We start from the raw sequence: 123,251 nt of genomic DNA on the forward strand, positions 1-123,251 counted from the left end.
GCCTGGCAATCCAGGAAAATCTCCTCCTACTCAGTAAGCAGAGGTAATGAAAACAAAGTTAGAAAAACTAACACTGCTCAAACAGGCTGCCTGGTGAGCTAATGCGGGAGCATGGGGCAGGAGGCGCCAGGAAGTTCTAGCACCATGGCCATTTGTCTTTCAGAGCATCCGGCCACAGTGCTCCTCCTACCCTGTGCTCCTTTCCTGGGATCATGGTTCTCTGACTCCAATCTGCAGGCTTTTTCTCCACCCTCTGCTCCAGGACAAGGGACAGGCAAGAACCTCAGTAACATGGCTGCCTGACTCTTCTTGGTCCGTAGGTTACAGAGACCCTTTGGTTCTCTGCCCTGACCTTCCCATTCCTGTGTGTTTCATTGGTACAGCATTCCTGCTGTTTCTTAGAGGCTCTCCTTGGCAGAAGATGATGTCCAGAGCTTATCTCTACTTTCAGTCTGCATTATGACTGAAGGTAAAACAGAAATTGGCAACCAGTGAGTTGACTCAGTGGATAAAGTTATTAGGTGACTGACGACAGATAAAAAAGGTCTGATGACTTCAGTTCGATCCTGGGGACCTATATGGTGGAAAGGGAGAATCATCTGCATGCATGCATGGTGTCTCTCTATTTCTCTCTCCCTCCCTCCCTCCCTCCCTTCCTCTTTCTCAACCAAATTGGATCATTTACACTGTAGGTAACATCACCATGCCGCTGTATGCTGAGATATCATATTCTATCGTGCTTTATGTCTGACCACATTCTTTGCCTGTACATTCCATCTCTGCTCTGGAAGTCAGGATATCGGTGTGACATGGGTAGATTAATCAGAAATACTGAGAAAGCCCTGTTATCACACGTATGAGGCTGTATGAAGTCTGTCCCTGTCATTCCATTCATCTGGAGCTCCCCATAGATACACACTTGGAAACAGGTTTCCAAGCCAGGTGTCCACTGAGCCTGTCTAATTGCGGCCTCTCTGTGCTTCTGACCTGCTCCACTTAGTTGGAGTTAATTGCTCCCTACTCAGTCATGTCCCAAGAAAGCCAGAGGTGGCTGTTCCTGTAGCACAAAAGCCAGGCCTTCCTAATTTGATGCACTAATGCATTTTGCATAACACTGAGCAAAAAAAAAAAAAAAAAAAAAGACTCCCAAGTGGCTCAAAATGAAACTCAGTAGAGTATAATCCCCATGGAATGAAAAGAATACAATTCAAAACTATTAAATTTGTTTAATTGACCATATTTGAAAGTTAAGAATCTCCCAGTTAAGATAAATCCTCTTAAAACATATGGGTTACAATGACCTTGGGGGGTCTTGTTCACACATCACCAAAGGTGAGTCCCATTAAAAGCTCAACCATGTTGTATCAACTCTTTGACTTACTAATACTTCCCATAGCTCATTGCTCTCCTTTAGAGCCCTTGAGGCTTGGGTCCAGCTAAAGTAAATTTTAACCTTCGATCTTTGAAGAGAACCTTTTAATGAGACGCAATAAGTTTCTTCTAGTCTGTTATCATCAACAGTGTGTCTGCCAGCTCCCTTTCTTGACACACTGAAGGATGAATGAGTTCAGAAGGTACAGGCTTTTCTCATAGCTTCAAAGTTAACAGAGTCTAGGGCATAGATCGCTAGCATCTGCCTAATCTGCATGAGGTCCTGAGCCATGACACCCTCACAAAAAGATAAAAAGAAAGTTTTGTTTCCTCCAGTCATCTTCTGAAATGTGCTTCATTAGCCCCCACGTTTCTTTATAAAGTGGGGCCAGGGACCTAGCTCATTTCTTAGCGTGCTTCCCTAGCAAGTCCTGAGTCAGATTCCAGCTTCACAAAAACTAGGTCATTCTTCGCTGCCTATCACCTTGGAGACCAACCTGGGCTACGTGAGACCCGGTCTAAAAAATAAAAACTCTGTAAAGAGTAGCCATCAACTTAGCATATCAAAACGAAAGTACAAAATCTATCTGGCATCTTCTTGGTCCTCCCAGCTCTCAGTCTCAGACAGTGAGTAATGGGTTGAAAGGTCCCAGGTAGGTTTCCCAGAACTGAAAGACAAAACAAAGGTCAAGAGTTGATGTCAAAAGGTCATCAAAGAGCTGGACACGGACCTGGAGGCTGGAGACACAGAGGTGCTATTTCCAGGACTACGGGAGGGCCCTAGAGAGTGTAGAAATATCCCTATCCAGAATTCTTCTTTGTTTCTGGAGAACAAATATCGAAATTCTCAATTGTTATCTTACAAGCGTCTTGGAGTTCGTAGAAGGAGGAATGTGTTCACTTTACAAAAAAAAAAAAAGTCAGTTCACAAATATATTATGAACTCTTAAAATTCAGGAGTGATATAAACCCAACTTTTATAACTAGGTGGAGGATTTAAACACCATTTTAAATCTTATCATCAAATAAGTCAGTTAGCAAAGCTCACCGTCATGAACCTGCAAGGAAACATGGATTAAAAGCACACCCAGAGACTAACTCCCTGGACCTTCCACAGGGGCAGAACTTAAATCACCTGACACCAAGTGCAAAGCAGACAAAGCAACTGGAACTCTCACCTGAACTGGCAGAAAGTGGAATGCATACGCATAAACGTAAAAATCCCCATACCCTTCACAGTTCCAGTATCGGCACCGCAGTCAGGGTAAATGCAGATAGTGTCCCTAAGGAGGTGCACTCACATTTCATAGCAGGCTCATTCACAATCACTCAAAGTTGAAAGGAACCCAAATGTCTGGTCAGAGGGGAGTGGATAAACACCCCAAAACCACAAGCGGAACCCTAATCTCTAATGAAAGGAAGGAATTGTTAAGATAGGAGACAGCGCAGGAAACTATAAAACATTACACCACATAAAAGAAGCCAGCCACAAACACAGTCCATACCTCATAACCTGTGTATGTGAAATTCTTGAACAGGCAAAGTCAGTCTTGGAAGGGCAGAATAAAGGAATCAGTGGTTCCCAGTGCCAGTGTCTGAAGAATGCTGCACAGAGTAGGAGGGGTGTGTTCAGGAGGTAGGAATATTTTTCATCTTCAATATGTTGGCTGTGGTTACAGGGCAGGTTTTGAACTGCAAAACCTCTTCAAACTAAAAACAAACAAAAACAACAACAACAAAAAAACCCCACATCAGATGCTACATTTAAAATGGGTATAAACTTTACCCCCAAAAAAATTATTTTTAAAAACAACCAGTTCCCTTTGTTTTGCAATAGAAAAGCTAGTTATTTACTCTTTGAGGATGGGACAATTTGGTACCAAGGAAGGAAGAGATGGGGTGTAGCAGTGATCAAGCATTTTCCTCGCAGGGGACAAGCCCCCCAAAACAAGAAGTGACCTTGAGGAGAAGTAGCCATTTCCTTTAAAAATAGACTTCATTCTTCAGAGTAGTTGTGGGTTCACTGAGCAGGAGATGCAGATCTTTCCAGTTTAATCTCGGTCCCCCACAAACATGCACCCCAAACCCCACTATCAGCACCCAGCACCGAGTGCTCCACTTGTGAGAACTGATAAATCGGCATGGAAACGTCACCCTCACCCGAAGTCCGCAGTCCACACCAAGTTCCGTGTGGGCACCGGGCACTTGGTGGGTCTGGACAAATGTGCAATGGCGTGTACCTAGACCATGATGGCATCAGAGCATTTTCACGGCTCTGACATCCCTCTGGGCTTCATTCTCTTATCTTTCTCTATCCAGACTTTATAACCCTAATCCATCCGCAGCCACTGATGCATGGTTTCCCTTCTTAAGGCATCATACAGCTGAAATCATAGTCTGGGCACTATGCATAGGGGAGTCTTTCAACTCTTTCACTTAGAGTTAAGGTGCCTCATCTTTTCATCAGCTCGCAGATCTCTTTTTTAATTGCTAAAGTGCCAATTTACCTAGATGTGCGATAGTTACATTGCCTATCCATTTACTATTACATTTACCTACTCACCTTACTTATTCTTGTGCTGGGACAAAATACCTCACAAAAGCAATTTATAGAGGGCTTTATTTTGGCTCTCTGAAAGAGAGATGGATTTCCTTTGGCTTTTCCACCTCTTACCCCTGATGGCAGGAGTAGGAGACAGTCGGTGATTGTGCCTGCAGTCTGGAAGGGAGAAAATGTAAATGAAGCTCTCCTGGGGTTTCCTCCCCTTAATTCAGTCTGGGGATGAGCATATGAATTAGGAGCTGCCCACCTGGGCAGTGGCGGTGCATGCCTTTAATCCCAGCACTTGGAAGGCAGAGGCAGGCAGATCTCAGTGAGTTCGAGGCCAGCCTGATCTACAGAGCAAGTTTCAGGACAGACTACAAAGCTACAGAGAGAAACCTGGTGGTGTGGCAGGGCGGGGGGGGGGGGGGGTGCTGCCCATATTCAGAGTGGGTGTTCCCTCCTTAGTTAAAGCTTTCTGGACGCACCTCCATTGAAATTCTCAGGGGTGTGTCTCCTAGATGATTCTTAGTGCTACTGTAGACAATGACAGTGAGCCATCACTTCTATCAAAACATATCTTGGTTGTTGGCAATATGAATAAAGCTGCAGATACTCGTGAGCCAGTTTTTGTGGTTTGTTTTGTTATTGCTTGGGGGGTTTTGCTTTCGTTTTCATGGTGCTGGATATCAAAGCCACTCCCTCGCAAATGGTGGGCAATCACCCTACTACACCCCAGGCCAAATGCGAAGAGTTTTGTGTTGACATTTTTAATCAAGTTGAGTAAATATCCAGGAGTATGGGTATTCCCTGTGATTGACTCCAACCCTGTTAGCCATTAGACCCATCTACTCAGAGTCCACAGAAATTCTTCAATTACAGTTCTGATTTTCCTGCTCCTGTATTGGCTCCTATGTGAAGCACCTGGTCTTGGAGTAGGTATGGCAGTGAAGAGGCCAGGAAAGGAGAGGGTTGAAGTTCTAGGTTCTGGATCAGTTAGGTTGTACTTATATAACCGAGGGCAGTCCCGCCAAGTCCAGCAAAGCTTCAGAACATCTAATTATCCGACTGTAGAAAACAAGAAATATGACTAATAAGTACAAGGGGTGAGACTCGAGGTTTAAGTTATAACATTCCCCAAGTGTTAACATTAACACACACACACACACACACACACACACACGTACATTATACTCAACTGTACCCAACCAAAGAACTTGACATCAGAGACAACAGCCATTGGGTGAACAGTGCTAAGAGAGGTGTTCAAATGCAGCTCTCAACTTCCCAGGAGCAAAGTGGACAGGTCTGCCCTCCATTTTCCTTTCTTCCAAGGTTATTAGGAACAGTTACGATCCACCCGTAAGATCTAGTTAGCTCCCAGCACCTGGACTTCTGCCTGTGTCCAAAGACTGAGTAGTGCTTAGCATCAGAATCGTGGTCTGTCCCCCAACCCCAGTAGAGGGCAGCAAGCCAACTTCCACCACCCTGTGAGTAACCCGGAAGAGCCTAGAGTATTAGTCAGATTTCTCAACTGCAGACCACAGGATCCACCCCAGCTAGTGTAAACAGAGAAGTATCTATTAAGGGTTAAGGATGGCTCACAGAACTGCTGGAGGCACAAAGGAAATCAACACCTGAGGAGCCTTCCAGAAGATCTCTCCAAACCACAACAGAGACCTAGGCATTCAAGTCCCCTCCTGCTTCACTGCTGCAGGAAGCTCCAGAAGCAGGAAGAAGCTACTCCTGTCACCTCCAGGAAGACATCTCCCAAATCAAGAATCCAGAAGTAACTTCCAGTTCTGTGCAGCACTACCAACTCTCTCTCTCTCTCTCCCAAATTCATTATTATGTGCAAAATAAATAAAACACACACACAAGATTTGTGGAAAGTAAGTCATGTCTTCTCTAGGCACACAGGAACCTGGAAAATACCATTCGTAATTATTACCTCTTAGAATAAAGAGAAGGTAAATCTACCAATCTATTATGTCCTCCATTCTACTGGTCCCTAGTAGACCAGAACACGCTTTTCTTTTTTTTAAGATAGGCTCTTACTACATAGGTCTATCTGGCCTGGAATTAGTACATAGACCAGGCTGGCCTGGAACTCACGGAGATCTGTCTGCCTCTGCCTCCCTCCCAAGCGCTGGAATTAAAAGCATGCACCACCACACCGAGCTTGTTTATAGTTGCTGTGTTTTGAACATTGTGAATTGCCGAAGCTTTTTCTGTCTCCAAAACTCCCTGGCTATCGCAATAGCTTACAGGGCCACAGTCAAGAAGCTTCATAAGTGTGTCCACTTTTCAGAAAAGTGTGCATTTCCTTTCTTCCATCTTTGCTCTAAGTGTGCTCTCTTTGGTATTTGGCTACATAGCAAGGTTCTATCCCAAGTAACTAAAATAAATAAAAGTACTAACTAAACACGTACAGGTTTCTTACCTTGCCATTCTTCTCTAAATTACAACATAGCAGCTATTTACAAAGCATTTACATCATATCTGGTATTACAAGTAATCTAGAGATAAGTTCCAGGATAGAGGGGGATATGCATAGGCCAAATGCAAACACAACGCAATTTTATAGAAGGGACTGAGAATGTCCAGGTTTGGCCAGCTTTAGGGATCTCAAACCCAGGCTCCTAAGAATACTATTTTTCATAAAACTAGCAGGAAAAGCAAAGGCAACATACTGAAATTTTGGTTAAGCTTGACCTGGAATCCTAGTGGCCAAGTAAGCCATGGTAGGAGAATTCTAAATTGTCATAATTAATCTCTGTTGTCAATCTGACACACTGGGGAAGAAGAAACTTTAGTTGAAGAATTGTATCCATCAGATTGACCTGTAGGGACATTCATGGGGCATTTTCTTGATTGCTAATTGACATAGGAGGTCCCAGGCTAGTAAGTAGGATATACTTCAGGAGCTAACTCATGATCTATTAAGACCATGGCAACATCTCATGAGTTAATTGTCATGAAGTTATCAGAACTGTTTACAAACTGGGCTGAGAAGGATTCTAGGTTCACTGAGAAAAAAGCAGTTGTGGGATAGAAATACCTGTTGCAATCATGAAAGGCTGTTGGCATCGGCCAGGGCATTGATTCGTAAGGACGGTGTCACTGATTGGCATGACTCTTCTCAACAGGTAGGTGTTGTGGTTATCATCAACATGTCAGATTCCATCTGCAGCCTCCTTAAAAACACAAGGCCAGTTCATTGAAGGAGCAACAGGATAGCAGCCCAAGAAGAATGTGACCTGGAGAAGCAAGAGGCTTCCTTTGTTGGACTAGGAGTTGGTTTCCCAAACATCAAAGTTCATACAGGGCCATCACTGGCTGGAAACTAGAGGTCTGCATATTTCACACCTGTTCCACGTAGATAGTTCCTCCCTATCCACCTTGCCTTCTGCTTTGCATGATTAAAAACTTGCAAAAAAAAAAAATCTTATCTACTCCCTTAGTGTCAGTCTCCTCCATGATCGCTGTGGCCTAGATCTCCTAAACCCTGCTCCTGTCAATCCAAGTGTGACCTATACTTGAAGGTCTATATGGGACCAAGTGCCTGGTTAAAAGCAGTAGAGAGACCTGATGAGCTTGAACAAGAAAAAGAAGACTGTTGTAAAAGTAGATATTAAGATATTAAGTAGTTCACAGAACCTGAGAGACAATCATGAGATGCAATCAAGAACAGCAAAGTGCAGTGTCTAAGACCACTCCACGGAACTGGGACCGGTAGACAAAAATGGAGAATCCTGGGGTACTAGCACCCCTGACATGACATGCTGCAGCCCATGCAGTTACCACTTCCGCCTCTGCTGGCTGTGGAGGGCACTGCTGCTGCCTCCCTCGGCTGACGGCATTCTCAGAGCCAGCTGATTCTTCATGCCGTGAGTTTCCAAACCAAAGTCAGAAGGCAAAGCAACTCAACGACCCAGGAGAAGCAGACGCCCAAGCCTCGGAAATGTTTAGCCTTACGGCTCTGGCACATCAGTTCAGGGGAGGGATTAGATGCTAGATGCATTTGGGGGCTACAGTGCTACGGTAATAACATATGGAGGAGTCAGGGACCGTGAAGCCATCACATCAGAATATGTGCTCACCCCACACACTGACAGTTAGACCATCATGGGGACCACAGAAACAAAAGAAAGTCAAACCAAAAGCAATTTGAATTCCCACTTCTTTGCTCCAACAGAGACTTCAAGGTCACGGAGGAATCTTTTTTATTCTGTACCTTCAGATTATTCTCTCTTATGGTCAATCTCCTCGCCACAGCCAGAACCCTGATTATTACCTGTCACTCTTTCTTTACTCAGCTTCATTCCTGAGGCCGCTCATATCATGCAACCACTTTCCAAATCAGGCAGACTGTCTCCAGCTGACCCTTCCTTGGCTTTCCCTCCTTCTTTCTTACTGTGGCCTGTTCACCAATCCTTAACTAACTCTGCCTTGATTCTAGATCAGTCTATTAACTGGCCTTCATTCTGCCTCAGTTCTCGTCCATACATTCAGACACCCATCATCTCTCCACCCATCCGGTCATCCATCCATGCATCTACACATAACCAACTATCTTTCTACTCAGCCAGCCAACCAGTTACCCATCCACCCACCCAGCAACACTATCCACCCATTCATCTACCATTTCAACTTATGTTATTGTGCCAGACAGCATAACTACTATAATAAATGAATCCCTGGCAGACATGATAAACACTAATAAAACAGTTCCTCTAATAAATACATAATCAAAGATGCTATGAAGGAAAATTACAGGGTGCTGTGAGAGCATCACAATGGGGCCCCACATTGCTGAGGAGGCCAGGGAAGCCAACTCTAAAGAGATGACCTTTGAGGAGGGTCAAATGATGGGGGAGATCATCTGACCTAGGTGGGCGGAGCTAAGATCTTCTGAACAAAAGAAACAGTGAGTACAGATGTTGTCAAATAGGAAGAAACAGGGCACATCTGGGAAGTCAAAAGTTTGATCAGAGGAGCCTATCCTTTGTATGATAATTCCAGAACTGGACAGTATGCCTGGCATACAACAGGGGCTTCAATGGTTTGTTGGAGGAGAAAATGGATAGATAGGTGGATGGATGATAGAGATATGTGGAAAAAGAGATGGTGGCCGTCATTCACAGCACAACCTACAACTGAGAGGCAGGGCTGTATCCTCCCTGCTAATCTGCAGTCTCAAATCTCTACCCAACCTTACAGTCACTTATGCCACCCAGGCACTTATCAGGTTGTATATAATTGACTGGTGATTGTCTCCTCTTCCCCCATAATGAGTGTCATAGGCCCTTGTCTTGTTTACCAATAGAACCCCGGCACCTGGCTCATTACCTGCACAGAGGAAGTGTTGCATATAAATTTTAATGAGTTGGTAGGCATCAAAGTCAGGAGGGCAGGAGAGGGTGGAGTTGAGGGTGAGTCATAGGAGTCAGCTGCCAGCACAGGAGGGGCTGAGCGCCAAGTGGAGCACACACATGCCAGGGGCATTCAGCATTCATGTCTGGAGACAAGCCCAGAGCCTGCAGGTGAGCGAGGGAGCAGGTGCAAAGGACGCAAGGAGGAGCCACAGGGTGAGCCCACGCCTTCTAGGGTATGGCATCCTTCTGGCTGCTCTACAGAGCCTGATTTATAGCTTTAAGGTCATTCTGTGGCCTCCAGGAAGCTTTGCCCTTGACATTTAGCCTTCGGCACAGACAGAGGGTTAGGGAAAAGATTGTGTGTATACATACACATGTACATGTGCAGGCCATATTTCCCCCACACCCATGCTACTGCCCAGCCCAGTGGCCAGCCTTTTGGAGGAGTCAGAAAGAATGTACTAGGGAAATTTGAGCTCTGGACCAGTGACCAGTTCAGTTGAAAGGAGACCCCCAAAGACCAACAGAACTTTGATGGGAAAGATACCAATACTAGGTTGCAAAGGTGGTTGTAACTTGCCGGGATGATTCCATTGGATGGTTGGAAATCAGATTTCCTTACTGCCTATTCTGGTCCTTTTGCTTTGATTTAATGCCTTTCAAAATTCTCAGTCCCATCCATTTCATTCTTCCCTGTTGGCTCCTTGTCTCTGCAAAGACTACTCTGACTCTTCCTGTGCTGCTTAGTAAACATTCGCTGAGACCCTAGCATGCCTGGGATGTCTAAGTCACGATACAGTGCTCCCTATTTATTTGTTTGTTTATTTATGCAGAGTCTCACTATTTGCTCCAGGCTGGCATGAAACTCACAGTCCTTCTACCTTAGCTTCCCTTGAGGCTGAGGTTACAGGTATGATCCTGTATCCTGTCTATACTATTTAATTTCAATATTTTCCTTAGATGTATTTCCTCATAGATGAAGATGAGTAACAAGCCAGAATCGGAGGTATTTAGGTCAGAGATGCCACTAATTAATTGCTTCTGAAATGCCCGGCCATGTGGTCCTTCAGAGGAGCTAGACACAAACACCAACTTTGGCCCCATTTGCAGGGATGACGAAGCCCCAGGGTTCATCTTGGCACCATAGCTAGCTCGCTCTGCACATGGCCACTCCTCACTCCCGTCAAGGCTCTCAGTCCTCAGACCTTATCATTTTATACCACAGAGGTTTCCAAGGACAGTGATAAAACCAAGCCAGCCCTGGGCAAACCGAAACAGCGGGTCTAACTCAAGTCTGTGTTCTTTGCTGCAATACCTTCTCGAACAGGTGGCTTGACCGGGCTGAGAGGGAGAGGCAGCGCCCGCCTGGCGCACAAAGGAACTGGCTCTCAGATTGGGCACTCAGCCAACCCCAGTTCCCTAGATCCAGGCCACTGGAACCGCGGGGCCTGCTGACTCAGCCACACCTGGGCTGCCAAGTCAGTTGTCCTGGCAGCAACCGGAAGAGCAGCTCTGAGCTCTGGAGAGTGGAGACGGACCTGTTGCTCTGGTTTACGGCTGCGGCTGCGTGCCTCACTACAGAGAGCTCAGGGAGGAATAGACGAGCAGTAATCCTGGTCTCTTTCTCTCTAATCAGAGGCTTAGAGCAAATCCTTGAACCCCTGTCTCATGGGCCACCCTCCTCAATTTGCCCTCTTCCATCCCTACCTCAAGGGTCAGCCTAGAAAATCCCTGTTGTCTAAAACCCAGACAGCCTTCATTGGCATGCTCTACAGGAACTCTTCAAAGCTCCGCCCAGGCCCTTTTGAGCGGTGTCCCACAATACCCCACGACCTCTGCAGTAACCTTACCTTGTGTCAGCCAAATTTCCTGTGGTCCGGGGCTGGGATTTTGACAGATCTCTAGTGTGTGGCAGGCTTCCTTACTCTTTTGGTTTGAGGATCTGCTTTCCAGACTAAGCAGCTCTAGGAAAGCTGCATGTTGACTTTTCTGAACCTCTGAGCTGGCACCATCCATAGGTTCCGTCCCAATCCCCACCCAGCTACACCCTCAAGGTCAGGAACCCTTAGCCAGGTGAAAACGAGGCACCAAGGAAAGTGCCAATCTTTCCTCTTCTTAATCAACATATTTACCACCAGGTAGCTAGTCCCCCCCCCCCCCCCGCGCCCATAGGAGGGTGCAGAAGAAAGAGGAGCTGTTGGTAGCCTCACAGTTTCAGAACTAGGAGAAAATGCATGGGCCACTGAACCCTGCTCCTCATCTTTATGGGACTCTTGCTGTACTATGCACACCAGGGAACTTCGGCTTTTGCTCAGCTCTGCTTAGATGGGTGTTTCCTTCTTTTCCTGTGGCCAGCTGACAGTTAGGAATGCCGTTAGGAATGCCCTTCCCCACACCCCATATTCATCTCTTTGAAGGGGGCAGCTCCTTGTGGTACGTGTGGTAATTGTAATCCAAGGCTGTATTCTGGCAAGTCTACCCTATTGGTACCATTGAGAGTTGGGGTAATATCTCCCTTCCATGATGTTACCATGTCTAGCCGTACCAACCAGGATCCCAACATGGTTCACTCAAGTTAAGACAACATGAGGCTGCGTCTTAGTTACTGTCCTATCTTCTTAGTTATGCTATGAAGAGACACCGTTACCAAGGCAACTTAGACAGGAACACATTTAACTGGGGGCTGACTTACAGTTTCAGAGAGTGAGTCTATGATCCCTGGCTAGAAGGCATGGCTCTGAAGCCGTAGCTGAGAGCTGACACTCTTATCCACAAGCACTTGGCAGAGAGAGACAGAAAGAGAGAAACAAAGACAGACTTGGCCTGGTGTAGGCTTTTGCAACCCCACCCTCACAGACACACCTCCAACAAGCCCACACCTCCTCCTAATCCTTCCTAAACAGTCTACCAACTATGAACCAAATATTCAAATATATGAGCTTATGGGGGCCGTTCTCATTCAAAGCAGCACGGGTAGATTTATCCTCAAAAGGATTGCTGATCAAGTTGAGGGCAGAATATAATGAAAGCTCAGAGACCTGCTTGAAGCAGCAGGTCTAAGGTTAGGCCTAAAACTAGCGGAGAAGGGAGATTACGAAGCCTAGAAAGTGGGTTCGTGTAGTGGAGATGGGTTATTATGTCAGGACCTGGGTGGTCCTACTCACCCTGCCACTCAGAGACAGAAGTCAATGCTAAGGTGGATCTAGGCAGGGGAAGGCTTTTCCAGTAAAGTTTCCTAGACCAACTAACATGGGTGCAAGCTGGGCACCGGGGGCTGTGGAGCAGGGAGGCTGGGTTTTTGTCATCTGATCTGAAAGCTGAGTGGGATGAAGGAAGTGAGAGATCTGAGGGTTTATGATTCAGGATGTGACTGGCTAAGGCAGGAAATCTAGATGGCGTGCCTAGGAAGCCTAGGAGGGTACTTATCTATGAGAAGGATGACTGGTCATACTCCAGTTGACCTTCAGCTTTGGTCTGGTCATGTCACTCTTCAGGATTTCTTGTCCCAAGCTGAGGATCCATTTTCTCTCTCTCTCTTTTTAATTTTATTGATTTTTATTGAGCTCTACATTTTTCTCTGCTCCCCTCTCTGCCTCTCCCCTCCCCACTTCAACCCTCTCCCATGGTTCCCATGCTCCAAATTTACTCAGGAGATCTTTGTTTTTTTCTACTTCCCATGAAGATTAGATCTATGTAAGTCTTTCTTAGGGTCCTCATTGTTATCTAGGTTCTCTGGGATTGTGGACCTGTAGGCTGGTTTTCTTTGCTTTATGTTTAAAAACCACCTATGAGTGAGTACATGTGATAATTGTCTTTCTGGGTCTGGATTACCTCACTCAAAATGATGTTTTCTAGCTCCATCCATTTGCCTGAAAAATTCAAGATGTCATTATTTTTTTCTGCTGTGTAATACTCCATTGTGTAAATGTACCACATTTTCCTTATCCATCCTTCAGTCGAGGGGCATTTAGGTTGTTTCCAGGTTCTGGCTATGACAAACAAAGCTGCTATGAACATAGTTGAGCACATGTCCTTGTGGCACAATTGAGCATCTTTTGGATATATACCCCAAAGTGGTACTACTGAGGACCCATTTTCTTACAGAGAGTACCTATTTGACTGGACTCTCTATGTTCTTGTCAGAGTAGATGGTGACGCTGAGCAGCTGAAGTTTCTTTGAGCCTGGAGCCTTGTTCTAAAGGTCTACTCAGCAATTCAAGCCTCACGTGTCTCAAAATAAAACTTCCCCCAGGGTCCTGTTAAAAAGATGGCACCGATCCAGCAGGTCCTGGTGGTGTGGAAGATCCTGTTTCCAACACACTCACTGATGGTACTGATGCTTCCTCGGCACAAGCCCTTACCCTAACAATTCTCCAACTAGATAGAACCGGAGCTACCTGGAGCTTTGAGAAAGTGAAACGCAACCAGTGTAGGATGCCAGGCCAAGCTACAGCTAGCGAACCTTCAATAGCAATCCCTACAGCAACGCTCCTCCTTGGGTGTCCATTAATGCCCTTCTCGCCTCCTTTCTCCTAGTCTGTCTTCATGATAGCACAAAGAGACCTGGCCCACAAGCTTGGAACATAGTTGTTGTTGGGGTTTTTCTGTTTTGTTTTGTCTTTTACATGAAATAGACAAACATGCTCTGCCTGCCCAATGATGACCTAAGGTTCTGAAATACAACTCTCTGATTGGTCCAAATGGTGAGAAGGGTGAAAATGAAATGAAGAAAGCCCAGATGTGGGTGGCAAACCATCTAATATCCTCTTCCACATCACTGAATCCAGGATGGGACTCAGGGGAAGACTTTCAAAGCTCCTTCCAGGTCTCTGCTCAATACATCGAGAGCACCACCATTGTATTAACAACCTTCTGAGATGGCAAACATCTTTGTTCTGGGACTTGGTTCAGGTCAAGGCTTGATGTCATGGATCTACTATAATACTTCTTGTCATCCTGTAACTCTGGTTTCTCTCCCACAAGGCTCCAATTCAGTGCTGACACTGGTGGTCCCCACTGCCTAGAGCAGGGTTGACATACAATGGCCCACAGGCCAGATTCATTCAGCCATTTCTAAAAGCACAGGTATGAGGTGTGCTTATACTTTGAAAAGTTTCACATTCTGTTATTTTTGAAGCTCAAATGTCATCCCTAATTTATTGTGTACTTTGTAACTTTAATTATTATTATTATTATTGTTGTTGTAGCTTGTAAATTCATGCTTTTTAGTTTACAACTCTAAAAATAACAAAACTTATACTTGAAAAAAATGAAAGTATGATTTTATTAAATTTCTTCTCTTTTTTTGAGACAAGGTTTCTCTGTGTAGCCCTGAACATTCCTCACAGAGATCCACCTGCTTCTGCCTCCCGAGTGTAGGGATTAAAGGCATGCGCCACCACCGCCAGGCTCTGATTGTTTTTAGACATTTATTTATTTACTATGTATACAGTGTTCTGCCTGCGTGCCAGAAAAGGGCACCAGATCTCATTGCCAATGATTGTGAATCACCATGTAATTGTTTGGAAACTGAACTCAGGACCTCTGGAAGAGCAGCCAATCTCGTAACTTCTGAGGCACCTCTCCAGCCACTTTCTGACTCTTCTAACTTGGCTAGTTAAAAAAAAAAATGCCAGGGACTCTTGTCTCCACCCCCTAGCACGAGGATTTCAGCATGATGCTGATCCCTGCTTAAGTTTAAAAAATTTTTGTCTGTGTGTGCTGGGTATTGAACTCAAGGTTCCATGGACACCAAGCAAGTGATCTACCATTGACTTAGACTCTCAGCAACTGTAAACCTTTCTTTCTTTACAAAAAGACATTGAGGGACTGAGAAGATGGGCTAAGTGGAAGAGTGACTACTCTGTAAGCATGAGGACCTGAGTTTATCTCCAGCACTCAGATAAAAATCTGGGCATGCCAGATTTAAAGGAGCAGTGGCACACACCTTTAATCTCAGCACTCTGGCGGCAGAGGCAGGCGGATCTCTGTGAGTTCGAGGCCAGCCTGGTCTACATAGCTGGTTCCAGGACAGCCAGGGATACACAGAGAGACCCAGACCCTGTCTCAAAAAAAAAAAACAACAAAGAAAAACAACAAAAAACAAAACAACAACAACAACAAAAAAAAAGCAAAGGCTTCGTGTGATTTCATATACATGTAACCCTAGCATTGGAGAATGGAGAAACTTGGATCTTAAATGCTTCCTGGCTAGACAGCATAGCCCAAACAGTGGACTTTCAGTTTTGTGAGAGGTCCTGACTTGCATCATGCTTTGGATTCCACATGTGCATGCACAGGTGTGAACACGTGTATATTTACATGTAACACACACACATGTAAATAATAAAACAATGGTTATTTACAAAAGCAACAGCATTATTGGTAGCTGCCTCTTGAGAAACCCACACCTACACTGGGGTGTGTGCCAGCCTTCCCTGAGCAATTCTCTCTCGCACTACTAATGCCCATGCTTAAAACTATGCTATAGGCTTTTCTTAATAAACCCAAGTCATTAGTAAGAAAGGCAGTGTTCTAACAGCTCTAAGTCCTATCAGGACAATATTTTACTTTTGGAGGGGAGACATGCACACTCTTCCATTAGTTCCAATTTCCTGCCTAACCAGCTAGGTTGAATAAATTTACAACTTTTTTTTTTTGCCAACTTTCTTTTTTCTTTCTCTTTTTGGTGGTACTAGGGTTGAACCTGGGCACCACACACACACACACACACACACACACACACACGAAACCAATTGTTTGGGTTGCTCATCAACTATTTACTTATATTATCTATTGCAAAAGACAAGCTAATTTTAGCTGCAACTGAGCTGAATAAGATTGGTAAGCACTTTTCACTCTCCCACAGGTGCTAAGCACTTGGCTTATGCTGTTCACACTTCATCAACCAAGAGAAGATAACCCTATCTACTCCCTAAAGATAAGGAAGTAGGTCTGGGGGGGGGGGAGCTAAAATCACTTAACCCCACCTGAGAAGTCGAAAGACCCAAAATGTGAGCCTGGTTCTGGCGGTTCACTGCTCTAATCGCTGAGAAGCAAGGTTACAGGTTCTCACAATCTGAACCTGTCTGCAGTTCACTGGCTGACTCAGGCCCATGGGGCAAGCACCAATCTGCCTGGTGCCCAGAGCACTGGTGAGGTTGCTCAGAGGTAGAGATAAGCTCCCTCCGTGGTGTCAAGCAGGGGCTGTGCTTCAGACTGATAAGGGACACCAGACGACAGGGGTGAGCTGCAGTGGCACCTGGAAGCAGCAGATGGATGGAAAGGACTGCTAACAGACTCTGTGGTTTTGGCAGGAGAATGTCCTCAGCCTTCTGTGGGGCACCAGGGTTAGACGTGAGAATCAACATGCCAACTTCACTCTGCCTACCTCCTGCCTACTTTCCTATAGACCAAGCACAGCTGGAGGGCAAAGGACATGGGGGCTCATGGGAGCTCATTGAGGAATTCCATGTGGCTCACCTCTCAGAGAAGTTTTCAGGAGGAAAAAACAACATGGAAAAGTTACCTAAAAGGATGATCAAAAACAATAGAGAAGCCTGTATTTTGCACATGGGCACTGGGTTCACGGCACTAGCTGGGTATCCATGCATCTTCCTTAATGTATAAGCAACATTCAATAACTTGAGACTTGGCCAAAGCAGGCCACCAATGCATATCTGTGGGAGAAGAAATAGGTTAGGGGAGGGATGTCTGAGGTGTCAAATAAATAAGTGGAATAAATGCATTTTTAAACAAAAATTTTATTTTAGAATAGTTTATATATTAAAATTTGAGTTCTAGAGTCACCAAAAAATGTTACAGAAAATTCTCATTTAATCTCTTATTAGTGGTACATTTGTCACAATTAATGAACCAGTATTGACACAATATCATCATCATTATTATTAGCCTTTTCAGGACAGGATTTCTCTGTGTGTATTCCTGGAACTGACTCTGTAGACTAGGCTGACTTTGAACTCAGAGATCCCCCTGCCTGTCTCCCATTGCTGGGATTAGAGGCATGTGTCATCACTGCCTGGCCCACTGGCACCCAATTAACTAAATTTACACATTCTGATTTCTTCAGTGTCTACACAACGTCCTTCATCTGTTGCTGGGTTCACCCCAGGAGTCCATGCTGTATTTCACTGTCAACTTATCCTCAGGGTCTTCCAGAGAGCGACGATTCTTGCTTTCCTTGTCTTGACAGTTTTCAGTATTAGTCAGCAATACTGTGGAACATCTCTTGTTGGGATTTATTTTAATGCTTTCCAGTGATTAGGAGGAGGAGGAGGAAGGCTAAGGACATAAAGCATCCTTAACAGCATCACACCATCTCAAAAGATAGAATACCAACAGTGATTTTCCTGATGCATCTTGGTCCGTGAGGTTGACTAATGTTACTCAAGGCTGCCTAATGTGGTTACTCTTTCCCTGAGTTCCACATACTTTGTATCCATTTGTATCTATATCAAGCATAAGTACACAGTAAATCTTGAACTTGAATCTAATCTAGTTTTCTTTGGATCATTCTATATTTTCTAACAGGTGCACGGCAGTACCTCATTATTACATTTATTTATGCGTTTATATGTATGTATACATGCATTTGGTGTATACAGTATTTCACTTGTATCCCAAGTTGGTCTCAAACCCGTGTCAGGCCAGGCATGAGCTACCATGCTATCTCAATTGTTGCTATGGTGGTAGTTCTGGCTGTTCTGTTTTATGTGCTTATTTATTTTTATTTAACTCTATCTCTTATTACTCATTCACGAGGGCAAGCACATGCTAAGGAAAGGATAGAGAGTTCTAAAGATAAACTTTTAGGAGTCAGTTCCGTCCTTCCACACCATGTAGGTGCCAGAGATCAATCTCAGGCTGTCTGCTTGATAGCTCCTTTACTCTCTTTACTCCATTACTTTAGCCGGGTTGGTCTTGGTTTGTTGTGTTTTTCTTTCTGAGTCAGTTCAAACCAGCTTCAATTGCAATATGTGACCAAGGCTGGTCTTGAACTTTTGATCTTCTTGTCTCTGCTTCCCAAGTTCTTCAATGATAGGCGTAGATACTTTGTTATCATTCTCACTGACATTTCCTAACTGAAAAAAATGGTGTTGGAAATTCTTTCATATACTTATATGCCACGTGTACATGTCAGTTCATAAAGTTTCTGCTCATACATGTGTTCCATGGTGGGGGGATTAAATACAGCTGGATGTTTTCTTACCATTGAGTTATTTGTATATTTGGGTATGAAGGAACACTATGACCACAGCAACTCTTATAAAGGAAAATACTTAAATGTGGTGGCTTACTTACAGTTCAGAGGCTCAGTCCATTGTCATCATGGTGGGACTTGGCAGCATGCAGGCAGATATTGGTCCAGGAGAAGTAGCCTAATGTCCTACATCTTGCAGGCAAAAGGAAGTGAACTATTTCACTGGGCATGGCTTAAGCATACATGAGACTTCAATGCCTTCAGGGACATACTGCCTCCAAACAAGGCCACACCCACTTCAACAAAGCCACACCTCCGATTAGTGTCATACCCTTTAGGGACCATTTTCTTTCAAACCACCACATTCCGCTCCCTGGCCCCCAAAGTCTTGAAACCATATCATAATGCAAAAATGCATTCAGTCCAACTTCAAAATCCCCATAGTCTATAACAGTCTCGCACTTGATTCAAAGTCCAAAATCTCATCTGAGATTCATGGCAATCTCTTAACTGTAATCCTCTGTAAAATTAAAATCAAAAAGCAGATCAAATACTTTCAACATATAATAATACAGGATACACACACACACACACACACACACACACACACACACACACACAACCATTCCAAAATTTAGGGATGAGAGCATAGTGAGGAAATACTGGACCAAAGCAAGAATAAAACTAAAACTAGCTGGGCAAACTCAAAACTCTTCATCTCCATTTCTGATATCAAACACTCTTCAGATCTCCAACTCCTTTCATCTTCGTTGACTGCAACACACTTCTTTCTCCATTAGCAGCTCCATTCCATTGGCAGCTTTTCTCAGCAGATAGCTCAGGACTCTGGCATCTCTAGCATCTTGGGGTCTTTAAGACAATCTAGGATTTAACTTCACAGCTTCACACCATGGCTTCTCTGGGCCTCCATTCGGGGACACCCTGACACATACCTGGCCTCAGCACCTTTCCTTAGTCTCTGAAGAAGGTTCCATGCATGCCTTTCTTCTATCCTTCATTCTAAAGCCAGAATCACAGGGCTAAACCTGCCAAGTTTTTTTTGTGACTCTTTGGACACAGGCAAAAGCAGTCACTCTCTTCACCAAAGTAGCACAAGAATGTTCTCCAGGTAACATAGTACAATTATTTTTCTCTGAAATCTCTTGATCCAGCTGTCGACAGATCAATTCATTGTCAGTATCATTGTCTTCCATGCTTCCACTAGTATGGTCCACTAAGCAGTGCTTAAAGCATTCCACTGCTTTCCTAAGCAAAAGTTACCAAAGTCCAAATTCCTCCAAACAAAAAACATGATCAGGTCTATCACAGTAATACCCTATTCCTGGTTCCAACTTCTTAGGGTTTCTATTTATTCGTTTCTTGTTTTTCGAGATAGGGTTTCTCTGTGTAGCTTTGGAACTCATTCTGTAGACCAGGATGGCCTTGAACTCACAGAAATCCACCTGCCTCTGCCTCTCAAGTGAAGGGATTAAAGGTATCTGACACCATCACCAAGCCTTTTTTGTTTTTTTTGAGACAGGGTTTCTTTATGTAATAGTCTTAGCTGTCCTGGAACTCTCTTGTAGATTAGGCTCGCCTCAAACTCACCTGCCTTTGCCTCCCAAGTGCTGGGATTAAGGGTGTGTACCACAACCACCACCCAACTAGTTAGTTTCTATGCTGTGAAGAGACACCAAGACCACAGCAACTCTTATAAAACATTTAAATGGGGTGGCTTACTTAGAGTTCAGAGGTTCAGGCCATTATCATCATGATGGGGCATGGCAGCGTGTAGACAGACATGGTGCTAGAGAAGAGTAGTCAGGTGCCCCACATCTTGCAAACAATAGGAAGTATACTGTCTCATTGGGCATAGCTTGAGCATATGAGACCTCAATTCCACAAGGGGGCCATTTCCTTTCAAACCACTGCAGGGTATAGGTTTTTTTTAAATATATATATCAATGTGTTTTTCCAACGTTTTCTCCAAATCTGTGGCTTATTTGTTCATTCACACAGCAAAAGCTAATTTTAATAAAGTTGAACTTAAACTCATTTTTATATATAGATTTTGTTTGGGTATTATGTGCAAGTTCATCAGCAAAGCCAACTTTAAATTATTTCCTCTGTTTTTTTTCTCTAGAAGTTGTATGTATTATGTTTTACACATAAGTCTATGGTTCACTGTAAGCAAATTCTTGTGAAAGACATTAGGTATGTGTCTAGGTTCACCCCATCCTCAACATAGTCTCCATTAGTCCCACCAATATCTGCTGTAAAACTCTTCTACCTACACTTAATTACCTTTGAACATCTGTCAAAAATAATGGATTATATTTGTGTGGGCATTAATATGGCTTTATCAAAGAAAATGAGTATACTAAAATATTTGTAATATAAACACAAGAATATAATCAGACCTAGGACTTTAGACTAATTAATTAGTAAAAGGTTTGGCTTTTACTGCTCTATCTTTTTGACAGTGTTTTCAAATTACAATAGAATAATAATAAAATGAAACATGAGATATGTCATTTGGCTAATAGTTAGCCAAATCCCATTTGAACATCCTAAAAAAGTACTGATAAAAAGTCAAGTTTTGTTGCCTTGATAATTCAGTGAAACATTAAAGAGCAATTTGTGAACATTATATTCCTTATTAATAATTTACTGAGCTGCATCCTGTGCCCTCTTTTAGAATAAGGAGTTATTATTGCACACGCCACTGTATACACCTGGAGGTCAGAGGGTAACATTGTGCAGTTGTTTTTTTCCTTCCACATTGTGTGAATTAATATGACTGAGTCAGTCTTGCACAGATTTGCACAGATGTGGACTCTGAGCGCAACATTACCAACCGACCAGGAAAGTTGGGTCCACTGACACAATTGTGGGAAGTCTGCTATGGGGGCAACCAACCACTTCCTGCTTGGATTGGATGACCACTCCACAGGAGGGGATCCTAGCCTGGTACTGAAATCCTGACCAAAAGTCTATGACTAGGAGGTCGCTAGTCTTAATGAGGCAGTTACTGCTGTGGTTTTGCTCATAGGGCATGATGTACCCCTCAACTTGCCTTCTTGAAACTGTGTTTATGTCTATAGATCTGTGCTGCTGTCAGCTTTGTTCAGAGAAGCTACTTTGATCAGTGTCAGGGGTCACTGCAGAGACTCATAAGTGGTCAACGTGACAATATAAGTGACCGTTGAAGGTTCAGCCAAAAATGGGACATCTCTATTACCTTGTGATTTTAATGAGAAAGGTCCCATAGACTCAGGCACTTCACATGTGTTCTGTAGTTGGTGGATTTGTGGGGGGTGAGCTTTTGAGAGTTTTTAGTCTCACCCCACTTCCTGTTTCCTCTCCTTTCTGTGTTTTCTGTGGACGTGATCTCTCAGTTTCCTGTGCCCACTGTCGCAGTTGCGGCTGGCTGCCAAGGCTCCCCAGTTCTTATGGACTCTCCCTCTAGAAATGTAAGCCAAAATAAACTCTATTCCATAGTTGCCTTTGGATATGGTGTTCTCTTATGAGATATCAAAAAAGTCATTGATATCCACCCCCTCCAAGGGTCAGGGAATACCTTGAAAGGAGGAGTGGATAAAGGTAAGAAGTGGAGGAAAAGGAGAAGCATGGGAAGGCTTCTCTTACGGCAAAGGGTCAGCTGCTGCGCATCACAGCTGTGATCTCCTGGTCGAGATCTGGCCTGTCACCATCCTGTCAAGGAGTGGGTAGGGGCTCATGGGGCTGTGGCTCTACCTGAGGGTTTATACATCATTAATAACTGATGGAACAGGAAAAGACTTATTTGAAATTTTATCTATGTTGTTATTATTGGGTTACGAGATTGGTGAGGGAGCACATGTGCCACTGTGCACATATGAAGATCAGAGGACAACTTTGTGAAGCTGTTTCCTCCACCTTTATGTGGGCTCCAGGGCTTGAATTCACGGCACCAGGCTTGCACAATAAGCGGCAGTTCTACCCACTGAGGCCTTTCACTAGCCCTAGGGCTGGAAGAAACATCATCTTCAAAGGCATAGCCACTGGTAAGAGGTCGACGCTTCTGTAACCAACCCTAGTGAAACTCATTAGAACTGCCCTGAAAGCAGAGGTGGGGGGCTAGTTGGGGAAATAAGGAGGGAAGCCAGTGAGAGTGGAAGGGGACAGCAGAGGGTAACGGGAGAGGGTGGGTGATTATGGCTGAAATGCACTAAATACATGTACGTACATGTCACAGTGAGATATTATATTTTCCACGATAGATATAACGATGATAAAAAAGAAAGACGAATAAAGCCGAAATGTGTGAAAACAGGTGAGGGGCTTTAGTTTTGTCTGCAGAAGTCAGGAAAGTCTTCACCGAGGAGCCTGAGTTTATACTGGGTTTGGGGGGGCGCGGGAGTTTAGTGAGGACAAAGACATGCCAGGGAGTAAAGTCACAAACAGGAGCGGCACCTAGAATACGGTGAGTGGCAAGGGCTCAGTATAGGCACCCTACTTGGGAATATTAATCACCCTTCAGCTCTCTCGAAGCACTGTGTCAACAAGGCACATGGTAGCAGCTTTAGAGAGCGGCCCTCAAAGTGTGAGCTGTGAATACCTGGGGGAGGAGGGTCTTTGAAAGATCAAAATTAGCCGGGTGTCGCAGCTCATGCTTAATTGAAAAAAGTTGAATGAAGTTAGAAGTTGAATTCTAAAAAGTTGAATTCTAAAAAGTTGAATTCAATTCAAAAAATTGAATGAAGTTAGAAGCATGAGGATCAGCTGTTAAGGGTTAACTGGGGCTGAAGTCTATGTTATTTTCTTTTTAAGATTTTTCTTGGGGGGGGGCAGTTTCGAGACAGGGTTTCTCTGTGTAGCCCTAGCTGTCCTGGAACAGCCTAGCTCTTGTAGCCCAGGCTGGCCTCAAACTCACAGAGATCTGCCTGCCTCTGCCTCAAGAGTGCTGGGATTAAAGGTGTGTGCCACCACTGCCCAGCAAGATTTATTTATTTTATCTAAGCATTTTGTTCATGAGTACAGCAATGCACCCTGTGTATGCCTGGTACTCTCGAAGGTTCCCCTGGAGCAGGAGTGTCAGACAGTTGTCAGCTTCCACGTTGATGCTGGGAACCAAATCAGGATCTTCTTCAAGAGCATCAAGATGGGGGCTGGAGAGATGGCTCAGCCGTTAAAGGCTAGGCTCACAACCAAAAATATAAGAGTTCGGTTCCCAGCACCCACGGCTGTCTCTCCAGCCATTAAAAGTAAAATAAAAATAAAAAAAAATGAAAAAAAAGAAAAAAAAAAGAGCATCAAGATGGCTCTTAATGGTGGAGCCATCTCTTCAACCCCAGAGAAGTCTATTAAAACTAAAAAAGTTCACAGTCATTTTCATTGTGCTTTTGATCAGCAGAATGCAGCAGAACTGGCATGTAGTGACTTCCAACAGAGACCACGCCCATGTCTCTGCACCCCTAAGGCTCCAGGCTGGGAAAAAAAATCACAGAGGTCAGATGCATAGCCATCGAAGTTCTACAGAGAGCCCAGGCAAAACAAGCAGTAGGAGTGCCCCATCCACCCATAAAATCTTGAAATATAATACATCTTAGGTTGTTCGTTTTGTTTTGTTTGAGACAGTGTCTACCTACATAACAGATTGGCCTCAGACTTTCAATCCTCCTGTCTCCATTTCCTTGAGTGCTGGAATTGCAGGCCTACAACACACTGGCAGGTTTAAATTTTGTTTTAAGTCATGAGATTTGGGGTATTTCTTGCAAAACAGTAGACACTGGATTATGTTGAAGCCTAACCGGCAGGGCTCCAATGCAGAAGTTTGTATCTTATCTTCTAGGTCAAGTTTTCTCAATTGGACAGAACTGACATGTAATTCCTTTTTGGAGGTGAGTGGGAGGGTTGCCCAATGCACCGTGGAATGTTTCACAGGCTCCCTCTGACATTGGGTGCCTTCCCCAACCAACTCAAATTATTTCTGTAATTAGTCAAATGTTTCAGTTGTTATTTTTATCAGGGCACTGTTACTCTGATACCCAAACCACAGAAAGACTGAAAAAAAAAGAGAGAGAATTACAAACCAATTCTCCTTATGAACACAGATACAAAAATTCTCAACAAAATACTTGGAAATCAAACTTTAAGAAACATCAAAACAATCAGTCACCATGATCAAGTAAGCTTCATCCCAGAAATTCAGGGATGGTTCAACAAATGAAAATTGACAAACGTTACCCACCCAACAAATAAACTGAAAGTTTGTCCACTCTCTCCATACCTATTTAACATAGTATTTGAAGTCTTAGCTATAGCAAAAGGACAACTGAAGGAGATCAGAGGTAAATAAATTGATAAGGAAGAAGTCAAAGTATCTTTATCTGCAGATGAGATGTAGTATACATAAGTGTCCCAAAAAATTCCACTGGGAAACTCATACAGCTAATAAATACTTTAAGCAAAGTAGCTGAAGGACGCTACAAGTCCTGAGCATGGCAAGCATGATGCCTACAGGTTTTTGTTTTTGCTTTTCCAGTGAGGGTTTCTCTGTGTTACCCTGGCTATCTTGAAACTGGCTTTGTAGTCCAGGCTGACCTCAAACTCATAGAGATAGATCCTCCTGCCTCTGTCTCCAGAGTGCTGGGATTAAAGGCGTACACGATCACCATCTGGCTAACCCTTCCCCTCGCCAAAAACAAAAAACAAAAACAAAAACAAACAAAAAAACAAGACATTAAGATTACATTCCTAAAACTAGCTACAAAGGTCTGTTCCCTTATTTGGTCATTTCCTCTTCCTGAGGTTGACCACCAAGGGCTAGCTATCCAAGTACTGAAATCAAGCAATCAAAAGCCCTCTTTTGACTAACAAAATTAACATACCCAATCAAAACAAACGAACTCATCCTAAGGCGGGGTTTCTTTTTTTCCTTTATAAACAGTTATTTACCTACGGGTCACATCTATGTGCTCCTGGGGCAAATATTCCTTCCTCCTCCCCTTGCCCCTTTTCTCTTCTTTCTTGTCCTCTGTACCCTGTCTCTGTCTCTGTTCCCTGCCCTTTCTCCCTCCTGATTAAATGAATATCCTTGGTTTGGTGTGTGCTTGTGTCAATTCAGTCCTTTTGGGAGCAGCATACAAAATCATATCACAAAAATCAGAAGCCCTCCTATACACAAACGACAAACAGACTAAGAGCAACATCAGAGAAATAACACCTTTCATGGTAGCTGCGAATAACACAAAGTATCTTGGGGTAACTCTTACCAGGCAAGTGAAAGACCTACATGATAAGAGACTTTAAGACACTAGAGAAAGAAATTGAGAAGAATATCAGAAGATGGAAAGATCTCTCATGTTTATGAATCACTAGGATTAATATAGTGAAAATGACCATTCTACCAAAAGCTATCCACAGATTCAATGCAATCCTGATGAAAATTTCAACACAATTCTTCACAGGTCTTGAAAGCACCATTTTCAGCTTCATAAGCAAACACAAAAGCCTCGGATGGCTAAAACAATCCTGAACAATGATTAAAAGAAGAAATAAACAAAACTTCAGGATGTAGCACTATCTCTGATTTCAATTTGTACTACAGAGGTATAGCAATAAAAACAGCATTGTATCGGCACAGAAATAGACACATTGATCAACAGAATCAAATGGAAGACCCAGACATAAATCCACACTCCTATGGCTACCTGATTTTTGACAAAGAAGCCAAAACTATACAACAGGAAAAAAGAAAACTTCTTCAATAAACGGTGCTGGCATACCTGGATGTCAGCATGTAGAGGAATCCAAATAGACCCATACTTATTACCCTGCACAAAACTCAACTTCAAATGGATCCAAGACCTAAACATAAAATCAGACACACTAAGCCTGCTAAAAGAGAATGTGACAATATACTTGAACTCATTGCCACAGGAAAGGATTGCCATAGAAAACGGGCAGTGCACGCCTTTAATCCCAGCACTAGAGAGGATTATAAAACGGGAGGAGATGGCACTCAGTCTCATTCTGAGATTCTTGGAGGCAGGATCACCACTTCGGACTGAGGTAGAAGTGAGAGCCAATGGATGACTTTTGTTTTTCTGACCTTCAGGCTGAACCCCAGTTTCCCTCTCTGAGCTTTTATTAATCATGCTTCAATAGACAGATGGAGGTTGGACTGGGAGGATCAAGAGGGGAGGGGGACAAGAGAGTAAGACAGGGAGAGAGTATGGGGAGCTAAATTATGGGATAGTATGGAAACTAAAACACTAGATTAAGTTTCTAAAATATTTTCACATATGAAGGTTATCTAAACGAAATCACCAAATAAAAACGGAGTCTGAGTCCCAACTGGACAGCTCTTGACAACATGAAGCTTCCAGTATTGGGACTGGGTTACATCTAATTGAGTTGTTAGCCAAAGGGGTTCCATGGAATGAATCCCCAAGAAGTCTAGGGCTATAGGTTGCTCTCTACAAACCGACAGCAAGGCCCCATTGGTGAAGACAACATACACAACTCACTGAATATGGAGACATTGAGCTGGTGCCTACATAGAACCTTCACTACTATGTGCCTAGCATCTTTGGTACAGAAAGATACTCTGAATGCTACCAAAAGAGAAATGTAAACACCAAGTCAACCAAAAGTCCTTTGATCTACAATGCTGTCCTGCCTGCGAGATATGCTAGGGCAATGGGTGGCACAACTGTCTTAGTTAGGGTTTCAATTGCAAGGGTTTTCAATTGCAACTGTCTTAGGGTTTCAATGCAAGATACCGTGACTATGAAGACATCTTTTATAAAGAAAAATATTTAACTGTGGCTGGCTTACTGGTTGAGAGCTTTGGTCCATTATCATTATGGTGGGAAGCATGGTGCTGGAGAAGGAGCCTAGAAGGAGAAGGAGCAGGGAGAAAGGGAGAGGGAGAGGGAGAGGGAGAGGGAGAGGGAGAGAGAGAGACTGGTTTTGGCTTGAACATTTGGAACTACAAAGCCCAACTTCCAGTGACACACTTCCTCCAATAAGGCCCCACCTCCTAACAGTGTCACTCCCTCGTGACCAAGCATTCACATATGAGACAATGGGGGCCATTCTTATTCAAACCAGCAGAATGATCAACCAATATCTGCTTTGACTGAAGGCCCACTTCACAAGACACTCTCTACCCAACACTGTCTGGGTGGCCATGAATCTGAGATTAGACAGACCTGGGATCTGATCTGTGCCTTGCTCAGTCATCAGCGAGAAGCTTCCTTCTGTAACATACGGGAACAAATACAGAGACCCACAGACAGATATTATGCAGGAACTTGGAACACTCAGCCCTGAAAGGATGTCTTCATCAAATCCCTTCCCTCAGAGCTCACGGAACCCTGTGGAGAAAGAAGGGAAAAGAATGTAAGAGCCAGAATGTGTGGAGGACACCAAGAAACCAGAGTCCTCTAAATCAGCATGAACAAAGCTCATATGAACTCACAGAGACGGAAGCAGCTTGTGCAAGGCCTGCACAGGTCTGCACCAAGTCCTCTGTGTATATATTATGATATCCAGTTTAGTGTGTTTATGAGATCCCTGAATGTGCAAATGAAGGGGGCTCTGAGGGCTGTGCCTTTTCTTGCACTCTTTACCTTGTTTGTTTGTTCCAATTATAATGTGCTAGTGTTTTATTTTATTATCCCTTAGAAGACTTTGTTTTCTTTTTTCTTTCTTTTTTCTTTTTTTGTTTTTCGAGACAGCATTTCTCCATGTATCTCTAGCTATCCTAGAACTCACTCTGTAGACCAGGCTGGCCTCGAACTCACAGAGATTTGCCTGTCTTTTGTTTTCTAATGAGAGACAGAAAAGGATAGAGGATGAATCTGGTTGGGAGAAGAGGTAGAGGGTAAGAAAAAGGAGTAGCAGGAAGGAAAACCGTAATCAGGATATATCATGTGAGAAAAAAAAAATCTATTTCCAATAAGAAGATTAAAAAACAATCATATACTCAAGAGAAATGCATACCGGTAGCACACACCTGTAATCCCAACACTCTGAAGGCAGCAGCAGGTGGATCTCTGAGTTCAAGGCCAGGCTGGTCTAAAATATAACTTCCAGGACAGCCAAAGCTTCACAAGAAACCCTATCCCAAATAAATAAATAAATAACCGAAAACAAACAAACAAAAAAAAAACAAAAAAAATGAGAGAGAGAAAGAGAGAGAGAGAGAGAGAGAGAGAGATGGACATATATGTTCTCACTAAAACTTAGAAATAGTCACCATGGCACTATTTGCTCCCAATCAGAAAGAACTCAAAAGTTCATATGCTGACTAATGGATAAATAAAACATGGCACATGTGTATCAAACACGACACATTACTCAGCAGTGAAAAGGACATACAGCACCGACGCAAGACATGAATGGACCTTGTAAATATCATCATGAGTGGAAGCAGCCATGTTCCATTAGTAGTTGCCTAGGGCTGGGGTGTGGGAAAGATCTGGAAGGAAGGAAGATTATATTAGTTACTCCAGTTGCTATGGCCAAATATTTGACAGAAACAGTTTAAGCAAGGATTTAATGTGACTCATGGTTTCAGAAGATTCCGTTCATGATGTCTTGGATCTGCGCACTAGAACCAAATGACACAGAGGTGGGAACATGTGGATGGGGAGCTCCAGCTTGGTGTGGATACAAATCAGAGAAAGATATAAAGGGGCTAGAGGTGGGGTACCCTCAAGGATCTCCTACCTCTTCCAACTGGGTTCTTTCATCTAAAGGTTCCAGAACCTCTGAAACATGTCAGATATCCACCTGCAGATCTTCCCTCTCACGTGGATGGGGGCTGAAATCTTCATTCCTTCTCGCTTTACCTCTCAGTTGAGCGAGCCAAAACTCAATCTCACCTAATTCGTTTCTCTCTCACTCCACATTCTACAGGAGTGAAAATGTATCATCCAATCAGGAAACTCTGTTGGCTCTATTTTAAAAGTATGTCCACAATTTGGTCTCTTCCGGTAGCCTCCCTCGTTGCCATGGTGCCATGCCATCAGCTCTAACACACAGTCAGACAGAATCTTACGTATAGATTCCTGCTGCTAACATACGTGTTCTTGGAACTACCCTTTTGTTTTTGTTTTTTATTTTGTTTTTGTTTTTTGAGACAGGGTTTCTCTGTAACTTTGGAGCCTGTCCTGAAATTAGCTCCTGTAGACCAGGCTGGCCTTGAACTCACAGAGATCCACCTGCCTCTGCTGGGATTGAAACGTGTGCACCACCACTGCTTGGCGGGACTACTCTTAATGGGGAATTATCCCTTAAAGTGTTCCGTGTTACTTTTCTGTTCAAAACCCTGTGCTGGTACATTTTACTTACAGTAAGCCCACAGTATAAACAAAACCTCACAGGTTCACCCGACTGACCCACCACCATTACATTTTTGTCTTTCCTAGTTTGAGAGTGAGGTTTATCAATCCTCACACTCTGGCATCCTCCCTGGGACACTCTCACTGTCTATACTTCGGTTCAAACTTCCTCTTCGCATTGGGCCTATCCTGACTACTGTTCTATAGCCCCCAAGCCTCCATTTGGAGGGCTACCATCTCCATCTACGTCACCTATCGCCTTACAATTCACAACAGATGTTTGCTATTAGGTTGATTTGCATGCCCTCCGTCAGCATTTTCCTCTCTGGAGGTGGGGAATCTTTGCTTCCCTCACTGATGATTTCCCAATGGGTAGAAAACTGAAGACCTCGAAAGATTAGACACGGCTCCATGTACTAAGTCAAAACACGCCTGGGCAGCAATTTAAACCGCAGGCCAAATTCTACGTTTTTCCTCCTTGGGCAAAATTCTCTTGGCAGTTTAACCTGTTAGAGAGACAGAGGGAGAGACAGAGAGAGGGAGGGAGGGAGGAGAGGGAAGGAGGAAAGGAAGGGAGAAGGAGATTTGTTGTTTTTGTTTTTGGCCTAGGTCTCTCTACTAGTCCTGGCTGTCTGGGAACTCACTCTGCAGACCAGATTGGCTTCCAAATTCGAGATCCACCTGCCTCTGCCTCCTTGGTGCTGGGATGAAAGACAAGAGTCACCGCACCTGGCTTTAAAGATTTGTTTTCAAATGTATTAGTGTTTTGACAGTTGTGAGCCACCATGTGGACCATGGGAACCCAATCTAGGTCCTCCACAAGAGCACTAAGTGCTCCTAACTGCTGAGTCATTGTTCCAGCCCTAAACAGAAATTTTGAAAGGGAGTTGAATGCTTCTCAAAAACACTCCTAGGATACTCGCAGGAGCTGAGAAAAGGCCTCAAATTCTGCTGTTTTCATGCAGTAGACTTAGCTTCATTGATATTTATTTGGGGCTGGGTTTCACTAAGTAGCCCTGGCCACGCTAGAAATTGATAGGCATTCCAGGCTGACCTCGAACTCGGAGATACGCCAGTCCCACTGCTGGAATTATAAAGGCATGGGCCACCACGGCTGGCCTAGCTTTAGCAGTTTAATACCCTGTCCCATTAGCTGTCTGTCCCCTCACAAGAGCATTGTGTGTTTCTCTCAAGCCCTGTTCAGGAGTGTGTCCTCTGGCTTTCCAAGAAGTCGTTTTTCAAGGGTTAGTTCTTCCTGGAAGAATTGACTTCCATCACGTCCCCCACTCCAACTATCCTCTCATTCTGCAGGACCACAGAAAGCAGCCCAAACACATGGTCAGCTGTATTCCAATCACGCGCCCGTGAGCCCTGCTACTGTAAAAGAAGGGAAGAAACTTCAGGGACATAGGTATGGGGGCAATGACCAAAAAGAAACACTTTAAAACACCAAAATGAATGCACAACCCCACGACTAACAAATTAACAGAATTTCAAATAAAGACAGGGCTCTTGGCACTCCTGCTTGGGCTGGGGACTCTCAGGGGAGTCGCTCACGACATCACATTTGCTCCCCAAATCCGCGGCCTCTCGCTCCCCCCCCCCCGCTCCGCCGCACGATTTGTGCAGGGGTAGCTGAGACTGGAATCCACGCCTGCAAAAGATAGGGGTCCAGGAGCTAGAGCCCGTGTGTGTGGGTGTGCGTTACACAAGCGAGCACACACACCTCCAGTCCTGAACTTTGCTCGGGCCCACCTGGAGGCCGGGGAAATAGAAGCTCAAGATTTCCTCTCACGCTATGCAGGTGAACACCACACGTGGGCAGCCGCTCCCTGAGGGGCTGCAGAGTCCGGAGCTAAATCATTGGACAACCCCCTGCTCGGGACCCTCCCGCCCACGAAGCAGCAACCGAGAAGGTAAGTCCAACCCCGCCGCCCTCCAGGAGGCAGGGGCGTAGCCGAGAAAGGAGCCGCGCCTCCTGCCACGCCCCTCCAACGCCTTAACCAATAGGTGCACTCTCCGAGCCTCAGCCCCGCCCCCACGCCGCCGCCGGCCCGCAGCCCCGCCCGGCCCGGTCATAATTAGGCAGCGGGCTAGGACCGCCGCGTCAGCGCGCGTCGCGAACCAATCGCGGGCGCTTCCTGGAGGCCGCGTCACAGGCCGAGCAGCCAAACAGAAAAGTTTAATAAACAGCGGACGGAGGGCCGGCGGCGGCGGCGGCGGTGGCGGCGGGCCGGAGCGAGTGGGGGTTTGGCGGCCTCACCTGTCCTCAGTCGGTGGCGGCGAGAGGCGGCGGCGGCAGCGCGTCCGGTGGTGAGGGCCGCCCGCCAGGTGAGGAGCGCGGGCCGCGGCGGGCGCAGCCTCCGGGCGGCCTGGGAGCCGGAAGCGGCGGGCGGCGCAGCAGGTGGCCCCGCGGCGGCGAGCGGAGGGCGCGGTCCCGGCGGGGCGCGGTCCCGGGCTCCCCCCCGGGCGCGCGCGGGGGTCGTGGTGGGCGCGCCCGGGGCCGGTTCGGAGCAGCTGAGGCCGGCCGAGCTGTGTACCCCGCCGCGTCCGTTTTGTCGGCTGAGCCTGGGGAAGACTCGGAGGGAGTCTCCTCGCTGCCAGTCTCTGCTCCTCTGAGAGCGTTTTCAAGTTTTTCACCGTTGGATGCGTAGACGAGCTCCGCGGTGTGTGGCGTCTGAAGTCAATTTAACTCTATCAAAGCTCTGTGATTTGCCGTCAGCCGCCAGAGTTGTCACCCGTGTGCGGAGCTGGGGCCTCGGGGTCACCTCCAAGCCTTGCATACTCGGTCGTCAGCACCTGGTGGCTCCGGAAAAAAAAGCGAAATTAAACGCCACTTTGAAACCAGATTCGAAATTTACCTTTTTTCCTAACGTAAAATGCCACGTAGGCTTTTGAGATTACTTATGTAGTATTTTATGGCTGTTGCTGTTTCACGTATTGTCTCCAGGCCTACCAGGACACTATTTTTGTAAGCCATGAACATTTAAATGTGCGAAACGATTTTTAAAAGAAAAAGAAAATTAGGGTAACCTGTTTTGTAAGTGGGGTAAGGCGCACAGGTAGGAAAAGTTCGAGTTTATTTGGTGCTTTATTTTGACTGCAGGCATACTTTCCTGTGTTAATTAACGTCCAAACTCATTAGATTTTAAGTCTGTGCAGTTTATTATATGTGAATTACATCGCAGTTTTAAAAGTAATGGTTAATAGCCAGGGGGATACATAACACGACGAACTATAAAAGGGAAACCGTGAAAAATTCCAGACCAAAGCAAGAACCTAGAACATTACCCAAACTTCTTATCTGTCCAACCCCAGTTTACTGTTTCTGTCTGAGGTAAACATTCTAGACTTGTGGATTTTGTTTATCATTCTCTGGGCTTTTTTTTAAAAAAAAATTAAGTTTTGTCACATGCTCCTCTCTTCCAGCCATGTCATTTTAGTGCCCTTTTCCCTTTGAACTTTGGGCAGATAGTATATGGTTGTGGCTCATGTTTCATTGCTTTTTAATAATGTGTTCATCTTTAACCCCGGTGTTGCGATTGTGTTTCTTGTTTTGCTTCTAACAAATGGACTCGGCGAACTTTCCTTCTTGCAGCTGTCATTGCACAAGCTGTCTCCTCTAAAGTAAATACTGTCGCTCATAGGGACAAATTTTAGGCAATCAGGAGTAAAATAGAAGTCAAGTGAATGAAAATGTTGAGGTTCTGCTTCCTTTAATTAGAAAGACTCCTTGCCATTGTGATTGGTTCCTGGTTATATTTGCACGGGGAGCTAAGATTCCTGCTAATCTCTTGACCCTGAAGCCCTTCAAACCAATTGTGGAAAGTCTGGCACTGTTTGTCCCCTTTCAGTGCAAAAAGTTGGAGAAAACCCTTGTTGTTTTGTAAATCCACCCTTTTTGTTCTCCACCGCTCCTCCCCTCCGCACAGCCCTTGGCAGATTACTGAGGAATCTTCGTGGCCTTAAAACACTCTTGCAATAGAAACGTACTAAGCTTTCTCTATCTAGTTGGCACAGGCTTTGGCGGAAGGGAGCATCTGTCAGAGGGCAGAGCCTGTAAGGGAAACATTAGGACCCCCCGTGTCACTCTGCAGCTTTTGAGAAGGATGTGTGCCTGTGCGGTAGATATTTCAAGACTTGTCAACCGCACACTGAAGTATTTTTTAGGTATTTTTAAAAAATGTCACATTCGTCATACTGCAGACAAATTATGGTGCAGTATTTTCTTATGGTGTGTGTGTAAAATGACTGTAGCTTTAAAGGATTTGTTAAAGGCATGACAGAACAGCTTTTTTATTTATTTTTTTGTTTTTTTAGACAGGGTCTCACTGTGTAGCCTAGACCTCTTTATGTAGACCAGGCTGGCCTGGAATTCAGATTCCCGCACTCACTACCTCCAGTGCTAGGATTAAAGGCACATGCCACCACATCTGACTGAAAGGAGCATTTTTAATATTTGTTGCTTGCAAACGTTTTGTTTTTATAGGCTATAGACTCTGCTTTTAAAAAATAGCTTTGTATTTCATTATAATGGCAGTGGTGGAGAGTTTGGGGATTTCCCCCACAGTTTGAAAATGAATAGGAAGGGCAGAAAAACCACTCACAGTACTGTCTCAGATAAGCATTGTTAATTAACATTTTGTCAAGCATACCTTTGGCCTTTGTGTGTATTTTGTATCTCCTAAGTTATTACATGTTTCTTTAGAGTTCATTCAAGGTACAGACGCTGAGTCAGAGCATGTGAACATTTTAAAGTCTTGATAACTGTTGCCAAATCTTTCTTAAAACTTTTACCAAAGCGTGTGTGCGTTAATATGCCACTGAAGTCCCAGCCATTCTGGAGAATGGGGCAGGACTGTGTGAGCGTTTCAGAGTTCTAAATGTAGATAGGCTGGCCCCACTTTCAAAACTTACTCCAAATATGATGTCTCAACTCCTTTGTTTTATAGAAGATGAAAACAGTAGTCATCTAATTATTACCCTTCCTTCAGGTTTTGATCCCTATAGTCTGTCTTCTCTGGCTGCTCCAGTGGCAAGATTATATGGTCATTTAAATATGTTTATTTAAAAAAACAAAACAAAACTGTGTGAGTGGGGCCATGTGTGTGTGGAGGTCAGAGGACAGATTGGAGAGTCAGTTCTCCCCTTTCATGTTTACATGGGTTCTTGGAATCAGCCTCAGGTCATCAGGCTTGTACAGCAAGAACTTTTACCCACTTGAGCCATCATGCCAGCCCTGAACGCGTTTACAGATTAGAGTACTCCCAGACTCAAAGTCCTTAAGTGACTTTTTAATCCTTGAGATAAAATTCAGACACAATTTTACTGTGTTTTATATACACTGGTTGTGCCAGTGCAGATTTCAAATCAGAGCCATGTTAAGTAATTTGAAATTTTCTCATATGACAGGAGACTTAAGTTAAATAAAAGGGAGGCAGAGGAAGGTGGATCTTTGTGAGTTCAAGGCCAGCCTGGTCAACAGAGTGAGTGCCAGGACAGCTAAGTCTGATCCACAGAAAACCCCTGTCTCAAAAAGCCAGTATATATAATGCTTTCAGTGGTGACTGTGAGAGATTATTTGTAGGATATTTTGTGCTTTTGGAGGTTATGTGCATCATTCACTTGTAGTGTGTTCTATTCTGGTTGGCCATGATTCAGGGTTTATACTTGTAGGATCTTTCCTATTGAGCCTTTTATCTATGTAGGATAGCAGCCTTTTGCTCTGTGTTGCAAATATTTTTCCTGGCTCTTCATTTGCCTTATATTTGCTTACAGGCCATCCTCCTGTCTCTTCTTTCCTAACCTGTTTCCCTCCTTGAATTTTTAAAGTATCTTGGTTAATATCTTTGAAAGATTTGTTTAAAAATTGTGTGTGTGTGTGGTGTGTGTATGTGTGTGTGTGTGTGTGTGTGTGTGTGTATGCCCACACACATACGTGGAGCACTAGTCCCTTGGGAGTCCAGGAATGGGTGTTGGAGCCCCTGGCATCGGAGTTATAGTTGTTTGTAAGCTTTCTCGTGTGGGTGTTGGGATCTCAGTTATTCTGTGCATATGATGTAGGTGGTAGGTGAATGCTTGCATGCTTGGAACAAAACATGGAAGTCAGACTATGACTTTGGATTCAGGCTGTCAGGCTTATATAGCAAGCCATCTTGCCAGCACATCAGTTATATTTTATAACTTTACACCGCTTTTGTATTTAAAGTAGTCTCCTACCAAGATAACTTTTAATTCTTTTCCAATATTTAGTTTTATTGTTGTTTTTTTAATTGCGGGGGGGGCAGTGTGTACATGAGTGCAGGTGTCACTAGAAGTCAGAGGCATTGCCTTTCCCAGGAGCGGGAGTTAAGGTGGTTGTGAGCTGCTTGGTCTGGGTGTGGATGCTGGACGTTTATCTATAAGTTCAGCACTGACTCTCAATTTCTCAGTCATCTCTCCAGCATCTCTCTTAGTTCTTTAAAGTTTCATTTTTTTCATATCCATATTTCTACGTTCCTCTGAGATGTGTTTTAACATAAATGTAAATTGAAATAACTGGATGATCGAGCGGTTATTAGAATTCTGTCAAAAATATTACTGGGGTCAGGCCATTGGAAGTCATAGATGAGTTCATCATCAGGTAGAAGGAAAGAACTAATGTCAGAAGTGTCCTCTGGCCTCCAGACATAGCTGTGGCACATGCACCCTCCATCCTTACAGCATCATGTATACTTTTGAACACAAAACACTAAATAAATTTAAATTTACCTACAACCCCCTTTTTTCTCTATGATAAAAACAATCAGGAGGTGGTGGCTCATGCCTTTAATGCCAGCACGTGGGAGGCAGAGGCAGGTGGGTCTCAGCCTGGTCTACAGACCGTTAACAGAAAAACCCTGTCTCAAAAAACCAGCAAAACAAAACCCACCACCTTTATTTACATACTGAAATGAATAAATACTTGATTCTGTTTAATTTATTAATTTAATTATTTCTGATTAATACCAACGGTTTGGTATTAATACTCCCCTTCACTTCCAAAACTTGGTTGCTGGGTCTCTGACCATGGGCAAGTACTTTTCTCCAGGCCTGCCTTGAGCCCTGCTATGTAATGAGTTTGGCCAGTTCCCTCAGCTGCATTTTTCTCCTTTCCCTGCTCTGAGCACCTGATTCACACCAGCCTTTGTAAGTGTTGAGGATACAGCAGTGACCAAGCTGTGGTTGTTTGTTTGTTTATTTGTTTTTGTGGAGTTTGTAAGTGTAAGAAAGGGAGGCAACTGAAGCCACAGACATCTTTTCAGATTTTAAAGTGTTTGGAAATAAACAATAAGTGCTAACTGGGTGCTTTTAGCATGTGTCTATCTCTAAGGATGGACAGTTGACCCTGGGTAGTTTGTTGTTTCTTAGTTTCTCCAACCTGGGGGAACTTTTTTCACTCTCATTTTTGAGAATTGCTTCCCACTGTGGACCCCTGGCTGCTCTCCAGCTTCCAATCCCCCTGCCTCAGCCTCTTGAGCACTGAGTGTGTGCTATTGTACCTGGCAAAACCTTTAAAATTAATGTCAAGCGTACTTTTTGAATCCACTGTCATCGCCGCACCCTCCCTAAAGCTTGTCCGGTGGTTGTGGTTTGAGATAGAGGAGGAGTTACGGGAACCCACCCCCCACCCCGGGGAGAAATGGCTAGTGCTAGGGAAACACAGTCTCTGACTACCTGGTGTCTGCTGAGTTAGGGGAGAGTGGGATAGGCTCAACTCTGACTTTGGAGACGTTTGTTTTTTGTGTTCTTTGGCCCTGAGTGCTTTTCTTCACCATTCCTAATGCATTGTCTGTTTGGATGATTTTTAACTTTTGTTCTCCCTCAGCCTTCCCTCCGTGTCTCACCCCCCCCCCCCCACGTACCCCCTGTCCACCTCAACCCATAATATTTTTGCATCCTTGTGATTTCCTGGAAAACTCTCTACTGTTACTACAAAATAGGCCTTATCTTTCTGTTGGTTGTATGCAGTTCTTTTGTAATCAGTTAGCAATGGGAATCCATTAATCAAGCATGGTTCTAATGTCTGTTTCTTCCACCAGTGACAAGTTTGATGGTTTGGTAACTACCAGCCTTTTCTTTCTGTTTAAGTAGTTAAAATGGCATGATATTAAACAACAGTTCTTCATTTATGTTAGTCACATTTTAGGTACTCAGAATCCATGTGTAGTTATTGACTTGTATTGGATAGGTCAGATAGAAGTCTTTTGCAGTAATAATTAATCTTGATTTAGAATCATGTGACTAATGGCTACATTATTGTAACTAAAATAGCCATGCCTAATAAGTGAGAATTGAAATACAAACTTGACATTTGTTTTAAAACAAGAATGAAAGTTTAAAAATACGTAGTCAGGTGTGATGGCACAGGACTTTAATCCCTGCACTCAAGGCCCAGGCAGGCAAGGGGAGCCTCATCTTCATAGCAAGTTCCAAAATAGCCAGGCCTACATAAAAAGGCTTTCCAAAAAAAAAGAAAGGTATATATTGAATAATGATATTTGGTGTATATTATATAGTTAGGATTTTAATGTTTTACTCTGACTCAGAATTGGACGTGCATACTTTAGTTACTTTTATCTGGACATGGTCTATCTCCTAACACAGTTGCTATAGAGGAAGAGAACATGTCCAGAGACCCAAGCAGTGTTCAGAAGGTGTGATGAGGTGGTTAACTTAAATACAAGATTCTTTGTGTGAGTGCAGGTGCTTTTGGAATTCTGAAGCGGGGATATCAGATACCCTGGAGCTGGAGTTATAGGAAGTTGTGAGTACAATTGTGGGTACTGAGAACTGGAACTGGATGTGGGGTCCTCTCCAGGAGCAGGACCCGTGACAGGAGACTTATCTGCTCAATTTCCACTTTGAAAAGTTGTAAGATTGCTTTGTTTGCTTTGGTAATTAAAAAACAAAACAAAGCCGGGTGTGGTGGCACACGCCTTTCAGCCCAGCACTCCCTACAGAGACTGGCCCCTCTTTGAATTCAAGGCCTGCCTGCTCCACAAAGCTCCTCCTGGGAGAGCCAGGGCTGTTACACTGAGAAACCCTGTCTGAAAAAAATCAAAGCAAAGCAAAAAAAAAAAAAAAAAAAAAAAAAAACCAAAAAAACCAAGATAGTCTTTTCATAGCTATCTAATAACTAGTCTTTGTCTTTTATCATAACACCGAAAATGATATTTTATTAATCATCTTTTTTTAGATGATAGAAAATAAATCATCGTTGAAAAAATATTTTTTTTCCTGGTTTAGGCAATGAAGTAGGGAGGAAAAAACCTTACAAATCTGTAGTATGTTTTTCTCCATCTAGCAGTTTGATCGAGACCCATGGAATATTTGTTTTTTCATACTTCGGTTATTAAGCAACATTGTTTGCCTGCAGCCCAGAACAATACATGAGAATTATGAATGCTTTTCTTTTCCTTACATTTTGTCTTGATTTCCATTTAATTTGTGCTTATTGGTGACTTTGTTTAATCTATTTGCATACCTTAAACAGAGCAGCTTACTGACTCTTGTATAAAGAGTTTATTCCTATATTCCTATCAGCTTGGTTTATTCTCTCCTATCTGTAGTTTGTCTTAATTTTCTTTCTTTCTTTCTTTCTTTCTTTCTTTCTTTCTTTCTTTCTTTCTTTCTTTCTTTCTTTCTTTTTTTGGTTTTTCAAGACAGGGTTTCTTTGTGGCTTTGGAGCCTGTCCTGGAACTGGCTCTTGTAGACCAGGCTGGCCTCAAACTCACAGAGATCCGCCTGCCTCTGCCTCCCGAGTGCTGGGATTAAAGGCATGTGCCACCACTGCCCGGCCTGTCTTAATTTTCTTAATGTTTCGTTTGTGTGCAGTGTGTGGTTGAATGGGCATAGGCTTTGTGCTCTCCTCCACCCCCAGTAAGAAGATAAGCCACTCCAGGGCTGGTAAACTAAAGCGCATCCCTCGCTGCTGGAGGTAATGCCTGTCTGCCAGGGAAAAATGTTTTGAAAATTGTTTCCTTTACCCCGTAGATAGTTGATTTCAGACCCTATTCTCGCTGATCCCAGCGTGTTATGCTGAAGTCAGGGTGGTCTTTTCATTGGTGACTTTGCACATTGCCTGTTCTTTCCAGGGAAAGTGCCAGAATGAATTGCTTTTGTAAAAACAACAATGGATGCTATCTTTTTAGATTTTTTAGTTTTGTTTTGTGACAGTGTCTCCTGTGGGGTGGGCAGGCCTAGAATTACATTAATAACCAAGGATGACCTTGAGCTTCTGATCTTCCTGCTTCCGCTTGCTAGATTGCTAGGATTTTTGGCTCGCCTTGTGTAGAGTGCTGGAGGTCATACCCACATGGTTCTGGGGATCAATCCCAGGGCTTTGTGCACAGTAGACAAGCATTCTCCAACTGCATGACCGCCCCCAGCCCTATGCGGGGAATTTTTTTTTTTTTTTTAAATCAAACCTGGTCTGACCAAGTTGTTGAGTGGCCACTTACTGTTTTATGAATTGTTTTTGAGCTGGTCAGGTTTGGGGAAACCTAGGTTCCCATAAAGAATATGCAGTCTGTCCTTGACAGTTTCACACAGAGCTTCACAGCGTCATGCAGGCTCCTTGTTCTTACCACACAGTATGTTGTCATGGAATTTAGGTACGTACGTCCTGGGTTTGATACTGCTTCTGGGCACTTGATTTTGATGCTCTCTTCTGCCGTGAGAAATAGAGTAAAATACCTTAATTTTAATGTGTGCCACCTAAAATCATGATTATCTCCTGGAAGTTCTTTCACTTCTTGGTCTCTAAGTCCACAACTGCCCTTTTTGTTTTTCTCTTTTTGAGAGAATCTCGAAAAATGTAGTCAAAGCTGGCCTCTTGATCTGTACTCCAGACTGACCTTAAACTTGTGGTCACCCTCTTGCCTCAGCCTCCCTGGTGTTGGGATTAGAGGTGTGTACCAACACAGTTGGCTCACATCTCTCCATTCGCCCTGGTAGTAGACTGGTGTTAGTGTTAGTGCTATGTTAGCACGATTAGTATCTATTTCTTACAGATAATTCACTTGGAAGGAAAAATTGCACCCGGAGCAGCAGTTTCTTCGGTGCTCTGTCAACCAGTATGTTATTGCCTTTTTTATTAAGCTAATTTTTTATTTTTTTGTGTGTTCTTTTGAGTTCATGCTTTGAGCACTTCTGGAGGCAGAGGACAACTTGGCAGGAGTCAGTCTAGGGATCGTGTGGGTTTGAACTCTGGTGGGCACATTTAGACGCAGGGGCCTTTACCTACTGAACCATCTTACCAATCTGATCCTACTTGCCAGTTTTCCTACTTGCCAGTTTTTAACTTTCTTTTTCTCTAATTTGTAAACATTTTGGTCATCTACACTCTGTCTTCCTCAAGTCTGCACTTTAAATTAGATGTGTTCTTTTTGGTAATTGCTCCTGTACTTCTCTTCCAATGTTTTGCACAAGTATCACACACTAGCAAGAAAACCTGAACTTGACTCAAGAAGTGCTGGGCATTCAAAGCAATGAGTTGTTGCAAAGGATCTTGGGATGAGGCCTCTGTGAATTGGCTCTTTCAGTTTGTCCACTTAAAGGGCATAATAGAATATGCAGCTGTTTGGGCTTCAACAGGGTATTGCTCCATATTCATGTCTAGTTGCAATTATGTGACTTTTCAGTTTGTTAAAAGAATTCTCTGTGTTCAACACAATTTTGTTGGCTTTCTGTTCTAACATACAATTTTTCTCTGAGAAAGATTGTTACAAGGTTTTGAACTTTGAAAACTTTAAATCTAAAATTCTGTAATCCATAAGGGAATTGAAAACATTTTAAGAACTGTAAATAGCAGGCATGGTGCCACTTACTTGTAGTCCTGGAACTCAGGAGGTAGAGGTATGAGGAGTTCAAGGCCAGCTTCACTTTGTCTCATAAAACAGACAAACAAAATAATCAGAAGATCCTAATTTGACTTAATTTTATATAGTAAAGTGTATTTTACTAAACATCTTAAATGCTAGTCAATCAGGTAATGCAAAAATGTCAAAGTTTGGGGTAAGTTACTAAAATGTAAGTAGTTTTGATTAAAGCATAAAATCCAGTGAATGTGGCTGTGTATAAGTGACAGCAGGTCCTTTCTCTTAAAGTCAGGGTCCTCTGAGTGTCTCCTCAGAGTCCAGTAAAAAATACCATCCTGCACAGTTTCTTGGATTGTTTAAAGGAATACACTTTCCATCTACATTTGGTAATAATGATTTCCTTCCTTCTCAGCACTTAGGAGTCTAAGGCAGCCTCTTGCGTAGAAGACAGCATAGTGTGTTGTGGGCCAGTCTCAGCTATATAGAGTACGGACTCTGTTTCAAACAAACAAAAAACAACCTGAGGGAAAAATGACACAATCCTCCCTGAACTTTCTGCCTGGAACTCATGGCAGGATGCTGTCTAGTAGGGTTGAGGTTCTGGGTTAGATCCCTTTGCACTGTGAAATAACCAAATTAACTTTGTTCTGAATGTGCCATTAGACAAATTGCCTTGTGTCTTTAGATCTCCTTTTGCGGTGAATAAGCAGTTTTAACTGGAAATAGCAATTCATTAAGTATTTTAGTATGTTGTGATACCAAGACTGTGTCAGTGAACTTGATTGATAGCTTGGAAGCCACTGTTTAGCATTTAGGGTTTAGCTTAGAAATGAATCTCTAGCATTGAGGGTTTGTTTTTTTAAATGTTGGTTTTTGGTTGTTTTTTTTTTTTTCTTAAGTTAATGGTCCTCTCACTAAATCTTAGTGAACACACTGCTTTGTTCTTAGCGAGATTTTACTATGGATTTTGTGTAGATGTTTAAAATATTTTAGATAAAATGTGAACTCTGAAAAAAAAACCGTGAACTCTGTTAAAAGAGAATCTGTTAAGAGAATAACTACAGTCGTGGCTTTGTAAAAATGCCACGTTATTTATGTTAAAAAGCATGTATCTCCATAGCTTATCACCGAGTAAATGAAAGTTGCTTCTGTGAATTTTCATTGTACTTTAGCCCAGACAAAAGAAAGCAAATCGCTTATGATGGGAAAACTGAAACATTACAGCCTGTTTCTTTAAGAAACCAGCTTATCCAGGGGTTTAGTGTGTTTAACCTAACCTGCTAGCGAGGAAAAGTTCTTTAAAATAATGGATATTAGTCACATCCAATCACAGCTGTCAGCCTCACTAACAGGGAGGAGGTTGGACTCTTCAGCCACTAGCATTGCGGGAGGTGGAGCTTGGTATTCAGGTTTGGTTGCTTTGGAGTACAGCTCCAAGTGAAGTTAATCTGAGGTGAAGCAAACAGAAAATTGTGGAGGTTTTGTTGGTAGGATTTTTGTTCTAATCTTTTATGGTCTTATATTTTATACTTTTGCTTCTTTATGCTTTTCTGTATACTAGGCTTTGTCATTGTTTGTATTTTCTGATGCAAACTGAACATTAAAATTAAGCAGGGAAGCAGAACAAAAGGGCTGTTTGAACAGGAAATAGGTGCTCAAAGAATCAAGCCTGACTTTATTATTATTTTTATTTTAGAAGGCAACTGCCATTAAAAACCTTTCAGTCAAAATCATCCTTACTAGCAGGCTTTTCTCTTGAATCGGATATTGAAGCAGCCATTTGTCAGTTTATATATGACATCTTGAGGAGGTCTGTTTGATATCATTTTCCTTAAATCTAAACTGTTAACTTGCTAAAAGAATGAGAAATTTGTTCTTTTTAAAAAATAGAAATGTCACTGTTTGATTTTTTTTCTCTTAGTATACCACTCCCCCTTTAACTCCAGTGTATTTTAAATTTAGGAATATGTTTACATTTTTAGTATCTCAGTAGAAACGTTATTGATAGATAGTACATATAACAAAATAAAACTGCTTTCTTCAGAATTCATTTTTTTTGAAAGGCAAAGATAGTGGTTTTCTCTTTAAAACGGGAAAAAGTGGGTTTATATTTTTAATAGCTATATGTGGGCTACCAAAACTTGGAAAAAGTATGGATCTTTTAACGTAATTACAAGTATGCGTCAGTATTTTTTTTTCTCTTGTGCCCTTTGCTCTCAGGAATCGAGGTATAAAAAGTTCCTTTTCATATCAACACAGTTGCCAGCCCAGCCCTCCCAGCCAGTGTGTGTGTGTGTGTGTGTGTGTGTGTGTGTGTGTGTGTGTGTTTGCTGTCTGCTTGTTCCAGAGCACGCGAAGCATTTAAAATGAATTCTTTTCTCCTGTGGCTATTGCTTAAACAGTATTGTAGTACAATCAGTAAGTCACACGTGTGCTCACAGTACAATTGCATGGCCTCGTTTTCCCTCTACTTTCTGCATTTTACAATAGTTGTAATTGTGTACTGGACGTTCGTGTTAAAATGGTCTTAGTTCTGGTAGTTGTTTAGTCCTCTCAACTGATCTAGTTCTAGTTTTTCATCTTTAGGTGGTTCTTCATTTTTCATTATTTTAAATGGTATTGCAGTGACTGTGTATACTACAGTACTTTTTGCAAAATACTAATTTATTCAGGAAGGAAGTCGCCTGTGGAATAGGCTTACCTAGATTAAAGAATGTCAACCCTCACTGGCCAGGTTGCTTTCCAGGAAGATTTTGCCCTTTTCTGTCGCTGTCCACAGGGCAGCTTCAGAGTTCCTTGAGAATAACCCCTTAATTTTCTGTTAATTTTGTGCCTTTTGAGCTCCGCATTGTTGGTTAGTTTTTGTCTAAACAAATAATCTATTTTAAGCTTTATTTTCCAAGATACAGATGGATCTAAATCTATTTTCTGGATATTAAAATTAGCTTACCCACTTTAGTAAGCAATTGTGTATCTGTTGGCTGTTTTGTTGATTTATTATGCATATTGCTCTCAGCATGTTCAAGGCTTAACACTTTACACTGGCTTTGTTGATGCCAGCTCTCCTGAGTATGTGCTGCTTCTGTAGGCTTATACCATAACAAACATTTTTTTTCCAAAGAAAATATATCAGGAACTTTTTTTTAGAGAGTCCCAATGAGAGCACTCGTTACCTTTTCTGAACATGTAATAATTAAATAGCCATTGTTAATTGTGTTTCTGTACATAAAAGGCAAAACTTATATAGTTCTATGTTTTAAAATATCAATACTTTTCCAGTATTTGCAGGTTTTAGTTAAAGGTAAAAGATAACTTTATACACAGTGTTTACAGCCATGTCTGTGCTTACGGGCAGGCTTTGTTTTCCAAGAGTGCTGATCCACGCTGTCAGGAACTGGTCTCTAGGTGTGATAGGCTGTAACTGAGTTAGAGCTGGTGGACTGATGTTGCAGAATAAATTTGACAGTTGTTTTAAGGCAGAATTGGAAATTACTAACTTTTAATAGGGATAATGATAAGCATGGACTGTTCCTCTTAGTGAGCACATGTAATCTTGACTTAGGCGATCTCATTCTGCGTTGCAAATAAGTTTGTTTCCTGTAAATTTTTCATATAATTTACTGATGACTTAGTATCATTATTTTCCAAGCTGCTAGTGCTGTGCTTGTCTTGATTGTTTGTTTCTAGGGCAGTAGAGGTTTGGGGGCAGGGGGCTGTCTAATGCCAATTTTTTTGTTATGGTTAATGAATGATTTTCTTTCCCAGACATGTTTATTTCTTCATGTTTGGAAAAGAAGAAAACACTTTAAATTATTTGTATTTTCTTCATAAATATGTCCCTTATTCTTCGAAACAATGTTTGATTTCCTACTATTTAACCTTACCACATCAAGTAGAGATGAAAATAATTACATACATAGTAATTTTAGTAGCAGCCACTTAAGTGATGCCTGTTGATTACGTTTTAATAGTTACTAAGGTAAAGATTTACCTGTTTATGTGCTCTGGGGAGCACTAACACTTTGAGAAATGATTGCCCTGATCAGTTTTTCTCCTGCTTCTTTGCTCTATTGGTCTCTGGTTGACAAGTAGGAACTGTCCTCTCAGTTCATTGGCTTAGGGGAAGAGTAAATGTCTGTGAATGAGTATAGGGAGAAGAGAATTTGTAAATTTACCTAGATGTTGGAGAAAGATGTGAGACGTGTTTAAAAATGCAGTCAAAGTCCCTACTGTTAGGCAGTTCAAACGGATGTAATGATATTTTTTACTCTCAGTCATATGAGAAAATTTTTTGGTTTTTTGTTTTGTTTATTTTCAAGACAGGATTTCTCAGTAGCTAAGGAGTCTGTCCTGGAACTAGCTCTGTGGACCAGGCTGGCTTCGAACTCACAAAGATCTGCCTGTCTCTGCCTACTTAGTGCTGCGATTAAAGCCACAAACCATCGTATGGCTCATATGAGGAAAAATTTTAATGGGCAGTAAGTTGATAAAACTTGAGGCAACCTAGAAGCTGTTATTTATGAGGTTTCTTTGTTCTGTATAATAACAGATTTTAGAGTTTTGAAATGTCTGTCCTGTATTGACTTCTAAGTGTTTTATGAGGTGACTTCTGTTGGTAACATAGGAAGTACTTATTTATGAGCTGATATCTGACTCTGTTGGGTGAATTTGGTCTTCTTGGTTTTGATGTGATTAGAGTTCAATTGAAGCAGGTTATGGTTAGTGGTGTTGGGAAGATGAGAGTAGATCCATCTTTGTACATTTCAGTTCTGCCCTGTGCAGGCACCTGAATCTCTTCCCCTCAGTAACATTAGTACTCTTGGCAGCTTTGAAAATCTCATGAGTTCAGTTCACACGATCTGTGCTCCTATTTGTGAACCTCTGTGTCCTTTGTAAATGTGTCTCCCTGTAACCATCCAGTATGTAATAGAACTGTTAGGATTCTTAACCCTTTCCTCATTCCAGCCACGTGTCCTTACTGTTATTGGTTCCAGGACTGGATTCTTTAGCGTGTGTGTGTGTGTGTGTGTGTGTGTGTCTGAGAGGGAGAGGGAGGGAGGAGGGGGACAGGGACATATGCACGTGAGTGCGCCTGTTGTGGAGGGGGGCGGGTATGGTACTTGAGACTGTAGTCATCCTGCTGCTTACCAAGCTGTGGTTGGGGGATGTGGGGAACCGGGGATTCGGACTTGGGTGTCATTCTGATGATTTCTGTTCCCCAGGTAACCACAAAGTTTTAACTGTAAATCGGTAGTTTTATCTAGGATCTGTCCACTTCTTTTCCTCGCCTTCTTAGCATGAGCCACCTGATTTTTGCTTAATAAAATGATTAGAACAGCCACCTCGCTGACCTCTGCACCATTCTTTGCAGATAGAATGTACTGTTGACTGTACAGTCTTGTCTAGCTGGGGACTCCTGCCTTTGGAGCTGTAACTACCTAGGGGTAGTAATAATGCCAGCTAATTCTGGACTAAACGTTCTCTCTGGTAGTCTCTAAATAACCTTAAAAGTCATGGGACATTTAGAAAGTCTAGCTATATTTGTCCAAAATTGCCTTTGTGTGTAGCTAACACAATGAGATTGAAACCAAAATCCTTTCCCACTGTTCTGTTTTGAGATAGGGTCTCATTGTAGCCCTGGTGTCTTTGAACTTGGAGCAGTAGTCACAGATGTGACACCGGGCCTTGCTGAGTCTGCCTTTCTAGACTCGAGTGCAAGAGTCTGCTTTCCCTCACACCACTCTACTTTATTCTTTAACCAGCTATTTACAGTCCTCTTCAGAACAGGCTCAATTTTCTGACATTTTTTGGAGAAAGTTTCCAAAAAAGGCATGACACTTTAGCGTGCATCTTCATGATGTAAGAAGAAAAAAGAATGAGACATAGGAAAAGTGTAAAGGTAGTTTTCCATATGTGACCTGTTTTGAATTTCTAAACTGTTGCATTCCTCACATTTAATAAAAGCTTGAGACCAGGCTGTGTTAGTGGAAGATTAGGCAGAGTGTGAAAGCGCTTTATCTGAGCTGTGGAAATGCTAATGACTGCTTCTGTAGCTGATAGACTGGGCCCTGTGTAAAGGTCTATCCTGCATCCAGGTGTGTGAAGTGTCTGCTTGGGAGCACAGGGCAAACAGGCTTCCTGGGTAAACATATTGCGTGCTAGATGAGGCTGCTTACCAGTTCTTCTGTATCAGATGAGACTTTGCCACAGATGATGTCAATAAAAAGGATGAAGGTGAGCTAAAAAAATCATTGGTTCGGAATAATTTTCATTTCAAATATTTCTTTCCCTTTTACTGTTCTCTGTTATCTACCCTATAATGTATGTGTTTAAAACAAAAGGTCCTTCATTGAAAACCATCTTAGTTTTGAAGAAAGGGGTAATGGGCTAGGACTTAATTTCTTTAAAGAAGTATTAACATACTTAATCACCATTAGAAATAAAGGTAGAGTAAATATCCATAGGTTGTTTGAAAACTAAAGGTTTTTTTTTTTAACTTAAATTTTTGTGAAACAGAAACTACCAAACTGCTGTCCAGAATTTTAAGGTAGCATGTTTAATATCCAAAATAATGTCTAGTTAGTTTTTGATAGTGAAAAATAGCAATATATGTTATAACAGTGTGACAGTTTATGCTGTAGTAGATTTTCATGTTATATAACGTATATAATTTAGAAAGAATTTTATGTAGATAAAGAGTGCAGAACCTTTTAGCCAGTTGCTTCAAGTATATAACATATATTCAGTAGCTGTAGCATTCTGTGTGTGTGTGTGTGTGTGTGTGTGTGTGTGTAGGCTTTTCGAGACAGGGTTTCTCTGTAGCTTTGGAACCCGCCCTGGAACTAGCTCTTGTAGACCAGACTGGCCTTGAACTCACAGAGATCCGCCTGCCTCTGCCTCCAAAGTCCTGGGATTAAAGGCATGTGCCACCACCTCCTGGCTTAAAATAAATATTTTATTAAGAAAATTAAATATGCCAAAGTGTGGTTTTAAGTTACTGCTGTAGCATCTCAGCAGAGAAGATTGGTGGCTTTTAAGCCAAGGTGACCAGAAAATTAGAAAAGGGGGAACCGACACATCTTAATATGTTTGTTATATATGTTTGCTACTGCCTAGTAGTAGAGAGCCTCCTCCTTTTTACAGTTTCAGTTATAAATCAAAAGCATAATTCACCCGTAAAGATGTGACTAAAAAGTAGTCAAATGGAGAAAAAATAGATTGTGTTAGGAAAAAAAGCTTGTTTTAGCTTTCTGCAACCAAAGTCTTGCTGGTGAGCAGATGCTACCTATACTATACTTGTCCAGTAGCTTGGCCTCACTCAAGCAGGGAAGAGGCTCCTAGGGAACTAGGGTGACCGAATGGTGTGAGTGTGAGCCATACTGAGCTGTGAAAGTTTTCTATACGGAGTAGTGAGAACTGCTTAGGAGGATTGGTTCGGTGATAACAACTCCCATTGAACCCCCAGTCACATTTGCTCTGTTTTTACAGGGCTGAGAATCTAACCAGAGGGCTTTGAGCCTTCTAGGGAAGATCCCTACCACTATGACTAGCCTACCCCTGAATCTGTCCTTTTAATTCTCTTTCAGTTGATGCCTGAGTGTTTTGCTTGCATGTATGTGCACCCACATGTATGCCTGTTGACTGAAGAGGTCGGAAGATAACATCACATTCCCCGAAACTGGAGTTGTACATGGTTGTGAGCCGCAGTGTGGAAAGCCTTCTTTTTGGCTACTTGTATTAAATCTTTATGTGTATGGCTTGTTCTTTGTTTTTTTTTTATATAAGTGGAAATGCTTGGTCATGTGTATAATAACTCAGTAAGAAACTATTAAACAGTTTGTCTTTCACTTGTATTAGTTATGCTTTGAAATTATTTCCTCTCGTAGCACTTGGTATGATCAGATTGAAAATTTTAATCATCCTGGTGGATATAGAGTAGATACCTCACTGATGCTAATTCGCATTTTCTATTAATAATGTTTATAGTTGTTCATAGTTAATATTAATACCCTACCTCTGTCTGGATATAGTCTATCTGTCTTTCCAGTTCTCATTCTACTAAGACTCAATTTCTTATCTCATCTTTTCCTTTAGCCTCTGATTCTTTCTTGAATCACATTTCTTCCTTCCCAATACTCAAGGCTTATAAGGCTGGTGATCAGTTCTTCCATCTACTCTGCTTCTAAACCTCAGCCACCAAAAGAAAAGCACATATTTGTGTTTTTTGACACAACTACCATTTTTCTGTAATTTTAAAATATTTTATTCAACTGTCCATCTCGAATCCAGCCTGTAGGTATTATACATCAGGGATAGTAGGCCACTGTGGCTTTGCTCACACTAAGTTGAACCTGTTTTCTTTAACCCAGAATATCCGTCCTGATTAAAAATACTAACCAGGCAACATCATAAACAAAGCAATCCCCTCTTGTGACATAGCAAGTCACTGTTCTGTAGCTTCCCTTCCTTGGTTAGGTTTACGTGTGTTTGTTTGTTCTGCTTTTGTTTTTCATATGGTTTTGTGATTTGCTAGCTTTCTTATCTTTCTGATACTAGTGACTGTTCCTTATTCAAATTATGTAGCTCTGGAACTTTTCCAGGTTGCATATCTATTGCTCTTAGAACAAGAATTAGAACCAGGTACTTGTGTGTATACACATTCTTTGAAGTGTGTGTGCCCGTGTGCATGTATGTTTTGTACTCTCATCCCAGATATACTTAATACTTGATCTTCGTGGAAATGCCTCTTGAAATTATTGATTAGTGACCTTGACTCGTGTATCAGAATCCATGTTTCATTCTGCACTTGCTTGGCCTTTTAGATGGAATTTCTGGGTTCAGGTCATTGCTTTATCCCTGCAGTGGTTTGGCTATTGCTTGAGTCCTACAGAGGTGAGAAGCTTAAGTGTACCAATACTGAGAAGTGTTAGATTCTTTTAGTAGTAAAGGGTTTGTACAAAGTAATTGGGTCAGAAGAGAATAAATTGGTTCACGGGAGTGAATTCTTCTGAGAATGATATTTATAAAAGAGCAGCATGGCTTCATAATCTGGCTTCCTGTTTCATCATGTGTTCTTCTGCATGACTCCTGCCCAGTGATATGTCCTCTGCCATGAGGCCCCCACTAGAGGTCAAACCTCTGGGGCTACCCAGTCTTAGACTGTCAGACTCAAAACAACAAGCTAAGTAACCTCTTTATAGATGTTCATATATTTTGTTACAGGTACAGAAAACAGACTAATACTTGCCAGCAATGTGACTTGAGCCAGTTCTATGATTTTTCTAATTTCCTCATCTGTTCTACCTCCAAAGGACATTGTGAAGATTAGAGGGGGCGGTGCACCAAAGCATTGGAAGTCCTCTTCTGTTCTTATCTTGTCCTGCTGTGAGCTCACTGGCAGCTTATTTAGTCTGTAATACCCCATTGTCTTTTTACTGGTAGAGGCAGGAAGTTACCTAAGTGAATTTCCAGTAGACAGTTTAGCAGAGAGAACCCAGATAGCCAGGCGTGGAGACACACCTGTAATTCTGGTATTGATTGCTATGTAGTGAGAGACGTCCTGTTAAGTTGGGGGCATAGCCCCAGCCCCTGGCCTGGGAGCTGCTTAACTCTGGACTCAATCCCAACATGCAAGGTTCTGACCCCTCCCTGGTGGGGGATGGTCAGGATCAGTCCCACAGGGTATTTAGGGGGCCTCCTAGAGGAGGAACACGTGGTTTTCTGTTCTGCATGGGCTCCTTGCTGTCCTGTCTCCCCGCCATGCACTTGGCCACCTGAGAGCATCTTACTTAATAAAATGATGGGCATTTTGATTTGGTTTGCCCAGGCAAACTTAACACCAATTTAACACCTCCCTCAACTCCCCTCCCCCCACCATAGAAAAGAACCAGGAGAAAGGTCTTAATAGAGTTGTATTGGAGAAAGATTTGTTTCCTGCTACTAGCTAGAACTCTGAAACTGGAGCATGGGAACAAAAAGTGACAAGTAGCAGGTGTTGGGTATTGTGATTTTTAATACTAGGAACCGTATCTCTTTGGGCTGCAGAGTCTTATTGTGTGTTTATGTGTATGAGTGTTTTGCTCAAATATATGTCTATGCAGCAGGTGCAAACGTGGCTTTGAGGTGAGAAGAGGCCATCACTTCTCCTGTATCTGCCATGTGAGTGCTGAGAATTGAGCTTGGTCCCTCATTTGCTCTTAACCTCTGAGCCCTATCTCCAGTCCCAGGAAGTAGAGTCTTAATTTTCAATTTTTAAGAACATTTAGAAATACTTTTTTTGGCATTCATAAAATATAAGACCATGTACCTGAAGCAGCACTGAAAATTTAAATGCTGCTTTACTAGACCTGTCAGTGGAGGCAGAGGTAGACACAGTTCTACGTTCCTGCCTATAGCAGTCTGAATTCTTTTCACACACCTCCATTCAGATAAACTGAATCCTTGACTACAATAGGAAATATCAGAGTGGACAAAATATGAACTCAACATGGAGTTTATTAAAAGGATGTTTCATAAATGTTTTAAGTGCAGGGGTTAGAGAGACATTCAGGGAACGTACAAGGCACTCTCAAGTGTATGTACGAGCTTCTCGAGGTAGAGCTGTGCTTTATTGTGTTCACAGTAGTCATATAGGTGACTTTGTGGGTTTCAGAGCTGTGAACTTCAAAGGGTTGCTGAGAAATGTAAATGAGGGGCTGGATGGTGGTGGTGCTTCCTGCCAAGGCTGATCTGGGTTTGCTTCCCAGGACCACATGGTAGAGAGTGAACTGACTTCCTCTGACTTCCCTAAGAGTGTTGTGTGTGTCCACATACCAAATAAATGTAATACTTTTTTAAAAATGTAAATAAGATACTGGAGAATTCCTGACGGAAATGACAGGATTACAGTGGATAAGGTCAAACTCTAGATCACAGGGATGCTAAAAGTTCCGGTATCTTCACTGTAAACAAAGTTAATAGTCTTTTGTGTGAATCCCAGAAATAATCCAAGACTGGAATAAGACCTGTAACCCAGCAAATCCCAGCTTTGTTGATTACTGCTTTACACTATTGGGACACACTTCTCTCTAAACGATAGTAAATGAGCGTTGTCTTCATAGCAAATTCTGATATCTTTTGTGTTGGAATTCTTGATTCTCAGCTAGCTTCTCATAGTCTCTTGTGTGAGAGATGCCTCTTCTTTTGCATGTCCTCATAACTTCCCCTCACCTGCCCCGCCTCAAACCTGTCACCGAAAGTTTTGGGTATTCCACTAAAATATTCCTTGATGTTGGGTCACACTTCAGTAGGTTTTGATTGAGAAGGGTTTCTTATCATATCTCAGTAGGTTTTGATTTAGAAGGTTTTCTTATCATATCTCTGACTCCATTCGGCAAACAGAAGTCACCAAAGGAAATACAGCCAAAAAAGAATTTCATCAGTGAGTCAGGGTGGTTCTTTAGACCCAGTGATTGGGGAAGTGAAGCGGGGAAATTTGCTTGAGCTCAGGAGTTCAGGGCTGAGCTGGGCAGTGTAGGAGACCCTGTTTCAGGTGTTGGGAATGGGTTCAGGAAGATTTCATTAATATTCTGTTGTTATCTTAGTCTGTCCTAAGTATTAGGTGATTTTTATGTCAGAAGGGTGAAGAAAGATACCACATGGGAACTAGGGAACGAAGACCTGTAGGATGCCAAGTGACTGGCCGTCCCTGTGATAAACTCCAAGCCACATTGTATTCTAACAATTTGAATGATTTTCTAGAGCAATCAAATGTCCCTTAAAAGGAATGAGTTACCAGGACCTTTTTGTTCATTTTTATAGAGAGTTCCATTGAGATAAAAACAATATTTTAATAATACAGTGTTAATGATGAAAATCAAGTGAAATATCTTAGATAAAAAGATTTAAAAAATCACTTAAGATTACTGATTTGTTCTCAGTATTTCTTGATCAAATGTTCTTGATTCATTATTTTTAATAAACATTCTAATCTTAATAGATATTTAATTTCATCCTTGGTATAATTCATTCTTGGTATAACTATTTATATTAGCAATTGATTATGTTCCTGAGTTTGAATGTTTGTTCCTAATAATGCAGAAATCTTATATCTCAGACTACAAGCAAATCATTTACAATGACTATTTAGTTGACAGACTAAGAGCTGTTTTGCATTTTTAGTACCTTTTTTTAGAGCAGGAGAGCACTGAAAAACTTGAGTGTTTGTCGGTACAGAAAGAATGATAATCCAGTTGACTGTTATGTGGTCATTTGATCTAGGCTTATCATGTCTTAAAATAGTGAGTAACCGTAGGAAGAATATTTTATTCTGACTGGAACTTTGCATGTTAATGTCGTGAGACAGGGTAATATTGATTGATAGAAGAGGAAGGAAAATCTTATATTTCAAGTAAATACTTTGTTTGTTAGGACCTTAAACAGAGTAGAAGAGATGAACGATTATTAAATAATGTTCCAGGTAAACAGAAAGTAGGTAAGATACTCATATCCATGGGTAAGGAGTTACACAGAGTGAAGCATTTTTATTCCACTTTTTTTTTTTTGATATTTGTAGATGGAACTCAGGGACTTGTGCATGCTTAGGAAATTCTGTGCTACTGATTCACTTCTCCAGCAGAACTGAGAAGTTTTCTAAAATTATGATCTCAAGAAATCTGGTCATTTCATCATGTGCTAGATAGTTTTTAAGTCAGTTCGACACATCCAGAGTCATCTGAGAGGAGGGAGCTTCAGCTGAGAAAAAGGCTTCCATAAATTCATTCTGTAGGAAAGCCTGTAGGGCATTTTCTTAACTAGTGATTGATGTGGGAGGACCTCTCTGTTGACAGTGGTTTCTGTCCCGCCCGATCCGCGGTTGTTTAGTCCCAAAGAAACACAAAGAGGCCTACATTAATAATTATAAACTGGTTGGCCTGTTAGATCAGGCTTCTTATTAACTAATTTCTACATCTTAACCTATAATACTTTTTTCTGTGTTAGCCACGTGGCTTGGTACCTTTATTAGCGAGGTATTCTCTTCTTGCTTCTTCTACTTCTGGGTGATGACTGCAGACTGAATCTTTCCTCTTCCCAGAATTCTCCTATTCTTATTGCCCTGCCTCTACTTCCTGCCTGTCTACGCGCCAGTCAGCGTTTTATTAAAATACAAGTGACATATTTTTACTTTGTCCCACAGCACCGCACCCTTTGTGGGTGATGCCACCCTTGGCTGGGTGCTATAAGAAGGCAGGTTGAACAAGCTGTGAGGAGCAGTACCCCTCCGTGGTCTCTGGATCAGCTCCTGTCTCTAGGTTCCTGTCCTGTTTGAGTTTCTGCCCTGACTTTCCAGTAGTGAACAGTGTGATGTGGACTCAAGCCAAATAAACACCCTCCAAGTTGCCATTGGCCATGGTGTTATAGCAATAGAAAGTCTGAGACATGTCATTTACTTGAGCTACATCATTTTCTGATGGGCAATCCACCCTTCTGATGGACTTCGTAGAATTTGGTTTTATACTTTCGAGAGAGAAAGGCAGAAAAAGAAATGACTTAAAGATAGACATTCTCATTCCTGAAAAATGTGAATGTCTTGAAATAATCCAAACACGGGTCTTTTGTAACTGTGTTCTGTGAAATTCTGATGCATTATGCCAACCAAAGAAAGAGCGAGCTGGGAGAGTGGAGCATCCACGGAGCACTCAGGCCTCTGGCTGCCCTCTTGATGTAGCAGATCTTTCTGTCTTCTCCCCACTGTAGGAGAGAAGTTTGGGCAGCATTCCCATGTGGAGCAGGCTATCACTCTCTGGAAATAGTTGGGGTAGAGAGAGAGTAATTGAAGCCAGGAGTTTTTTTCTCCCCAAGAGAGTTTTCCTGTGAACCACAGCTTTTCCAGCTTAACCTCAGCTGTGGTACCCACACCAGAGAGCACTGGCTTTGCTGGTTAGTTTACAAATTAGACATTTTTCATAAGTCCAGTGGACTAAATACAAGCCATATGTGACTTGATGAAAATTGTGATCCCTCAAACTTAAGATGATTTTGAGAATTCTGTCAGCTGTCTAGTTAATGCTGACTTTTCAGAGGAAGCACTCAGAGAGGGGCTCTTCTTGTATATTCCCACCCAAAACACCACTTACCTACTACTGGGCAGCTGATTTCACAGTGGTGCTGTTTGCACGGGACCATTTCTCCCTTTCACTTTTTCTCATCTTGATTCTGACAGTTTTGAGAGCAGCATTTTTCTCTGCAGTGTTGAATTTGGAAGTCCTTGTGCCTTTTTTTAATATCACAATGTCTGTCCAGTAGTTCAGAACAGAGCTTATGAAGTGGGCCATTGTCACCATAGGAAGAGAGTACTGCATAGTTCAAGATGAACCATCTAGATAACTTCCCCATATATGCTTTAATCTCCACCTCCTTAATTTTTTTTTACCTTTTTTCCCCTAAAATTGGAGTATTGTTAATTTGAGCATTCACATAAAGATTTAGATATCCTTCTTCTAAATAGTAAGATGGTAATATAAACAACTTGGCCCTTACCAGCTACTTACGATTAGTAAAAAATCACATTTTTTAAAAGGTGGTGTCTTAGGTGGATGCCCTCGAACTTGCTGTCCAGAATGACCTTGAGCTTCTGACCCTCACTCCTAAATACTGGAATTTCAGGTGTGTGCCACTGTGTCCGGTTTATGTTGATTGAGCTCAGGGTTTCATCTGCGCTGGTAGAACACTTTGCCTATTTAGCTACATCTGAGCCCCAGCACATTCTTATGCTAGCTAACCAAAAGCATTTATTAATACTAAAGTCACAAGTCCTCTTTTAAACTTTACAATGGAGGTTTTGTTTTGCTTGTTTACCTCTTCTTCTCTTATGGTGGAAAAGACATTGATAACTTGAGTTTTGTGAAAGTGATTGTATTTGGTGTACTTGATGTATAGGGAATCAAAGTTTTTGTGTTGTGCAAAAGTGCAAGTCAGGTATTATCCTATCACACAGACCCTCTAATGTGTATGTTAAAACCCCTGTTTAAACAGGTAGGCTAGAAACTAGAAGTGCCATGCAGTCATGAACAAGACGGGCTCAAAGTGTAATGGGTTGAATGGCACAGAGTAGAACACAGTATCGACTTTGAGTCTACTCAAAGTAGACTGAACACAGTCTACTTTCTTTTTGAGAAATGTCAATGTTTCTATATTTAGCTTTCTCCACACAAATTTATCTCACTACCAGCACATAGCACTTATGAGATAATAGCCAGCCAGAAGAAAGGTCAGAGGACCATCATAGGGGAGAAGTTTGGTCATTGTTGGAAGCTCTGAAGAAACTTGATGGTGTTTAAGAGCTCTGTTACTACCTTTTGTTGCTATTAGGTGAGTGGTGGAATTCTAACTGGTTAAGACTTGGAGAGCGAGGGGCTTATTGTCTACACAGCTGGATTGGTTTTGCAGTTTATTTTCTTCAAGACTGCACATCTCACCTAGTAAATGATTGTGTTCAGGACGATGATTAACCTGGAGTATGTGTGTCTGGAAAGTGCTAATATACTTAACTCTGGTAGACTTGAGAATAATTGTTGACCTTGAAGGACTAGTCTTTATAAGACAGCTTTTGTAGTGTTTTCATATCACTAGCTTTTAACTGTTTGTAGTGCTTTGTATGTAAGTCACATTTTAAATTTTAAAAGACGTGAAAATGTATTTTTAAAGATCCAAACATAATTGTAAAATACAAGAACTCAGGCAGGCAGTGGTAGTGTAATCCCAGAACTCAGGAAGCAGCAGGAGGCAGAAGCAGGCAGATATCTGAGTGAGGACAGCCAGAAACTGAGAAACTGAGGACGCAGAGAAACCCTGTCTCAAAAAATAAACAAAACAAAAATCCTTCAAGATTCAGATTCAGTCTGTTTCATGTACAAGATGGAATAACCTAATACAGTATGTAACATTAATTCTTTACTGGGGGACAGAAAACCTGTTACTGAGAAGTAACTTCAGTTTTTTTTTTTCCAACATATTTTTTCTTGATTACTTGGGAGTTTTATACAGTATACCCCAATCACATTCCCTTCTTGGTCTTCGTGGGTCCAATTCCCCCATGACTTTCCCAAAGAAAAGGGAGAACAATACCAAATCTACTTTGTTTTCCATATACTCACTGGATGGTTAAATTCCCAGAGACCAGCCCCTAAAAGAAAACTGAGTCCTTCCCACTCCCACCCCCACCAGAAGCCATCAACTGTGAAGAGCTACTCTTCGGGATCCCTATCACAACTTTTAAGAGTTTTCTTCAATGACATCCTATCTAGACTGGTTTGGGGGGGGGTGGGGGCTTGCGGGGGAGTTGTCACAGGAGCCTTCTATGTCTCGTTCTCAACAGTGATACTGCAGTTACCAGTAACACTGAAAAAGAAGCTTCTTTGTACTTTACAGTCAGAGGGCAGCAAGGATCACGGACTTCCATATGATTTCAGGTGACAATGGGGACCACCGACATCCACATCAACCACAAACCTCAGGTCCTCAGCATAGTCTCTGGCAACAGTACAGGCTATGGGCATCAACACTGCATGACCTTAGGTAGCAGGCAGCACAGGCTGAACATATCAACATGGCCCCCAGCGGTAGCATGGATCATAGATGTCCCCCTGGCTACTGGTGGTAGTGTGAGTCATGGACATCTACATGGTCTCTGGTGATAGTACAGACCGTGACATCCAAGGGCACTTCTTTTTTTGTTGTTGTTGATTTTATTGAGCTCTACATTTTTCTCTGCTCCCCTCCCTGCTTCTCCCCTCCCCTTTGACCCTCTCCCAAGGTTCCCATGCTCCCAATTTACTCAGGAGATCTTCTCTTTTTCTATTTCCTATGTAGATTAGATCCATGTATGGGTCCCTTAGGGTCCTCATTGTTGTCTAGGTTATCTGTGGTTGTGAATTGTGGGTTAGTTTTCTTTGCTGTATGTTCAAAAACCACTTATGAATGAGTACATATGATAATTGTCTTTCTGGGTCTGGGTTATCTCACTAGATATGATGTTTTCTAGCTCCATCCATTTGCCTGCAAATTTCAAGATGTCGTTTTTTTTGTTTTTTGTTTTTCTGCTGTGTTCTATTCCACTGTGTAAATGTACCACATTTTCCTCATTCCTTCTTCGGTCAAGGAGCATTTAGGTTGTTTCCAGGTTCTGACTATGACAAACAAAGCTGCTATGAACATAGTTGAGTACATGTCCTTGTGGCACGATTGAGCATCCTTTGGATATATACCCAGAAGTGGTATTGCTGGGTCTTGAGAAAGGTCATTTCCTAATTTTCTGAGAAATCACCACACTGAAATTCAAAGCGGCTGTACCAGTTTACACTCCCACCAGCAATGCAGGAGTGTTTCCTTTTCCCCACAACCTCTCCAGCATAAGTTGTCTTCAGTGTTTTTGATCTTGGCCATTCTTACAGGTGTAAGATGGAATTTCAGAGTTGTTTTGATTTACATTTCTCTGATGACTAAGGATGTTGAACATTTCCTTAAGTGTTTTTCAGCCATTTTAGATTCCTTTGTTGAGAGTTCTCTGTTTAGGTCTGTACTCCATTTTGTTTTATTGAATTATTTTTTGATGACCAATTTCTTGAATTCTTTTTATATTTTGGAGATCAGACCTCTGGTGTGGGGTTAGTGAAGATCTTTTCCCATTCTGTAGGCTGTCATTTTGTCTTGTTGACCATGTCCCTTGCTTCAGAGCTTTTCAGTTTTAGGAGGTCCCAATTATTAATTGTTTCTCTCAGTGTCTGTGCTACTGGGGTTATATATAGGAAGTGGTTTCCTGTGCCAATGTGTTCTAGTGTACTTTAATGAGGTTCAGGTTTTATGTTGAGGTCTTCGATTCATTTGGACTTGAGTTTTGTGCATGATGATAGATATGGCTCTATTTTCCTCATTCTTCTACTTGTTGATATACAATTTGCCAGCACCATTTGTCAAATACGCTTTCTTTTTTCCATTTGATATTTTTTGCTTCTTTGTCAAAAATCAGGTGTATGAAGGTGTGTGGATTAATTAATATCCGGGTCTTCGATTTGGCTCCATTGGTCCTCCTGTCTGTTTTTATGCCAATACCAGCCTGGGGCTCCAATTCTTGCCTATCCCCCCTCTGTGAGACCAGAAGAAACATTTTACCACTCTCCTTCCTACTGTGTTCTTTGTGAAAATCTAGTACAGAGACTGCTGTCTTAGTGATCCGCAAGTTTTAAGGAAAAGGAATTAGGAACAGGGTGGTCATAATGTCTTTGCTGAGGATAGAATCCACAAACTGCAAAATGGCCCTCTACCACTGGGCCACACCACCCACCTCCTCTTCTTTTTTACTTTCACTTCGGTGTGTGTTACTGAAATAATTGTGGTTTCTCCCTGGTGTTTTGATGTTAACATTCTTTATCTTTCTTCTACAAGTGCAGGATGCTCTGTAGTGAATGTGTTTGCTTTTCAGTCCGTGTTGCATTATAGAACATTGTTAGGTTTAAGGTGCGTCTTGATATTTTCAGTCGATGCTCTTGATTGCTCATTAGCTGTAGCTTTGCTTCTGCCTTGCTACCTGCCATAACCAGAAATTAGCTTAATTTGGGTTTCTAGCAAGAAGACATGTTTGCAGATTAGGAAAGGCAGTGCTCGTAGAAAGGTTTGCTTCTTCAACTGTTGTGAGAGATAGGGAAGGTTGTGTCAGTACAGTAAGGAAGGAAGGGAGGGAATTTCAAATGTGTGCAACAGAGCTTGTTACCATTGCATGGCATGTGTCAGGGAGCACTTATCTTGTGGTGTTATGTCAGGCCGTTTCCTGATACTCACTGTGGGTGCTGACCACATGTCAACCCTACTTCCACTGGAGTAGGGATACAGCTGTAAGGTAGGAAGTCTCATTTTGTTTTACTAGATGTTGGAGACCAGCTTCGAAAAGGATATCACTTAGCAGGGTAGGAGCGTGGCGATTAGAAAAATAAGTAAAGAGAAAAAAAGACATGAATAAAAATAATACAACAGAAGCATAGGATAGTACTGGGAAGGAGTTCCAGAGAATACAAAGTTTAATTTTCCATACACTTTTATATTCCAATACAACAGGGAGAAGAAGACAAAAGACTACTTTAACATGATACAAAGGACAGCTAGAACAGTAACTTGCTTCAATACTTTGAACCATCAAGCCATTAATTCTTCAGAAAAGCTTTCTGTTGTTTAGGCAGTGAACCTATCCTAGACCAAGTATCCTGAAAGCAGCCCCTCTCTAGGTCAAACCTCTTAATTCAAAAGAAAGAGCAAAAGTATGCTCGAATATCCTGACCATTGGTCAGGGTGGAGTGGATCTACCTGTATGGGCCATCTTAATGTACAAAACACCAAGTAACCACACCCTAGGTCAGGGTGTGTAGCCATACTTGTTGTCAACAACTTTGAACAAGCTAAAACTCTGACTTTTAGACAAGGTGGAAATAGGCTCACATTTTTGGGCCTCCACAACTCAATGCTGGGGATCATCAGAATATCAGTTTCAAGTATATTTTAAATATTGTAAATTTAAGCTTATAGAAAGCTACTGCAACCATGTAAATTCCTTATGTGCTTCTTAGGAGGGTCTGAGCTCCATTACCTTACCCAAAGTATTACTGTGTTCTAGTCAGAATGTTCTTTAGTTGTTGTTGTTTTTTGTGGTTGTATGTACATGTTTTGGAAACCAGGGGACAAATTCAGATGGCATTCCTTACGAGACATCTACCTTGTATTTTGAAGCAGGATTGATTTCTCTGACTTGGGACCAGCCCATTAGATGAGGCTGCCTGGCTAGAGAATCCCAGAGGGCCTCCTGCCTGACTCCCTGGCATTGTGTTTCATTGTATCCTGTTTGTTTACATGGGTTCTGGGCATCTTACTCAAGTCCTGTCTTTGCAGGGCAAGCACTTTTACAAGCAATTAGTGTTTTCCTGATGCTTGAGAATTGACTTGTGCATTACAATGTTACTTGTATTCTTTTAGCTTTTATTTACAGGCCTTGATGCTTTTGAAGTGGGTGGCAAACTTTATTGTAGGATATCTGCCAAATTGGGCTCGTTCATGTGTCAGGAATGTCAGTCTGTGGTATGAACTTCTTGGCGGTCCACATCAGGAGGCCTGTGTTCACCTATGTCTTTGTTAGGGATAAATTTTGATAATATGATTAGTATGAGATCTGCTCAGGTCCTCCTCATCAGTTAATTTCCAGTTGTGCTAAGTCACCTGTGGAATGCACCTTGCGATTCAGTGTATAGCAACCTTCAGGTAGCCTTCAACTACCAGCTTTAACCCTATGTAATAATTTTACCTGATTCATTTGCTACAGTGGTAGTGACTCAGGCATTTAGTCTCAAGTCTTTAATAGTGTGAGCTCAAAACTGCAAGAGGGAACCTGTTCCAACTGCTGTGTCCTTAGCCTTGAACAGTGTCTCGTGTTGGACAGGAACTTGTACAGATTGTTTTAAGCAACTTTTGCACCATTGGTGGTGTCTGCTTCTTTCCTCTCTATTGACAGCATTTCAGTTGTGTATCTTTTTCCCTCTTGAGGTTGTTCCCTCTAGTTTCCATAATTGTTTCCTTCGAAGAGATGGCTTTCCTAAATTTATAGCCATCCTGCCATCTTCCTTGATAAAGTTAATTTAGTAGTGTTGTACTTGACTATACGAGAGACAGTTCCAGACATGGCTTGCTATAAATACAGTGGATCACTATGGCCTGTCATCTAATCTCACCTGAGACTGAAGAGCACTGAGGAGAAAGATCCAGGCCCAGTTCCATAGTCTGTGAAGAGTGTGCATTGTACAAGAGATTTGTTGGAAGGTTTTCTAGGAAGTTAGAAACTTTGTGAAATGCAATTTCTCAGATCATTTGTGTTTATATAAGTAGATTATAAAGAAGCATTTGCTTTGAATGAACTCATTTAGTTATCTTTATAGAATAGCATGTGTAGTATTTTAGCATTAGTTACTATAATACTTGTAAAGTTGTTTCTTGTATTTTTAAAAGTCATGCTGTGACTGTTAAGTATTTATCCTGTATTCCTGAAGTAGTAAAGCTTGTCCTAAATTTTACTATAGATAATGAGAACAGAATAGATGTATTGAAGCCAGTGTGCATATAGAAGGGAAATAGTTATCTGGATTTTCAAAGACAATTTTATTGAAATTTATTTTGTCTGAAATTTATTGAAATTTGTCTTCTATTGCCAGTCAGAAAAAAAAAAAACAACATTGAGCCACCTAAGCCTAAAGTCTGTCCCTGTGTGTAGCTGTCTGTCACAGCAGTGAGGCCAGAATTTTAAATAGATTGGATAAATGTATGGGCAGTAATACTGTTAACAGTACTCTGCATCAGTTTTCTTACAATAATTTATTATAGAGGGCACAGGTGGAAGAGGGGTACATATGTGCCATGGCATGCATGTGGAGGTCCAAGAACAACCTGAGTCAGCTCTTTTTCCATCAGAAGATTCTAGGACACAAATATAGTCTTCAGGCTTGGCTGCAAGGGCCCTTACCGTCTGACTCATCTTATTAGTCGCTGCTTCAGAATTTCAAATAATACATCATTTTTTATCTAGGAGTATAATTGTTTTAAATAAATGGAATCTGCTAACTAAAATTTTTCTATTTGTTTCTGCAGTATAAAATATCATGGATGTCTAAGTATACGTTAATGAAATGGAGATAGTTTATCATAACTGGAATTACTTCCTAATTTCTAAACATTTTCGTTTTGTGTTTGCTTTCAAAGTTTAGTTTGAGTAGGATTACATAATTCTTACATAAATGTAGTCTTATTTTCCAGGGAAGCCTTCTCTCATTTGTTTAACCTGTAGTCGTGGTGATATTCTAGGGGCAGAAGCTGGGGACCTGTGCTGCAGGTCTTACAGCAATGTCAGAAGTATAGCTAGCACCTCCTGCTGTCAGAACAGAGAGGTAGGACAGACCTGTCCTTGGAGAACTGAAGGCCTTCCATCCACCACTTGTAAAGATGTGGCACTTGTTCTAAATAAATTGCCAAGCTTCAGAAAAATTGAAGAATATCTAGTTTTCTTTGGGTTAAATGATTATAAAAAGTAACTCTTGCTCATCTAAGCCTATCTCCCTGTGTAGAATTGGTATGTTATGGTTAATATTAGTACATTTATTTGTCTCAACACCCCCTTTTTGTGTCCATGAAATAATGAAAGCATTCCTCTAACTTTTAGATGATTAAAATGTGATGAATTGACATAAGTTCTAACTGTCTCAACTCTGTTTCATGTTAAATGTGTTACAGGAATGAGTCTGAAGTCTGCTGCAGTCAAACACTGGAGGCTTTAAAATGTTTTCTTGCATAAAACTCAAACTTTAAGTAGCTGCTTATGAGGATAGGGAAGGCAGGAAGCTAATGTCTGTCTCAAGACACAAGACAGCAGTTTGCTCATCAACCTCAACTGTGTGAGTAGAGACGTAAGCCTGTAATTTTATGTAAGTGGACATAGAAATTAACTTTTAAAAAAATCTGAAGAACATGAAGATACACTTAAGTCAGCATGCTAAGACTTTAAAGCCTCGTTTTTCTGGTGGGTAGGATTTGAGGGTGGAGTGGATAGTAGGTATTTAGTCATAAAATACTGTTCTCAGTAACACAATGCTGGTGACCACACATCTTTAAGTTATACTCTGCATGACTAATTTTCTTGTGGAGAAGGAGATTATGATCTTTTAGATTGTTGTTTATTTTAGAGTTAATTCCAGCCAACCATAAATTTTTTTTAGGAATTTATGATATTAGTATGGAAAATTGTCCCGGATAATTTAATAATGTAGAGGAGCATTGCTTGAAAGTAAAGGAATGCTTATTTCATAAATGAAGTTTGAAATGTTTTAACATACTTTACTGTTAAAGTACTGGGCAGAATCAATTAATTCATAGTGATGGTAAAAAAGGGATTTTCTCTTTTCCTAGAGTTTTCACCTCAAGAATGCTCTTAGGAAGTCACCCTTTTCTGATGTGTTGTTGGTGTTGGTGGTGGTTTTTGGAATGAGGCTCTAACTTGGATTCCCTTCTCTTTAGAAGAACGTGTGGTGTGTGTGGATGGCTGGAAGCCTGAGATGGGGCAGGGTGCTTACAGTTAGCTGTGGTGAGACACAGAGCACAGGCTGTTGCTTAGTTCATTTGCATTTAATATGAGTCACGTTCTCTCTCTGTCACAAATGGACTACACTTCAGAGCCGGAAACAAGGAGATGCACATTGAATATAGGTATTTCTTTGAAAGGTGAAGACTTCTGTCTGCCAGCTCTGGTCAGGCGATACACAGATGTGGAGTCTGAGGAGCTCAGAGGGGTGATGCTGTGATCCTTTGTTTGAGGATGACAGGCCTCATTTAACTGGTGCTCTGGGTTATTGAACGGGCATTTTTACTCTCTAAACAAATGTTTGGCACTTACTTGTGAAGCCAAGATCAGTTTGGCACTGGTCTTTAAACACACAGACACAGGAATCCAGCACTTTTCTCTCTTTTTAGAGTCAGAAATAAAGAAAACTCGAAATGAAAGAAGTCTTTGGGGCGAACTAATGGTCAGACAGGCAGAAAGGAGACCATAGGAAAGGGATGCCTGATAACCAGAAGGCTGTGGGAGCCAGGTAACCAGGCAAATGGGTGGCAGGTTTAGTTCTGGCTTCTGCCACTCTGAAGTGAATCTCTGCTCTGTGGTACATTTGTAAGAATGTGCAGGGCAGTGCAGTAGCCCGGCAGTCTCCTTCAACAGCAGGGCTTTGTGGCGGATGTGTGCGTTCTACTTTGGCTGCCCTGCCCGTTTACCTTACCAGGAAGGTGTGCACACTTGTTGAGCCACTCTCTTACCCAGATTTATACGTTATTTTGGCCTCTTTGACTTTTGCATCTATTATACAGCATGATTAAAGTGAACTTCTTGGCTACAGGAGAGCCAGTGGCCACGATTAAGTGCCAACACTATAGAGTCAGGCTGTCCTGGTTTCACATCCTAGGAATTACTATTAATAGTCAGATGAGCCGGGTGGTGGTGGTGCACATCTTTAATCCCAGTACCTGGGAGGCAGAGGCAGATGAATCTCTGTGAGTTTGAGGCCAGCCTAGTATACAGAGCAAGTGCCAGGACAGGCACCAAAGCTACGCAGAGAACCCTTGTCTCAAAAAACAAAAAACCAAAAAAGTCAGTCAGATGGTTTTACCCCTTCTTTCCATGCCTCTATAAAATGCGGTGATAGCTTTCTGTATCTACTGTCCTGTCTCCTCTGCCTGGGTTATAGGTAGTTTGTTTGTAGGCATTTCCTCTGTTATCAGAAATTTGGCAAGACCTAAGCACTGTAGGTAATGCAAACTATCAGAATGTTAGTGGGAACACATTGAGCAATGTGTAACTGCTTCATGATTGAGAAAGGGATATGTGGGGGAGGGAGGGATATGTGATGTGCCCTACAGTATTTGGTTAGTGATATAATTTCGATTTTTCAATTTTTAGTAATCCCCACTCCACCCCACCCACACACAAAAGTTTTGGACTTTGGACCTTTTAGGCAAGAGTTTTATGTCCCTGATCTTTTTTTTTTTTCTCCTTTCAAGTAGTAGCAGGTTTCATGAGCCCAGGCTGGCCTTGAACTCCTGACTTTCCTGTTAGCCTTTTAGCCTCCGAAGTGCTGGGTTTATAGACTTGCACAACCAAGCCTGGCTCCAGTTTTTAATCTGGGGGTAAAGTTTGAAAAATGTAGGATGGATTGGTAAACTGTTAAATGAAAAACATCTCAATTGAGAAATCAGGGTGGCTGTCTAATTGTTCTGATGGTACTATTATGCTCTAAGCTGTTGATGACTGACCTTCCCTTTGCTGGACCTGTTGTTGTTATGGGTTGACTCTTAGGGACATAGAATAGTGCTGCCAAATGCATTTTAGCTATTTGGACTCCTTTGTTCAAATAAAATCTTTGCTAGAAATCAGGCGTTTGTAAAAGTACCAAAAAGGCACTTGAACTTGGAGTGGTTTTGTGGTGCATTCTGCCCCACTGTTCAGTATTCTTTTTCTGGCCCCCTCCTGCTGCATACTTAGTGGAACAAAGCGTATTTTGACCACATAAACCTGATAGAGAATTACCTAAGTGATGAGATTCACAGAAACTGTGCACATTATTGTATTTTAAAAATTTTTAGTTTGTAATTCTGGCTCCTGATAGATTGGCTGTTATCTGAAGTTAGTTATGAAACTATAGATGTGTAGTTGGGAAAATAATGCCTAAAAACAAGCCTAGAGTCTTGTGTTTTATTTAATAGGCATTGTTGATCATATCGTTGTTTTCTATGTATAAGCAGTATGGAGTGCTCTTGTGTTATCTGGGTGAAGGTTAAAGTGTTTCTCTTGAATAATTTGTTTTTCTTTAGAATACTGTGCCTCTTAAGTACTCATTATTCATAGAAACTGGTAGGAGGAATAGCATCAATTAGCTTCAGACTGGCAGGTAGATCCTATAGGCTTACTACATTGTATGTAATGACTATATATTAGCTGCTTTTCTCATTTCTGAGGCGGGAGGGAATCCCTGTGCAGTTGTGATTGTTCAGCAGCTAAAGGCACTTGCTGCCAAGCCTGACAGCTTCAGTTTGATCCTCAGGACCCACATGGTGCAAGGAGAAAACTGATTCCTATGAGTTGTTCTCTGATTTCCATACACTGTCGTCTGCCCCCCTGTACCCCCCCCCCCCCATGCCATTCAGGTCACTCAGAAAATGCAAATAAAGGTAATACAGTTTTAGGATTACTATTGCTGTGATGAGACACCATGACCATGAAAAAGTCTTCTAAAAGAAGGCATTTAATTGGGGACTTGAATACATTCAGTGGGGTAGTCCGTTATCATGGCAGGAAGCATGGCAGGACACAAGCACACATGGTGCAGGAGAGTAGCTGAGAGTTCTACATCTGGATTGGCAGGCAGCTGGAAGAGAGACACATGGGGGGCCTGGCTTATACATTTGAAACCCTAAAGCCCACCCCCAGTTGACATACTTCTTTCAACATACCTGCTGTCATAGTGCTACTCCCTATGAGTCTATAGGGACCATTTTCATTCAAACCACCACATATATAAATTTAAATTTTTATTTAACTTTAATATTTTAAGAAAGAAAATTATTAACGGTCAGTGGTGGTACACTTGGGAGGCAGAGGCAGACAGATTTCAGTGAGTTTGAGGCCAGCCTCTTCTACAAAAGGGATTCCAGGACAGCCAGGACTGTTACACAGAGAAACCCTGTCTCGAAATCCCACCTTCCAAAAAGAGAAAGTAAATTATCAATCTGTCCATACTCCTTCTCTTCCAACTCCTTCCATTCTACGCAGCTGTTCTCTTCCAGTTTCATGTACCTTACCATCAGTGGTTTATTTTATTTCTGAAGTGTGTGTTGTCTTTGTATGGATTTGTGCACAGGTGCCCATAGAAACCAGAAGAGAGCATTGAAGTCCCTGAGCTGGAGTTAGAGGCAATTGTGAGCTAGCTGATGTGGCTGTTGGGAATCAAACTGAAGAACAGTACGTGCTTTTAATGATGAACCGTCTCACCCATGTGCCTTTATTTTTATAAACTCACCTCAGTCCACTAGTACTGCCAGTATGTGCATGGGTTTAGGGCCATCTACTGGAGCAGGGCTAGCCTCTGGGTCAATATACATTGAATCAATGAAGGAGTGGATGAATGCTTTGCTTTTTTGATCTATAAAAATTGACAAAAGCAACTTAATTAAGGAGGGGTTTATGTTGACTGGCACTTCAAGGATACAGTTATGATGATAGGCCTGTGGAACAGTTGTCAGATTGTGTCCATAGTCAGGAAGCAGAAAGCCTTGAGTGCTGGGGCTCTGTTGGCTTCTTTTCCTTTTTATGCATTCTGGGATCCATGCAATGGCTCTACCCACTTTCAGGGTGGGTTTTTCTTCCACTAAAATACCCTAATAATACATACTCTGAGAAGTATATGTGGGGTGATTCTAAATCCAGTCAAGTTGACAGTGAAGATCAGCAACCACAGACACCATCTGACTTGTTTTTTCCCTACTCTTTTCCTTTCATAGCCACTTTAACCTACTGTGATGTCATGCAGCATCCGTTTTATTCACTCTGAATTCTTTTCAGAGCAACATAAAATACACAAGAGAATGGCAGTATGTGGTGAGCAGTGCTCGTTAAGGCTCCTTCTAATTGTAAGATGGAATAATTCCTTGTAGAAAAGACAGGCATCACACCTACCTCCATGTGAGGAGTCTGGGTTCAGCATTAATAGACGGTGTCATAATCAAAACTCGCGTTAAAATTAAGACAGTCTGTTCTCTTTACCGTGTTGCCCTGTATATGTAGTTGGCTTTGCATATCTAATTGTTCTGCAGTGAATTGTAGTCAGGTGTCTTTTCAGGATATTTGTTAGCCCTTACTTCAAGTGACTGCATGTTTGCTGAAAGAAAAATCAGCCTCTGGAAAAGCCATGCATGTTGTTATTTACTTGCTTGTTTTGTGGTGCTAGGGACCAGATCCAGAACCTGTGCGTGTCAGCAAGAGCTCTACCACTCTTCTCAGCCACTGTGATCTTCTTTTTGGTCTTGCTTCTGTGAAGTTAAAATGAATATATTTCTAAATTTAGGAATCACGACAAACTCTCTGATCTCTTAATTCAGTGCTGTTTTTCAACTTTCTAGTCCTGAGACTCTCTAATACAGTTCTTCACGTTGTAGTGACTGCCAGCCATAAAATTGCCTGTTGCTATTCCATAACCATAATTTTGCTGCTGTCATGAATTGTAATGTAAATATCTGATGTGTGATCCCTGTGGGGGTTCACAGCCCATAGAACTATTCTAGCTCTTGAATCTTCCTGCTCTTCTACAGTGTTCCTTGAGTTTTTAGAGGCTGGAACGTTTTGTAGGTGTACCTACTGGGACTTCACAATTCTGCATTTCGATTGGTTATGGTTTTCTGTATTGGGTTCTATCAGAGCAACATGCCCAAACAGCTAGCCTTCTCTCTAGCCACTACAAGATCGACTTTTAAGAAGAGATAAGACCTTTCCAGGGTTCCCGGATATAGTGAAGTTGGAAGAGTGATTGCCCAGTATGCATGAAGCCCAGGGTTCCATCTCCAGCAACAGTTTTGGAGTAGTAGCACATGCCTGCAATCCTAGCACTTTGGAGGCGGATGGTAGCAAGATTAAATGTGTAGCTAAATAGCTGCATAGGCCTGCCTGGGCTAGGAGAGCCTTAAGAAAATAAAATGAAGAGTGTTTTAAAGAGAGCTGTTTTTTCATGTTCAGGGTTAGGGATAAAATGTTTACTCAGTCCTGACACAGTCCAGTGCTACTGCTAAGGTGTCAGCTGTTTCACCCTCTCTTCTGCTGCTGGCACAGATGCCACACAGAAAAGACACGCTCTTTGTTTTATTGTTTGAGACAAGGCAGCCTGTATGTGCTGGAACTTGCTGTCTGACCTTACCTCAGCCTTCCCAGTACTGTTAAACTGTCTGTGTGCTACACTTGGTATTTTTTTTTTTGAAATGGGGTTTTCTCTGTATTATGTAGGCTGACTGTGAATTTAAGTGGAAGTGATCCTTTTGCTCCAGCTTTTCAGTACCTAGAAGTACAGGTACATGACACTACATAGGGCTATAAATTGTTATTATCATGAAAGCAGTTTTGATCTCCTAAATTCAGAAAAGGTCTCACGGAGTCCAGGTCGGCTTTGCATGCTTGGTTTACAGGGTAGACTGTAGCCAGTAGTGGCCAGAATGGTTAGGTTGAATCCTAAAGTATCTGCATCTATAATAAAGTCATTGTACAAAATTCTAAGAGGTTTAGAAAAAGATGTACTGAACCGAAGAATTTAAGCAAGCCAGTCATTTACAAAGGCTGTAAACTAAGTTGGCTGTGAGAAATGAAGGAGATGAAGATGTGGAGGAAAGAGATAAAGCCACTCCTTGCTCTGGGAAGTGGTAGTTGGATGGCTTGAAAACTTTAAGGTCAAAGAGGAGGAAATGAGAGGGCTTATAGGTATGGATCTTGTGTATTGCAGATCATATTTTATATTTGGGGTTTGTGTATGTGTGTGTGTGTGTGTGTGTGTTGTTTTGAAAAGCGTAAGAAAGTCTAAATGAGGCAGCCACTGGAGAGCTCAGAGTGGATTTCTGAGGGGGTATTGAGTGATTTTATGTATGTAAGTATTAACCTATTTTTGAAGAAAAGTAGTAGAGTCAGTATCAGTTTTGAGAGCATGTTAGCTGGAGGTCTCAACTGCTCACGACATAGGCCTGTCTTGATGGTGTGGCAGCCAGCTTCCTCAAAGTGACAAGCATATGGGCAGGCTGATAATGCCTTGCAGCAAGGAATGAATGGTCTTTTCCAGTAGTGACTTTGAGGTAATTAAGTATGACTAAAGCATGAATTTCAGTCCTGCCTTATTTTACATTTTAAAAGTTGAGCCCATATAAATCACCAGTGAAAGATAAAATAACAAAATCTAGAAGAAAAGTATGGAGTATCTTCATGATCTTGGAATAGACAATAGCTTATTAAATAGCACCTAACTATATGAGGGCATTGTTAACTTAACATCACTGTGATGAGATACCTGACAGGAAGAAGTTTCAGGAAGAATAATCTGTTTTTGCTCACAGTTTCAGATAACTCAGTCCATCATGGTAGGGAAGTCCATGTTATTAAAGAGGGTGTTAAAGGCCCCTTGTTTCATGACAAACCAGGAAGCAAAGAGTGCAAGCCCAGGATGAGGGACTTTGTATCACCTTCAAAGGCTTGTCCCCAGAAATCTGTTCCTCAGGCCCAATTTCTAAAGGTTCCACAACATCCCAAAGCACACATTCAAAGCATCAGCTTGTAGAATTAAACTGCATTAAAAATGAAAAAGACAGGGCACATAGTAGGCAAAATTAGTGTGGGGGGGGATCATCCAACAGAAAAGATAGTGAAGACAGAGGATGCCTAGCAGCCAGTCAGCATGCAGATGCCCTCTGCAGTGTTAGTGCCAGTGATGGTGAAGCAGTAAGGCATGGGGGCACAAAGACATTTAAATAGAAGGGAAGTAGTAAAAAGCAGAGAAAAATCATTCTCTTGATTTTAGAGTCCAGAAATCAGAATGAAAGTGCTGCTGAACATCTCAAGAGCTTGCTGTGTCTCTCTCTTTTAAGGCTTACCTGGTTAAACAAGGATGAGATGGCCTCAGATTCTTACTCTATTTGGGAAATAGGGCTTCAGAGGTTAGGGTATGGGTATCTTTGGAGCCATCATTTAGCCCAGTGTAGGGAGAATCAAGAAATAGCCTGAGACTTATGCTGCTAGGAACATGTAAGCATTTGTATTTGCTTTGGGAAACTGGTGGTTTCTGCTGAAGTTGAATACCCACATACCATGATCCAACTTTTCTACTCTTAGGTATGTACTAAGCCAGAGTATGGATGCATGTTAACCAAAAGTTACATAATATTCCCAACAACTGTATTTGTAGAAGTCATAAATGAGAAAATTCCAAAACCCCCATCAACATGAGATAATCATATATGCCATGAAGCTTACTATATGGGGATGAGATTAAACAGTTACATAAAGAGCATAGCTGAGTCCCACAATGTTAGATGTTATTAATTTCTTTACAAAAGTTTAAGTGATACTACTGAGTATATAGTACTCAGACATGAACACACGTACACTAACCACTTGCACCTTGCCCCATTTGTTGAGCTTGAACTTGCAGAGGGCGTGTGTCCCTGTCTAGCTTAGTTACAGACCTTTTTGATGAGATTTATTGTTCAGGCCTGTGGAAATTTCCAATCGCAGTAGCTATGCAAGTGGGGTTTATAATATTATATATTTTATGTTGATGTGGTTAGCGTGTAGGAATGATGTGATATATGTTTTCTAGGAAAATAATTTTAGAGATTTTACCCATATGTTAGGAAGACTCAATGACCCTTTTGTCTTTCAGTGCAAGCAACAGCAGGAAAGAAAACTCGACAGATAGGGATCTGGGGACTGCTATGCAGAGAGTTATCAAGCCTACAAGTACAGTAGGAACTTTAACCTAAGTCCCTGTTCTTTCATCAGAGTGAGCAGCTATCTTCCCAAGAGTTTTCTGTCAAGGTGTGTTTTCTATTTGCTTTGTGACCTTCCTATTTATCTCTGGATACAAACTCACCCCCCCAAACTGTGTGTGTGTGTGTGTGTGTGTGTGTGTGTGTGTGTGTGTGTGTGATCTTCACTCACATGGAATTAATGATCCTGATGTTCGGGCTGGAGAGATGGCTCAGTGGTTAAGAGCACTGAGTGCTCTTCCAGAGGTTGTGAGTTCAATTCCCAGCAACCACATGGTGGCTCACAACCATCTGTAATGAGATCTGGCGCCCTCTCTTCTAGCGTGTGGGCATACATGGAGGTAGAATGTCCCATACACAATAAACAAACAAACAAATAATAAACTCTTAAAAAATATGTCCTGATGTTCAGAACTCTGAGAATTTACTTTGTTTCAGGCCATTATCTTTGGTTCGTATATTAAAAATTATAGTAGGGGGTACCTTGATTCTTTTGCTGTCTTCTGAGATTCCATTTTTTTCTATACATTAATAGAGAACTAGACATGTCTGGATGGTAAGCTTTCTCATGACTAATGAAAGGCAACTGGGCAGTCCCAGGACTCAGGAGGCAGAAGGAAATAATCTCTCTGAACTTGAGGCCAGCCTTGTCTATATAGTGAGTTCCAGGGCAGCCAGAGCTACAAAGTAAGACTCTCGTTTAAAAAAAAAAAATCGGAAAAAGAAGGACATTAGGAGTTTGTACTATGGCAATGATTCACAGTTTAATTGCTTGCTACATTATGTGTTTGCACACTTATGTGCTCAACTTCTTTGGAAATTACTAGTAAAGGTCCTAAACTCTGGTCATGGCTGGTGAGATGACTCAGTGGTTCCTAAACCTCGGATTTGGTTCCTAGCACCCATAGTCATCTGTAATCCCAGTTCCAGGGGATCCAATGCCATATTTTGGCCTTTGCAAGCCCTGGCATACATGTAGTACACGTACATATATTTAGGCAAACGTGTGGGTGTGGGGGTGTGGGTGTGTATTTTTTACTACTGCTAGGAGATGAAGGGCCCAAAGAGTATATATATATATATATAGCCTCTGAGAAGTTGACCATGCTTTTGTGAATGGCCACACATCCAAGAATATTGGCCAGCACAGATTGGCCTTGATAGGGTTGAGGGAGTGACACAAAATTGAGTGGGGTGGACTTCAGAAGAGTTGGGGGGGAAGGGTGAACATGATCAAAACAATCAGTACAAAATTCTCAAGGAACTAATAAAAACTATATTTTAAATCTGAAAAATAACAAGAAGACTGATGGACTAAGTGGGCAGTCACAGAAGCCATCAGAGTTCAGGCCTGCCTAGCTGAGCTTCAATGTTGAGAACATGAGCTCACTTTGTATGAGGTCTTCCTGTTTTTCTTGGAAGTCTGAAATGTCTATGTAACATTCACCAAGTTTTGAAGACTAAACAACTAGGTAATTTTAATATGTGTTTGCCAACCAAACATGGCTGAATAAGATTAAGTTGGTATTTTACAGCTCACTGAGTGACTCTGTAAACCTTCTATCTAGTTTCCTTTAGATCAAGGCAGGAAAACAATGGGGTGGGTGCATGCATCTTTTAACTGCTGTGTTCTAAATCACATTTCCATATTACTTTCAACAATAATGAGATGTGGTTAGTCAGTAAATACTATGTAGGGTTCATGTGGGCATAAAAGGGATTTGAAGACTCTTCGTATAGATGGAAAGTGAGTTATTAGATTGCCCTATGGTAAGATTGAAGCATCCTAAAGAGTGCCATATGCAGCTTTCTTTTTTTTTAATAAATAAGTATATTTATTTAGTTTATTATGTATACAATATTCTGTCTGTGTGTATGCCTGAAGGCCAGAAGAGGGCACCAGACCCCATTACAGATGGTTGTGAGCCACCATGTGGTTGCTGGGAATTGAACTCAGGACCTTTGGAAGAGCAGGCAATGCTCTTAACCACTGAGCCATCTCTCCAGCCCCATATGCAGCTTTCTGAGGAATTCAAGAAAGACTGACTTCCTGAAATAGATAGGACTGTTGGGGCATAGCAGACAGCTTCTACAGGGAAGGAGCAGCAAGAGCTCTCAGTGAGCAGTCTGCATAAATAAAGCAAGGGACTGGCAGAGTTAGAGAAGATGGAGCTTAAGCTGTGTGGTGGGCACTATGTGCATGATTTAATCTCTTGCATAGGTAATGTGTGTATTCTAGAGCATCAGCACTAGGGTAGATTACTGACTTATTCAGGCTCTTCCAAACACGAAAATGACAAAGTTGGGAACTGCATTGTTGCTGACTGACTCCAAGGCTGTTCTCAGTTGACACAGTATACTTTGTGTGGAAAGTAGGCTAGCTAGGTACATTATGTAGAACATGAATGCTTGGTTGAGTATTATTCTTCAAGGACAGTTACTATATAGTAACTCAGACTAAGTGTTCCAAGAACACTAAAGTCAGTGGACTGAAAGCAGGGTAGTAAAACAGAAAAATTAAAAATAGTGCTGCTATTGTGCCCATGAGGCACCTAAAAACATCCGCACCCTTGGTCTCCAGTGTAAAGGGAAGAGAATCACCATTCTGATGGAAAGTAAGGTAACACGAGAAATTCCCAGATGAAATCACTAGAACTGGTTGTTGAATATAAGAAATGAAATAAAGGCATGCCCTTATAATTACATCTTTGTCTTTATTCATTGCTGATTTTTGTAGGCGTTTTAATAGTAATGAATTTTCTGGCATTCTCAGATGATATAATCATGAATTTTTATACAGATAAGGACTTTGAGGGAAAATACATAAAGGAAAAAATTAATTTTTTGAGTACAGTTGTTTACAGCTAGTTAAAATTCCATATTACCTTAAGCCTGAACAATTGTGTAAATTTAAGCTAGTCTTTAAATGCAAGTAATAAAAATTCACGAATATTTCAAAATTAGATTTATTTTAGATACTACAGATTGCCATTCTTTTTTTTTAAACATAAAAACTGATCTGTCTGTTTACCAGATGTGTGACTTTGGACCAGTTACTGAGTTTTTTTTGAGTATTATTTTCTTCATTTTTAAACTGGGGGTTTCATAGCACCGCCTTGGAGAGTTGTTTAGAGGTAAATGGCGTAAGGATAAAACAATAGTAAATTCCGAATGAGTGATAGGTTGTGTTTGGCTCTGAAGAATCGCTTCGACACTTTCATGAGCTGTGTTATTACTGTGCTGTGCTAGCCGGTGCTCAAGCTTATGCCTGGCATTTTCACCTCCTGGATTTGCAGCTGTGGAGCCCCACAGTACAGCATGAAGAATCGATCTGCCCTCTTCTTTTCCCTTACCTGCTTTGCTCCCTGCTCGTTTCAGTGCTGGATTGATGCCTTGCAAGTTTACCTCCCAGAAAAAGCACAGTGTGGTGTGGGGCAGAACTGTGGTTTCCCATGCTCCTCTTGCTGTGCCATTGCCTTCAAATAAATTGTCCTCTTTTGTGACTTTTTTTTTTTTTTTGGTAATCTTGAATCTTTACAAAAGTTACCTTTTCAGTGTTTTGAAAACGAATAAATAAGACGGAAGGTTTTTGTATACCTCTGTAATACCTTGTATCTTTTGAATTCTGAAAAATTGCTGTTATGCAGGGTAGTTTGTCTTAGGAAATAGCTAGAATTAGATGGTATTGAATTTTAACGTTGGTTTTGAAGTGAAATATTGTGGTAAGAAAGCTTGATGGTCATGCTTCTGTCTGTGTCTGTTTGCCTGGGTGTTTGTAGAAATGCGTCTCTCTCTCTTTGGGGTTTTGTATTTTCAGTCACACTGAAATGCTTATCTATTGTGGGGGGATGCTCCTTTCGTTTTATCTTTTTTTTAACCTGTTGCTTAGAAGCATAGCATAGTAACTTTTTGAACCTGTTTGTTCAATTTAATGGGAAATTGCATTTGCTTCTTCGCACACATTTTTTTTTAAGTAATAAGAGACTTAATAACAAGATTCTCATAATTGGCTCAGGATTTAGCATAATACAGGGTTGTAAAGAAAATCTGGTCTCTTATAGTTGAGAAAAGAAAGTCTTAAACCTTTCTAGATGATAAAAGGTGGTGTTTTTTAATATTTCCCCAAAGTTTCTTCAGGGATGGTTGCAGCTAAGACCCTGATACCATATAAAATCTGTCTTCTGTTGGCCTGTCTTTCAGTTTGAATGGATCTTTTGTTCATGAATGGTTTTATACTGTCATACATTGGGTACTTGATTCACTGATTTACAGAGCTCTTTAAAGATTGGTTCAATATCATTTAATCATATTTTATTAATAGCACCAATAATTTTACTAAAATACTCAAAATATTAGAGATTTGTTAAGCCCTTTTCTGTCTGAACGCTTGAATGTTATCCTTGGCAGAGACTACTTTTGTTTGGTTGTTTTGGTGTAGCAGGGGCACTTATTTTATTTTTAAGAAAATGTCTGCCATATAGTCAAATCCGAATAACCAGTTCATCAGTCATTCTTTCAAATAAAATTGTTCATTAAAAGGATAATTCAGTCACTGCACAATTGAAACAGTTGCACGACCATTTTTTTCTTTTATATTTCTCCAGAATGTAGAAATGCTTCATAGGTGACCACCTCAGTTGATCACACAAAATATTAAAATGATGTGACACATGCCTGTGACCTCAGAAAACTCAATCTCAAAGAAAATAAGATATGAGTGCCTATGCAAAATTTAATAAATAAATTGCTTTTTGCTCTGGGTGTAGCGTGAAGACGTGAAGTAGCGTGTCTGCTAGTATGGTTTATTCCGCTGCCTGTTTAGATGTCTAACACACTGCTACTTTTGCACTGTTAAGGATCAGTGACAAGATGTTTGTTTTAGGGCAGATAACTTGTTAATGCTGATCTGAAGGTGTTAGATACTGACCTCCATAGGGTCTCACACACCATACTTTTAAAATTGCCAGCTTAAAATCTGGACTTGGTATAGCCGGGCTACCTGGATGAATCCCAGCTCCATTACCTAAATTAGCTTTATAATGATAAGCAGTCATCCTGATAAGAAAACTAGACAAACATGAAAAAACAGTACAGGGCTAGGGAGATGGTTCAGTGGATAAAGAGTTTGATACACAAGCCTAAGGGTCTGAGTTCAAATCCCCCACAGTCACATAAAAAGCCAAGCACTGCAGCATACTTCGGTAATTCCAGTGCTGGGAAAATGCAGACCAAAGGATCCCTGGCGCTGGCCAGACAGATGGCCTAGCTGTATTGGTGAACTCCAGGTTCAGTAAGACATATGTTTTTAAACACAAGGTAGAAAGTGACCAAGGAAGTCTCCCAGTTTTAGTTTTAACCTCTGGCCTCAGCTCACCTGCACACACACATTAACATAAACACAAAGGAAAATGCAGTAGATTAGCGTCCCTCCGGAACATCTTGCCATCAGACTTTTATGTTAACTTCTCTCCATTCTAATTGTCTTTTAGTTTGACATATGAATGGATCTACAGGAGAGAGATGACTGACGCAGTATGTGTTTCACACATACGCTCTGGCAAGGATAAGATTCCAAAAGAACTCCATGTAGTTCAGATTGGTGACTAGGGATTGTCTTGATTCAACTGTAATTACAAGTATGCATTACCACACAGAACTAGGACCTTTTTTTCTTTATTCATTTGTTTATTTTGAGACAGGGTCTCACTGTGTAACACTTGTTGGCCTAGAACTTGCCTTGTAGACCAGGCTGGACTGGATCTCATAGAAATGTGCCTGCTTCTGTCTCCAAGTGCTGGGACTAAAGGAGTACTCCACCATGCGGGCTAGGACATCACTTTTAATGATAGATACTAAGCCTGCAACTTCTTTTTATAGTCCAGATAAAGAATTCTTGGTTCTTAAATTTGGTACTTCTTCACTCTCAACAATTTACAAAATACTGAGATAGAGCAAACTCTGGTTCCTGTGAACAGTGATTGCTTTCCTTAGGTGTTTACCAAATTAAGGCACTTTCAGTGACAAAGTGTTTTCTATTTTGTGTGTCTTATTATTCTTGGTCTGTAATGCACAAGGATGTACCTGTAGTAAGGGGCTCTTTTTAATAAGCCTGTTCATAGTGTTTGCTCTGAAGGGTTTATTGTGCCACATAGCCAGGTGCTTCCTGGGAGAGGTAGCATGTGAAGTTCTTCTGTCGTTTTGGGCTGATGGTCAGCTCCATGTGGTTCCCAAACAGTTCCTGAGTCCCAGCTGCTGGAATTAATGTTTCTGTCCCATTAGATTTTAATTTCACTCTTTAAAATTGCCAATACTTTAAAAAGTAAAAAGGTTTTCCCTAATTAGGCAAGTAGTATCTTCATTTGAAAAAAAAGTCTAAAAAAAGGAACATATCAGAAAAAAATTAGCATTGCCATTCTTGCATGTTCTCTACTGTTCATTTATAATTCATAGCTGCTCCTTTAGCAGCAGTCAGCAGCAAATTGTGTATACAGTTCACTGCACATTTTCACTAGCAGCAGTCAGCGTCAAATTGTGTATACAGTTCACTGCACATTTTCACTAGCAACAGTTTTTTTCTCTGAGAAAGTCATTCATAATGTTACTGGTTCTGGAATTTTTCGTCATTAATATTTTTTGTCATTAGTACTTTATTCTAATGTTAGACATTTGAGTTGTTGTCAAGTTTATCAACATGATAGCCCGCAATGCATATCTGTGCATTCGTTGTTCTGTTTTGAATTATTCTTTAGATGTTGTTCTATAGATGACCCTTAAGGAAAAACAGTGGCTGATTCAGAGAGCAATTTAGCAGGGCTCTTGAGGTGAATTGCTAAATTGCTTTCCAAAATGATTGAATTCGTTTCTCATTTCACCAACACTGCCCAGTTCTACATATTGTCACCAGAATGAATATTACATTCAGCTGTAATTTTTAAACAGAATGAGTCACAAGTTAATGTGGACTTGGAACAAAACTTTAAATAGCTAGAAATTAAATAGTATAACTTACAGCAAAACTCAGTGATTGCTGGTTATTGTCAGAGTCCAAAATGAAGTTAATCTTTGAATGGTGCAGTCTCTTCGGAAAGAGGCCCCTTGCTCTAGGGAAGTTTTATTGTTTCTGAGCCAGCACAGACTTGCTTATATAGGGTAGCTAACGTAGGAGCTACCAAGTGTCCTTTGCTCTTTACTTTTGCTGTTTCTAGGAACAACCATAGAATACTTAGGGAAAGGGCACATATGTGGTTTTCCTTTTGTTATAAAAAGAGATTTGGATGATACAAGACTGAAATCATGTATTGAATTCTTATTCTTTGCAAATTTCAGGTGTACAACAGAAGAACATGGCTCAAGAAACTAATCATAGCCAAGCGCCTATGCTTTGCTCCACTGGCTGCGGATTTTATGGCAACCCTCGTACAAATGGCATGTGTTCAGTATGCTATAAAGAACATCTTCAAAGACAGAACAGTAGCAGTGGTAGAATAAGCCCTCCTGGTAAGTGATCCAGCTAAAGCCCAGCAGTGTTGGTGACAAGCACGTGGTATATGTGCAATACCTCCTTTCACATTCTTCATGTGTGCAGTGCTACACTCCTATCACTGATTAAAAAGAGGTGGGAATACAGGTATTGCTCAGTGGTAGAGCACAACCTTAGCATCACAAGGCCCTAAGTTTAAACACTAGTACACTCCCCTCAAATTTTCTCCCCATCAACAAATTATTACAAAGTTGTAAGTTAAAGAAGGAAAACGTGTATACTATGTTTTGTGGGCAGTTGGTCTTGCGTGTTGCTTTTGAATCAGGTCTCGGGCTGTTGGAATCACTAATGTGCAGTGTGGTTGTGTTGCAGCAGCTTCTGTCAGCAGTCTGTCTGAATCGTTACCAGTACAGTGCACAGACGGCAGTGTCCCAGACGCTCAGTCAGCACTAGAGTCTACGTCTTCATCTCTGCAACCAGGGTAAGGTTATACTGTCTGAAAGGTAACTCGAAGTGATGAAAACTAAAGAGTATTGGTCTTTTGTTCCTATTCATTTCGTTAAGGAGTACTTTAAAGCCACTGCAGGATCTATTGACCTAAAACTGTATCTGACTGCTTGCTACTCACTAGTTACAAGATGCTTTTTGCTGTTTTTATGTCAAGGGAGAGATCTTCCAAGTCTTTAATCCCCCTTTTGAGACATCTTTCTCTTTATTTTTCACACTGCATCCTGACTTGATGCTGCAATCCCTTTAGTCTAGCCCAGTGTTGGGTTAGTTCTTCACATTGCAGTCCTTGGTCTACATATATTAGTGCCTTGAATCAGAAGAACCTTGTCTCTGTTTCTTTTTGTTTTTATCATGAGGTAATATTCAGTTTCTTTATACTTTGTTTTTTGCTCTGAAGTCAGAGATAGAGGAATGCATACAGAAGTATATATTTTAGCCTCTGAACTTCCTGGTGCATGCCTATAATCTCTGGCTTAAGAAATGGAAGCAAGAGGATCAAGGCCAGGCTCAACTACACAGCCAATTTGTGGCCCTTCTAGACAAGAGAAAGAAGGGGGAGGGCCGGAAAAACTTGTTTCTATTTGCTTTCTTACAAAGCAGGCTGTTATTTTTCACTATGGTTCCTTTTTAAAAATCTAAAGTAGACACTCACCACTCTGTTTAACTCTTTTTTAGAATTTCTGAAGCAAGACTGCATCTTTCTAGTTTTCATTTAGTGCGTTCAGGTGGTACTTAGATGTATATTAAAAAATTATGCTGTTGCTTTGGTTTCCAAAGCATGAGCTTTAGACCCAAATTACCCTGTGGTTTCCAAGCCCCCGTGATTATGTTAGGTTACAAGTGTCTCTGTGCTCTATAGTAAGTGGTACTTACTATGTCCCTTCAGTTATTATGGATATTTGGGGAAGGTGACCTTTTCAAACCGAACTATTACTGGGTACAGTGAAACTCAACTGAAGGAAGCAGGAGGTTCTCTTGAGCCCATGGGCTTTAAACCATCCTGGGAAACAGAATAAGTCCATATTTCAAAATCAAAAAAGAAAAATAATTTTTAAAATTTTATGTTAAAAAAATAAAAATATCTCTTGCTTTTCTAGCCCTGTATCAAATCAGTCACTTTTATCAGAATCTGTAGCACCTTCCCAAGTGGACAGTACATCTGTGGACAAAGCAGTATCCGAGACAGAAGACCTGCAAGGTTTGCATATGTTAGAGCATATGTTTGTTGTTTATTAACACTTGAGTTCTCGGGACCAGAGGCTAGCATAGATGTGGGTATTAGAAAAGTACCTGCTTATGAGTACACGCTTTGATAGTTTTGAGAAGAATATTTCATAGTCTCAGATATTTAATTAACTAGAATGTTGGGATCCAGTTCCCACTTAAATAATGAGATCAGCATAAAGAGAAGACACAAATCTGTTTGAAAATAGAATGACCAGTAAAGTCATTACTATTATGTTCTGTTGTTTTCTCCAGTTGAGTATAAAAACCTTTGTTCTCCAAACACTGGGATTACTGGCTTGCAGGAAGCTGGCTGTCTCTGGTTTTGACTGCTTGAGCACTCCTCTCCCCATGTGACCTGCAGTGCAGCAGTCCTATCCAGCTGCTTGCAATCTTAGTGTGGCACCCCATGCCCTTTCACCCTGGCTCCATGGAATCAAGCGGCTCTATTATCCCGTCATCCAAGGGAGTGTACTGTGCTAAGATAAGTTCAGGGGTGTGTGACACCATGGCAGGGCTTAAGGAGAGAGCACACTGACCTCTGTTTGCATCCTGTATGGCACAGGCATCCTGGTGACATGACATTCGTTTGAAGTTTGTTGAATTTTATATTAAATAATATGGATAGTTATCCTTGCCCAGTCATTGCTTAAGCAGATTTCCCTATTTGCAGATTTTGCTACAGGAAGTGGATTTTGCTGTGTGACCAACATAAATATTTTAATTTACCCTCACATAACACTATAAATTCATAAAGTATAGTGTACAATATTTTTGTAAATAGAAAAGTTTAAAGAAAAGTAGGGATGTGTGGGTTATTTTAAATGCATAAAAGAAAAAATGTTACCCACTAGTTACATAAACTAAAACAGGCGCTATCAAAGCTTAGCTTTACAAGACTGACAGTGATGTGATTACCTAGGCAGGGAAGCTGAGGAAGATACTGGTTACAGAAAAGGGTTTTAAATGTTTATTTTTGTTTTTAATTGTGTGTGTGATCATGTGCATGTGAGGGCAGATGCCGGAGGCATCTGATGGAGCTGAGGTTGCAGGTACTTGTGAACTGCTCATTGTGGAACCTGGAATTGAACTTGGGTCCTCTGCAAGACCAGTATATGCTCTTAAACATTGAGCCATCTCTCTAATCTGTTACAGAAAATGTTAATGAGTGCGGAAGAAGTGATAAATTTAGAATTTGAGAGAGCTTATTTGGAAGATGTAGGTAGGTAGAAGAAAAGTGATGAGGATTGTGCCTGAAGTTTGGATGATCTGGTATAGGCGACTGAAGTGAGAGTTTGAAAGCAAAGCAGGAAGGTGAGCCAGCAGTGGAGCAGAAAACAAGGTCACCTATCTGGTTCCTGATTAGTTTCAGGCCATAGACAGCACCAAAGGGTGTTCCTGGGAGCAAATAGTTTTGAGAGGGAGGCTAGCAGAGAAGGAAGAGAACAAGGCTGCTGCTCACCCAGGAGTTAGAACAGAATACCTTTTAGATTGTTGTCTGTGTAAAGAATTCTGAAAGACTAAAGATGCAGCTGGGTGTGATGGTGTGCATGCCTTTAGTCCCAGAAGAGGCAGGCAGATTTCTGAGTTCAAGTCTGGTCTGGTCTACATGGACAACAGGACAACAGCCAGAGCTACTACATAGTAAGACCCTGTCCTGATAGAACGAACCAGAACCAACAAATAAGATTAGAGGTGCAGTAAGAATTGAACAGTTTGACAAAAGATAAAGATTATAGGTAGGTGAATTAATAGTACAATAATATTTATTGTAGGTACTTCATCCCATTTTGATATATGGAGAACATCATAGTTCCCTCTAGCCCACCTTGAGTGTATTAACTGAGAAAGTGATTGAGATGTCATATTTGGAGAGATTGTGGAATGATTTTGAAAATTAGAGTTTCTTTTTTACAAGTATGTTTCGAATGTCATTTAGGATCAGTATTAAGCTCCCTAAAGACCTAGCATTCATAACTTCAGCATACAGACTCTTTTACAAGTCAGATGTGTTTCACTTTACCTAAGTTTAGGAAGGGATTAGTTTTCAACTCCTAAAGTTTCTTTCTTTTTTTTTTTTTTAAAGATTTATTTATTTACTAAGGATACAGTAGTCAGCCTGCATACATCCCTGCAGGCCAGAAGAGGGCAGCATATTTCACTACAGATGGTTGTGAGCCACCATGTGGTTGCTGGGAATTGAACTCAGGACTTTTGGAAGTACAGCCAGTGCTCTTAACCTCTGAGCCATCTCTCCAACCCCTTTACATAGAATTTTAAAACTGGGAAGAGCCTAAATTTTATTTAATTTAAATCTACAGATAAGAAAATGAGGTCTCTTTTGAAAAGAAAATTTTCCCAGTTGGTGGTTTTAACCACCATGAGTATGTAGAGATCATTTGTTCTGTGTTAGCACTGGGGTCAGAGCAGAAGTAAGCAGAACAATTAAGTTGCTCAATTTTGATCCTTCACTGGGCTGAAACTCTGTGGTAGAGTGTTTGTCATACGTGCTTGGGCTCTGCAAATGCTGCACACTGAAAATGCCTTGTCTTGTTCTTGAGAATTGTCAAGACTCTTGAGAAGAAAATAGAGAGGGATACTGTATCCCCTACCAAGAGAAAGTGGGCATATCGATATAGTGTTTGGGGTTACCTATAATGTCATCTTAAGTTCAGTTTGATTTTTCACTGTGTTTATGAATATGCCCCAATAGGTAGTGTTTAAATCATGTTGTGTACTTACTGTTACATTTGTATTCTTTTTCTGTTTACAGGACCCAGAGCAGAGGGCCTTGTTCCTCTTGAATGTGATCCTCCATGTGGGTAGTTAAACCACCCTACCTGTCCAGTGCTTTCTGAAGTCTCTTAACAATAATGGCCAGTAGACCATGTCTAGTCAGGGTTAAAGTTAGCAGTTCAGCTGGCAAACATTCTTAATGATTTTGCTGCCTTTATGCTGTCCCATCAACCTCACCAGATACCTGTATGGTCAGTGGGTATGACAGAGACAGTCACCAGTTTATAATTACTAACAATATATGGTGTATTTCTAGCTCCCATTTCCCTGTATGAAAACCTGTCTAGTTCTAAAGAAACTGTTCTTAACTTTAAAGTCAGTAAGACTGTGGTTCTTTGGCCTCTTTGCTACCAGATAGCTCTAGCTGAGATTGGATAGTTCCTTTTATATAAACAGAATTGGATAGGGCATTCTGTGGTCTTAATATCTTACATATATAACCCAAGGAAACAGTATTTTCTTAGAATCAGGTTTTCGCAGAATACTCGCATATCACTTGTGAACTGAGGCTGTGCTGATAGTTTGGGGTGAGCAGATGTTCCCATCATCTCCCTGCTATATCTGATACTCAGCAAGCCAAATGCAAGCTCTGGCTTATGGGCCTTTTCAGACAGCTGACCAGTCTTTTAACTTCAAAGTTGCATCTGCCATCAGCAGTTTGCGTTAGGTCTTTAGGGCTAATCAGGTTTCACTTTGAAGTATGTAACACCACTTGTTCAGAGGAAGGACATGAAATTTACTCTTCTCCATTTTCAGATACTACTCAGAATTTCTCAGTAGTTAAACCAATCCTGTTTAGAAGAGAAATCAGGGATAGTGTTACATTTAAGCACTAGTTTGTTTGACTACCATATTTTTTTGAGAACAGGTTAGCTATATTGACTTACAAATTAAAAAACATAAATATACAGGCACATTTCTAGTTACAGTTTAAATTATTTTTGAGTTCGTTTACAGAGCCAAGCCTTACCTAACTAATTCTGTTTTAGAGAACAAAAACAAGGCACTCTTGTCCATAATGAGCTCACATTCTAAGGGTACTTTTTTAAAAATTGATTTTCTTGAGCTCTACATTTTTCTCTGCTCCCCTCCCTGCCTCTCCTTTCCCATTCAACCCTCTCCCATGGTCCCCATGCTCCCAATTTACTCAGGAGATCTTGTCTTTTTCTGTTTTCTATGTAGATTAGATCTATGTAAGTCTCTCTTAGAGTCCTCATTGTTATCTACGTTCTTTGGGATTGTGATTTGTAGGCTGGTTTTTCTTTGCTTTATGTTTAAAAACCACTTATGAGTGAGTCCATGTGGTAATTGACTTTCTGGGTCTGGGTCACCCCACTCACAATGATGTTCTCTAGCTCCGCCCATTTGCAGTTTTCAAGCTGTCGTTAGTTTTCTGCTGTGTAGCACTCCACTGTGTAGATGCACCACATTTTCACTGTCCATTCTTTGGTTGAGGAGCATTTAGATTGTTTTCTTGTTCTGGCTATGACAAACAATGCTGCTATGAACATTGTTAAACACATGTCTAAGGGCACTTTTTATAGAAATAAAAAGCTTTATGCCTGTGTTTTGTTTTTAAAAATACAATGTGGCCAGGTGTGGTGACTCATACCTGTAATCCGAGCACTTGTTTCGAGTCAGGAAGACTGAGTTTGAGGCCAGCCTGGGCTACAGAGTAAGACCCTGTCTCGAAAGCCATAAGAAATAAGGCTGTATATTAGTAGAAGTTTCTCTGACCTGGGTTTAGCTTTTCTGGTAGAGAAGTTGTGCTGCAGAATTCTTCATTACCATACTTCACTCATAATGTGTGGTGTTTTGTCTGATATGCTTTTTAAAATACTAGATGAGTTAACATAAGCAAGTTATAATCCACTAATAAGTATGTGAGTGTTTGCTGTCAGTAGATGGTTATGGGGGTGCTCTACTCTGAATGTGGAAACGTCTTCCATAGATAGAGTGAGTAAGTGACTTAATGCAGGTCCACAAACATTTAGTCCTTGAGTGGTCGAGGAATCATGATGGTCTCTGGTAACAGGGATGATGGGACAGGTTCCTGCCCTCAAAGAATTCACATAAGCCAGGTTAAATGGACAGTTATAGGCACTTAGGAAGTACCTGCGTAGGAGCACAGGATAGAGCAAGGGTTTCCTGCTCTGAGACCGTAGGGGTGGCTCCATCAGTATAAACAGGAAAGACAAGATGGAGTTAGTTGCTAAAGATCAGGCACAGCAAGAACCGCTCACGAGACCACACAGGTGGGTGTGAGAGTTGTGTCAGAGTCAGGCACTGCAGTGTGGCGCAAGCATGTGGCAGCTTAAGAAGTGATATAATACAGCCAGGGAGAGGGTGGCAGGAGTGGTGAACATCTCTGGACCTTAGCCTGGGGAATAGTGGGGAGCCATCAGAATGTTTTAAACTATTTACTTTTCACTTACAACACATGAAGCCTGGGTAATAGGGTGGAAAGCCACGGAGTGTTGACGAGGGAAAGCTATTGGGTCTTGTCTCTGAAGAACACACTTGGATGGAATGGGAAAGCCTCTTGGGGTAGCTTGTAGAAGTGAGGCAGTATAGTCAGAAAGAGTGGTGACTCCTGGGAAAGTCCCTGGTTGTGACAAAATGGGCAAGTTGGCTACTTAACTGTTTCCTAGCCTGATGTCGTGTGTACCAGGCAAGGTTACAGCTGTCTCTGGGGCACTCAGGAGGGCCAGGGTGACAAGTGACAGGAAGGGGCACATTAACAGAGTTTAGTAACAGTGACTCTGAGTTGCAAGGCATCTGCTCTTGATTTTAGTATGAAAATGCATTGTTTGTTAGTTTCAATCTTAATTGCGTCATTTTAAAGTTTCCTTGTGTCTGATTATTTTTCTTAGCATCTTGTAGGGGTAAGGTTGAGAAAGAGTCTCATTCTGTTGCTTTGGCTGGCGTTTTACTTACTCTGTAAACAGCAATCCTCTGGGTACAGGATTATAGGCATGTGCCACAACACTTGGCTTAAGTGGTTTTATGTGATACGTTCTGAGCACATTGGAATTTCTGCTTTCTGAGAAGTCTGTGTAGACCAGACAGTGAACAGTGTTGTTTTCGTATGGCTATTTTCTTCTTAGGCTGTTTTCTAACTTAAACTTCATAGGTAGTGTCTATCTCTGTCTCTCTGTCTCCTTCCCACTTCAGATTACAAAAGAAAATCTGTAAGCCATTGTTTAGAATCACTGTTAGTATATTATAGATTACCTTCTATTTATGTGTATACATGCATGTAATGAAAGGAGGGTCGTGTTTTATAAATAACACAAATTTATGAATATCTTTCCTGACCTATAAGTCAATTCCTTAGCTAGTCTTTAAATTACAAATCCATGAGATAGTATGTATGGGGTGAAGAGCAACCAACACCCAGACACCAACTCTTACTGAATAGTTAAATTTGCTACCCTCTTTTTTTCTCGACTTCAGTATCAGATACAACGCAGCAGCCATCTGAAGAGCAAAGCAAGTCTCTTGAAAAACCAAAACAAAAAAAGAACCGCTGCTTCATGTGCAGGAAGAAAGTGGGGCTTACTGGTAAGGCCTCCTTGGACGGTTTAGTTAAGATCATGTTTTGAAAACACATGCTCTCTGTGACTGGCCAAATAAGATTTTTGCTGCCTTTGTGAGCATTGGTGTACATACATGTCAGCTTCTGGGTTGTCTTTTTTTATTTTTTCAGTTTTTGCATTTAAAAATTTATGTCGATCAAGCAGTGGTGGTACATCCCTTTAACCCTAGCAAGAGACAGGAGAATCTCTCTGTGAGTTTGAGGCCAGCCTGGTCTACAGAGTGAGTTCCAGGACAGGCTCCAAAGCTACAGTGAAACCCTATCTCAAAGACCTCCCCATCCAAAAAAAAAAAAAAAAAAAAAAAAGGTCAACTGGGTTTGAGAGATTTGCTAAGTAACGTCAGTGTAACAAATACTGGTGAAGGGCAGAAATGTCTCCTACCTTCAAGGAGATGGTAATTTGGAGGGATTTTTGGTAAGCTGTAAAGTGCTTTATGTGAAATGGTGCTGATCATGGACCATGCATGGTCGGTGAGCTAAAAGCAATACAGCTTTCTGCAGTGTAGACCTTACTGGTGCATGCCTGCTGCTAAACTCAATTGTCAAAATTGCTAACGGGGAACTATTCAGAAGTATTTAGAAAAGAAAAGAATGTATGTTAAGTACAGTCAGACTGCCCTGAGCATTCAGTTAACAAAGAGGGTAGAGGCCTGTAAAGGAAAGTGCTGTCTCTTCTCCGACAAGGGAGCTGTGTGCTAAGAGCAGGGCAAGCTTTGTACTTGGCTTCTGGAGAGTGATGCAGCTACAGATAGTTTTACTGATTGTTTACTTAGGCATCATGCCAAATACTTGTATAAAAATTAGAAATATGGATAGAGAACAGTTAAGATGTTGAGTGAAAATTGTGCTTCTGAGGGGAGTATGGTAGCACATGCCTGTAATTCCAGCACTTGGGAAGCGGGGACAGAAGGATCACAAGTTCAAGGCCATAGCTACATCAGATCTTGCCTCATAAAAATGGAAAAGAAAACGATACATTAGGATTACTTCATACTAAAGAGTACATTGTTACTAAGGAAGGAGATTAAAGTTAACATAAACTGTCCCACTTCTCCAATATATATTTAATTTAAAACATACAAATTTAATATCAAATGCATATTTGATATATTCATGTTTTAGACTTCCTGATAACAGGTCTAGGACTTTAACTTTTCATCTAATTTGTCTATTGTTTGTTTTAATTTTTTATTACATAAAGATTCAGAATATGTATTTATAGTTAAAATGTGGTTAAAAAAGTGATTGTCAATTGTTGGTTAAAATACTGATTTTTCCTGGGCTACGTTTCCCCAAATCCATTATAACCTAAAAATCTGACTTGGATGGACAAGACTGCCACTTTGTAGCTGTATTTGGGTTCAGCTCGTAGAGCTTATCCCTAGAATAGCTTTTTAGTTTTTTATTTTGTTTGTTTGTTGTCGTCGTTTTGGTTTTTCCAGACAGGGTTTCTCTGTGTAGCCCTGGATGTTCTGTGGAACTCCAGGCTGTTCTTAAACTCAGAGACCCACCTGTCCCTGCCTTCTGAGTGCAGATTAAAGGTGTGTGCCACCACTGCCTGGCTAGTGAAGTAGCTTTAATGGGTGTTTATTGTACATTGGACACCGTAACTCAATCCATGCAGTAATTCATGATTCCATAAACAGTGCACATGTGAGTCTCAGCGAAGCTTAGTGAATTGCCTATGATAATGAGGCCATTGATGCACAGAAACCTGACCCCGGAGTCCACCTTCTTGGTCTCCCCCAATTCACATCGCCTGAGAACTTAGAGGAGGAGGAGTTACATTATCACCCAACAGCAGTTCTTCAGGACTCACTAGTCTGGCCTTAATAATAAGTGTCACAGTTGCCTTCGGACAGTAGCACTTGTTTAAAAAGAAAAATGACCTATTTTCAGTTTAGCAGTGAAACCAGCTCAGAGAAGCAATCAGGACCTGCCCTAGTACAAACATATTTGAGGATAGGAGAAAGAAAAAGAAAAAGGAGCTCTGCTAGTGAGCTGAGAGTGTAGCTCTGAAACTTTGCAGTGAGTCCTCCTAGACTTGAAGACTATTACTTAGCATAGCTGTGGCAGAACTAGTGCCTCGCCCTCCCGTCTAACCCATGCTGTACACATGTTCCTCCGTTTCCAGGGTTTGAATGCCGGTGTGGAAATGTTTACTGTGGTGTGCACCGTTACTCAGATGTGCACAATTGCTCTTACAATTACAAAGCTGATGCTGCTGAAAAAATCAGAAAAGAAAATCCAGTAGTTGTTGGTGAAAAGATCCAGAAGATTTGAGCTCCTGCTGGAATACAAAACCCTTTGACCATCTGCAAACTAAAAATTGACTTGAGGTTTTTTTCCTAGTCCTTGGGAATGTAGAGCACCGTATCTTGCATAGACCTTTGAATCATGCATGTCATCAGAAGAATAGATTTTTGTTTTTGTTTTCAAAATGACTCTGAACATTTATTTCCATTGCAGTTTCTGTGGCTGAAAAGAAGTATTATCCTTTTAAGATCATTTTAATTTTAGTTGAGTGCAGAGGGCTTTTATAACAAATGTGGAGAAATTCTGGAGGGCTGTGATTTTTCCAGTATTAAACATGCATGTGTTGATCTTGCAGTTTATTTCTCATTGTGTATGTATATATAGCTTTTCTCTGCAGCACGATTCCCTTTTGATAATGCCCTTCTGGGCACAACTAGTTATCAGTAACTGAATGTATCTTAATCATTATGGCTGCTTCTGTTTGTTTTCTCATTAACAAAGGTTATACATATGTTGTTAGCATATAGTTTCTTTGCACCACTATTTATGTCTGAATCATTTGTCACAGGAGAATATGTGCTGTTGAGATTCTAAATCTGTGTTTTTTTTTCTTTTTAGTTTTTTTTCTTTTTATTTTGCAAGGGAAAGAAAAGCTGAATTCATTTCACTGCTGACTGCAAATTTCTTTCAGATTACTGTTCATTGGTCTGTGTGTGCACAGTATAAAGAATGATCTGAAGTCATTGTGCTGTATTTATGTTTATTCACCAGTCTTTGATTAAATAAAAAGGAAAACAAGAAAAATGACTGCTTCTTTTTCTTCTTTCTGGTAGTTAATTTTGTCTTTTTAAACCTTTTACAATTTTGTTTCCTAATTTGTAAGAGTACCACTGTTTGTCTTACATCTATTCATGCTAATTTGTTATTAAAAAATTTATATTATGAATTGAAGACCTTAGCATTTTTTCAAAACCAGGTTGCTGAGATGTCATATATTCTGGCCCTCATCTGACTGTCCTGCACTCTGACACAACAAATTAACATCTAATGAGGGCTTTTTTACTCCATAGGATTAAAGACATTAAAACTGTGCATCAGAAGAATTATAAACTAGAAATTATAAGCACTCCAAAGACCTATTTGTCCTCTGGTTTCCAAACTTTTCTGGAAGTTAACCTGTTTAAAAAACAGATGATGGTTGTATATAATTTTTTAATGTACAATTTCTTAATGTTAACTACTGACTAGTGTATATAATATGGTTTAATATTAAAATTATATATTTAGCTGATCATGCAAATAAATTTAAATGAGGATTAACACTGTGACTATCTCAGCAGATTCAGATAAAGTAACCCAGGCATGGTGGTATGTGTCTGTAATTCCAGCACTTACCAGAATGATTACTGTAAATTCAAGGCTAATCTGTTCTCTATAATAAACATCAGACCTGGGTAATATGTGAGAATTTGTCTTGAAAAAGGGGAAAAATTCCTTTCATAGTTAACAAAATGACAGAATTAGAAAGTACAAACTGTTTCAAAGTGAAAGACAAGGTGCCCGTTTTACCTTGCGTATTCAGAATGCTGTTGAACATCTTAGCCACTAGCACAAAACACCATGAGCCAGAAGCAGCATTCAATTTTGAACATTTTATGATTTTTATTTGAAAAATGGCAAACCTTAATAAATCAAGGAAGAACTCAGTAGTAAGGTTTAGTTAGGCAGCAAGACAGGATGCTGGTTTTCACAGTTTTACACGAGTTAACTGAAAAGCCAGAAGACCTCCTTCCACAGTAGCCTGCGCCACCAGTATATTATCTTGAGATTGCTTTGGGGTCCACTCGATTGCCTCGCAAAGGACCTAAATGAGCTCTGGATTCAGGAAAAGATAGTGTGTTGTTGCTTCAGGGAAAGGAGACAGAGCTGAAGGGAACAGATGAATTCTTTCACACGATAGAAAAGAATGTTAAAGGGTGGAGACAGAAAGCAGTGCTCTAGAACTCCAAGAGAGTAAGATTAATGCTTAGACCATCTAACAGACCTTAAGATAAGGTCAGCTCTTGATTGAGGAGAGTATTTTTGGGAATTTAAGACAGGATCTATGTAGACAGGATCTATGTAGCTTACTGCTTCTTTTTCATACTGACTTCTTAGCTTCATGCTCTTTTTTTCTTTTTCTTTTGGTGTGTAATCATTAAGATTAACTCAGAGGGACTTGGAGAGATGCCTCAACTGTTAAGAGTACTTGTTGCTCTTACAGATCTGGGTTCAATTCCCAGCTCTCACATGGTAGGTCTGCAATTCATGGGTACACATACACAAAATACAAGCAAGCTTTAAAGGGCAGAGCTAGAGAGAGGGCTCAGTGTTTAAGAGCACTGACTGTTCTTCCAATGTACCCATGTTAAATTCCAAGCCCCACATAGCTTGGAATTCCAGGGGATCTGACATCTTCACGCCAATGCATATTAAATAAATAAATGAATAAATAAATAAAAGGTAAAAGCTTGGCACAACTTCCAAGATTTAGACAAAAGACCAAATCTAGGAATCCATGGGCTAGAAGGGTCTGAAATAACTAAAAACACAGAAAATGCACTTAATGAAATTAGAGATTTTTTTTCGATGCTACAGAAAGAATCCAAAGGCATGAGGCATTTAGAACCCCCAGTGGGCGTGATCAGAACACTTATTCAGTGTACACTGTACAAAAGAACATTAAAAGAAGTAAAAGTGTCAAGTCACAAATGGAAACGTCAGAATAACAGACTTCTCAACAGAAACCCTGGACGTCAGGAAAGCATGGGATGATAGATTTCAAGTTTTGGAGGTTAAAAAAAAAACAAAAAACTACCAACCTATCAAAACTGTTTTTTAAACTCATGGAGAAATAAAGCCTTTTCAAACAAGCACACATTGTTGCCATTCACGATCACAGAGTGTACTTGGAGAATCCTAGACACAGAGAGGAAAGGAGAGGCTCAGCCAAGAGAACATGGGAAAGAATAAATTTCATCAGAGGAATATACACAAGCAAAGGAGAACTAAGGAACAATCCACGTGCCCAAAACAATAAGCAAACTTCTAATCAAAATAGGAAAGAAAAGAATGAACATCCCGACCAACCAGAAAAAAACAACAAAATGTGTAGGAATTGTCAATAATAGTCTGAGCTGCTGGGCATGGTGATGCCAGAGTTCCAGTATTAAAGAGATTCAGGTAGCTACAACTTTGAGGCTAGCCTGGACTACTTACTGAGTTCCAGATCAGCCTTAGTACCAGAATGAGAACCTTGACTTCAAAAGAAAAAAATAATGTTAAAAACAATGGCCTAAAGTAAACTATCTTTAACATTCAATTCAAAGAGGCAGATTGGATTAAAGAACAAGATCGAACTGTCTCTTGTCTCTAAGAAACATACCTGTGTGACATCACTCAATTTACCAGGTGAATAGAAGCTGACATAGCTATTCTGATAACTGAAAAAGTAGACATCAAACCAAAACTAGAAGAGACAAAGTCACTACATATTAGTAAAAATCCACTGAAAAGATACAACAATCATAAACACACACGCACTATAGTTTGAATGGAGCTCCCAGTTTCATAAAGCAAACACCAGTGGACTTGAAAAGAACAGAGAGCGACTTTAATATTTCACTCTCATCAGTAGGCAGGTCCTACATACAGACTAAAAATCAATAAAAAAAAAACCTTCAGAGGTCAATTTAGGTTAAGCCAACTTAACATCTACAGAATATTCCATCTGTATTAATTTCTCACTGATGTGACCAGATACTTGATGGGGTACTTAAGGGTGGACGAGTTTGGTAAGGTTTACAGTTTGAGGAGATGAAGCCCACTATTAGTGGGGAAGGAACGTGAGAAGGTGTGGTACAGTGAGGGAAGAGGCCGATCACTGCGTCCACAGCCAGGAAGCAGAGAAAGATGAATGCTTGTATCTAGCTCCATTTCTCCTTCACTTATTCAAGGCCTCCAGCCCAAAGTGGTGCTGTCCACATTCAGTTAACCTTTGCGAAACACACAGACACGCGTAGGTGTTCCCATTGTGATTCTAAATCCGATAGGCAAGTTGACAATATTAAACATTAAACCCTCCAACAGCTAGAGAGTACAAATTCTCAGAAGCCCATAGAACTTTTCTCAAAAATAGACCACAGTTTAAGCCATAGAGCACATCTTCGCAAATACAAAAGGATTCAAATAATCCTTTGTATTTTAGCAGATTGCGTTCCTGAAGCATTTGCACTAACAAAGCCATAATCTGAGGGGTACCCCCATAGACCTTTCTTGAACTAACGTGCACGCCCAAGTTTCTAGTGAGTGATTAGTCCTACTTCTAACATTTTGGACCCAGAGTCCATAGTCTTTCCTCCCTCCCTCTTATTACACACACACACACACACACACACACACACACACACACACACACACACGGGCGCGCGTATGCCAGGTACGATTCTAGGCAGTCTACCAATATTAACTAATAGAATTCTTTTATCTACTCAGAAGCGGACCTCCCGCTAGTATTATAAAGGGAGAAAAGGTGAGGCAGAAGAACCCTGAGAGGTTAGCCAGGCACGTCACACTTTTCCGGATGTTGGCGCCAACTCCACCCTTCACCAACAGCTCTGGAAAGCATCTCTGGGGACCCCGAACGAGGCTACACAGGCAGATGAGCTGGGGCGTCTGCAGTATCCAGTGACGCCGGAGGAGCTGGAGGCGACCCTGGACTGAAGAATGGGGTCATCAGGTGGATCCCCAAGTGCAAACTGGAGGTGGGGTCCGAGGAAAAGCAGGGCTCCTAGGGAGGCGGGATCGCTTTGAAGCACTGCGGGGCCTGGAAATGAGGCACCTACAGGGGCAGGGCCTTGGGCGTTCTAGGTGAGAACGAATACCTAGACCCAAGGGTTGGACCAGATAGACGGCCCTATGGACACAGGGGCGGAACGGTCCGGGTTCCCGGACGGAGAGGGGGCAGGACCAAGGCGGGGCGTAGACGAGTCCCGGGGGAAGGCCGGGGGCGGGGCGTTTCCGAGGTTCGGGTCATCTCTGGGCTGGATAAGGAGGATTATTTTATGTGTACGGTTGGGTGCGGTGGTCCTGGGTGCGGGGAGGTCACAGAAGAGCGAAATGGGGTGGTCCTGGGTCGAGTGCTGGGTGGTACAGAGGGTGGACCCGGAGTAAGGGAGGCGCAAAGGGTGTTCGGAGGTGGGGGGGAGGGCGGTCCCGAGGGGCGGGTAGGGGTGTTGCCAGGCAGTACTGAGTACGGGCCTTGGGTTCGGGGCGGTCTCTGCGTCTGAGTGCTCCTCTCGCCCTAAGCACAGTCCCGCTAGCCAAACCCTGCCCGCCACGGGTTTTCCTGCTGGGTGCTCGTCAGCATGTCCTATATTCCGGTGGCCGAGGACTCGGACTTTCCCATCCAAAACCTGCCCTATGGCGTTTTCTCCACTCAAAGCCACGTGAGCTTGGGCTCGGGCGCGGGGAGGTGGGAGCTCCGGTTGGTTCCTCCCGAGCCTCGGTGGAAGGCGCCTGTGGCTCGAATGCGACTGTGCAGGATGTTGAAATTCAGTCTCTGCTTCTGTGGGGTTGTGCGAGAACCAGATGCAAAGAGATAAGGGAGTTATCACCCCTCGCCTGGACAGCAGGCCGGTGCGATTATTGTGATCTAGAAATGGACGTGTAGTCCTGTCGGCCGGGTGGTCGTTCACTTTACTGCTAGTCCTTGACCCTACAACCTGGAAAGTACCAGCTGACTCCCATAATTTTTGAGCAAGCACTTCTTGGCCTGTGCAGTCTAAGACACCAGGTTCTCTAGCCTAAATTCTTTCTGCTCTAGTGTGACCTGCTGGGCATTCCCTGAACTGATCACAAGCCCAGTGGGGCAAGAGAAACAAACTTGGACTTGTGTACATAGTCCGATTAGAAAGAAGTCTTTGAAAACGGTTTTAGTGGAGCTGAGTTATCAGCAAATACATAGGGGTCCTCAGGAAGGCAAAGCACATCCTTCCGAAATGTTTGTGGCATTTTCTGCTTGCGTTTTGCTCACACTGTTGGTTCAGTGTTGTAAGCCAGAGAGCCAAGGGAACTGCGCGCACCTAATAGGAGTCAGAATATTTTTTGCCAGGAATGACAGGTAGCAGAGGCAAAGTGCTTGGCTAGCAGGCACCAACAGAAGGAAGGAAGAAAAGGATTCCTGGCAGTTGGTCCGCTTCTCCATTTGTTGCCCAGAGGACTGCCCTTTTGTATCCTGTCTGTGCTGAACGCCTTGGTCAGAAGAGCTAACTGCTGGTTTCACAACCACCAGGCATGATGAGTAGATGTTGCAAGGATGCAAAGTTAATGGGTCACCCTTTCCACATAGGAGGTGTGTGGAGCCTTAACCTGTGCCAGCCAACCACCTTCTGGGGGCAGAATACTCCCTCTGGCTCAGGACAGTACTGTGCCCTCAGCAGAGATGCTCTCAGCCTTGTTTGGGAGCACCAGGCGGGTCAGGCAGGAAGGTTTGTGCATGCAAAGCCCATCCTCAGCACTTGGCTGGGTAGTAAGGGGCTCTGGCTTACCCTCGCAGGCGAATCCGGAGTTACTGTTCTTTTATGTGCAACTAGAGGCTTTCCAGACACCATACTCTGCCGTTTCTTTATCATCATCATTGCCACCACCATCATCATCATTTTGGGTTTTTGGGGTTTTTTGTTGTTTTGTTTTGTTTTTTCAAGGCAGGGTTTCCCTGTATAGCCATGCCTCCTCTGGAACTAGATCTGTAAACCAGGCTGACCTCAAACTCAGAAATCTGCCTGCCTCTGCTTCCTGAGTGTGGGATTAAAGGCGTGTGCCACTATGCCCAGCTTCTTTTGTTTTCAAGTAGTAATAAAAATTTAATTTTTAATTTTGAAATTTAATTTTTTGAGAATTTCTTATGTAAGCACTGCATCTACATCATTCCTGCTTCTCCCTCTCCTCCCTCCAACTTCTCTCTTCCCCCTCCCAAATTCATGATCCCTTCTTTATTGTTGTTGCATGTTATATTTATATGTATATATAACCCCTTAAATGCATTTAGCTTTGTTCATATGTACATGTGTCCAGGGCTGGAATTGCTAGGAATTGGTCAGTTTGTACAGGAGTTTGTTCCTGGAGGTAACTATTGATTGAGCTCCTGTAGCTCTTCATCTGGGGGTGGGACCATGGAGAATTTCCCATCAGTATTGGCGGACCAACTGGTGTTGTTGTGCTGGCAACTATATTGTTGAGAGTTCCTAGGTGTCATTCCCTGGTCATGTCTAGGGGAAATGATCTGTCAACAGGTGTCCTGGGCCACCGACTCTTACTGTCTTTCTGCTCCCTCATGGGTGATTTTTTCCTGTGCTGCTGGAGTTGGGATTGCATTGCAGATATAGCATGGGATTGGGCACCCAGGATGAGTTAGTGGTCCTCTACATTTTGACCATTAGAGAGCCACCTAATGGTTTCTATCTATTGCAAAAAGATACTACTTTGATGAGAGGTGAGAATTACACTTACCTGTGAGTATAAAGATACATATTTAGAACACACTTAGGCATTGCACTGGTTTAGGAAAATGACAATAGTAGGTTCTTCTCTTGAGTCTGTGACCTCGCCAGCCATGGGCAGTTGGCTTGGTTTATAGTAACAGGCATGGGTTACCTCATGTTGAGCAGGCCATAAGTCCAACTAGACAGCTATTGGTTATCCTTGGGATATAAGTGCCGATATTGGTGCATTATGGGTAGCTTGCTATTCCAGTGGTAGTTGTGGCTCATGGGCATTAGGTCTGGATAGAACTGCCGATTACTCCTCTCCTTCGACAGCTGTTGTAGCACCAAAGTGACTCAGCACAATTTATAGGCCTTGTTCATGTATGACCAGGCAGGTGATGCCTATGATTAGGTCACAGAGGTGATGCAATGATAGCGGTTCTTTCTTGCCTTCAGCAAGGCTTAGGATGATTGCCCCATGGTCTGTCCTGGTGTAGGAGGTTCTTCTGTTCATGTGTTGCTTTCATTGGTTAATGAATAAAGAAACTGCTTTGGGCCTGATAGATAGGAACTTAGGTAGGCGGAGAAGACAGAACTGAATGCTGGGAGGAAGAAGGGCAGAGTCAGAGAAGCCATGGATCCTCTGCCTGAGATGGACACCGGTTAGAATCTCCGGTAAGCCACAGCCATGTGGCGATACACAGATTAATGGAGATGGGTTAAACTAATATGTAAGAGTTAGCCAATAAAGAAGTTAGAGCTAATGGCCAAGCAGTGTTTTAATTAATACAGTTTCTGTGTGGTTATTTCGGATGTAAGCTAGCTGGGTGGCTGGGACAAACAAGGGACCCTTTCCTTGTAACACCGTCCTATACATCACCCAAGCGGACTGTTACCAGGATCCGTGTAGCTCAGCTCACTCAGCTCTGTGTTCTTTGAAGCAGAGTAGGGAGACTGAGGCCCGCAGAGCTACAGAGCTGAGGACATATGGGTTCACTGGTGAAGCTTCTCAGGGTCCTGTGGCCTTGGTCTATCCCTAACACTTAGGGTGTGCTTTGCAGATGCTTCTCTGATGTAGGTGGGTCTTCTTTCTATTTGTTGCTTTCATTGGTTAATTAATAGAGAAACTGCTTGGCCCGATAGGTCAGAACATAGATAGGTGGAGTAGACAGAACAGAATGCTGGGAAGAAGGGAAGTGAGGCAGATGCCATGGAACCAGCCACCAGGTCAGATATGCTGAATCTTTCCCGGTAAGCCATGACCTCATGGTGCTACACAGATTATTAGAAATGGGTTGAATCAATATGTAAGAGTTAGCCAATAAGAGGCTAGAGCTAATGGGCCTGGCAGTGTTTAAAAGAATACAGTTTCCGTGTAATTATTTTGGTGGTAAGTTAGCCGGGTGGCGGGACACAGCCCCCCCCCCCCCCCCCCCCCGCTCCTTCTACAAATGGCGCCAACGTGTGGACAACTGCTCCTTCTACACTTCACTCTGCCCACTGAAAGGAGCAGGCACTGAAGACAGTGTCAGCCAAGAAGTCCGCCTTTCAACTCCTATGAAATCCCTAGAATGGCAGGACTGTTGGTTCAGGTGCCAAGGAGGTCTGGCTTAGGACAGAGTTCCAGGAGGTGAAGTCTTCCAACGTGCTTAGTGTTGTGGGGCCAGGGGCCAGCCTTGACAAAATATTTGGTCCGCGGTATCCATCTGAACTCCTGCAGAGCTTTTATGTGGGCATAAGCAAAATTTATTCTTGTGGTCAGAGCACCGTTGCTTCTTCAGCACCCTGCTACCTGAGTTCTGTTGAGTTCAGGCTACCACAGAGCCGTCGCTCCAAGTTACAACATGTGAAGCACTCACTGCTCTGCTTCGTAAGAGAATGGCCCCAAGCAAAGTCCTAGGCCCAGTATGAAAAGGAATTCAGGTTCTTGGTAAGGTGGTGAGCAGCTCATCACTAGATGCAGGCAAGCAATGCTGGGAACTTTGCTTCCACAGGCTACCTGTTCTTCCTCTAGTCTATGGGGGAAGGAATTTGATTAATTTCCCATCAAGAGATCATAACTTTGCTTTCTTTCTTATCCTGGATCCTGGTCTTCCGTCCTCTCCTTATGAGGGTTGTCCCAAAGGAACCCACGAGTCCCTAAGTATTGGGTTTCTGTTACAGTGAATGAACTGTAACAGAACTGACTATCAGAACTGACTGTGTCTTTCTCCTCCCAGCCAAAGCCACGGATTGGTGTGGCCATCGGTGACCAGATCTTGGACCTCAGTGTCATTAAACACCTCTTCACCGGACCTGTCCTTTCCAAACACCAGCATGTCTTCGATGAGGTAGGACGCTGTGTCATGAATCGTGGCCATTTTACTACCTACTGTGAATGAGATAGTGTTTCCTTAGTCACAGCTTATCCCTGGGTAAGTGGGAGCTGTTCTGAGACATATAGGTGGCAGGAGGTAGCCTTGACGCCTTAGGGTGGTCTCTCAGCAGAATGTGAGCTCCTGACTCCAGTGTGTCTCTCCAAGTTGCCCATGAGATGAGGATAGAATATAACTCTGGTTTCTTTTTATCCTGGGCTATTCACGCTTTGGTCTTTCAAGGCCCAGGACAACGTTGAGATAAGGAACCATGACCCTTACAGTCCAGATTTGGGGTACAGCTTGACACAGTCATCCTGGCCTTCTTGTTTGTGGGGGTTGGCTGCCCAGTCCTTCAAGAGAACAGTCCTGGAGTATAACATGAGGGGCCGGCTTGTTGGGGTTTCTGTCCCGCCCGGTACCCCACAGCCGGCATACCCCAAGGAAAATCACACACAGGACTCCATAAGATTATAAACTGATTGGCCCATTAGGTCAGGCTACTTATTAGCTCTTATAACTTATGTTACCCCATTATCCTTATCTACGTTAGCCACATGGCTCAGTACCTTTTCCAGCGGGGGTGGGGGGTGGGGGGACAGCTTACATCTTTGCTCTCCGGTGGTCTGGGCAGAAGGAGCTTCCTGCTTCCCAGAATACTCCCAGTCTCTTTGCTCCACCTCTACTTCCTGTCTGGCTTTCCCGCCTATACTGCCTGCCTGGCCAATCAGTGTTTTATTAAAATATGATTGACAGAATACAGACAATTCTCCCGCATCACTGGAGCATCCATCCTTGTTTGTACCTGCATAGAGTGACTGCCCTGCCCTCAAGGCATGCAGTAGTGCCAGGGGACAGCCAGTTTGGCCTCCATGTCTATGGGAGATGGGTCTTTTCTCCCTCATCACAGGTCGGCTTGTAGGATCCGCTTTTTCCTGACACACAGGCAGGGGTGCTTGTGGTGTTCCCTGAGCACCTCTTTTGTGCAGGAGCTTTGTATACATCTTCCCTGTCGGTCTTCCTGGCCACCCTCTGGCCCAGAGTCAGCATTGTCACTAGAGAAGTGGGACTTGTGCAGTTTGTGGGTGGCTGTCCACATAATAGCTACTGAGCATCATGCAGGGGAGGGGATATCCAGGAATAGACAGGGACATCAAGAAAGGGGACCAGCTTTCTCTTGCTCTATGCAGAGAGAGGACAAACATATGGACAAGGGTCCCAGCTTGTGAATGCATGGAGAGAGCGCAGACTCTGGCAGGAGAGATGGCTCGAGGACTTTCTCAGGCGTAACCGTCTCTAATCCTGTTTTGGCCTTAGACAACTCTCAACAGCTTTATGGGCCTGGGTCAAGCTGCCTGGAAGGAGGCAAGAGCAGCCTTGCAGGACTTGCTGTCTGCCAGCCAAGCCAGGCTCAGAGATGACAATAAACTTCGGCAGCGGTGAGGAACACACGGGAAAAGAGGGACATGGCAGGGGGGGATGAGGCCAGGGTAGTTGGCAGTGCCCTTATGCATCGTTGCTTGGCTGCCTGGCAGCTTCACTCAGCCCTGTTCTGGGTTGCATGCGGTGGGAGGGCTCTGGGCCTGAAAGACCGGATGGAGCCCTTGATTCTGTGTTTCAGCGCCTTCGTCTCCCAGGCTGCTGCCACAATGCACCTTCCCGCGACCGTAGGTGAGTCCTGCTTCCCTGTTAGGTCATCCAGAGTAGCTCAGGGGGCCTGGATGGCTGGGCAGATGCTTGGATCCCTGTATCTTGGTGGGAAGAATACAGTGTGAGGACGTTAGGATTGCCTGCTGATCCCAACATGACCAAGCTCAGCAGACGGTTAGCCTCGGCTCAGGTTGTCTCAAGCCTGCTCTCCCAAAGAAATAACAGCCTAAGTTTGTGACTACCTACATGTCTCCCTGAACAGCAATTTGCTCCTTCTTCCCAGAAGGTTGTGGGGGAGGCACTGTGAGCTGTCAGAAGAGTTTTGAGGAAATCTAGAAGGCCCTGCAGGGCCCATGTGTGCTTGGCATCTGATTTGACCGAATCAGCAAGTTGCTGGCTGAAAATGAGATGGGTCCATCAGCCTGAGGCCAGGTGTAGGCTGTATCCTATGTCAACCAAGAGAGGGAGCCTCTGCTCTTACCTGGACACCTGTGATCTGAGAGCTTTACAGTTCAGCCTGGAAGGATGGGATTCCCTGAACCCATTTCTCCACGCAGCAACGTCTTGCAGAGGTGCTAATGCCCACAGCTAAAGGTGGGAGGTGGGCGTGAGGATGGGCTCATCTCTTGCTTCCCTTCAGGACTGTGCTCTACTTTCACGGCAAACTAGTCATCTTCTCGGGGTCCTTCATCCTTTCCAGTTAACGGATGCTGTGACTTCCTGTTTCTTCTGTCATGGACCTGATTATTTTGTGACAAACACACTCGCTCTTGCTTCTGTGCACAGGCCTGGAGGTGGGAAGTAGTGAGCAGGGCTCAGGCTGGCTGCCCCTTGCTTAGCTGACTCCCAGACTGTGCCCTCTCCTTCTCTTTCCATCTCCACTTCTCGTCCAAGCTGCTAGGATTGGGGTACTCAGCTTTGCTGTGGGGGCGGTGGTGGTCCAAGGTTCAGGAAGATGGGTAAGCAAAGTACCATAAGTGGGCTTCCTGGCAGATCTCGGTAATTCATTCACATGTGAGAGAGGGACGCCTGGAGCCTATGAACCTCCACGTTCAGCTCATCACAATCATTAGGCACTGATATACAAGTTCAAATACAGAGACAAGATGCCTTGTTCTTGGTGCTGAGGGCCAGTCACGTGAAATACGGGCCGAGCTGAGACCGACCTGAATGGTGACAGTTTCTCAAAGATCTGCTTGCTTGGGACTGGAGCACAGTGAACCCACTCCAAAGAAGGGTTCAGAAGGGGACCTAGGCCTCGCCAGGATTTAAACCGACAGAGGGAAGGGAGAAGTGCGGCTAGCGAGCAGGCTTATGTTAAACAAAGGCACACCAAGGGTTGTCCATGTGAGGGTAGTAACAGTTCTCTGTGGTCCAGGTGGGAGGGAGCGGGGCAGCCATTTCATATTTAAATCTCACTCTCTGACTCAGGAAGTGTATGTTACTTTTTCCTGAGGGGGTCCTTGAATGTTGAAGAGGGGTGTGAGCCCCTTCTCTTGGGACTAGGCTTCCTCCCTCTGGATCACTGGCTGTTTGGGGTCTTCCTTCTGCAGGAGACTACACAGACTTCTACTCCTCTCGGCAGCACGCCACTAACGTTGGCATTATGTTCAGGGGCAAGGAGAACGCGCTGATGCCCAATTGGTATGTCCTAGACCAGACGTTGGGATGAATTCGAAATCATCTCTCTCTCCCCAGGAGCTGCAAAGACCCCCCCTTTGGTCAAAGCAGTCTAGGAGGAAAACTAGAATGGATCATGTCACGGCCTCTGGAAACAGCAGATCTCGCTTCTGGTCCCCTCAGACTTTAGGGGTGGGGGACTATGAAAAGCCTGTGGGTCGGTCGCTTCAGCTCCCCTCTGGAGAACAGACATGGGAATTAATCCCCTGCGATGCTTGATTGACCTTTAGATTCTTTTGCTGGCCAACTGCCTATGTTCTTTTATTTCCTCTCTATAGCCTTGTCTTCCAAGCATCCTCTGAAAGTGTTCCCCAGCCTTGGAGAGCTATTGTTCTGAGCAGGGCCCACAAAGGAAAGCAGCAGAACTCTTGTCTGTAGTCAGAGAAACTCAGGTTTTTTATTTTTCCTCTACTTTCTCCCCCTTACGGTGGAGCTAGTCCCAGCTGGCCTAGAACCTACTATGTACATCAGGCTGCTACAGGCTTGTGGTCCTCCTCTGCCTACATAGGGCTGGGATTGCTGGCACACCCTGCCACCTTTTCTTCTTAAACCTGAATCTTCCCCTCCGCCCCCCATGATGCACTGTGTTTGGTTTCTCCATTCGTTTTTCCATGGACACTTGGGCACATGTTTGACCTTTTGAACAATAAGTGTGTACTGACTCTATTTCTTTTTGAAGTTTATTTTACACCGCATGTAACATCTCTGGCACCCACATCCTTTCTCCCTCCTTTGTTAGGCTCCACTTACCCGTGGGATACCATGGCCGGGCTTCCTCCATTGTGGTATCTGGCACCCCAATCCGAAGACCCATGGGACAGATGAGACCTGATAACTGTAAGGGACTCCAAATACCCAGGCCCTGGCAACACCCAGCTCTGCCCCGTTGCTAGGAGCTCTGCAGTCTGGTGTTGATGGCTGCTTTTATCTGCTGTCTTCCCCAGCAAAGCCTCCCGTGTATGGTGCCTGCAAACTCCTGGACATGGAGTTGGAGATGGTGAGTTATGTGCCGAGCTTTACTGAGTGGGATCCACAAAGGCCTGCAGCAGGCGAGCTCTCTTTCTGGGGCAGCAGTTCACACCCGCCCAGCCACAGATAGCAGCCCCGTGACCCCATGGGACCATTGATGCTGGTGCCCTTTCTTCAGGTCCTGTGTTTGTGAATTCACCTACTCGCTAAACTTATTTGCAACCCAAATAGTAACACAAGTCATTGCCACAGGGAGAAGTGGAAAATCTGAGTCTCCTGATTGCACACACTTGTCCCCAGTGGAGGTCACACCAGGCTCCCTGTCTTCTTCTTTCAGATCTCATTCTATAAACATGTGTTATTTTTCTGGTCTACCCCCCCCACTTCGTATTTCCCACATACTCATGTGCTTTGAGTTGATTTTGTTATTTATTGTGTCCCCCGAGTGGAGAGCCTTTGTGCATTCCTAACTCCAAGAGGGCAGAGGTCCCTTATAGACCCGTGCTGGAAAACCATCCTTTATTCCCTGCAGCTCTTGACGGGGAATTCAGTGTTGATGAGCTGACGCTATAGCAGATGCTGTTAACAAAAAGAAGTAAAGTGTAGTTAGATAAACCAGCTGACTGTTCAGTTGGTGAGTGCTGCAGCCAGAGGCTGCGGAAACCATCCCTTTGCTTCTGGTGGGAGCAGCGTTTCACCTCTTCCATTCTCATTCGTGGTGATTTTATATGTTCATATGTGAGCAACAAGCATCAAGTCACCCTCTCCACCTCGTTATACCTGTGGCAGGGCCTGCACCATTTCAGAAACAAGCTTACACCAAGGCTCCCCCTTTTTTTTAAACATTTATTTATAATTTAAAATCTTTTTTTCCCCAAAAGTTTCCCCTCCCTTTTCTCCTCCCAGTCAGGCTCCGCTTTTTATTTAAATTACACATTTATTATGAGAGTGCCAAAGACCCGCGGGCAGCTATGAGAAATGAGGCGGAGATCCCCTGGTCTTGAACGTGGGGGCATCCTTCATGCCTCGGTGCCCTCGGATCTTTTTTCTTTTTATCTTGATGAAAACTTTGCCCTGTCACCACACAAATAAAACTGACCCTGACGTCATGAATGTAGCTGATTCTGTGCTCTTGAAGGAGTCGCCCCCACCCCACCCTGTCCTACCTGCACCTTTTAGTTTCCCATGGACATGACTGGATGTTCTGTTGGTTCATGGCTGTCACAAACATCTCATTCATCTGGGGACAGGTTGGGCTGTGAGGCACTGTGTCAGGTGCTGTGGTATGAGTCTACCTGATGCTTCAATTCTTCACGAGCATATGGAGTATAGGGAACAAAGAAAGGAGCAGAAACTGTCATGGGGCTGCTAGGAAAACAGGGCACACATGAGTGCAGTTCTTGTCTTAGAGATCCAGTGAATTAGCAAGCACCTGGTCCCCAGGCTGGACATACTTTCCCTTTGCCCTGCAACCAGCAATGACCCCGAATGACAGGCCGTCTTTTTTCTTTTTCCTTTTTTTTTTTTTTTTTTTTTGGTTTTCCGAGACAGGGCTTCTCTATAGCTTTAGTGCCTGTCCTGGAACTGACCAGGCTGGCCTTGAATTCACAGAGATCCGCCTGCCTCTGCCTCCCGAGTGCTGGGATTAAAGGCGTGCACCACCACCGCCCGGTTTACAGGCCGTCTTGATTCTAACCGACTTTCCCTGTGACAGGCTTTCTTTGTAGGCCCTGGGAACAGATATGGAGAGCCGATCCCTATCTCCAAAGCCCACGAGCACATATTTGGGATGGTCCTCATGAACGACTGGAGTGGTAATTACCTAGTGGCTTGGCTTCAGCCGCTGCTCTGCGCACGGGCACATGGGGGTTGAATGTGGGACAGGAAACCCAAGGACTAAAGGGGGCTGCCACACAGACGTGTAGCTCTGAGGATGTGGGCCAATCACAGCTTCCCCTAGGGGCTTCCTCATACAAGGAAAGTCGGTACTGACAGTACCTAAACCTTTGTCAAGCCCCGCCCATCTCCACTCCCTGTTACCAGCACCAGCATCCCATTCTGCTGATGAAGAGCTAAGTGTGGAGGGATTTTAGCCAGTGACTGAGCTGAGACTTCAAGTTCAGCAGCCTAGCATCTGAGCCCCAGCTCTCCACCCCGATACCATGTGTAAAAGGAAGTGGGTTCACACGTCCCAGGAGAGGGCCTCGCCCACTCAGGGATTGCCCTGTTACCCTTTGTTGTACCCTGGCACCGTGCCTCCTAGGACCTCTGTCTTCACACAACATTCTTCTTTTCGTTCCTCTGTAAACGGAGGCTGCTGTACCGTTCCTGGCTGCCCAGACCTGAATAATCACATAGAAACTATATTAACTACAACGCTACTTGGCCAATAGCATAGGCATATTCCTGGATAACTCTTATAACCCATTTTTTTTATTAATCTGTGTATCGCCATAAAACTGGCCTACAGGTAAGGTTTTGGCATTCTGATGTCTTTCTTCTTTGGCAGTTACATGGCATCTCTCTGACTCTACCTAGTCTCACTATCTATCTATCTATCTATCTATCTATCTATCTATCTATCTATCTATCTATCTATGTTACAGCCTGGCTATATACTGCCCTGCCATAGGCCAAAGCAGCTTTATTTATTAGCCAATAAAAGCAGCACATAAACAGAAGGACACCCCACATGATTCCCTGGGAGGTCTGGCTTGCCAGAGCCCTGTGGAGAGGTCCATGCAGGCCAAGAAGCAGCTTGGAGTGGGCCTGTATGCCATCACGAACCCTAAGCTTGCTCTTCTCCTGTAGCCCGAGACATCCAGCAATGGGAATACGTCCCTCTTGGGCCGTTCCTGGGGAAGAGCTTTGGAACCACCATCTCCCCATGGGTGGTGCCCATGGATGCCCTCATGCCCTTTGTGGTGTCCAACCCGGAGCAGGTAAACACCCCTCTGCTGAAAGCCCTGCTCTAAGTTCCCGTTTCTGCCCTTTTCTGCTGCCCTCTGAGCTAATACAGAGACGTGTCGTGCTTGCAGGATCGTGGTGCAGGTCAGGCAGCCGTGACGTCAGGGGTTTCTGTCCCTCTAACAGTTCATAGGGAAAATATACATTTGTAGCTTTTAGAGTTCTCTGCACTCAGGAAACTGTCTGGCAAAACTGAATGGCTGCCCCATAGCACAATTTTGCTCTGTGCAATGGCTCCCTCTGGAGTCTAATTTGTAGAATGCATTGGAGTAGAGGGTATAGGGGAAAGTGCATTGTCTCTGTGACACTGTTCCCAACCCCCTTGCCCAGGGCTGGGCCAGTGGTCCTCGCTCTCATCCCCCACTTTGTCACAGTATGCTCTGTCTCACCCCTTCACTGCAGCCACCCTGCCTTTATGGCCTTAAGGCCAACACCGTGTAGGCCCCAGTTTTCATGGATGTTCTCTTAAACGTAGCTCTGTCAGATGACCACTCTGGTTCTCCCTTGTCTCTGGGTCCAGCTCTCCACCAGAAGGTTCTGCTCAGGGCTCTCTGCTTTCTCCCTGGCATTGTCTCCTGAGCCTGTGGTGCTTCCGCTTTTCTCCCTCACTCATCCATGTATCTTCCTGCTTCCACAACCCGGGGGACTTACCCTGCAAATCTGTCCTTCATAAAAGACCCTGCAAGATTTTCACTCCGTCTCCTTGGAACTTCCCTAGCTGTCCCCGTCAGAGCACCCACCTCTCCCTTCTGCTGCTCTCCTTCACATTTGTCTGTCTCCCTCCACCCTCCCTCTTCTTTTCTGCCTTCACAGGATCTGATGGGGCCCTGCCTTCAATGGCCCACGTCCTCCCTCCAGGTCCATCTTCACAGATCTGTCTGAACCCCCAAGCTATCTCTGTCCTTCCCAGTACCATTTATGTGCAGCTGTCACCACCCTTGTCCCTTCCCAACTAATCAGTGTTTTTTGTTGGTGGTGGTTTGTTTTTATTTTTTCTCCTCGAAAGCAGCTTCGAGTTTAACCCTTCATGCACTGGGAAAGAGCTGTATTCCCACCTAGCATCCCTGGTCACACTGACCATTAGAAACACACAACTGTTCAAATTACCCAGCGTGATCTTCTGTCCCACTACATGATGTTTGTATTGTCCTTTAGGGAAATACTCATTTTGCTCAATGGGGAGCATCTCTGCCTGGCCATCAGCTGCCTCCCCAGGTGTCCCAGCACCAAATTCACCTGACCAGATTCACTGTTGCTAGGCACTTTGCTTTCAAGGGCACCTACCTTACCCTCTCTATTGTCCTGGTCTTTCCTTACAGGCTCTATGGACCATCTTGTTTCCCATGGTCCCCTTCCCACGTCTGTTCTCCCTGAGATTGCTACAGCATTGCTCCTTTGGCCCTGTGACCTCTAACCTGCTTATGCACCCCCTAGCACGTGACCTCCTGTCCTATCTATGAACAGTGAGCAGGGATTGGGTCTCTGGAGAAGAAACATTGCTGCCACTTGGCACACTCTGCGCTGGGGTACAGAGGCTGCTGGAAACTCAGCCCTTCTCTCTGACGTACTCTTCCCTCTAGGACCCCAAGCCCTTGCCGTATCTCTGCCACAGCCAGCCCTACACATTTGATATCAACCTGTCCGTTGCTTTGAAAGGTATGTTTCAGGGTGAGCGGTGTTACCCATGTTCAGCAGGCGGGCATGAGCAGGTGCCACTGCCCCAGTGAATTCTGAGCTTTGGCTGGGTGACCCTAGAGGCACCTGCACCAGTCTGGAGCTGCCTAGGGCTCTTGTAAAGAAAAAAGAATGTGAGGGCCATCCTCTAGTTTAGAGGTATTGTCGCACATGGGAACCCTGGTCCTTCATTCTGTGTCTGCCTGCTCTTCCAGCCAGAGTCCACCCTAGTCTCTAGTCACATCTGTCCCTGCCACCCACCTTACACTGCACCCCAGAGGTGTGGCACATTTCATCAAGTGCCTGTTGGAAAGCCTGATTTCAGAGGCTCATGGGACTGTGCGAAGTTGGGCTCCGCCCTGAACTGCAGGTTGGGCAGCCCAGAGATCCGATGCTGATGGCCTGCCTCCACCGAGCCTCTCCACAGACTGAACTGTGCAGTGAGTGGCTGGCTCTGCAGACAAAGCTGTGGTGGGAGGGGCTGCTGTGCAGGCTGTGGTGGAGGTCCGGTCTCAGCACCACTCCTGTCCAGTTTTGGGGCTTGGGCAAGTTACCAGGTAATCCCCTAGTTTGTCATCTGTGAAAGAGGGGAATTATAGCCTTGGTTTGTCACACTATGGTGATGACCAAGGAAACTGATTCATAGACCTAAACACAGACCTAGAACAGAACCTTCACTAGGAAGGGGCAGGTGTCATCTTCATGTCTTGGTGGAAGAGAGCTTGCTGGGGGCACATTTGGAGACATTTAGTTCCTCAAGGCCAAACTCTAGCTGGCTCCTTGTTCCCTCAATTTCTCTCCTTTTGTCTGTGGTTACACACATTCTGTTCTGTGTCCTTAGGCCAGTTCCCGGGTTTCAGTCCTCATGAGAGGCAGGAGACTCAGTTTTTCTTTCTTTCTTTCTTTTTCTTTCTTTCTTTCTTTCTTTCTTTCTTTCTTTCTTTCTTTCTTTCTTTCTTTCTTTCTTTCTTTGGGCTCAGTTTCTTAAGGATCAGGTAGCAGGATGCTCCATCTAGGAAAGATCTAAGAGCCATAGCAGCACCCTCCTCTGGGAATCTTCTGGTCCCATCCTTTCATGTTTCAAGTCAGGAAACTGAGGCTCAGAGAAGAAGAATCACCCTGAGTCATGGGGCTGGCTAGGCCCAGGCTGGAACTAAGTACCAGTGTTGTAAATTCCAAGCTCATGCGTTCACTCCCAGACACATCCTTGCAGTGCCTTCCTATTTTGCTCTTGTTCTGGTCATTTCCCTGTGTCAATGAAGGGCCCTGGTGGGGAGGGATGGGATGGGAGTGAAACCACCACATCCAGGGGTACAGAGCTCAAGTCACAGTTTTGAGGTTCCAAGCTGACATCAGAATATCAGGGTTGGAAAGCAGCAATGTAGGCAGCTTGACTTCCTGTGGGGCTGCAGAGCATACCTTCTGTGGTAGAGGGGCTGGTTTTGAGGGGGGGAAGCACTTTCTAGGGGTTCATACTATCAGAAGATGTCAGTAATCCTGAATGAAGCAGGTGCTTAGTAAGGACTGCTGACATCAATGGTGAACGACTACACTATCTGTTATTACAGAAGTGTAGCAGGTAGACCAGTTGTCCAGAGAGTTGCAGGCTGTGTTTGATCAAAGTCATATGTAAGTTTCAGCATATATGGTGGATGTTAGGAACACTGTAGGAAAAGGTACTCTGAAGCCATGTCTAAACTCAGCAGCACACATGCCTCTGACAGTGGTGCTTGCTCTGGGTGGGAAAAAAAAACCGCTTAGGTGCATGTCTCTGCCCTCCCTGGACTAGATAGCCTCGGTGGGCATATCCAAACTCTGACACCCTCTAAGCTTATTGTTCCACAGACTAAGTAAAATCCTAGCAGACAAGTGGAACCAATTTGAAAGTTTTCCTTCTGATCAGTGGGACTCAATCTTATGGGTGTCACTACTCAATCTCTGACAGGAGAAGGAATGAGCCAGGCGGCTACCATCTGCCGGTCCAACTTTAAGGTGAGTTTGGGGGCCGCTGGGTTGCTTTGTGGAGGGGAAGAAGGGGACAGGAACAGGAGAATAGCAGCCACCTAGGAATGAGATGACAGCCAACCTGAAAGCCTGAAGTCCCCATGACTCTTGTCCTTTCTAAACACACACGGCATCTCAGAGTCCTGTCAAGACTGAGGCTGCTGTACAAATGTGACCAAAGTTTTCTGGGTGCATTTCGCATCCTGTAAGGTTCAGCCTCTGGATCCCATGTCCTCACGGGCTGGATTGATTGGAAGTGCTGTGTGTGTGTGTGCACATGAAGGGGCCTGAGGCTGACAGTGGCTGTCTTCCTTAGTCATTCTCCATTTTATTTTTGAGACAAGGTTTCTCCCTGAATCTGAAGCTCATGGATGGGCTAGGCCTGCTGGCCAGAAATCTCAAGGATCCTGCTGTCTCTTCCACCTTAGTGCAGAGATTACAGGCACACATTGCACCCAGATTATCCCAGGCTCATACCACATTCTGTGGGCCATGGAGACTCAGTCAAACTTGGGCCCTTATGCCTGTGCAGCAAACTTTACTAACGGAGACATCTCAGCAGCCCACTTATTTTTGATCAAACTTTTAAAAATATTATTATTTTTACAATTGTGTGTGCCTGTGTGTGTATGCACATGCATGTGTAAACATCTACGGAGTCCAGAATAGAGTGATCCCTGGAGTTGACGTTACATGGGGGTTGTGAGACTCCCAGCCTAGGTGCTGAAAAACCACCTCAGGTTCTCTGCTAGAGAAGTCTGTGTTCTTAAATGCAGAGCCATCAAAAATGAGAGGTTTTTAATGAAATAACAGCACACACACACACACACACACACACACACACAGATACAATACATATATGAAAGTGCTAGCATCCTAAGTGGAGAGACTGAGGAAATCTCACAGAGCAAGCATCCCTGTGCACCCAGCGCCCATGTCAGAAAGGGGAATACCCAGCCCTCAGCAGCCTACTGCCTCTCTACAGACACGCCATCATTTCCCCAAGGCAGGCCATATCTCCTTGCTTCTCTTGCCATAAAGACTTTGTCTCTTTATCAGTATTGTATGGGATGGTTACAGTGTGCATATCATCCGCTGGGCTTCATTGTTCGTTTGTGAGGTCCAGCCACGTTGTCATTTGCAGTATGAACTGGATTATCTCACTGCTATAAAAGGGTGTGACAGTGCCAGCTTCACAATGGGTGATGAGCATTGGGTTGCTTCCATATTTTGGCCGCCCTTGAATTACTGTCAGCGTTCGAGTACACATCTCTTGGAGTACACATATGCACATTTCTGTTGGGTACATACCCAGAAATACAACTGCTGGATCATAACACATGCATGCATGCATGTACACATGCACGCACACACACACACACACACACACACACATACCACAAAGCAGAGTGCACACCTAGGAATACTTTTGAATAGCTTTCCAAGATGTTTCACCTCTGGTTAACCTGATCGAGAGAATCGCTCATAGGTGTGTCCGTAGGCCAACTGAATCTGCACAGTCCTTCACAGTGGCTTCTTCTAGATAGCATCAAGTTGGCAACTGAGATTAGCCATCCCATGAACACTCCCACTGGTGACATCTAAGAAATTCTGCTCCTTTATGTGTGGACATGTAGCTTTTGGCTTTGCAGCTCAGCCATTCGGGGGGTCATGGCTTCAGTTGTATTTCTGTAACGACTAACACAGCTGGCCACCTCTTCTTATGTCCTTTGGCCACTTAAAGACTCTACGAACAGTTGCATTTGTTTTGCATAACCTTTCTTCTAGTTAAAAGAAGTAAGGAACTTGAGGAAGAACCAAGAGAAGAATCCACTACTGAGGATTCGTTGCCTGCCAGTATGGCTATAGAAGGGAGACCCAGGAAGCTGTGTCATTTTAGAGGCTTGGGCATACGTGGCCTTTGAGCGTTTCAGGCACAGGAGCCTTGACCTCAAGTCCCGCCCTGTCATTGCCATTCTGCTCTGACATTCTGTTAAAATCACTTCGGCTCCAGGGACAGTGTCAGTTCCAAGTCCTGGAGTGGGGGGTGGTCACCCAGGCCTTACTGCAGGAGGGACAGTCCACCAGGAATGACTCCGGGAACTCCCAGGCCTGAGCAGACAGAAAAGGCTGAGAAGACCCAGCTTTCAGACATCTTAGAAAAGGGTGTTGGGAGAGATGAGGTTCCAGGGGAAGCCATGTGGAAGCTGATGGACAAGGGGGGTCAGAACCTTAGCAGGTGGACAGCAGGTCATCTGGAGAGGGACTAGAGGAAGGCAGAATCTCAGCTGAAGAGAGACAGGCATTGTAAGTATGCATGGAGTGTGGGGGCAGGGAAGGCATGGGCATGGAGCAAGCAGACGACATCCTGCCCAGGAAGCAGGATGCCCACACGTATCCTACTGTGTCTGTGCCCTCAGCATATGTACTGGACCATGCTGCAGCAGCTCACGCACCACTCTGTTAATGGATGCAATCTGAGACCCGGGGACCTCCTGGCTTCTGGAACCATCAGTGGATCCGTGAGTGTCAAAATACCCACTGGGTCCCCAAGCCAAAGATAGGCCAGTTGAGCAAGTTGGGGGTAAAGGAGACCTGCGGAAGAACCAGAGCTTGACTCTGTCTCCCCAGAAAGCAGCAATCACCCTATCTAACACAGAAGGAGGTGACCTCACTGCAGCAGACTTCTCATCTGCCCCTGCACCACCACGAGCCTGGGGAAAGGGGTACACAACTTGGAAATGATGATGTGGGGTGGTGAATAGGTGAGATCCTGGCCATGGTAACTGGGAGGTGACAGTCTCTCACTAGTGATATAGTGCTGAGTGTGATACTACTTGGGAGTTGTGAGCTGCAGTCAGTGGAATGAGAAGGTACACTGAAGCAGTACCCTGGGCACGCTATAGGCACAGGACCCTTAATAGACAACATGCTTACAGGAAAGATGGAGCCACCAGGACGCATCTGCAGTGGCCTCAAAGGTTTTATGGGCCCCTGTGTCTCACCGTACTGTCACACTAGAACTGACCTATTATATCACCAAGATATAAATGCATGTTCTCCCCCCCCCCCCCCCATAAAGGAACCTGGAAGCTTTGGCTCTATGCTAGAACTGTCCTGGAGGGGAACAAAGGCCATCGATCTGGGCCAGGGCCAGACCAGGACCTTCCTGCTGGATGGCGATGAAGTCATCATAACAGGTGCATCCCACAAACCCCTCAGGCTGAGAATACCCATCTGGCCATGGGGCCATCTGTCTGCTGTGCATTTACTGGAGTTTCTGGATTCTGTGTTTGCACTGTATGCCCTGGGCTATTGCCTGGGCTTCTGGGAACTTCATGTGTTAGTGTCCACACAGGAAACACAGTGAGAGATCATTTTGCATCCCCCTACCACATACACACACACACACACTCACACACACACAGCAAATTACCCAGTAATGATGGGGCCCTTGCTTTCTGGACTATGTATCAAACCATGGGCAGGGGCTGATCTGAACCTGGGGTCAGGAGGGCATGATTATGGCAGTACCTAAAATTCTCGCCAGCCCTTTCCAGGAAGTTGGAGGCCTCATATCGTTGGTTGCCCTTCTGTCCTTCACATGTTTATTAATAGCAAGGAAGGCATGATCATGGTTAGAAGACCACTTCTTGGAGTCATCACCATTCCGGTGACCTCCTAGGGACTCACCAACAGTGTGACAATTGAGGCAATCAACATTCTGGGACTCGATTGGCCTCATCTTTACAATTTGATAGCAGAGCTCTGGGATTATGCCAACAGCTGTACTCTTGGTAAAAGTGCGCTGGACCCCTCCTGAGTTCCCTGGAGGGCATCCTGGAACTCTAGAGATGAGGATTGGCTCACACTGCAGTGACTCTGATTGGCTCACACTGCGATGACTCTGATTGGCTCACACTGCGGTGACTCTGATTGGCTCACACTGTGGTGACTCTGATTGGCTCACACTGCGGTGACTCCGATTGGCTTACACTGTGGTGACTCTCATTGGCTCACACTGCGGTGACTCTCATTGGCTCACACTGCAGTGACTCTGATTGGCTCACACTGCGGTGACTCTGATTGGCTCACACTGCGGTGACTCTGATTGGCTCACACTGCAGTGACTCTGATTGGCTCACACTGCAGTGACCCTCATAGGCTCACACTGCAGTGTCGCCTGTGCCCTATTGCACAGGTTACACAGTGAGGTTGGCACTCCATGGAGGCCTTGCAGACTGTGAATAAAGATGTCTGGTTTCCCCTCCAGGTAGCGGCTCTGTCCAGTCCTAATTCTTCTCACCTTGGGGTATCTAAAGCCTGGAGTGTATGTTACAGCTAAAGTACTTGAACTAGTGCCCTCTGCTGTTTTACATGGCTGTCTCTAGAGAGATGAGAATCTTGACCTTTCTTTGATGAAACTTATATATCTCGTACCTTCCTGCCTGATTTGCTCTCATCAGCCATTCCTTTCCTTTTGTGTACCTTCTGCTGACCCATACGTACTTCCTTGATGCTGCCCTGGTACCAACAGTCTGTCCTGTGGACTGGAACCTTGGACCCATTTCCTCATCGTTGTCTGTTCTGTCCCCTCCCCTGTCCCCTCTGTGCAGCTGGTGTGCCCTAGATCGCCTACGGATCTACAGCTGAAGCCCTCACAGGGCTTCAACAATAGACCCTTCGATCAATCCTGCTCACAGGGTCCTCCTGCCTGCTCCACAATGCTCCTGTTCTGTCCAAGATCCCCTCGTGGTTCCCATCTGCTGCCACATACAATCTATCACGTCTTAGCATGGGCTTCTGCGTGGCTCACTCAGCTTCCTTCTCCTACAGACCCTCTGCTATCACAGTACCCGCTTTTCTTAAGAGCCAGTGGACCCCCAACCTCAGCCTGGCACAGCCTGACACAATCTGGCACAGCCTTCCCTGCCACCTCTATCCTCTGACAGCAGCTCAATGTCATTCAAGGCAGCAGCATGGCTGTCAGCTTCCGTACCCAGCCAAGGTCTCCTGTCCCTTTCCTGTGCTGCACTAAGAGCTCAGGAGCTTGATGGTTTTTTCTCACGGCTCTGGAAGGCCGAAGTCTGCTGTGCAACTGATGGGGGGCTGCACTCCTTACAGATGTCTGGGGAAAAGGCCTATTCTTGGCCTTCCAGCTATAGTGCCACCAGCAGGGCTCCAGTCCCTGTTCCCATCAGCACACAGTCTTGTTCTGTTCCTCAAACCTCCCTCCTTGGCTCCTAGGACATACTTGTGTTGGTTTCCGAACCCACGCAAATAGCCTTATTTGAGGAGTGTTTCCGTAGTCACACCTGAAAGCCTTTCCACTGTGAAGTAGGTGCCAGTGTGGGATCTGATATCGTTGGAGTTCGCAGCTCAATCTGAGGTGCATAGAGACAAGCTAGGCATACTGTTTAGTGGGCTGAACCAAGGAGAAAGGTACAGTCAGAGCTCAAAACGGCAAGCAGCACCCCAGGGTTGATCACTACCCATTTTGCTCCCACTGATCCTAATTCTGGTTGATTATGTAGAGCCTCACGGTGTCTGTGCTTCAGTGTCCATGTATCCAACCAGTTACAAAGGGAAAATGTTAAGAAACGTTGTATCTGTACTGAAAATGGCCAGTTTTCTTGTCATTATTCCCTAAGCCATACAGTGTAGCCCTTGACACAGCATTTGTATTGTCTTAGGCACCTTAAGCCACCTCTAGATGATTTGAAGTGTGTAGGGACCGTGTGTGTAGGCTCTATGCAAACTACCCAGGGGCTTACCCTGGAGACGCCAAGGGCCGACTGTGCTTATTAAATGTCTGCAGAGCCCAGCGGTGTTGGAGGTGGGTCTGCTTCCGTGCTTTCTCTTTCTACTCACCCGAGCCTTTTGGAAATGTGTCATTGCCCCAGATTTGCAAAGTAAAAAAACCTAGCGGCGTATAAGGGAGGTGATTCAGATTGCACAGACGGCAAGGTCAGGATACAGTTCCCGTTGCGAGCTGCTCTCCAAGGCTAGACCTCTGCCTGTCAAGCAAGGACGCCAACTGCTGTATGCCAGCTTTGTGTCTGGTCTTGCTCCAGTGCCCACCAGCCAACCTCAGGCCTTGCTGTGGGGTCCTGTGGATTGAGTGAACGTGCTTTTCACAGTGTTGATGTGGAAGAGAGAGAGAGAGGGAGAGAGAGAGAGAGAGAGAGAGAGAGAGAGAGAGAGAGAGAGAGAGAAAGCGACGCTGGCTCTCTGTTGTCAGTATGACAGAGCCTGAATAAGCTGCCTGGAACAATGCAGAATTGTCTCTGCAGCTGTCAGGCCTGGAAAAAAGGGCCCCAGGGCTGAGGCAGGAAACCCCATGGTGTTCTTGGTGTTTGTACCACAGAAGGCAGGGAAAGTCCTTTTCTGTGTGGTTGTGGGAAGCAGGATCCACAGGAGCCCTAGTTTGTGCTGCCTTGGCCACAGGGCATTGGGTACCAGGGCCCATATAATGCCTTCCAGCTTCACATACTCTGACTCTCTTTGGCTCTTTCCTACTGACTTCCTCTGACTTTCCTTCATCTTGTCATTTCCCTGCTTTCTGCTTTCTTGATGAGACAAGTCCCTATGTCACTCCCTGATGACCGAGTATGAGTTTCATATGACCAGTAGTTCATATGAAACACGGTACAAGGCGCCCATGTGTACTCAGTCCTCATCCTTCATACATGGAGACTACAACAGAAATCTGCATCCTTATTCAGGCTCGCATAGAGTCAGGATTTGAATCTGGGCCCCTGTCCCAGTGTGGCCCCTGTAGGGAATCACACAGGAGAAGAAAGTAACCAAACCCCATCAGCTTGAGCAAGTGGCTTCAGGCATCAATCCCAAGCCTTGCTTTCTGTCCTCTCTGGGCATTCTGCTTTGGACCCGCAGGGATCTGTTCCCGCAGACTGGCACTTCACTGCTCACTGCCCTTCAGCTCACAGTTAATTGAGACTTCTTTCTCGGCATCTGAAACACTGTGACACAAACCCATTTCCCTCCCTGTGGTCATGTGATAGCGGCATCGCTCACACCGGCCTCTCTGTGTCTGCTATCCTTCACGGTACAGATCTGCTGCGCATCTGGTTCACGGACCCATTGGGCTTTTTGACCTCTTGTCTTCTCAGGATTGTTTGTGTTTTCTTCCACTGGCAGTTGGGTTCTCATTTCTCTCCATCTTTGTTTTTCCTTCTGCCACTGAGTCGCAGGAGGCACAGTTCCAGGCAGCGTCGGGGTGTGCAAAGCCACCGGTCGCCTTCCATCCTGAGCAACGCCGCCTTTGTCTTTATGTTGCCCCAGTCCGTGCTCTGAAGCACCCAAGCCCAGGAGGCCCGCAGCTCCGTGGCTGATCCTGCCCCGCTGTGTTTCAGGTCACTGCCAGGGAGATGGCTACCGCGTTGGTTTCGGCCAGTGCGCTGGAAAGGTGCTGCCTGCCCTCTAGCCAGCCTGAGGTTCCGGAAACTACAGACCACAGCCTGCCTACTGCGGACCGTGCTGCGGCTGCCCTTCATCCGGGAACAAATAAAGCCCTTTGGCTTGTGGGAAGGACCACAGAATTCTCTGTCCTTGGTTTTGTACAGTGGGTCGCTGCTCCCATGGTAACGGTCATTAGTTCATCTCTTCTGGGTGTGGGGCTGAAGGCCTTGATGGGGGTTCTTCGTCAGACTCCTCAGGCCTTCAGTACTCCCTGGAATGTCGGAAGAGAATGGCCCCTGAAGTGTTCAGTACTCTTCAGAGAGATACAACCCGTGCGTGCGTGCTTGCGCGCATGTGTGTGTGTGTGTGTGTGTGTGTGTGTGTCCCGCGCTACCGTCTCGCCAGCAAGAACCACGCGGTACACATAGGATCCTTCTGCAGAAAAGCTTTATGTCTCTTGGGAGCTAGAGCATAAGCCACATGGCGGAGACCCAGATAAGATGGAACCCATCCCTTATAAAGGAAACAGACCCTGCTTTGGACGTGTCATTCCTCGATTGGTCAACTGCTCCCAGTCCCAGGTGAAACCTCGGGAGTAGGCAGGGACGCAGCGGTAGAGAGTTACAAAGCACGTGCGCTGGGATTAAAGGCGTGTGCCGCCACACCTTGGGGTCACAGAGGTCAATCTCTACCTTTGTTCCTAGAAGCAATGGAGAATGTGGTCCGGCCCTCCACATATCCCCCTTTTTTTACTTCTTTGCAGAAAGGCAACTCCCTAGGAAGGTAAAGATAGAGGTCGCACTTCCCAAAATGAAAACATAAAAATGGGCTTACACGGAATCTGTCCCTAGGCTCATGACACCTGGAACCTATCCGGCCTGCCCTCTGCCATTTTTCTGGGAAAGGGAATATACAGCAGAAAACCCTTAAGCAGAGCGACTTATCTCTCAGAGAGGGTCATTCTCTGTGCGATGCTCTTAAGCTCGACAACCTTCAGGGCTAGCTAAGCCAAGCACTCCACCCTGTGCAATGGACCATTGTCCTAGGGGTGCAGGAGCTGGTTGGCTTAAACCTTACTGCTTTAACATAGATAACCACACATCAGAAGAGGCCCCCTGTTCCAGGGCAGCCAGCGCTTGTGCAATAACCACTTTGTCCCTATGGCTTTGGGATTTGAGTCAGCAGACCATCCAGAGGAGAAACACTAATCCATCACATAGGACTGTTCCAAAACATTTCCACCCCCACCCACTCTTTGAAGTAGGGGATGAAGGACACGATCCAGGACTGGAATCCTTTGGCCAGGCTTATGTCCACTCGCGTGGAGTTGATTGTCATGATGGACCATCTCAAGGAGGACAGCAAATCATCAAAATTCTCCTGCAAGATACAAAGACAATTCTCGGGACAAGTTAGCCACTTTTATAAAGTTCTCATATGGTATACTGGTTACACATAAGGCTGGAGTTTTCCATACATAGCCCAATTGGGCAAGCTGCCATAAGCTATCCACCTGTTCTTTATTTTACCTCTAATAGATGTATCTATGGTAGCCTGTTGATCCAGGGCTGTAGCCACTGTGGTAGATAACTGATTGAGGGTCTTTGTTTTTTATGATATAGGCCGTGCTGTCCCAGTGGCGCCTAGGAAAAACCCAGGCCCTGTTTGTTGATATTAGGTTTAAGATTTATTGGCTCCCGTACTCCTTGCCAGTACGGTGGCCTCGGGTTCCAGAGCCCGCCCGCCATCCAAGGGCTGTGTGCCTGTGCGGCCCTGGACCTGCTCGCTGCGCGGCTCCCCGTGTCCCGCTGTGCGGCTCCGCCTGTCCCAGGCCAGGAAGTGGCAGCTCCACCCCCAGGTGCCCCTGCCTTCCCCGCGGGACTAGCCTAGTTCTCTGAGGCTGTGTTGGTGGCGGAGTGTGGCGGGAGCTGACACTCAGACCGAGGCGGCACAGGCAGCAACATCTCAAGGTCCGCGCCAGAGCCGCTGCGGCTCAAGGGGCCAATGGGAGAGGCGGCGAACAGGGCCGCTTTCCTACTAGCCAACTCTCAACACCTGTGCCACAGCAAAAGCAGCTGTAAACAAACTCTCACAGACCCAGCCAACGACCCAATCACTTTAAAAATCTAAGGGCTTTTTGCATCTACCTCCCTGTGGATCCTGAAACATTAGATTTAAAACCAAATAGTTGTAAGCTGCCATGTGGTCACTGGGGAATTGAACTCACGACCCTTGGAAGAGCAGGCAGCATTCTTAACCCCTATGCTATCTCTTCAGTTCCTTATTCAGATGGAAAATCTCTCGGGCTAGTAGCCAGCATTGTTCGCCCCGCCCGTTGCCCCAGGCTATGCCTTTGTTACCTAGGATCAGCACAGCTCAGCTCAGCCAATCGGAACAGAAGCCGCTCCAGCCTCAGAGCCCCTCACAGTTTTAGGCACATTGCAAGGTACAATTAGGTACAATTCTGGCCTGGCAGCTTGTGGCACCGCTCTCATTCTCGGTACGTGACACCCTCCAGGCCAGGCACCAACTGAGCCTGCGCAACGTGCTCCCCACCATAGCCACAGAGCAAAGCTCCGCTCCAGCCGCCCTCCAGCCCCAGCTGCACCCACTCCGAGCCCAAACCGGTGCGCGGAGCAAAGCTGAACTCAGAGAAGCAGGCTTGAAAGGACCTCATTTAATCTTTAAGGGAATTTGGGCGTCGTTTAGTCTCTTTGGCTGCTTCCTGCTGTTATTGGGCCGCTGAATTTTAGGGGTATACATTACAACATTTCAGGAGGTCTCGGTGATTCAAACCACGTAAATCCCAAGTACACCCTTAGGCTCTCCCCCTCCGTGGAGACGAAAACAGAACCTCCCTCCCAAAACACCACATCCTCAGCAGTCTCCAAGTTCAAATATTCCTCTCCCATCCAGTACACAAAAGACAACATGAACAACACAACATAAAGCTTTTGACCCTGCAAATCAGCCCTCTCCCCCATCCTCACTCTCTTTTAAAATCACTGGGGGGTCCTTTTTAACTTATTTTCTTTTCTGTCTCCCCCATTCTTTACCGGAGGGTCCTTTTTAACTTATCTGGGTGCGCGCACAACCTCCCACTGCTGCTCAGTTTCTGATATGCTCTCTGGACTTTAGAGCGTACCTTTCTAAGCTTGCATGCCTGCAGTTCTGAATCCTCCTTGTGTCCAAGGGGTCTCCGGTGGTGCAAAGTTCTTCTTTTTTCCCGGGTTTCAGCACCAGATGTCCCGCGCTACCGTCTCGCCAGCAAGAACCACGCGGTACACATAGGATCCTTCTGCAGAAAAGCTTTATGTCTCTTGGGAGCTAGAGCATAAGCCACATGGCGGAGACCCAGATAAGATGGAACCCATCCCTTATAAAGGAAACAGACCCTGCTTTGGACGTGTCATTCCTCGATTGGTCAACTGCTCCCAGTCCCAGGTGAAACCTCGGGAGTAGGCAGGGACGCAGCGGTAGAGAGTTACAAAGCACGTGCGCTGGGATTAAAGGCGTGTGCCGCCACACCTTGGGGTCACAGAGGTCAATCTCTACCTTTGTTCCTAGAAGCAATGGAGAATGTGGTCCGGCCCTCCACATGTGTGTGTATGCACGGCATGCATGCATGTACACATACACATGTGTATGGATGGAAAGAAAGACACATTAAACACACACATGCATGCACGCGCGTGCACACACACATACACATACAGAGAGAGAGAGAGAGAGAGAGAGAGGTTATTATAGAGACTTAAAACTCCAAATCTATTGTGCAGGTTATCTGGCAAAATTCTCTTTTCTCTTGTGGCTGTCACCATGTAACCAAGTCCAACGTGTATACCTGAGCCAAGGACAGGATGAGCAAGGGTCCTGGTGCTCACCTTTATCCTTCATACCCATTGGAACTCAGATGCTGCCCAGTCTCTGTCCCCACCTAGTCTACACGGTAGCCTTGGCCTAGTTTCTGAGAGATGGAAGAGGATAAGATAACCCTGACTCTTCTTGGGCTAGATGAGTGAGACTTCAGGCCTGCTAATAATTAATGCCATTCATTATTCATTCATGAGCCTTGCACCTCTCTGACCTTCCTGAGTCTTAGGAGTTTCCTGAGCTCCTCGTTTTGTTTGTTGATGAGTCTCATAAGCCTCACTCCTACCTTCTTTTTAGAGGAAATATCTACACAGCACTCCACCCCTTCCTCCAGCCTTCCCCTCTCTCTTCTGAAATGTTCCTTGAGCCTTAGAGAGGATGCTCTAGACGTCTTCTTATTTTCTTCCACTTATATATTAGTGTGGGGCCACGGCAACAGCCACTAAGTCTCCAGTTTGACCCCTCATGAAA

At 43.5% G+C, this 123,251-nt stretch overlaps 2 protein-coding genes and 1 long non-coding RNA gene across 11 annotated transcripts; 2 read left to right on the forward strand and 1 right to left on the reverse strand.

The window, feature by feature from the left end:
* Positions 1-1,210: 1,210 nt before the first annotated feature.
* Positions 1,211-31,799, reverse strand: LOC125401022 (uncharacterized). Of its 4 annotated transcripts, none has more exons than XR_015736298.1 (7): positions 31,603-31,799; positions 28,909-28,982; positions 27,712-27,876; positions 6,975-7,110; positions 4,838-4,981; positions 2,877-3,081; positions 1,211-2,039 (listed from the first exon to the last, which is right to left on the reverse strand). It is a non-coding gene; the product is annotated as an uncharacterized LOC125401022 (long non-coding RNA). The 4 variants fall into 4 exon arrangements; XR_015736297.1 differs by having other exon boundaries at positions 31,574-31,799; XR_015736299.1 differs by lacking the exon at positions 28,909-28,982.
* Positions 31,800-32,023: 224 nt separating this feature from the next.
* Zfand6 (zinc finger AN1-type containing 6) lies at positions 32,024-91,468 on the forward strand. Of its 5 annotated transcripts, XM_048435243.3 has the most exons (8): positions 63,981-64,141; positions 72,695-72,849; positions 80,127-80,297; positions 80,653-80,761; positions 81,888-81,988; positions 84,788-84,832; positions 88,267-88,374; positions 90,543-91,468. In XM_048435243.3, exons 3-8 carry the CDS (start codon positions 80,144-80,146, stop codon positions 90,689-90,691), a joined length of 666 nt encoding a protein of 221 aa, XP_048291200.1. In that variant the 5' UTR covers positions 63,981-64,141; positions 72,695-72,849; positions 80,127-80,143; the 3' UTR covers positions 90,692-91,468. The 5 variants fall into 5 exon arrangements, with proteins under 5 accessions (XP_087757711.1, XP_087757712.1, XP_048291203.1 ...); XM_087901585.1 differs by lacking the exons at positions 63,981-64,141; positions 72,695-72,849 and adding an exon at positions 32,024-32,178; XM_087901586.1 differs by lacking the exons at positions 63,981-64,141; positions 72,695-72,849 and adding an exon at positions 32,024-32,178 and having other exon boundaries at positions 80,656-80,761.
* A 4,492-nt stretch (positions 91,469-95,960) lies between these two features.
* Positions 95,961-119,047, forward strand: Fah (fumarylacetoacetate hydrolase). Of its 2 annotated transcripts, none has more exons than XM_048435248.3 (14): positions 95,961-96,150; positions 100,407-100,517; positions 101,859-101,980; positions 102,163-102,212; positions 103,745-103,835; positions 104,611-104,708; positions 104,816-104,868; positions 106,555-106,654; positions 107,652-107,782; positions 109,388-109,463; positions 111,427-111,473; positions 113,906-114,007; positions 114,568-114,685; positions 118,862-119,047. In XM_048435248.3, the coding sequence occupies exons 1-14, from the start codon at positions 96,070-96,072 to the stop codon at positions 118,930-118,932; spliced, it is 1,251 nt and encodes a 416-aa protein (XP_048291205.2). In that variant the 5' UTR covers positions 95,961-96,069; the 3' UTR covers positions 118,933-119,047. The 2 variants fall into 2 exon arrangements, with proteins under 2 accessions (XP_048291205.2, XP_085539164.1); XM_085683038.2 differs by lacking the exon at positions 95,961-96,150 and adding an exon at positions 98,825-98,862.
* The last annotated feature ends 4,204 nt before the right edge of the window (positions 119,048-123,251 follow it).

This window comes from Myodes glareolus, chromosome 24 (genome assembly GCF_982192425.1).
Source record: "Myodes glareolus chromosome 24, mMyoGla1.1, whole genome shotgun sequence".
Classification (NCBI taxonomy): domain Eukaryota; kingdom Metazoa; phylum Chordata; class Mammalia; order Rodentia; family Cricetidae; genus Myodes; species Myodes glareolus.

What these genes read in the sequence shown, in the direction of transcription:
- Fah (XM_048435248.3), top strand. Translation starts at nt 96,070, where the DNA reads ATGTCCTATATTCCGGTGGCCGAGGACTCGGACTTTCCCATCCAAAAC. An exon ending in AACGCGCTGATGCCCAATTG is followed by an intron (nt 103,836 to 104,610) that starts GTATGTCCTAGA and finishes CTCCTTTGTTAG; the next exon opens with GCTCCACTTACCCGTGGGAT. An exon ending in ACAGATGAGACCTGATAACT is followed by an intron (nt 104,709 to 104,815) that starts GTAAGGGACTCC and finishes TGTCTTCCCCAG; the next exon opens with CAAAGCCTCCCGTGTATGGT.
- Zfand6 (XM_087901585.1), top strand. Translation starts at nt 80,144, where the DNA reads ATGGCTCAAGAAACTAATCATAGCCAAGCGCCTATGCTTTGCTCCACT. An exon ending in TGGTAGAATAAGCCCTCCTG is followed by an intron (nt 80,298 to 80,652) that starts GTAAGTGATCCA and finishes GTTGTGTTGCAG; the next exon opens with CAGCTTCTGTCAGCAGTCTG. An exon ending in GAAGAAAGTGGGGCTTACTG is followed by an intron (nt 88,375 to 90,542) that starts GTAAGGCCTCCT and finishes CTCCGTTTCCAG; the next exon opens with GGTTTGAATGCCGGTGTGGA.